Source organism: Bufo bufo, assembly GCF_905171765.1.
Source record: "Bufo bufo chromosome 1 unlocalized genomic scaffold, aBufBuf1.1 SUPER_1_unloc_6, whole genome shotgun sequence".
NCBI classification, from domain to species: Eukaryota; Metazoa; Chordata; class Amphibia; order Anura; family Bufonidae; genus Bufo; species Bufo bufo.
Genome location: NW_024399968.1, coordinates 1 through 110,748, shown reverse-complemented (window position 1 = coordinate 110,748; position 110,748 = coordinate 1). Strand labels below are relative to the sequence as shown.

Below are 110,748 nucleotides of genomic sequence, written 5' to 3'. Positions count from 1 at the left end.
CTTTGTGCCGTTGTAGGTAGTTAGTAGAAAAAAAAAAACCTTTAGTGTTACTTGTCTTTGTTTTGTCTTAGTCCGTGTTTTTGTAGTTAGTTTAAAAATAAAAAAAAGCAAAAAAAAAAGTTTTAGTGTTACTTGTCTTCGTTTTGTATTAGTCCGTGTTTTTGTAGTTAGGTCACAAAAAAGCCAAAAAAAAGTTTTAGTGTTACTTGTCTTCGTTTTTTCTTAGTCTGTGTTTTTGTAGTTAGTTTAAACAAAAAGCAAAAAAAAACTTTTAGTGTTACTTGTCTTCGTTTTGTCTTAGTCTGTGTCTTTGTAGTTAGGTCACAAAAAAAACAAAAAAGCATAAAAAAAGTTTTAGTGTTACTTGTCTTCGTTTTGTCTTAGTCCGTGTTTTTGTAGTTGGTTTAAAAAAAAAAAAAGCAAAAAAAAAACTTTTAGTGTTACTTGTCTTCGTTTTGTCTTAGTCTGTGTCTTTGTAGTTAGGTCACAAAAAAAACTAAAAAGCAAAAAAAAAGTTTTAGTGTTACTTGTCTTCGTTTTGTCTTAGTCCGTGTCTCTGTAGTTAGGTAAAAAAAAAAAAAAAAGTTTTAGTGTTACTTGTCTTCGTTTTGTCTCAGTCTGTGTCTTAGTAGTTAGTTTAATTTTAGTTATTAGTGCAAAATAATAAAAAATAAAAAAATATATATATTAATAATTAATCTTTAATTTCTTTTTGGTTTCTATAACTTTTAATTTTTTTTTTTTGGTATTTTATATCATTTGGTTTTTTTTGTCACCGGCCCAATAAAGTTTATCCCCTATATTTATATATATTTTATTTTTGGTTGGTTCTTCCAAAAATGAGCCACAAAGGCGAGGCACGCAGCCAGAGCAGTAGGGGCAGGAGAAGGAACGCTGGTGGACAGCAGCCAGCAGTCAGTGGAGCACGCCTGATCCCAGATTTTTTTGCGCGTGGCAGCCGCACAATTGGTTCAGACGAGGCGGATGCAATTGTGGCATATGTGGCACAATCCAGTGCCACAGATTCATCTGCCCAGGCTCGCAGCAGGAGCAGCAGCATCAGCAGCGGTGGGGCAACTCCTCCTCCTGCTTCACCACCCCCCAGTCCCCAAGATGATACCCTGCTCCTGTTTAGCGACAGTGAGAGGGACATCTTGGGGGACTTAATGCAGGAGGGTGAACTTGAATTTAGTCCACCCGATTGTCAAGACCTTATGAAAGGGGTAGAGGAGGAGGATGGGGTACCTCCTGTGAGTACCCCAGTGATATCCCTTCCAACGGGTGCGGGTGGGGTAAGCCACACTACTCCTGCACCTAGTCAGACTCAGGTGTCAGTGAGGGGACAGCAGAGCCATGGCAGGGGCTCCCCGTTAGCTGTTCCTCTCGGTCCATCACATGGGGGCCTTGAGTCTGAGGAGGAGGGTGACACAGAGTGTGTTCCACCTCCTTCGTCACGTGACAGCAGCACTGACGAAGGTAGGCAGGCGAGGCAATTGGTGCGCCAGGTCACCAGGGAGCCCAGTGTCAGGGGCTCCACTGGTAAGAGCGGCAGGCAGCAGCAGCCAGCTCCTACTGTGCGCACCGAGCCTGAACAGGCGCGGGTATCCTCTGCCCCATCTGACCAGAGGTTTGGGCGGAAGTCGCCTGTTTGGGCCTATTTCACCCTGGCAGCAGATGATGTCACAATTGGCATCTGTCAGCTATGCCATGCCAGGGTGAGGAGAGGGAAGTGTTTGGCTCGGCTGGGTACCACTGCCCTGACCCAGCACCTTAGAGTCAATCACTGGCGGGAGTGGGAAGAGATGCGTGGTGGTCGTAGCAGCAGCTCCTGCCACTGTTCAGCATCAGCAGCAACCGCAGACTCAAATTGAGTCCCATTCCACCACTCCCTCTCCTAGAGGTACTGGTACCGGCAGCCATACCTCTGCCTCCACTGCACCCTCCTCCAGGTCCTCCTCCTCTGCCGTCCGGCGCCAGCCCTCAATTGCTGAGGCTTTGGAACGCACCGCGCCCTACACCCCCGGGGACAGACGCGTGCGTTCTCTCAATGGGCTCCTGGCAAGGGTTATTGCCCAACATCTGCTGCCCTTCAACCTTGTGGATAGCAATCCATTCAGGCAGATGTTGGAGCAGGCCCAACCTAGATGGCGTGTCCCCAGCCGCCATTTCTTCGCCAGGACCGGCGTCCCTGCCCTCCACCAGCATGTGGTGCAGAATGTATCCCTGTCGCTGGATCACGCTGTCAGCGACAGGGTGCATCTGACCATGGATGCCTGGACCAGCAGGCATGGGCAGGGGCGCTACATTAGTTTTACCGCCCATTGGGTTTCCCTCCGAGGCGCCGGGGAGGGAACAGCGGCATCAGAGTTTGTGGTGCCGCCACGGGGTGTCCAGGGTGGAAACACTATCCTCCCTCAAGCCACTGTCTCCACAGCTGCTGAGCCCCCCAGCAAGCGTCCCCGTAGCTATGCAAGTGTGGGGCACGTCCGCTGCCAGGCCGTGCTCCAGCTTGTTAGCTTAGGGGAGCGGAGACACACTGGACCTGATGTTCTATCAGAACTACAGGATCAGGTCCAGAAGTGGCTGACACCCCGAAGGCTCCAGGCAGGTATGGTTGTATGTGACAACGGCAGCAACCTCCTCGCCGCCCTCCATGCTGGCAGTCTGACACACGTCCCCTGCATGGCACATGTCCTCAACCTGGTTGTCCAGAAATACCTACGTACATTTCCAGGGTTGAGTGACATTGTGCAACGTGTCCGTCGGATTGCCAGCCACTTCCGACGCTCCCCAACTGCCTCCGCGTCCCTGTCCAGACTGCAGCGGGACAACAGCCTGCCCCCTCACAGGCTGATTGTCGACAGCGTGACGCGGTGGAACTCCACCCTCCACATGCTGGAGAGGTTGTGGGAGCAGAGAAGGGCGGTGAGGGAATACCTGCTTGACCTAGGCACTCCAGGGCCAACCAACACACTCCCATACATCACTAATGCGGAGTGGGGGCAGAAACAGCAGGTCTGCCACGTGTTGGCCCCATTTGAGCAGGCGACCAAGATGGTCAGCGGGGAGCATGTCGGCCTCAATGACGTGCTCCCCTTAGTGTTCCTGCTGGACAGGACACTAGATCGCCTGCTCGAGGCTGGGGAGAGTGCCTTGGTGGAGCAAGATGAGGCGGCCTTGCTCCACCAAGACCAGGCCCAGGACGACGTGGAGGAGGAGGAAGACATTCATGACGTCCAGGAGTCTGCGCCTGGTCAGGAGGGAGAGACGGTGTCGGGGGCACCGTTAGTCTGGGGGTGGGGCAGCAGCAACAGGGACCATCATGAACATCAGCAAGAGGACCAGGAAGTCATGGTCCCTGGCAGCCATGAGGAGGCACAGCAGGCTGTCCTCTTCCCTATGGCTGCCCACATGCTGCGCTGCCTTAGGAGGGACCCCCGGATCAGGAAACTGAAGGAGAGTGATGATTTCTGGTTGGCCACCCTTTTAGACCCTAGATGCAAGGGGAAGCTGGAGCAGTTCATCCCAGCCAGCCGGAGACAGGCCCGGATTGAAAAACTGCGGTCCTGTCTCATCAAACGGCTGGAGGAGGCTAACCCGCGGCCTCAGGCTCCAGTTCTCCCCGCCCATCTCACCCAGCCGACGGCTGGTCCCAGCAGCACCAGCCGACTTGGTGACCTTATGGGTGAGATGAGGCAGTTCTACCAGTCTGCGCGACCCAGTAGCAGCAGCAGCAGTCACCACCAGCGGCTGGCCCGCATGGTGGCTGACTACATGGGGTCAGTCGGTGCTTCCGACAGCATGAGCACCGACGACCCCATGGAGTACTGGGTTGCCAGGCTGGACACCTGCCGTGAGCTCGCTCAGTATGCGCTGGAGCTATTGTCTTGCCCCCCCTCCAGCGTACCGTCTGAGCGGACTTTCAGCGCGGCAGGTGGGGTGGTCACGGACAAGAGGACCCGTCTGTCCACTGACTCCGTGGACAGACTCACCTTAATCAAGATGAACGAGTCCTGGATCGGCAGTGACTTCTTGGCCCCCGCTGTCGGTTCAGGACGTTGAGACGTCCCTTGTCCATCACTCTCCTTTTCTCTCCCTCCAAAAATCCGTTGTTTTTTAATCTTTTTAACTTACTTATTGATATTTTTATTTATTTATTAACTTATTTATTTATTTATATTTATGAATTTATTTATTAATTACTAGTTATGAATTTTTTGATGAATTTTGAAATTTATTTTTCTATTTATTATATATATATTTATTTATTATTTTGCATTATATTTTATCTATTTATTACTTTATTAATCATGGATTTTAAAACATATATATATATATATATATATGTATTTCTTAGTTTTTAAAAATGTAATATAATCATGTATGTTTGATTTCAGTAATAGTGTGTATTATTTAATATTTTTATTATTTATATATTGATTATCGATTTTATTTATTTTAATGTATTGATCATGTTTTAATAAATATTTTTATTGATTTTTGTTAATTTTTAATATATTTATAGTTATATTTACATGTATATTATATTTTTAAATTTATTTAATGTATAATATGATCATTTTTAAAATTATGAAATGTACAGTTGGGTTTTATTTATATTTATGTATTGATTAATTTCAGTATTGATCCATTTTTTAATAATCACACATTATTTTATTTTTAAGTAATTAGTGTGCATGACCACACAGCACACAATCAGACCTAAGTAGTCTGCTCCAGGTTTCCAGATCAGGCACATGGAAGATGAAGCAGAACACTGTGTTTTCGCTTACAACGACATCATGTGTTTTCTCGAAGGCAGAGTGCTGTGGAATTGTCGGTGTTTAGCAGCGGCTCTTTTGTTCCTCCTCATGTCTGTGAGGAGGAATGTGTCCCGACGCTCCACCCACCCATACACGATCAGTATCGCACACACGCTAGTCTACATCCAACTGCTACACCCATCCCTCATGTGCCTTTGTGAGCACCAAAGGCAGTGATGAGCCAAGTTTCAGCGGGCGGAGTCTGGAAGCGTTCCGCCGTGATCCAACGGGGGAAATGCAATCTCCCTTAGGTGATGAAGCAGCGTTGTTCCAAAGCTGATGAAAGGGTCCACATTGGGGCTTCCACCAGTGAGCAACCTGCATGATCTCTTGACGGTCATAGGGTCTAACGATCCATTTAAAGTGGCTATTTTGAACAACCGGGGTATTGATGTCAGGCGCAAAGGGTGCATACTTGAGCATGGCACAGCAGATCGCCAACACTGTCATCCAGCACAGTGCATTTTTCAAGCTGTTTAGAGGGAAACATGTGTTCTTCAGTTACATAGAACTGACAGTAAACTGTTTGTGCTTTATTAATCACGGTTATGTTTTTATTATGTTTTTTATATAATTATAAAAAAATTCAAATATACATTGTATATCTATGTGCAGTAATACGGTCCAATAGAATGTTGATTTCAGCCTTATTAGCAAATTTGATTGCTTCCAGGGTGAAATGGGTGAGATTAATATATTAATATTGCATTATAGACAAAATCTATATATTTACCTACCACATCAGATCTATTTAAGTGCTGTTTTTTTTTCCTTCTACATACAACTGCATTTTAGAGGAGCGTATTACTGTAAATTTATATAAATCCTCAAAGAATAAAAATTTAATAAAACTAAAAAAGAATTAAACTTCTTTCTCACGGTCAATTGAAACACGCGGTAGGAATGCGTGATGTCAACGCATAGCACACGCACTGAATACTGAACCATAAATTTTTATGGGTCCGTGTACAGGAGCCAAACTGCTAATCGTTATGCACAAACAGTTTACTGTCAGTTCTATGTAACTGAAGAACACATGTTTCCCTCTAAACAGCTTGAAAAATGCACTGTGCTGGATGACAGTGTTGGCGATCCGCTGTGCCATGCTCAAGTATGCACCCTTTGCGCCTGACATCAATACCCCGGTTGTTCAAAATAGCCACTTTAAATGGATCGTTAGACCCTATGACCGTCAAGAGATCATGCAGGTTGCTCACTGGTGGAAGCCCCAATGTGGACCCTTTCATCAGCTTTGGAACAACGCTGCTTCATCACCTAAGGGAGATTGCGTTTCCCCCGTTGGATCACGGCGGAACGCTTCCAGACTCCGCCCGCTGAAACTTGGCTCATCACTGCCTTTGGTGCTCACAAAGGCACATGAGGGATGGGTGTAGCAGTTGGATGTAGACTAGCGTGTGTGCGATACTGATCGTGTATGGGTGGGTGGAGCGTCGGGACACATTCCTCCTCACAGACATGAGGAGGAACGAAAGAGCCGCTGCTAAACACCGACAATTCCACAGCACTCTGCCTTCGAGAAAACACATGATGTCGTTGTAAGCGAAAACACAGTGTTCTGCTTCATCTTCCATGTGCCTGATCTGGAAATTGAGAGATCTATATGTACATGTTAATTCCTTTATATATTTACATACATTTTATCGATATCTATAATGTATAAAATTAATATCAATATGTCTCAGTTGAGGTATGGTGTTGCCCGGGTCTGGTGGGGGCCCATTCCCGGGAACACACTGCTGCTGCCCACATGTCACATGCTGTTGCTGCTGCTGCTGTCGGAGATGTCTCAGTTGAGGTATGGTGTTGCCCGGGTCTGGTGGGGACCCATTCCCGGGAACACACTTCTGCTGCCCACATGTCACCTGCTGTTGCTGCTGCTGCTGTCGGAGATGTCTCAGTTGATGTATGGTGTTGCCCGGGTCTGGTGGGGGCCCATTCCCGGGAACACACTGCTGCTGCCCATATGTCACCTGCTGTTGCTGCTCCTGCTGTCGGAGATGTCTCAGTTGATGTATGGTTTTGCCCGGGTCTGGTGGGGTTCCATTCCCGTGAACACACCTTTGCTGCACACACATTGGCTGCTGCTGCCTGTCCCGCGGAGTTAGGCCTAGATATTTATAGGCCTTATACTGCAATTTAAATACAAGCTTCTGATGCTGCTGCTCATGTACCTCACGTTAAATTGTCTGTATGACTTTTAAAACAACGTTGGCTAGTGAAGCCTGTCCTGCAGAGTTAGGCCGAGATATATATAGGCCTTATACTGCAATTTAAATACAAGCTGCTGATGCTGCTGATGCTGCTGCTCATGTACCTCACGTTGAATTGTCTGTATGACTTTTAAAACAACGTTGGCTAGTGAAGCCTGTCCTGCCCAGTTAGGCCGAGATATATATAGGCCTAATACTGCAATTTAAATACAAGCTGCTGATGCTGCTGCTCATGTACCTCACGTTGAATTGTCTGTATGACTTTTAAAACAACGTTGGCTAGTGAAGCCTCTCCTGCCCAGTTAGGCCGAGATATATATAGGCCTTATACTGCAATTTAAATACAAGCTGCTGATGCTGCTGCTCATGTACCTCACGTTGAATTGTCTGTATGACTTTTAAAACAACGTTGGCTAGTGAAGCCTGTCCTGCCCAGTTAGGCCGAGATATTTATATAGGCCTTATACTGCAATTTAAATACAAGCTGCTGCTGCTGCTGCTCATGTACCTCACGTTGAATTGTCTGTATGACTTTTAAAACAACGTTGGCTAGTGAAGCCTGTCCTACCCAGTTAGGCCGAGATATATATAGGCCTTATACTGCAATTTAAATACAAGCTGCTGATGCTGCTGCTCATGTACCTCACGTTGAATTGTCTGTCTGACTTTTAAAACAACGTTGGCTAGTGAAGCCTGTCCTGCCCAGTTGGGTCGAGATATATATATAGGCCTTATACTGCAATTTAAATACAAGCTGCTGATGCTGCTGCTCATGTACCTCACGTTGAATTGTCTGTATGACTTTTAAAACAACGTTGGCTAGTGAAGCCTGTCCTGCCCAGTTAGGCCGAGATATATATAGGCCTTATACTGCAATTTAAATACAAGCTGCTGATGCTGCTGCTCATGTACCTCACGTTGAATTGTCTGTATGACTTTTAAAACAACGTTGGCTAATGAAGCCTGTCCTGCCCAGTTAGGCCGAGATATATATATAGGCCTTATACTGCAATTTAAATACAAGCTGCTGATGCTGCTGCTCATGTACCCCACGTTGAATTGTCTAAATGACTTTTAACCTCCTCAGGACCGCCGTACGCAGGATTGCGTCTTTGCGGCGGCCCTGCTCTTCTGGGTGGACGCGCCGGCGCGCCCTCTCGCGAGACGCGAGATTTCCTGTGAACGCGCGCACACAGGCGCGCGCGCTCACAGGAACGGAAGGTAAGAGAGTGGATCTCCAGCCTGCCAGCGGCGATCGTTCGCTGGCAGGCTGGAGATGTGTTTTTTTTAACCCCTAACAGGTATATTATAAGCTGTTTTGATAACAGCGTCTAATATACCTGCTACCTGGTCCTCTGGTGGTCCCCTTTGTTTGGATCGACCACCAGAGGACACAGGTAGCTCAGTAAAGTAGCACCAAGCACCACTACACTACACTACACCCCCCCCCGTCACTTATTAACCCCTTATTAGCCCCTGATCACCCCTGATCACCCCATATAGACTCCCTGATCACCCCCCTGTCATTGATTACCCCCCTGTCATTGATCACCCCCCTGTAAAGCTCCATTCAGATGTCCGCATGATTTTTACGGATGCACTGATAGATGAATCGGATCCGCAAAACGCATCCGGACGTCTGAATGAAGCCTTACAGGGGCATGATCAATGACTGTGGTGATCACCCCATATAGACTCCCTGATCACCCCCCTGTCATTGATCACCCCCCTGTAAAGCTCCATTCAGACGTCCGCATGATTTTTACGGATCCACTGATAGATGGATCGGATCCGCAAAACGCATCCGGACGTCTGAATGAAGCCTTACACGGGCGTGATCAATGACTGTGGTGATCACCCCATATAGACTCCCTGATCACCCCCCTGTCATTGATTACCCCCCTGTAAAGCTCCATTCAGATGTCCGCATGATTTTTACGGATCCACTGTTAGATGGATCGGATCCGCAAAACGCATCCGGACGTCTGAATAAAGCCTTACAGGGGCATGATCAATGACTGTGGTTATCACCCCATATAGACTCCCTGATCACCCCCCTGTCATTGATCACCCCCCCTGTCATTGATCACCCCCCTGTAAAGCTCCATTCAGATGTCCGCATGATTTTTACGGATGCACAAAAAGATGGATCGGATCCGCAAAACGCATCCGGACGTCTGAATGAAGCCTTACAGGGGCATGATCAATGACTGTGGTTATCACCCCATATAGACTCCCTGATCACCCCCCTGTCATTGATTACCCCCCTGTAAAGCTCCATTCAGATGTCCGCATGATTTTTACGGATCCACTGATAGATGGATCGGATCCGCAAAACGCATCCGGACGTCTGAATAAAGCCTTACAGGGGCATGATCAATGACTGTGGTTATCACCCCATATAGACTCCCTGATCACCCCCCTGTCATTGATCACCCCCCCTGTCATTGATTACCCCCCTGTAAAGCTCCATTCAGATGTCCGCATGATTTTTACGGATGCACTAAAAGATGGATCGGATCCGCAAAACGCACACGGACGTCTGAATGGAGACTTACAGGGGCATGATCAATGACTGTGGTGATCACCCCATATAGACTCCCTCATCACCCCCCTGTCATTGATTACCCCCCTGTAAAGCTCCATTCAGATGTCCGCATGATTTTTACGGATGCACTGATAGATGGATCGGATCCGCAAAACGCATACGGACGTCTGAATGAAGCCTTACACGGGCGTGATCAATGACTGTGGTTATCACCCCATATAGACTCCCTGATCACCCCCCTGTCATTGATCACCCCCCCTGTCATTGATTACCCCCCTGTAAAGCTCCATTCAGACGTCCGCATGATTTTTACGGATGCACTGATAGATGGATCGGATCCGCAAAACGCATCCGGACGTCTGAATGAAGCCTTACAGGGGCATGATCAATGACTGTGGTGATCACCCCATATAGACTCCCTGATCACCCCCCTGTCATTGATTACCCCCCTGTAAAGCTCCATTCCGATGTCCGCATGATTTTTACGGATGCACTGATAGATGGATCGGATCCGCAAAACGCATCCGGACGTCTGAATGAAGCCTTACAGGGGCATGATCAATGACTGTGGTTATCACCCCATATAGACTCCCTGATCACCCCCCTGTCATTGATTACCCCCCTGTAAAGCTCCATTCAGATGTCCGCATGATTTTTACGGATCCACTGATAGATGGATCGGATCCGCAAAACGCATCCGGACGTCTGAATAAAGCCTTACAGGGGCATGATCAATGACTGTGGTTATCACCCCATATAGACTCCCTGATCACCCCCCTGTCATTGATCACCCCCCCTGTCATTGATTACCTCCCTGTAAAGCTCCATTCAGATGTCCGCATGATTTTTACGGATGCACTAAAAGATGGATCGGATCCGCAAAACGCATCCGGACGTCTGAATGGAGACTTACAGGGGCATGATCAATGACTGTGGTGATCACCCCATATAGACTCCCTCATCACCCCCCTGTCATTGATTACCCCCCTGTAAAGCTCCATTCAGATGTCCGCATGATTTTTACGGATGCACTGATAGATGGATCGGATCCGCAAAACGCATACGGACGTCTGAATGAAGCCTTACACGGGCGTGATCAATGACTGTGGTTATCACCCCATATAGACTCCCTGATCACCCCCCCTGTCATTGATCACTCCCCCTGTCATTGATCACCCCCCCTGTCATTGATCACCCCCCCTGTCATTGATCACCCCCCTGTCATTGATCACTCCCCCTGTCATTGATCACCCCCCTGTCATTGATCACCCCCCTGTAAGGCTCCATTCAGACATTTTTTTGGCCCAAGTTAGCGGAATTATTATTTTTTTTTTCTTACAAAGTCTCATATTCCACTAACTTGTGTCAAAAAATAAAATCTCACATGAACTCACCATACCCCTCACGGAATCCAAATGCGTAAAATTTTTTAGACATTTATATTCCAGACTTCTTCTCACGCTTTAGGGCCCCTAGAATGCCAGGGCAGTAAAAATACCCCACATGTGACCCCATTTCGGAAAGAAGACACCCCCAGGTATTCCGTGAGGGGCATATTGAGTCCATGAAAGATTGAAATTTTTGTCCCAAGTTAGCGGAACGGGAGACTTTGTGAGAAAAAAATTAAAAATATCAATTTCCGCTAACTTGTGCCAAAAAAAAAAAATTTCTATGAACTCGCCATGCCCCTCATTGAATACCTTGGGGTGTCTTCTTTCCAAAATGGGGTCACATGTGGGGTATTTATACTGCCCTGGCATTCTAGGGGCCCCAAAGTGTGAGAAGAAGTCTGGTATCCAAATGTCTAAAAATGCCCTCCTAAAAGGAATTTAGGCACCTTTGCGCATCTAGGCTGCAAAAAAGTGTCACACATCTGGTATCGCCGTACTCAGGAGAAGTTGGGGAATGTGTTTTGGGGTGTCATTTTACATATACCCATGCTGGGTGAGATAAATATCTTGGTCAAATGCCAACTTTGTATAAAAAAATGGGAAAAGTTGTCTTTTGCCAAGATATTTCTCTCACCCAGCAAGGGTATATGTAAAATGACACCCCAAAACACATTCCCCAACTTCTCCTGAATACGGCGATACCACATGTGTGACACTTTTTTGCAGCCTAGGTGGGCAAAGGGGCCCATATTCCAAAGAGCACCTTTAGGATTTCACAGGTCATTTACCTACTTACCACACATTAGGGCCCCTGGAAAATGCCAGGGCAGTATAACTACCCCACAAGTGACCCCATTTTGGAAAGAAGACACCCCAAGGTATTCCGTGAGGGGCATGGCGAGTTCCTAGAATTTTTTATTTTTTGTCACAAGTTAGTGGAAAATGCTGATTTTTTTTTTTTTTTTTTCATACAAAGTCTCATATTCCACTAACTTGTGACAAAAAAGTAAAAACTTCCATGAACTCACTATGCCCATCAGCGAATACCTTGGGGTCTCTTCTTTCCAAAATGGGGTCACTTGTGGGGTAGTTATACTGCCCTGGCATTCTAGGGGCCCAAATGTGTGGTAAGGAGTTTGAAATCAAATTCTGTAAAAAATGACCTGTGAAATCCGAAAGGTGCTCTTTGGAATATGGGCCCCTTTGCCCACCTAGGTTGCAAAAAAGTGTCACACATCTGGTATCTCCATACTCAGTAGAAGTTGGGGAATGTGTTTTGGGGTGTCATTTTACATATACCCATGCTGGGTGAGAGAAATATCTTGGCAAAAGACAACTTTTCCCATTTTTTTATACAAAGTTGGCATTTGACCAAGATATTTATCTCACCCAGCATGGGTATATGTAAAAAGACACCCCAAAACACATTCCTCAACTTCTCCTGAATACAGAGATACCAGATGTGTGACACTTTTTTGCAGCCTAGGTGGGCAAAGGGGCCCATATTCCAAAGAGCAACTTTCGGATTTCACAGGTCATTTTTTACAGAATTTGATTTCAAACTCCTTACCACACATTTGGGCCCCTAGAATGCCAGGGCAGTATAACTACCCCACAAGTGACCCCATTTTGGAAAGAAGACACCCCAAGGTATTCACTGATGGGCATAGTGAGTTCATGGAAGTTTTTATTTTTTGTCACAAGTTAGTGGAATATGAGACTTTGTATGAAAAAAAAAAAAAAAAAATCATCATTTTCCACTAACTTGTGACAAAAAATAAAAAATTCTAGGAACTTGCCATGCCCCTCACGGAATACCTTGGGGTGTATTATTTCCAAAATGGGGTCACTTGTGGGGTAGTTATACTGCCCTGGCATTCTAGGGGCCCAAATGTGTGGTAAGGAGTTTGAAATCAAATTCTGTAAAAAATGACCTGTGAAATCCGAAAGGTGCTCTTTGGAATATGGGCCCCTTTGCCCACCTAGGCTGCAAAAAAGTGTCACACATCTGGTATCTCCGTACTCAGGAGAAGTTGGGGAATGTGTTTTGGGGTGTCATTTTACATATACCCATGCTGGGTGAGAGAAATATCTTGGCAAAAGACAACTTTTTCCATTTTTTTATACAAAGTTGGCATTTGACCAAGATATTTATCTCACCCAGCATGGGTATATGTAAAAAGACACCCCAAAACACATTCCTCAACTTCTCCTGAATACAGAGATACCAGATGTGTGACACTTTTTTGCAGCCTAGGTGGGCAAAGGGGCCCATATTCCAAAGAGCACCTTTCGGATTTCACTCGTCATTTTTTACAGAATTTGATTTCAAACTCCTTACCACACATTTGGGCCCCTAGAATGCCAGGGCAGTATAACTACCCCACAAGTGACCCCATTTTGGAAAGAAGAGACCCCAAGGTATTCGCTGATGGGCATAGTGAGTTCATAGAACTTTTTATTTTTTGTCACAAGTTAGTGGAATATGAGACTTTGTAAGAAAAAAAAAAAAAAAAAAATCATCATTTTCCGCTAACTTGTGACAAAAAAAAAAAAAGTTCTATGAACTCACTATGCCCATCAGCGAATACCTTAGGGTGTGTACTTTCCGAAATGGGGTCATTTGTGGGGTATTTGTACTGTCTGGGCATTGTAGAACCTCAGGAAACATGACAGGTGCTCAGAAAGTCAGAGCTGCTTCAAAAAGCGGAAATTCACATTTTTGTACCATAGTTTGTAAACGCTATAACTTTTACCCAAACCATTTTTTTTTTACCCAAACATTTTTTTTTTATCAAAGACATGTAGAACAATAAATTTAGAGCAAAATTTCTATATGGATCTCGTTTTTTTTTGCAAAATTTTATAACCGAAAGTGAAAAATGTCATTTTTTTGCAAAAAAATCGTTAAATTTCGATTAATAACAAAAAAAGTAAAAATGTCAGCAGCAATGAAATACCACCAAATGAAAGCTCTATTAGTGAGAAGAAAAGGAGGTAAAATTCATTTGGGTGGTAAGTTGCATGACCGAGCAATAAACGGTGAAAGTAGTGTAGGTCAGAAGTGTAAAAAGTGGCCTGGTCTTTCAGGGTGTTTAAGCACTGGGGGCTGAGGTGGTTAAAACAACGTTGGCTAGTGAAGCCTCTCCTGCCCAGTAAGGCCGAGATATATATAGGCCTTATACTGCAATTTAAATACAAGCTGCTGATGCTGCTGCTCATGTACCTCACGTTGAATTGTCTGTATGACTTTTAAAACAACGTTGGCTAGTGAAGCCTGTCCTGCCCAGTTAGGCCGAGATATATATATAGGCCTTATACTGCAATTTAAATACAAGCTGCTGATGCTGCTGCTCATGTACCTCACGTTGAATTGTCTGTATGACTTTTAAAACAACGTTGGCTAGTGAAGCCTCTCCTGCCCAGTTAGGCCGAGATATATATAGGCCTTATACTGCAATTTAAATACAAGCTGCTGATGCTGCTGCTCATGTACCTCACGTTGAATTGTCTGTATGACTTTTAAAACAACGTTGGCTAGTGAAGCCTGTCCTGCAGAGTTAGGCCGAGATATATATAGGCCTTATACTGCAATTTAAATTCAAGCTGCTGATGCTGCTGATGCTTCTGCTCATGTACCTCACGTTGAATTGTCTGTATGACTTTTAAAACAACGTTGGCTAGTGAAGCCTGTCCTGCCCAGTTAGGCCGAGATATATATAGGCCTTATACTGCAATTTAAATACAAGCTGCTGATGCTGCTGCTCATGTACCTCACGTTGAATTGTCTGTATGACTTTTAAAACAACGTTGGCTCGTGAAGCCTGTCCTGCCCAGTTATGCCGAGATATATATATAGGCCTTATACTGCAATTTAAATACAAGCTGCTGATGCTGCTGCTCATGTACCTCACGTTGAATTGTCTGTTTGACTCTTAAAACAACGTTGGCTAGTGAAGCCTGTCCTGCAGAGTTAGGCCGAGATATATATAGGCCTTATACTGCAATTTAAATACAAGCTGCTGATGCTGCTGCTCATGTACCTCACGTTGAATTGTCTGTATGACTTTTAAAACAACGTTGGCTAGTGAAGCCAGTCCTGCAGAGTTAGGCCGAGATATATATAGGCCTTATACTGCAATTTAAATACAAGCTGCTGATGCTGCTGCTCATGTACCTCACGTTGAATTGTCTAAATGACTTTTAAAACAACGTTGGCTAGTGAAGCCTCTCCTGCCCAGTTAGGCCGAGATATATACTGTATAGGCCTTATACTGCAATTTAAATACAAGCTGCTGATGCTGCTGCTCATGTACCTCACGTTGAATTTGTCTGTATGACTTTTAAAACAACGTTGGCCAGTGAAGCCTCTCCTGCCAAGTTAGGCCGAGATATATATAGGCCTTATACTGCAATTTAAATTCAAGCTGCTGATGCTGCTGCTCATGTACCTCACGTTGAATTGTCTGTATGACTTTTAAAACAACGTTGGCTAGTGAAGCCTCTCCTGCCCAGTAAGGCCGAGATATATATAGGCCTTATACTGCAATTTAAATACAAGCTGCTGATGCTGCTGCTCATGTACCTCACGTTGAATTGTCTGTATGACTTTTAAAACAACGTTGGCTAGTGAAGCCTGTCCTGCCCAGTTAGGCCGAGATATATATATAGGCCTTATACTGCAATTTAAATACAAGCTGCTGATGCTGCTGCTCATGTACCTCACGTTGAATTGTCTGTATGACTTTTAAAACAACGTTGGCTAGTGAAGCCTCTCCTGCCCAGTTAGGCCGAGATATATATAGGCCTTATACTGCAATTTAAATACAAGCTGCTGATGCTGCTGCTCATGTACCTCACGTTGAATTGTCTGTATGACTTTTAAAACAACGTTGGCTAGTGAAGCCTGTCCTGCAGAGTTAGGCCGAGATATATATAGGCCTTATACTGCAATTTAAATTCAAGCTGCTGATGCTGCTGATGCTTCTGCTCATGTACCTCACGTTGAATTGTCTGTATGACTTTTAAAACAACGTTGGCTAGTGAAGCCTGTCCTGCCCAGTTAGGCCGAGATATATATAGGCCTTATACTGCAATTTAAATACAAGCTGCTGATGCTGCTGCTCATGTACCTCACGTTGAATTGTCTGTATGACTTTTAAAACAACGTTGGCTAGTGAAGCCTGTCCTGCCCAGTTATGCCGAGATATATATATAGGCCTTATACTGCAATTTAAATACAAGCTGCTGATGCTGCTGCTCATGTACCTCACGTTGAAGCTGCATGAGGTGTGAGGTGATCTCAGCAGATGGTTATTAGGGTCTGTTGTCTTCTGAGTCTAAAGGTGCGGCCATATGACATCCTGCTTCCTGGCTTAATATTCTTAATATTCTTATTTTACATTACAAGTTAGCCTGATTATAGTCCTTTAAATTTTTATGAGTGAGATCCGGATAGGGATATGACATTGCGTAAGACCTAAATCATAGCATATCGCTGTGTGGTTGTGTCATCATCCGTCATATGACTGAATATTTCAGGAGCTGAAAAGTGGTCAAAAGTTGTGATCAGTGCTTCTTGCAACTGGGGATAGGAGCTGAAACCATTTATTAACTAATAATACAACATGTGTATGGCTATTAGGATTGTATTGGCTATCATAATGTTATTTATTTTGGTATGTATCTGGATAGTACGTCCAAGAAAAATTAGAACACAGCAAGAATTATTTCCTGTTAGCAATGGATCTGTATTCAAAGTTTCATTTAAATAAATTTTTCCTTTTTTGGAGTTTTTGAGTGACATACATACATACATACATATGGTACATTTGATATATATATATATATATATATATATATATATATATGTGTGTGTTTAAGGAATGATTTGCTACGTTTCTAACCATGTACAAAGTAAACAATTTGAGATAAATAAAAAAAATTACTTTCATAGGAGAACATGTACATTACTGAGTGTTGGTGATGTTATGTCAGCATTGTACCGGAACATTGTTTTCTCTCGTATCTACGTGATCCATTTAAATGGTCCAGCATATGGTTGTAGCAATTATTCACGATGACTATTTTATTGTGCCGGTGGTCATGTGTATGCCACAATTAAAAAAGATTACTGTGGATTTTGGCGCTCATGGCAGCACGCGTGACGGGACCAGGTACAATCATAGACCTTGTACAACATGTATACATTTAATGCAAAAAATGAAAATACAAAGGTTAATTAATTTATGTGATCATGTCTCCAAAATAATCCAATTTTTTTTTATATCAATGTAAAATTTAGGATTTGAGGTTACCGTTGTAATATTGCATTCTATGGAAAATGTATGTTTGTGTTGTATGAAGAATGGTGTATTAGCCATCTGAGGAGAGGTGTACCTGTCTAGTGAATTGACGGTACTGTATGGGGTTTACGGCTGGTTCGCCTCCACGTGGTGCACCCTGGGTAACGCAAAATGAACCAGCATATACTGAAATACTGGAGGTCGATCATTACTTCTTCTAAACTGTGTATGTGTGTGTGTGATTGAGGAGGTAGGGGGTGGATTAATTGAAGGAGGTGGGTTTAAGGCGGTGAAGTGTTTAAGGGGGAAGATGGGGTTGGATGTGGGTTTTATAGCGTGGGATATACAGTGTGTATATCGTAAATTGAGGTGCTATTTGCATATGAGAGAAATTTGTCTGCTATTCAAACATACATTATACTGACATTGTAGTGTGATGTAATCGCTTTAATTTGTGCAAAAATCATTTACCACTTCAAACACAATGACGTAGCTATACTTCTTCGTCTGATGTCTGTGACCGTCAGTAATACTTATGGTGGACATTTAACCCATAAGATGCAGTGGTAACTTGTTAACTGTAACAATACAAGCAATATGGAACTTTAAACAATACTGTTGGATTAGCAATGCAACCAAAATTATATCATTGCCAATCCAGGTTTGGCAAATTTTTTATAGGGGGTATTGGTAGACTTAACCTCTTCAGGACACATGACATACCGGGAACGACATGTTGTCCTGTTACTTAAGTTTATGGATTTACCTGCGGTTTTTTCGGCGGAAATCGGCGGTTGCATCGGGTCCCCAATTTTTATTGGTTTTGATGACTATAATTACTAATAATTGTATTTTAGTACTTTTGCATTACATCCTCTAATTTTTATCTGGTAGACTCTATTGAAAAAAGGTTATGACGACATAACTAGACGCGAAGAAAAGCAGGCCATTTTAAGGAGAATGGCCAGCGCATTAAGTTTCAAGAATGGAAAGAGGCATTCTAAACAGGCATATCTGAAGAAATGGTCTGACCTAAAAAGACACAATATGAAACTAGTGAAAGAGGTCAGAAATAAAAACTGTCCAGGTACGATGCTTACATTAATTTTATAACTAACACGTATTTTTATTAATGTGTTGAGTTATGCAAATAAGTATTTCTATCCCTTTACAACATTTTACTTACTTCAGTAGTGTTGAAACGATGGAACGGGTGCTAGAGGCGGCACTCAAGCACTCTCTTTGGGCCGCATACCCTTAAAAATGTCTAATGTGTACTAATCGGCTTTACACATTCCCTACCATACAGCTTCGCAGGCACACTATTAAAAGCACAGTCAGCATATTGAATGTAGGCAGCTGTTACAGCAAAATGATAATTGTGTGGAAGACAGACTATACTGGTATTCTGGTACAATGGTAAAGTCGGAAATTTGCAATAAATAATTTAGTTGGCTTGCTCTTCTGCCTAAAAGTTCTCCAGAACGGATTTAGTAAGTGCTGATTAAACAGTTAAAATATATACATTCACTCACAGTGAGAAATAGATATATGATGTAAACCCCGATCCAATGTCAAAACAGTTGACTTTGTACACCTCTTTCCAATAACCATGCAACAGTACCTTGCGAACCAATACCCCCTTCTACCTCATCCTAGATATAAACGTACTCAACTGTAAAACATATGAAAAACTTCATTCATAGTTCCATCTAACACCAAATCATGTGAAATCAAACATAGGGGTAATGATTATGCCATCCAGATCCCACCATAGATTAATTTTGTGTACCGTTAAGTTTTGTTTTTTCTTTGCTTGTTTATGTTGGTATTTTTGAATAATTTGGTCATTACAGGAGTGCCTCTTCCAAAATTAAGACCGAAACGCCCTAATAAGAAGAAGGTGGTGGAAGAGGAGATGATGGAGGATGAGGAGGATGAGCAGGAAGAGGAGCAGGCAGGACCATCAGGGCATCAGGCCCATAGCCCACCTGAGGGAGAGGAGGGGACGGTACAGGAGGATGAGGAGGATGAAGAAGACGAGCTGGTGACCACGCCCCGCCAGGAGGGTAAATATATTCTGTTGATGTTTTAATTTAAAAAATGTCTCCACACACATAGAGGTGTCAGTTTAGTCTTTAATTACCACAGGCTGATTTTATTCAATCAAAAAATTATAAACAAGTTCAAGTTCAACCTCAAAATTTTATTCAGACTTCAGATATTGTATAACCTAAAGTACCACACTTTGCGTTCATTCCAAGAAGTGTAGCTAAAATATTTGTATTTCACCACTCTTCAGGGTCTGTCAGAGACCATGCTCATTTATCTGCAGGTTATTTTTTCACATCTTTTGTCCACACTTGAAAAAAAAAATATATTTATTCCAAACTTTATTAAAAAGGGTTGATGGAGTACGGGAGTGACCTGTGCCACTATATCTGTCTGTGCACTCAGTCTAAAAACCCAGACACAAATTAAATCCACGTAAAACATTTTTTTTACAGCTAGCTGATGTTACTGGTGTACTGATTTCAGTAAAGTATCTCAATGAGGCATACAATTTAATTAAGATGTAACTAGCATCCAATATATAAGAATTTAGTTAAACTAAAAAAATTTAAGTGCACAAAACAATATAAATAATTATCTACAGAATGGGGTAAAAACTATGAAACTGTGAACAAAGAACGTACAACACACAACAGTAATATAAAACATGAACAGTATAAAGTAATTAATATACAAAAAAACACAATAACTAAAATACTAAGTCCATAACCATAAATTCAAAAGAACTATTATTAATCCTAAATAAAAGAATATATAATGGATTAACATAGTAACATAGTACAGAAGGCCTAAAAAATAGATCTCTCCATCCAGTTTGGCCTGTTATCCTGCAAGTTGATCCAGACCATGGAAAAAAAATAACTGTGACTTATAAGCCAATTTTCCTCACTTTAGGAGAAGAAAAAATTCCTTCCTGACTCCAATCAGGCAATCCGAATAACTCCCTGGATCAACGACCCCTCTCTAGTAGCTATAGCCTGTAATATTATTACGCTCCAGAAATACATCCAGGCCCCTCTAGAATTCCTTTATTGTACTCACCATCACCATCCCCTCAGGCAGAGAGTTCCATAGTCTCACTGCTCTTACCCTAAATAATCCTCTTCTATGTTTGTGTACAAACCTTCATTCCTCCTGACGCACAGGATGTCCCCTCGTCACAGTCACAATCCTGTGGATAAATAGATGATAGGAGAGAACTCTGTACTGACCCCTGATATATGTATACATATTAGTTAGATCTCCCATCAGTCGTCTTTTTTCTGAAGTGAATAACCCTAATGCTGATAATCTTTCAGGGTCCTGTAGTTGCCACATTCCAGTTATTAATTTAGTTGTCCTCCTCTGAACCCTCTCCAGCTCTGCTATGTCAGCCTTGTTCACAGGAGCCCAGAACTGTACCCAGTACTCCATGTGTGGTCTGAAAAAAAGATTTGTAAAGTGGTAGGACTATGTTCTTATCACGGGCATCTATGCCCCTTCTCATGCAACCCATTATCTTATTGGTCTTGGCATCAGCTGCCTGACACTGGTTTTTGCAGCTTAGTTTACTGATTATTAAAATTCATAGGTCCTTTTACATGTCAGTGTTAACGAGTGTTTTAACATTTAGTATGTACGGGTGACTTGCATTATTCCTTCATAAGTGCATAACTTTACATTTCTCAGTGTTAAACCTCATCTGCCACTTATCTGCCCAAGCCTCCAATCTATCCAGATCACTCTGTAGCAGTATATTATACTCTGTAGTATATATATATATATATATATATATACACAGTATACTGTCCTCTTCATTGTTAATTCGTTTACAAAGTTTATTTTCATCTGCAAAAATTGATATTTTACTATGCAAGCCTTCTACAAGATCATTAATAAATATATTGAAGAGAATAGGGCCCAATACTGACCCCTGAGGTAACCCACTTTTGACAGTGACCCAATCTGAGTGTGTACCGTTAATAACCACCCTCTCTTTTCTATCACTGAGCCAGTTACTTACCTACATAAAGACATTTTCTCCCAGTCTGAGCTTTCTCATTTTATATACTAACCTTTTATGTTGTACAGTGTCAAATGCTTTGGAGAAGTCCAGATAAACGACATTCAGTGATTCGCCGCTGTCAAGTCTAGAACTTACCTCCTCATAGAAACTGATTAAATTAGTTTGGCATGACCGATCCCTCACGAAGCCATGCTGATATGGTGTTACTTGCTTATTTTATTTGAGATGCTATAAGATTGCATCTCTCTGAAAAAATTCAAACAGTTTAACCACAAGAGATGTTAAACTTAACGGCCTATAGTTTCCAGGCTCTGTTTTTTAACCGTTTTTGAATATTGGCACCACATTTGCCATGAGCCAATCCTGTGGGACATTCACTGTCAGAATACAGTCCACAAATATCATAAATAAGGGTCTGGCTATGACATTACTTAATTCACTTAGGATACGGGGGTGTATGCCATCTGGTCCTGGTAATTTGTCTATTTTAATATTTTTAAGTCGAAGATGTAACTGGCTCAGACAGCACTTTATCTGCTTTATACACCAAACAATGATTGTCTTTTAAAGTACATTGAAAAATTATATTTCCTTTACTTTTACAGCCATAAAAAATTTTAGTAAAGAAATGAAAATTGTGCAGCGGGAGCAGTGCGAACGCATGAGAAAGTTGAGGGCACTGCACATGAGAAGAATGAGGGAGCAGAAGCTACAACACTCCCATGAGTTGGCACAAGCAGAGGAGGTCAACCAAAAAGCCATGGATGGGCTGCTAAAAAAGCAAAAAAAAATTGAAAAATTGCCTTAATTATTTTTTTTCATTTGTTTTTTTGGGCCTTCCTTCAGTTATTGATGTTAATATTTTTCTTTATTTAAAAATTGATTTATAAAAGTTTATTATTCTATAAAATTTGTTGTGTTTTTTTTTATTGTAACCAATGGGGTTACAGTACGGACAATTTAGTCAGGGCCAATGTAATAATTCATTATCAGTACATAAAGCAGACGCCGTTACATTGAAACTGGGTAATAGTCATGGCGCCGCTTATGCTCGCACCACTTATTCACTATGACTATTTTATTGTGCCGGTGGTCATGTGTGTGCCACAATTCAAACCAGAATACTGCGAACTGTGGCGCTCTTAGCAGCACGCATGACGGTACCAGGTCCAATCATAGACCTTGTACAACAGGCACACATGTAATGCAAAACTTTCAAAATAGAAGTATTAGTACTACAAGTTATTAGTACTTAATGTGATCATGTCATCAAAATTTTAAAAAAATTAGGCCTATAAATGGAAAATATTTGATTTTAGGTTACCGTTATAATATTACATTGTATTTAAATTGCATGTGTGTGGGGTATGAGAAATGGGGTATTGGCCAATGGCCATCTGCGGAGAGGTGTACCTGTCTAGTGAATTGACGGTACAGTATGGGGGGTATACAGCTGGTTCGCCTCTACGTGGTGCACCCTGGGTTATGGTAAATGAACCAGCAAATACTGAAATACTGGAGATCAAACATTATTTCTCATAAACTGTGTGTGAGTGAGGAGGTGGGGGGGGAGTTGATTGAGGGGGGTTTAAGGTGGTGGAGGGTTTAAGGGGGGAGGGGGGTTTGGTGTGGGTTTTATAGCGTGGGATATACAGAGTGTAGCACGTAAATAGATGTGCTATGTGCATATGAGAGATATTTGTCTGGTATCCATACATACATGTTACAGACATTGTAGTGTGATGTAACCTCTTTTATTTTTTGACTAGAGTTGAGCGAACACCTGGATGTTTGGGTTCGAGAATTTCGGGCGAACTTCACGGAAATGTTCGGGTTCGGGATCCGAACACGACCCTAACTTCGTCCCAAACCCAAAACCCATTAAAGTGAATGTGGACCCGAACTTTTGGGCACTAAAAAGGCTGTAAAACAGCCCAGGAAAGAGCTAGAGGGCTGCAAAAGGCAGCAACATGTAGGTAAATCCCCTGCAAACAAATGTGGATAGGGAAATGAATTAAAATAAAAATTAAAAAAATAAAAATGACCCAATATCAATTGGACAGAGGTCCCATAGCAGATAATCTGGCTTCACGTCAGCAGAGAATCAGTCTCTTCATGCCATAGCAAAGAATCTGGCTTCATGTCAGCAGAGAATCCGTCTTCATATCATAGCAGAGAATCTGGCTTCATGTCAGCAGAGAATCAGTCTTCATGTCATAGCAGAGAATCAGGCTTCATGTCAGCAGAGAATCAGTCTCTTCATGCCATAGCAGAGAATCTGGCTTCATGTCAGCGCAGAATCAGTCTTCATGTCATAGCAGAGAATCAGGCTTCACGTCAGCAGAGAATCAGTCTTCATGTCATAGCAGAGAATCAGACTTCACGTCACCCACCACTGGAACAGGCCACTGTCACATATTTAGGCCCCGGCACCAAGACAGAGGAGAGGTTCATTCAACTTTGGGTTGCCCAGCAATATAATGGTAAAATGAAAATAAAAATAGGATTGAATGAGGAAGTGCCCTGGAGTAGAATAATATATTGTTAAGGGGAGGTAGTTAATGTCTAATCTGCACAAGGGATGGACAGGTCCTGTGGGATCCATGCCTGGTTCATTTTTATGAACGTCTGCTTGTCCACATTGGCTGTAGACAGGGGGCTGCGTTTGTCTGTAATGACGCCCCCTGCCATGCTGAATACACTTTCAGACAAAACGCTGGCCGCCGGGCAGGCCAGCACCTCCAAGGCATAAAAGGCTAGCTCTGGCCACTTGGACAATTTGGAGAGCCAGAAGTTGAATGGGGCCGAACCATCAGTCAGTACGTGGAGGGGTGTGCACAGGTACTTTTCCACCAAGTTAGTGAAATGTTGCCTTCTGCTAACACGTTCCGTTTTAGGTGGTGGTGCAGTTAGCTGTGGCGTGGTGACAAAACTTTTCCACATCTCTGCCATGCTAACCCTGCACTCAGAGGTGCTGGCCGTGACACAGCTGCGTTGGCGACCTCTTTCTCCTCCTCTGCCTTCGCCTTGGGATTCCACTGATTCCCCTGTGACATTTGGGAATGCTCTCAGTAGCGCGTCTACCAACGTGCGCTTGTACTCGCGCATCTTCCTATCACGCTTCAGTGCAGGAAGTAAGGTGGGCACATTGTCTTTGTACCGTGGATCCAGCAGGGTGGCAACCCAGTAGTCCGCACACGTTAAAATGTGCGCAGGCACTGCAGCATGTAGTCGCTCATGTGTGCCAGGCTGCCCAGAGGTAAGGACAAGCTGTCCTCTGTGTGAGGCGTATCGTCATCGTCCTGCATTTCCCCCCAGCCACGCACCAGTGATGGGCCCGAGCTGCGTTGGGTGCCACCCCGCTGTGAACATGCTTCATCCTCATCCTCCTCCACCTCCTCCTAATCCTCGTCCTCCTCGTCCTCCAGTAGTGGGCCCTGTCTGGCCACATTTGTACCTGGCCTCTGGTGTTGCAAAAAACGTCCCTCTGAGTCACTTCGAAGAGACTGGCCTGAAAGTGCTAAAAATGCCCCCTCCTCCTCCTCTTGGGCCACCTCCTCTTCCATCATCGCCCTAAGTGTTTTCTCAAGGAGACATAGAAGTGGTATTGTAACGCTGATAACGGCGTCATCGCCACTGGCCATGTTGATGGAGTACTCGAAACAGCGCAACAGGGCACACAGGTCTCGCATGGAGGCCCAGTCATTGGTGGTGAAGTGGGTCTGATCCACAGTGCGACTGACCCGTGCGTGCTGCAGCTGAAACTCCACTATGGCCTGCTGCTGCTCGCACAGTCTGTCCAGCATGTGCAAGGTGGAGTTCCACCTGGTGGGCACGTCGCATATGAGGCGGGGAGAGGGAAGGCCGAAGTTACGCTGCAGCGCTGACAGGCGCGTGCAGCAGCAGGGTGTGAACGCCGGAAGCGCAAACAGATGGCCCGCACTTTATGCAGCAGCTCTGACATGTCGGGGTAGTTGTGAATGAACTTCTGCACCACCAAATTCAGCATATGCGCCAGGAAAGGGATGTGCGTCAAACCGGCTAGTCCCAGAGCTGCAACGAGATTTCGCCCATTATCGCACACCACCAGGCCGGGCTTGAGGCTCACCGGCAGCAACCACTCGTCGGTCTGTTGTTCTATACCCCGCCACAACTCCTGTGCGGTGTGGGGCCTGTCCCCCAAACATATGAGTTTCAGAATGGCCTGCTGACATTTACCCCGGGCTGTGCTGAAGTTGGTGGTGAAGGAGTGTGGCTGACTGGATGAGCAGGTGGAAGAAGAGGAGGAGGAAGCTGAGTAGGAGGAGGAGGAGACAGGAGGCAAAGAATGTTGCCCTGCGATCCTTGGCGGCGGAAGGACGCGCGCCAAACAGCTCTCCGCCTGGGGCCCAGCCGCCACTACATTTACCCAGTGTGCAGTTAGGGAGATATAGCGTCCCTGGCCGTGCTTACTGGTCCACGTATCTGTGGTTAGGTGGACCTTGCCACAGATGGCGTTGCGCAGTGCACACTTGATTTTATCGGACACTTTGTTGTGCAGGGAAGGCACGGCTCTCCTGGAGAAGTAGTGCCAGCTGGGAACAACATACTGTGGTACAGCAAGCGACATGAGCTGTTTGAAGCTGTGTGTGTCCACCAGCCTAAATGACAGCATTTCATAGGCCAGTAGTTTAGAAATGCTGGCATTCAGGGCCAGGGATCGAGGGTGGCTAGGTGGGAATTTACGCTTTCTCTCAAATGTTTGTGAGATGGAGAGCTGAACGCTGCCGTGTGACATGGTTGAGATGCTTGGTGACGCAGGTGGTGGTGTTGGTGGTACATCCCATGTTTGCTGGGCGGCAGGTGCCAACGTTCCTCCAGAGGCGGAGGAAGAGGCCGAGGCAGCGGCAGCAGCAGAAGAGGCCGAGGCGGCAGCAGCAGAAGAGGTAGCAGGTGGAGCCTGAGTGACTTCCTTGTTTTTAAGGTGTTTACTCCACTGCAGTTCATGCTTTGCATGCAGGTGCCTGGTCATGCAGGTTGTGCTAAGGTTCAGAACGTTAATGCCTCGCTTCAGGCTCTGATGGCACAGCGTGCAAACCACTCGGGTCTTGTCGTCAGCACATTGTTTGAAGAAGTGCCATGCCAGGGAACTCCTTGAAGCTGCATTTGGGGTGCTCGGTCCCAGATGGCGGCGGTCAGTAGCAGGCGGAGTCTCTTGGCGGCGGGTGTTCTGATTTTGCCCACTGCTCCCTCTTTTGCTACGCTGTTGTCTCGGTCTCACCACTGCCTCTTCCTCCGAACTGTGAAAGTCAGTGGCACGACCTTCATTCCATGTGGGGTCTATGACCTCATCGTCCCCTGCATCGTCTTCCACCCAGTCTTGATCCCTGACCTCCTGTTCAGTCTGCACACTGCAGAAAGACGCAGCAGTTGGCACCTACGTTTCGTCATCATCATAGACGTGCCGAGGTGGTATTCCCATGTCCTCATCATCAGGAAACATAAGTGGTTGTGCGTTAGTGCATTCTATCTCTTCCACCACTGGGGAAGGGCTAGGTGGATGCCCTTGGGAAACCCTGCCAGCAGAGTCTTCAAACAGCATAAGAGACTGCTGCATAACTTGAGGCTCAGACAGTTTCCCTGATATGCATGGGTGTGATGTGACAGAGTGATGGGCTTGGTTTTCATGCGCCATCTGTGCGCTTTCTGCAGAAGACTGGATGGGAGATAATGTGAACGTGCTGGATGCACTGTCGGCCACCCAATTGACTAATGCCTGTACCTGCTCAGGCCTTACCATCCTTAGAATGGCATTGGGCCCCACCAAATATGGCTGTAAATTATGGCGGCTACTGGGACCTGAGGTAGTTGGTACACTAGAACGTGTGGCTGTGGCAGAATGGCCACGTCCTGTCCCAGCACCAGAGGGTCCACTAACACCACCCCGACCATGTCAGTGTCCACGTCCGCGTCCCTTACTAGATGTTTTCCTCATTGATACCGTTCACCACAATAAGAAAAATATTATTCGGGCCAATGTATTGAATTAAAATTCAGGCCTTTTTTTCCTGACACCTAACACTATCTGGCTATGTATTTAGGTACCGTATTGCACTAATACAGGCACACCAGTAATGACAGATTTGGATGAATATAAATGTGAGGCCTATTATTTAGGCGCTGGGTGACAGGTATACGTTTAATCACAGAATTAGACTTGGACCTGCACTGTAGCGTGTGTGTTAAGTTCTTGAGAATTACCCTATCAGCACCTTGAATCTAATATACCCTTTTAGGGATAGATTTCAAGTAGGCCTGATCCAGCAGATACCACTAAATTTGTTAATTGCAAATTTGGGAATTGTTTTTCAACCCAGAACAACAACTGTGCTTTGACGGTCACTAAAAACAACTTGACCAGCTAAAACAGTACTGATTTGGATGAATATAAATGTGAGGCCTATTTTTTAGGCGCTGGGTGACAGGCTCAACTTGCCCCCGATGTAGTATATGTCCAAAAAATAACCACACTATTGATGGTTAAATGCACTTGATGAAAGCTTGACCCTGATGTAGTATATAGCAAAAAATAACCACACTATTGATGGTTAAATGCACTTGGTGGCAGCTTGTGCTGGCGCACCACAAGACACAAAATGGCCGCCGATCACTCCATAAAAAAGTGACTGAAAAATGCTCTGGGCAGCCTAAAAACACTAAGGCAATTGAATAGCAGCAGTTCAATGATCAACAGCTGTAGATCGATCTCAGAATGAAGTCTTTTGGAGGAGTTAATCTGCCTAATCTCGCCCTAACGTCGCAGCAGCAACCTCTCCCTATGGTTCAATCAGCAGAGTGACGTGCAGCGCTACGTGACCCAAGCTTATATAGAGGCTGGGTCACATGCTACACTGGCCAATCACAGCCATGCCAATAGTAGGCATGACTGTGATGGCCTCTTGGGGCAAGTAGTATGACGCTTGTTGATTGGCTGCTTTGCAGCCTTTCCAAAAGCGCCAAGAAAGCGCTGAACACCGAACCCGAACCCAGACTTTTAGGAAAATGTTCGTGTGATGGTCCGTGTCACGGACACCCCAAAATTCGGTACGAAACCCGAACTATACAGTTCGGGTTCGCTCATCCCTATTTGTGACATAATCATTTACCACTTCACAGCCAATGACGTAGCTATACTTCATCCTGCAGAATAATTAAACATAGATCAATCCTTATGCGGGCGCCGTGGCCACCTGCTTTGTGTGGCTGCATAAACCCTCGGCTAATGTCCGTGACCGTCAGAAAATACAGATAGTGGACATTTAACCCATAAGATGTAGTAGTCACTTGTTAACTATAAGAGTACAAGCAATACGAATATTTTAGCAATAGTGTTGAATTCGAAATGCAAATAATTTTTATTGCATTGCTTGCAATTCCTGCTTAGGATATTTTGCGATAGGTGGTATTGGTAGAATTATCTAATAAAACAAATATAGTACTGTATGTCAGAATATTGCAATTTAAAAGTTGGATTAGCAATGTGGTTATTTTATTATTAATAATAATAGAAAAAATTAGCAGATAGATTCAATATCAGTTAAGTTCGTTAATTCTAGATCCATCCCATTAGAGACCCATCAGCAGCCTCAAGTTGAAATCAAAGTTCGATTAATACAAGTTATAATAATCGAATTGCGATTTGAACTTTCAATATATTAAAAATATTCGAAAAGACGAAGTTAAAGCATTAGGAATATACGTAAAAAGTTGAAATCGCTATTCGATTGGTATAACCTGAATGAATCGAATTCCGATTTCAACTTATACAGTCTACCTTGTTTGATTTGTTATCGCGGAAATACGTCATAATAGTGTTTGTGCGACCGTGCGTGCGTGCGTGCCTGTCTTTCTCTTTGGATCGCAAACGGAGTGGAGAGAGACAGAGAAGAGAAGTTTATTCGAAAATGGCAAGGAGCAATTTCAAGCAAGAAGAGCTGGAAGCTTTGATAACTGTAAGTGATTCTACTGAAAAAAGTGTCACTGTTAAGGACGGCCACAGTTTTAGTCCCAGTTAAAGGGGCAACACCAGTTATAATCACTGTTAAAGGGATGGGCAGAGTTCTTGTCACTCTTAAAGAAACGGTCACTATTGAAGTCACTCTTAAAGGGGCAGCCAACTTTCTTGTCACTCTTAAAGGGGCGGTCACTATTCAAGTCACTCTTAAAGGGGCGGCAACAGTTCTAGTCACTCTTAAAGGGGCACTCACTATTCAAGTCAGTCTTAAAAGGGGCGGCCACAGTTCTTGTCAATCTTAATGGGGCGGTCACTGTGGAGTTTAGTTTTATATTTGCCTTGAATATAAATTTTTTTTTACTTTCATATAGTTTCCATAGGGAAACAGATAAATATCTACTATTTTACCGTTTCGATATTACATTATATTTTAGCTTGTTAACATGACTATAATTACTAATAATTGTATTTTAAAACTAAGGGATTACATCCTTTCACTATTATCTTGCAGACTATGTTGTCAAAGGGATATGATGATATAAAATGCCGTTTTGAGAAGCAAACAATAGTGCGGAGAGAGGCACGCCGGCTGTGGCAGCTGCATGGAAATGTGCATTCAAAAGAGGCAATATTAAAAAAATGGTCGGACATTAAACGACACAAAATGGATCTGGTGAAAAAGGTCCGAGACAAAAATTGCCAGGTACGATGCTTACATTAATTTTATATCACCCACCTATTGTTATTTATGTGTTCAGTTATGCAAATAAGTTTTTCTATCCCTTTACAACTAATTATTTACTTCAGTGTTGTCGAACCGATGGAACGGAACGGGTGCTAGAGGCGGCACTCAAGCACTCTCTTTGGGCCGCATACCCTTAAAAATGTCTAATGTGTACTAATCGGCTTTACACATTCCCTACCATACAGCTTCGCAGGCACACTATTAAAAGCACAGTCAGCATATTGAATGTAGGCAGCTGTTACAGCAAAATGATAATTGTGTGGAAGACAGACTATACTGGTATTCTGGTACAATGGTAAAGTCGGAAATTTGCAATAAATAATTTAGTTGGCTTGCTCTTCTGCCTAAAAGTTCTCCAGAACGGATTTAGTAAGTGCTGATTAAACAGTTAAAATATATACATTCACTCACAGTGAGAAATAGATATATGATGTAAACCCCGATCCAATGTCAAAACAGTTGACTTTGTACACCTCTTTCCAATAACCATGCAACAGTACCTTGCGAACCAATACCCCCTTCTACCTCATCCTAGATATAAACGTACTCAACTGTAAAACATATGAAAAACTTCATTCATAGTTCCATCTAACACCAAATCATGTGAAATCAAACATAGGGGTAATGATTATGCCATCCAGATCCCACCATAGATTAATTTTGTGTACCGTTAAGTTTTGTTTTTTCTTTGCTTGTTTATGTTGGTATTTTTGAATAATTTGGTCATTACAGGAGTGCCTCTTCCAAAATTAAGACCGAAACGCCCTAATAAGAAGAAGGTGGTGGAAGAGGAGATGATGGAGGATGAGGAGGATGAGCAGGAAGAGGAGCAGGCAGGACCATCAGGGCATCAGGCCCATAGCCCACCTGAGGGAGAGGAGGGGACGGTACAGGAGGATGAGGAGGATGAAGAAGACGAGCTGGTGACCACGCCCCGCCAGGAGGGTAAATATATTCTGTTGATGTTTTAATTTAAAAAATGTCTCCACACACATAGAGGTGTCAGTTTAGTCTTTAATTACCACAGGCTGATTTTATTCAATCAAAAAATTATAAACAAGTTCAAGTTCAACCTCAAAATTTTATTCAGACTTCAGATATTGTATAACCTAAAGTACCACACTTTGCGTTCATTCCAAGAAGTGTAGCTAAAATATTTGTATTTCACCACTCTTCAGGGTCTGTCAGAGACCATGCTCATTTATCTGCAGGTTATTTTTTCACATCTTTTGTCCACACTTGAAAAAAAAAATATATTTATTCCAAACTTTATTAAAAAGGGTTGATGGAGTACGGGAGTGACCTGTGCCACTATATCTGTCTGTGCACTCAGTCTAAAAACCCAGACACAAATTAAATCCACGTAAAACATTTTTTTTACAGCTAGCTGATGTTACTGGTGTACTGATTTCAGTAAAGTATCTCAATGAGGCATACAATTTAATTAAGATGTAACTAGCATCCAATATATAAGAATTTAGTTAAACTAAAAAAATTTAAGTGCACAAAACAATATAAATAATTATCTACAGAATGGGGTAAAAACTATGAAACTGTGAACAAAGAACGTACAACACACAACAGTAATATAAAACATGAACAGTATAAAGTAATTAATATACAAAAAAACACAATAACTAAAATACTAAGTCCATAACCATAAATTCAAAAGAACTATTATTAATCCTAAATAAAAGAATATATAATGGATTAACATAGTAACATAGTACAGAAGGCCTAAAAAATAGATCTCTCCATCCAGTTTGGCCTGTTATCCTGCAAGTTGATCCAGACCATGGAAAAAAAATAACTGTGACTTATAAGCCAATTTTCCTCACTTTAGGAGAAGAAAAAATTCCTTCCTGACTCCAATCAGGCAATCCGAATAACTCCCTGGATCAACGACCCCTCTCTAGTAGCTATAGCCTGTAATATTATTACGCTCCAGAAATACATCCAGGCCCCTCTAGAATTCCTTTATTGTACTCACCATCACCATCCCCTCAGGCAGAGAGTTCCATAGTCTCACTGCTCTTACCCTAAATAATCCTCTTCTATGTTTGTGTACAAACCTTCATTCCTCCTGACGCACAGGATGTCCCCTCGTCACAGTCACAATCCTGTGGATAAATAGATGATAGGAGAGAACTCTGTACTGACCCCTGATATATGTATACATATTAGTTAGATCTCCCATCAGTCGTCTTTTTTCTGAAGTGAATAACCCTAATGCTGATAATCTTTCAGGGTCCTGTAGTTGCCACATTCCAGTTATTAATTTAGTTGTCCTCCTCTGAACCCTCTCCAGCTCTGCTATGTCAGCCTTGTTCACAGGAGCCCAGAACTGTACCCAGTACTCCATGTGTGGTCTGAAAAAAAGATTTGTAAAGTGGTAGGACTATGTTCTTATCACGGGCATCTATGCCCCTTCTCATGCAACCCATTATCTTATTGGTCTTGGCATCAGCTGCCTGACACTGGTTTTTGCAGCTTAGTTTACTGATTATTAAAATTCATAGGTCCTTTTACATGTCAGTGTTAACGAGTGTTTTAACATTTAGTATGTACGGGTGACTTGCATTATTCCTTCATAAGTGCATAACTTTACATTTCTCAGTGTTAAACCTCATCTGCCACTTATCTGCCCAAGCCTCCAATCTATCCAGATCACTCTGTAGCAGTATATTATACTCTGTAGTATATATATATATATATATATATATATACACAGTATACTGTCCTCTTCATTGTTAATTCGTTTACACAGTTTATTTTCATCTGCAAAAATTGATATTTTACTATGCAAGCCTTCTACAAGATCATTAATAAATATATTGAAGAGAATAGGGCCCAATACTGACCCCTGAGGTAACCCACTTTTGACAGTGACCCAATCTGAGTGTGTACCGTTAATAACCACCCTCTCTTTTCTATCACTGAGCCAGTTACTTACCTACATAAAGACATTTTCTCCCAGTCTGAGCTTTCTCATTTTATATACTAACCTTTTATGTTGTACAGTGTCAAATGCTTTGGAGAAGTCCAGATAAACGACATTCAGTGATTCGCCGCTGTCAAGTCTAGAACTTACCTCCTCATAGAAACTGATTAAATTAGTTTGGCATGACCGATCCCTCACGAAGCCATGCTGATATGGTGTTACTTGCTTATTTTATTTGAGATGCTATAAGATTGCATCTCTCTGAAAAAATTCAAACAGTTTAACCACAAGAGATGTTAAACTTAACGGCCTATAGTTTCCAGGCTCTGTTTTTTAACCGTTTTTGAATATTGGCACCACATTTGCCATGAGCCAATCCTGTGGGACATTCACTGTCAGAATACAGTCCACAAATATCATAAATAAGGGTCTGGCTATGACATTACTTAATTCACTTAGGATACGGGGGTGTATGCCATCTGGTCCTGGTAATTTGTCTATTTTAATATTTTTAAGTCGAAGATGTAACTGGCTCAGACAGCACTTTATCTGCTTTATACACCAAACAATGATTGTCTTTTAAAGTACATTGAAAAATTATATTTCCTTTACTTTTACAGCCATAAAAAATTTTAGTAAAGAAATGAAAATTGTGCAGCGGGAGCAGTGCGAACGCATGAGAAAGTTGAGGGCACTGCACATGAGAAGAATGAGGGAGCAGAAGCTACAACACTCCCATGAGTTGGCACAAGCAGAGGAGGTCAACCAAAAAGCCATGGATGGGCTGCTAAAAAAGCAAAAAAAAATTGAAAAATTGCCTTAATTATTTTTTTTCATTTGTTTTTTTGGGCCTTCCTTCAGTTATTGATGTTAATATTTTTCTTTATTTAAAAATTGATTTATAAAAGTTTATTATTCTATAAAATTTGTTGTGTTTTTTTTTATTGTAACCAATGGGGTTACAGTACGGACAATTTAGTCAGGGCCAATGTAATAATTCATTATCAGTACATAAAGCAGACGCCGTTACATTGAAACTGGGTAATAGACATGGCGCCGCTTATGCTCGCACCACTTATTCACTATGACTATTTTATTGTGCCGGTGGTCATGTGTGTGCCACAATTCAAACCAGAATACTGCGAACTGTGGCGCTCTTAGCAGCACGCATGACGGTACCAGGTCCAATCATAGACCTTGTACAACAGGCACACATGTAATGCAAAACTTTCAAAATAGAAGTATTAGTACTACAAGTTATTAGTACTTAATGTGATCATGTCATCAAAATTTAAAAAAAATTAGGCCTATAAATGGAAAATATTTGATTTTAGGTTACCGTTATAATATTACATTGTATTTAAATTGCATGTGTGTGGGGTATGAGAAATGGGGTATTGGCCAATGGCCATCTGCGGAGAGGTGTACCTGTCTAGTGAATTGACGGTACAGTATGGGGGGTATACAGCTGGTTCGCCTCTACGTGGTGCACCCTGGGTTATGGTAAATGAACCAGCAAATACTGAAATACTGGAGATCAAACATTATTTCTCATAAACTGTGTGTGAGTGAGGAGGTGGGGGGGAGTTGATTGAGGGGGGTTTAAGGTGGTGGAGGGTTTAAGGGGGGAGGGGGGTTTGGTGTGGGTTTTATAGCGTGGGATATACAGAGTGTAGCACGTAAATAGATGTGCTATGTGCATATGAGAGATATTTGTCTGGTATCCATACATACATGTTACAGACATTGTAGTGTGATGTAACCTCTTTTATTTTTTGACTAGAGTTGAGCGAACACCTGGATGTTTGGGTTCGAGAATTTCGGGCGAACTTCACGGAAATGTTCGGGTTCGGGATCCGAACACGACCCTAACTTCGTCCCAAACCCAAAACCCATTAAAGTGAATGTGGACCCGAACTTTTGGGCACTAAAAAGGCTGTAAAACAGCCCAGGAAAGAGCTAGAGGGCTGCAAAAGGCAGCAACATGTAGGTAAATCCCCTGCAAACAAATGTGGATAGGGAAATGAATTAAAATAAAAATTAAAAAAATAAAAATGACCCAATATCAATTGGACAGAGGTCCCATAGCAGATAATCTGGCTTCACGTCAGCAGAGAATCAGTCTCTTCATGCCATAGCAAAGAATCTGGCTTCATGTCAGCAGAGAATCCGTCTTCATATCATAGCAGAGAATCTGGCTTCATGTCAGCAGAGAATCAGTCTTCATGTCATAGCAGAGAATCAGGCTTCATGTCAGCAGAGAATCAGTCTCTTCATGCCATAGCAGAGAATCTGGCTTCATGTCAGCGCAGAATCAGTCTTCATGTCATAGCAGAGAATCAGGCTTCACGTCAGCAGAGAATCAGTCTTCATGTCATAGCAGAGAATCAGACTTCACGTCACCCACCACTGGAACAGGCCACTGTCACATATTTAGGCCCCGGCACCAAGACAGAGGAGAGGTTCATTCAACTTTGGGTTGCCCAGCAATATAATGGTAAAATGAAAATAAAAATAGGATTGAATGAGGAAGTGCCCTGGAGTAGAATAATATATTGTTAAGGGGAGGTAGTTAATGTCTAATCTGCACAAGGGATGGACAGGTCCTGTGGGATCCATGCCTGGTTCATTTTTATGAACGTCTGCTTGTCCACATTGGCTGTAGACAGGGGGCTGCGTTTGTCTGTAATGACGCCCCCTGCCATGCTGAATACACTTTCAGACAAAACGCTGGCCGCCGGGCAGGCCAGCACCTCCAAGGCATAAAAGGCTAGCTCTGGCCACTTGGACAATTTGGAGAGCCAGAAGTTGAATGGGGCCGAACCATCAGTCAGTACGTGGAGGGGTGTGCACAGGTACTTTTCCACCAAGTTAGTGAAATGTTGCCTTCTGCTAACACGTTCCGTTTTAGGTGGTGGTGCAGTTAGCTGTGGCGTGGTGACAAAACTTTTCCACATCTCTGCCATGCTAACCCTGCACTCAGAGGAGCTGGCCGTGACACAGCTGCGTTGGCGACCTCTTTCTCCTCCTCTGCCTTCGCCTTGGGATTCCACTGATTCCCCTGTGACATTTGGGAATGCTCTCAGTAGCGCGTCTACCAACGTGCGCTTGTACTCGCGCATCTTCCTATCACGCTTCAGTGCAGGAAGTAAGGTGGGCACATTGTCTTTGTACCGTGGATCCAGCAGGGTGGCAACCCAGTAGTCCGCACACGTTAAAATGTGCGCAGGCACTGCAGCATGTAGTCGCTCATGTGTGCCAGGCTGCCCAGAGGTAAGGACAAGCTGTCCTCTGTGTGAGGCGTATCGTCATCGTCCTGCATTTCCCCCCAGCCACGCACCAGTGATGGGCCCGAGCTGCGTTGGGTGCCACCCCGCTGTGAACATGCTTCATCCTCATCCTCCTCCACCTCCTCCTAATCCTCGTCCTCCTCGTCCTCCAGTAGTGGGCCCTGTCTGGCCACATTTGTACCTGGCCTCTGGTGTTGCAAAAAACGTCCCTCTGAGTCACTTCGAAGAGACTGGCCTGAAAGTGCTAAAAATGCCCCCTCCTCCTCCTCTTGGGCCACCTCCTCTTCCATCATCGCCCTAAGTGTTTTCTCAAGGAGACATAGAAGTGGTATTGTAACGCTGATAACGGCGTCATCGCCACTGGCCATGTTGGTGGAGTACTCGAAACAGCGCAACAGGGCACACAGGTCTCGCATGGAGGCCCAGTCATTGGTGGTGAAGTGGGTCTGATCCACAGTGCGACTGACCCGTGCGTGCTGCAGCTGAAACTCCACTATGGCCTGCTGCTGCTCGCACAGTCTGTCCAGCATGTGCAAGGTGGAGTTCCACCTGGTGGGCACGTCGCATATGAGGCGGGGAGAGGGAAGGCCGAAGTTACGCTGCAGCGCTGACAGGCGCGTGCAGCAGCAGGGTGTGAACGCCGGAAGCGCAAACAGATGGCCCGCACTTTATGCAGCAGCTCTGACATGTCGGGGTAGTTGTGAATGAACTTCTGCACCACCAAATTCAGCATATGCGCCAGGAAAGGGATGTGCGTCAAACCGGCTAGTCCCAGAGCTGCAACGAGATTTCGCCCATTATCGCACACCACCAGGCCGGGCTTGAGGCTCACCGGCAGCAACCACTCGTCGGTCTGTTGTTCTATACCCCGCCACAACTCCTGTGCGGTGTGGGGCCTGTCCCCCAAACATATGAGTTTCAGAATGGCCTGCTGACATTTACCCCGGGCTGTGCTGAAGTTGGTGGTGAAGGAGTGTGGCTGACTGGATGAGCAGGTGGAAGAAGAGGAGGAGGAAGCTGAGTAGGAGGAGGAGGAGACAGGAGGCAAAGAATGTTGCCCTGCGATCCTTGGCGGCGGAAGGACGCGCGCCAAACAGCTCTCCGCCTGGGGCCCAGCCGCCACTACATTTACCCAGTGTGCAGTTAGGGAGATATAGCGTCCCTGGCCGTGCTTACTGGTCCACGTATCTGTGGTTAGGTGGACCTTGCCGCTGATGGCGTTGCGCAGTGCACACTTGATTTTATCGGACACTTTGTTGTGCAGGGAAGGCACGGCTCTCCTGGAGAAGTAGTGCCAGCTGGGAACAACATACTGTGGTACAGCAAGCGACATGAGCTGTTTGAAGCTGTGTGTGTCCACCAGCCTAAATGACAGCATTTCATAGGCCAGTAGTTTAGAAATGCTGGCATTCAGGGCCAGGGATCGAGGGTGGCTAGGTGGGAATTTACGCTTTCTCTCAAATGTTTGTGAGATGGAGAGCTGAACGCTGCCGTGTGACATGGTTGAGATGCTTGGTGACGCAGGTGGTGGTGTTGGTGGTACATCCCATGTTTGCTGGGCGGCAGGTGCCAACGTTCCTCCAGAGGCGGAGGAAGAGGCCGAGGCAGCGGCAGCAGCAGAAGAGGCCGAGGCGGCAGCAGCAGAAGAGGTAGCAGGTGGAGCCTGAGTGACTTCCTTGTTTTTAAGGTGTTTACTCCACTGCAGTTCATGCTTTGCATGCAGGTGCCTGGTCATGCAGGTTGTGCTAAGGTTCAGAACGTTAATGCCTCGCTTCAGGCTCTGATGGCACAGCGTGCAAACCACTCGGGTCTTGTCGTCAGCACATTGTTTGAAGAAGTGCCATGCCAGGGAACTCCTTGAAGCTGCATTTGGGGTGCTCGGTCCCAGATGGCGGCGGTCAGTAGCAGGCGGAGTCTCTTGGCGGCGGGTGTTCTGATTTTGCCCACTGCTCCCTCTTTTGCTACGCTGTTGTCTCGGTCTCACCACTGCCTCTTCCTCCGAACTGTGAAAGTCAGTGGCACGACCTTCATTCCATGTGGGGTCTATGACCTCATCGTCCCCTGCATCGTCTTCCACCCAGTCTTGATCCCTGACCTCCTGTTCAGTCTGCACACTGCAGAAAGACGCAGCAGTTGGCACCTACGTTTCGTCATCATCATAGACGTGCCGAGGTGGTATTCCCATGTCCTCATCATCAGGAAACATAAGTGGTTGTGCGTTAGTGCATTCTATCTCTTCCACCACTGGGGAAGGGCTAGGTGGATGCCCTTGGGAAACCCTGCCAGCAGAGTCTTCAAACAGCATAAGAGACTGCTGCATAACTTGAGGCTCAGACAGTTTCCCTGATATGCATGGGTGTGATGTGACAGAGTGATGGGCTTGGTTTTCATGCGCCATCTGTGCGCTTTCTGCAGAAGACTGGATGGGAGATAATGTGAACGTGCTGGATGCACTGTCGGCCACCCAATTGACTAATGCCTGTACCTGCTCAGGCCTTACCATCCTTAGAATGGCATTGGGCCCCACCAAATATGGCTGTAAATTATGGCGGCTACTGGGACCTGAGGTAGTTGGTACACTAGAACGTGTGGCTGTGGCAGAATGGCCACGTCCTGTCCCAGCACCAGAGGGTCCACTAACACCACCCCGACCATGTCAGTGTCCACGTCCGCGTCCCTTACTAGATGTTTTCCTCATTGATACCGTTCACCACAATAAGAAAAATATTATTCGGGCCAATGTATTGAATTAAAATTCAGGCCTTTTTTTCCTGACACCTAACACTATCTGGCTATGTATTTAGGTACCGTATTGCACTAATACAGGCACACCAGTAATGACAGATTTGGATGAATATAAATGTGAGGCCTATTATTTAGGCGCTGGGTGACAGGTATACGTTTAATCACAGAATTAGACTTGGACCTGCACTGTAGCGTGTGTGTTAAGTTCTTGAGAATTACCCTATCAGCACCTTGAATCTAATATACCCTTTTAGGGATAGATTTCAAGTAGGCCTGATCCAGCAGATACCACTAAATTTGTTAATTGCAAATTTGGGAATTGTTTTTCAACCCAGAACAACAACTGTGCTTTGACGGTCACTAAAAACAACTTGACCAGCTAAAACAGTACTGATTTGGATGAATATAAATGTGAGGCCTATTTTTTAGGCGCTGGGTGACAGGCTCAACTTGCCCCCGATGTAGTATATGTCCAAAAAATAACCACACTATTGATGGTTAAATGCACTTGATGAAAGCTTGACCCTGATGTAGTATATAGCAAAAAATAACCACACTATTGATGGTTAAATGCACTTGGTGGCAGCTTGTGCTGGCGCACCACAAGACACAAAATGGCCGCCGATCACTCCATAAAAAAGTGACTGAAAAATGCTCTGGGCAGCCTAAAAACACTAAGGCAATTGAATAGCAGCAGTTCAATGATCAACAGCTGTAGATCGATCTCAGAATGAAGTCTTTTGGAGGAGTTAATCTGCCTAATCTCGCCCTAACGTCGCAGCAGCAACCTCTCCCTATGGTTCAATCAGCAGAGTGACGTGCAGCGCTACGTGACCCAAGCTTATATAGAGGCTGGGTCACATGCTACACTGGCCAATCACAGCCATGCCAATAGTAGGCATGACTGTGATGGCCTCTTGGGGCAAGTAGTATGACGCTTGTTGATTGGCTGCTTTGCAGCCTTTCCAAAAGCGCCAAGAAAGCGCTGAACACCGAACCCGAACCCAGACTTTTAGGAAAATGTTCGTGTGATGGTCCGTGTCACGGACACCCCAAAATTCGGTACGAAACCCGAACTATACAGTTCGGGTTCGCTCATCCCTATTTGTGACATAATCATTTACCACTTCACAGCCAATGACGTAGCTATACTTCATCCTGCAGAATAATTAAACATAGATCAATCCTTATGCGGGCGCCGTGGCCACCTGCTTTGTGTGGCTGCATAAACCCTCGGCTAATGTCCGTGACCGTCAGAAAATACCGATAGTGGACATTTAACCCATAAGATGTAGTAGTCACTTGTTAACTATAAGAGTACAAGCAATACGAATATTTTAGCAATAGTGTTGAATTCGAAATGCAAATAATTTTTATTGCATTGCTTGCAATTCCTGCTTAGGATATTTTGCGATAGGTGGTATTGGTAGAATTATCTAATAAAACAAATATAGTACTGTATGTCAGAATATTGCAATTTAAAAGTTGGATTAGCAATGTGGTTATTTTATTATTAATAATAATAGAAAAAATTAGCAGATAGATTCAATATCAGTTAAGTTCGTTAATTCTAGATCCATCCCATTAGAGACCCATCAGCAGCCTCAAGTTGAAATCAAAGTTCGATTAATACAAGTTATAATAATCGAATTGCGATTTGAACTTTCAATATATTAAGAATATTCGAAAAGACGAAGTTAAAGCATTAGGAATATACGTAAAAAGTTGAAATCGCTATTCGATTGGTATAACCTGAATGAATCGAATTCCGATTTCAACTTATACAGTCTACCTTGTTTGATTTGTTATCGCGGAAATACGTCATAATAGTGTTTGTGCGACCGTGCGTGCGTGCGTGCCTGTCTTTCTCTTTGGATCGCAAACGGAGTGGAGAGAGACAGAGAAGAGAAGTTTATTCGAAAATGGCAAGGAGCAATTTCAAGCAAGAAGAGCTGGAAGCTTTGATAACTGTAAGTGATTCTACTGAAAAAAGTGTCACTGTTAAGGACGGCCACAGTTTTAGTCCCAGTTAAAGGGGCAACACCAGTTCTAATCACTGTTAAAGGGATGGGCAGAGTTCTTGTCACTCTTAAAGAAACGGTCACTATTGAAGTCACTCTTAAAGGGGCAGCCAACTTTCTTGTCACTCTTAAAGGGGCGGTCACTATTCAAGTCACTCTTAAAGGGGCGGCAACAGTTCTAGTCACTCTTAAAGGGGCACTCACTATTCAAGTCAGTCTTAAAAGGGGCGGCCACAGTTCTTGTCAATCTTAATGGGGCGGTCACTGTGGAGTTTAGTTTTATATTTGCCTTGAATATAAAATTTTTTTTACTTTCATATAGTTTCCATAGGGAAACAGATAAATATCTACTATTTTACCGTTTCGATATTACATTATATTTTAGCTTGTTAACATGACTATAATTACTAATAATTGTATTTTAAAACTAAGGGATTACATCCTTTCACTATTATCTTGCAGACTATGTTGTCAAAGGGATATGATGATATAAAATGCCGTTTTGAGAAGCAAACAATAGTGCGGAGAGAGGCACGCCGGCTGTGGCAGCTGCATGGAAATGTGCATTCAAAAGAGGCAATATTAAAAAAATGGTCGGACATTAAACGACACAAAATGGATCTGGTGAAAAAGGTCCGAGACAAAAATTGTCCAGGTACGATGCTTACATTAATTTTATATCACCCACCTATTGTTATTTATGTGTTCAGTTATGCAAATAAGTTTTTCTATCCCTTTACAACTAATTATTTACTTCAGTGTTGTCGAACCGATGGAACGGGTGCTAGAGGCGGCACTCTCTTTGGGCCGCATACCCTTGAAAAGGTCTAAGGCGTACTAATCGGCTTTACACATTCCCTACCATACAGCTTCGCAGGCACACTATTAACAGCACAGTCAGCATATTGAATGTAGGCAGCTGTTACAGCAAAATGATAATTGTGTGTAAGACAGACTATACTGGTATTCTGGTACAATGGTAACGTTGGAAATTTGCAATAAATAATTTAGTTGGCTTTCTCTTCTGCCTAAAAGTTCTCCAGCACGAATTTGCTAAATGTTGGGACACGTAGCTTATTTTCCCTTTAAAATATATACATACACTCACAAAGAGATACAGATATATGATGTAAAACCTTATCCAATGTCAAAACAGGTGACTTGGTTCACCTCATTGGAATAACCCTGCAACAGTACCTTGCGAACCAATACCCCCCGCTACCTCATCCTAGCTATTAACGTGTTCAACTGTAAACCATCTGAAAGACTTCATTCATAGTTTCATCTAACACCAAATCATGTGAAATCAAACATAGGGGTAATCATTATCCCATCCAGATCCCACCATAGATGAATTTGTGTACCGTTAGCTTTTTTTTTTTGCTTTGCTTTTTTTTTCTTGGTATTTTTTAAAAATTTGTTCATTACAGGGGTGCCTCTTCCTAAAGTTAGAGCGAAGCGCTCTAATAAGAAGAAGGTGGTGGAAGAGGAGATGGTGGAGGGTGAGGAGGATGAGCAGGAAGAGGAGCAGCCAGGAACATCAGGGCATCAGGCCCATAGCCCACCTGAGGCAGAGGAGGTGACGGTTCAGGAGGATGAGGAGGAGGAAGAAGAAGAGCTGGTGACCACCCCCCGCCAGGAGGGTAAATATATTCTGTTGATGTTTTAATTAAAAAAATGTCCACACACACAAACAGGTGACAGTTTAGTCTTCACCACAGGCAGATTTGATTCAAGAAAAAAATTATAAACAAGTTCAAGTTCAACCTATAATTGTTATTCAGACTTCAGATATTACATACCCTAAAGTCCCCCACTTTGCATTCACTCCAAGCAGTGTAACAAAAAGATTAGTATATCACCACTCTTTAGGGTCTGTCAGAGACCATGCTCATTTCTCTGCAGGTTCAGTTTTCACATCTCCTGTCCACACTTGAAAAGAACAGCATTTTTAATCCTAACTTTATTTAAAAGGCTTGATGGAGTACGGGAGTGACCTGTGCCACTATATCTGTCTGGGCACTCAGTCCAAAAACCCGGACCCTAATTAATTCAGCGTAAAGTTTTTTTACAGCTAGCTGATGTTACTGGTGTACAGATTTCCGTAAAGTATCAGAATGAGGCATACTGTTTAATATTGGATGTAACGAGCATCCAATATATAAAAATTTTATTAGACTAAAAAATAAAGTGCACAAAACAATATTAATATTTATCTAAAAAATGGTGTAAAAACTATGAAACTGTCAACAAAGAACGTACAACACACAACAGTAATATAAAACATGAACACTATAAAGTTATTAATATACAATAAAAAATTAACTTAACTACTAAGTCCATAAACCAAAAGTCTAAAGAACTATTATTAATCCTAACTAAACCAATATATAATGGATTAACATAGTAACATAGTATAAAAGGCCGGAAAAAGACATTTGTCCATCCAGTTCGGCCTGTCATCCTGCAAGTTGATCCAGAGGAAGGCAAAAAAAAAACTGTGAGGTAGAAGCCAATTTTCCTCACTTTAGGGTAATAAATTATTCCTTCCCGACTCAAATCAGCCAATCAGAATAACTCCCTGGATCAACGACCCCTCTCTAGTAGCTATAGGCTGTAATATTATTACGCTCCAGAAATACATCCAGGCCCCTCTTGAATTCCTTTATTGTACTCACCATCACCACCTCCTCAGGCAGAGAGTCCATAGTCTCACTGCTCTTACCGTAAAGAATCCTCTTCTATGTTTGTGTACAAACCTTCTTTCCTCCAGACGTAGAGGATGTCCCCTCGTCACAGTCACAGTCCTTGAGATAAATAGATGATGGGATAGATCTCTATACTGACCCCTGATATATTTATACATATTACTTAGAACTCCCCTCAGTCGTCTTTTTTCAAAAGTGAATAACCCTAATTTTGATAATCTTTCAGGGTACTGAAGTTGCCCCATTCAAGTTATTACTTTATTTGCCCTCCTCTGGACCCTCTCCAGCTCTGCTATGTTTGCCTTGTTTACAGGAGCCCAGAACTGTACACAGTACTCCATGTGTGGTCTGACTAGTGATTTGTAAAGTGGTAGGACTATGTTCTTATCACGGGCATCTATGCCCCTTTTGATGCAACCCATTATCTTATTGGCCTTGACAACAGCTGCCTGACACTGGTTTCTACAGCTTAACCAAAATTCATTGGTCCTTTTCCATGTCAGTGTTACCGAGTGTTTTACCATTTAGTATGTACGGTTGACTTGCATTATTCCTTCCCATGTGCATAACCTTCCATTTGTCAGTGTTAAACCTCATCTGCCACTTATCTGACCAAGCCTCCAATCTATCCAGATCCCTCTGTAGTAGTACACTGTCCTCTTCAGTGTTAATTACTTTACACAGTTTAGTGTCATCTGCGAAAATTGATATTTTACTTTGCAAGCCTTCTACAAGATCATTAATAAATATATTGAAGAGAATAGGGCCCAATACTGACCCCTGAGGTACCCCACTAGTGACAGTGACCCAATCTGAGTGTGTAACGTTAATAACCACCCTCTGTTTTCTATTACTCAGCCAGTTACTTACCCACACAGACGTTTTCTCCCAGTCCGAGCATTCTCATTTTATATACTAACCTTTTATGTGGTACAGTGTCAAATGCTTTGGAGAAGTCCAGATGTACGACATCCATTGATTCGCCGCTGTCAAGTCTAGAACTTACCTCCTCATAGAAACTGATTAAATTAGTCTGACATGACCGATCCCTCACGAAGCCATGCTGAAATGGCGTTATTTGCTTATTTCCCTTGAGATGCTCTAACATAGCATCTCTCAGAAAACCTTCAAACTGTTTACCCACAACAGATGTTAAACTTACCGGCCTATAGTTTCCAGGCTCTGTTTTTGGACCCTTTTTGAAAATTGGCACTACATTTGCCATGCGCCAATCCTGTGGGACATTCCCTGTCAGTATAGAGTCCGCAAAAATCAGAATTAAGGGTCTGGCTATGACATTACTTAATTCCCTTAGGATACGGGGGTGTATGCCATCCGGTCCTGGAGAGTAGTCTATTTTAATCTTTTTAAGTCGCTGATGTACTTCTTCCTGGGTCAGACAGGGCTTCATCTGCTTTATACACCAAACAATGATTGTCTTTTAAAGTAGATTTAAAATGTATATTTCCTTTACTTTTACAGCAATAAACAACTTATTAAAAGACATTAAAAAAGTGCAGCGGGAACAGTGCCACCAGATGAAAAGGGTGAGGGATGAGCTGACCCTAGCAGAGGAGGCCAACAAAAAGGCACTGGATGGACTACTCCAAAAGCTGGAAGCAATGAAAAAATTGCCTTAATTTTTTTTTCATTTGTTTTTTTGGGGTTATCTTGTTTATAGTCTTAATATTTTTATTTATTTAAAGATTGTTTTATAAAACTTTATTGTTCTATAAAATTTGTTGTGTTTTGTTTTATTGTAACCAATGGGGTTACAGTACGGACAATTTAATCTGGGCCTAATTTATTATACAAATATCAAAAAAAATATATAAAAAAAAAATAATCAAAAAGTAGTTACGCCTTTAACCCCTTCACAGATTATCAGGTAAAGGTATGTCATTGCGTGACAGGGGATGTATTGAGCGGGCCTCTGCAGTGAGCCCGCTCCATACGCACTATCTGCCGGCTATATGATACAGCCAACATCCGGCCGCACTAACAGGAAGCGACGATCGCGCCGCCCCTGCCATTCAACCCCTCAGGTACCGCGATCAAGGCTCATTGCGGCACCTGTGACATGTGCGCCTCCATCTTCCTTCCAATCGGAGCCACTGCAGTGAAATTGCGGGGCTCCGATCGGTTGCCATGGCAGCATGGACGCTGCTGAAGCTATTCAGGCCTGACATGGCTTTCTCCATACTGAGCTATGCACGAGGCATAGCGCAGAATGGAGTGTGTAAAAATCCTATTCACCGTAATAAATCTCTATTATAGTGAATAGAAGATGGGATCAATTAGCCTATGGGGGCTAATTGCTGTAAAAAAAAAGTTAAATAAAGTTTAATAAACAACACTATATTAAAAGTTAGAATCACCACCCTTTCCCAATTTTACATAGAAAACAATTTTTTATAATACAAAACATGGTAAATTAAATGGTGTCATTAAAAAATGCATCTTGTCCCGCAAAAAAAACTGACTTTATATTGAAAGTCAATGGGGGACGGATCCGTTCGAAAATTGAGTCATATTGTGTGAAATTGAAACGGATCCGCCACCATTGACTTCCATTGTAAGTCTGGACGGATCCGTTTGCCTCCAAACGGCCAGACGGACACCAAAACGCTGCAAGCTGCGTTTGGGTGTCCGCCTGCTGAGCGGAGCGGAGGCTGAACGACGCCAGACTGATGCATTCTGAGCGGATCCGCATCGACTCAGAATTGATTGGGGCTGGACAGATGCGTTCGGGGCCGCTTGTGAGAGCCTTCAAACGGAGCTCACAAGCGGAGCCCCGAACGCAAATGTGAAAGTAGCCTTATGGTCGAGTGTTGCTAATGCTAGATATTGTTCTGACATAACAGTGAGAATAATTTCTTCTTCATCCTTTTGAAATAAAATTTTGCCCATTTTCGATCGCCGATCGATTCCACCCTGCTTCTTGCAATAATACACGTTAAAAAGTTGAAATCGCAATTCGATTATTATAACTTGAATTCATCGAATTGTGATTTCTACTTGGACCTTGGTTGAATTAGCGAATATGACGAATGTATTCGTCATACTCCACAAAACGAAGATAACAAAGTATTCTGCATCTTCGTTTTAGCTACCTATTCATCAACTTCGCTAATTCTAGCAAGCCAATCATATAGCAGTCTACTATAGAGACAGCCAAGTTTAATTCGCTATGCGATTATATGACTTTTTTCTTTTTTTTTTAATAAATAGAATAATTATACCTGATAATTATTCTATTTATAAAAAAAGCTAAGTAATATAATCGCATAGCGAATTAAACTTAGCTGTCTCTATAGTAAACTTTCCTATATGATTGCTAGAATTAGCAAGGTTGTTGAATAGATAGCTAAAACGAAGATGCAGAATACTTCGTTATCTTCGTTTTGTGGAATATGACGAATACATTCGTCATATTTGCTAATTCTACCAAGCCAACCATAGTAAACCACTGAAACCAGGTCCAAGTTGCAGCGCTGTTAAAATCGAAAATCGATTATCAAAACTTGAAATAATCGAATTGCGATTTTACACGTAATTCTCAAATCCGACAGTACATTCTAGTATATGGAGACGTTCCCATGGTGATGGGGACGCTCCATGAGCACGGAAGTCGGCAGAAGCGGCAAAGGGCAATGACTGGAGCAGCCAGGAAGACAGGAATACAAAGGACAGGCAAGAGCAACTTTAGGAAGTAGGAAATAAAAAAATATAACAATAAAACAAAAAAAAAAAAATCGAATATTCGAAATATCGAATTTATATCACCATATTCGAAATATTCGCGAATTAACGAAGTGCCGATATTTGCTAAAAAAATTCGATATTCGAATATTCGCGCCCAACACTATTCAGTACATAAAGGCAGCTAGAAATCTGTTGTTATTAAATGGAGTGTAACTTTTTACACAAAGAGGAGTTATTATGGCAGTATGTTTGGTATCTAGCAACTTTGCTATGCAAGTAGGGTTAACATTTCTGCGTTTTTCCACTAGAAAAGTATCTGTATACTTTTGGCCCCTACATGTCTCCCTTCTACTAAATCTGCGGTTCAACCCCCTGTTGTCATGCTTTTTCTGTCCCAAGTAACACAGGAGCAGAGAGACAGACTACAGGAAGTTGGGGGGTGTCTATCTATCAAAGTGTGCTCCTATTTGCTCACCGGTAGCCTGCCTCTCCTAACAGCCAAACATGCAGCAAAGCAGCAGCTCATGTAAGTAAACTGAGCTCTTCCAGCTGCTTAGTTCTGTGTCATGTCTCTCACTGCTATGCAATCCAGACATGACAAAGAACTAAGCATCTAAAATCAGGCTTTTGCTTTCCTATACAGTGCATGTAGGGAAGTGTGGGAATCAAAGTATTTCAGTTCAGTACTATTAGACTGACATCTAAGGGACAGGCCCCCGGCTATGGAGAAAGCAGAAAATAGCGCAGCAGCAGCTGCAGAAATAGGGGGCACAGAATTGTTGGGCAATGAGAAAGCAGCATAGTTTGCAGTTTTTGGTGAAGGTTCAGGCACGCTTTAAGCCATTTGTGCCGGTTTAACATTCGTACTTCTTGTTTGTTAGCAGTTTCTCCTACCTCCAGGCCGATGCCATTGTTCTAAAAGGGCCGCTGAATCAGGGTCGTGTGATCCATCCCGACCACCAGCATTTCCTCGTTAGTATAGTGGTAAGTATCCCCGCCTGTCACGCGGGAGACCGCGGTTCGATTCCCCGAAGGGGAGGCATTGCATTTTCTTTGTATAAACGACTATGTTAAGAAAGAAAGAGAAAACATTAAATAAACCTGTAGAAATGAGACAATGTGCGTGGCAGGGTGTAAGCTCCTGGCTGGTTAGCTCAGTTGGTTAGAGCGTGGTGCCAAGGTCGCGGGTTCTATCCCCGTACAGGCCATTCTGTTTTTCACCTCTATGCAGTAAAGGTGGTTTAACAAGTAAAATTGTGGCAGCAAATAGCATGCGTATAATTTCTGCTCACATATAGCATAGTGCCATCTCAGGGCACGCTGTGTTCATGTAAAGCACTATATCCTTATGTTGGAAAACATAAGAAATGTTTGGATTTCTTACGTTAGTCTGTTTTCCCTTAGTCCTAACAACATCACAAGTATCCCTCCCTATCTTATTTTACTTTATAATTAAAAACTGCATGGGTGGGGTTGTAGTCACCATCATGGTAGTTGGAGAGGGCAATTAATTAGTCATTTGATTATTTAAATTCCATCCGTCCTACCATTTCACACGGGCAGAATTACCCCATTGTTGTGCTGCTGTTAGGACTAAGGGAGAAAAAGATTGCTACGAACAGTACATAAAGGCAGCTAGAAATTCAGTACATAAAGGCAGCTAGAAATCTGTTGTTATTAAATGGAGTGTAACTTTTTACACAAAGAGCAGTTATTATGGCAGTATGTTTGGTATCTAGCAACTTTGCTATGCAAGTAGGGTTAACATTTCTGCGTTTTTCCACTAGAAAAGTATCGGTATACTTTTGGCCCCTACATGTCTCCCTTCTACTAAATCTGCGGTTCAACCCCCTGTTGTCATGCTTTTTCTGTCCCAAGTAACACAGGAGCAGAGAGACAGACTACAGGAAGTTGGGGGGTGTCTATCTATCAAAGTGTGCTCCTATTTGCTCACTGGTAGCCTGCCTCTCCTAACAGCCAAACATGCAGCAAAGCAGCAGCTCATGTAAGTAAACTGAGCTCTTCCAGCTGCTTAGTTCTGTGTCATGTCTCTCACTGCTATGCAATCCAGACATGACAAAGAACTAAGCATCTAAAATCAGGCTTTTGCTTTCCTATACAGTGCATGTAGGGAAGTGTGGGAATCAAAGTATTTTAGTTCAGTACTATTAGACTGACATCTAAGGGACAGGCCCCCGGCTATGGAGAAAGCAGAAAATAGCGGAGCAGCAGCTGCAGAAATAGGGGGCACAGAATTGTTGGGCAATGAGAAAGCAGCATAGTTTGCAGTTTTTGGTGAAGGTTCAGGCACGCTTTAAGCCATTTGTGCCGGTTTAACATTCGTACTTCTTGTTTGTTAGCAGTTTCTCCTACCTCCAGGCCGATGCCATTGTTCTAAAAGGGCCGCTGAATCAGGGTCGTGTGACCCATCCCGACCACCAGCATTTCCTCGTTAGTATAGTTGTAAGTATCCCCGCTTGTCACGCGGGAGACCGGGGTTCGATTCCCCGACGGGGAGGCCTTGCATTTTCTTAGTATAAACGACTATGTTAAGAAAGAAAGAGAAAACATTAAATAAACCTGTAGAAACGAGACAATGTGCGTGGCAGGGTGTAAGCTCCTGGCCGGTTAGCTCAGTTGGTTAGAGCGTGGTGCTAATAACGCCAAGGTCGCGGGTTCGATCCCCGTACGGGCCATTCTGTTTTTCACCTCTATGCAGTAAAGGTGGTTTAACAAGTAAAATTGTGGCAGCAAATAGCATGCATATAATTTCTGCTCACATATAGCATAGTGCTATCTCAGGGCACGCTGTGTTCATGTAAAGCACTATATCCTTATGTTGGAGAACATAAACAATGTTTGGATTTCTTACGTTAGTCTGTTTTCCCTTAGTCCTAACAACATCACAAGTATCCCTCACAATCTTATTTTACTTTATAATTAAAAACTGCATGGGTGGGGTTGTAGTCACCATCATGGTAGTTGGAGAGGGCAATTAATTAGTCATTTGATTATTTATATTCCATCCGTCCTACAATTTCACACGGGCAGAATTACCCCATTGTTGTGCTGCTGTTAGGACTAAGGGAGAAAAAGATTGCTACGAACAGTACATAAAGGCAGCTAGAAATTCAGTACATAAAGGCAGCTAGAAATCTGTTGTTATTAAATGGAGTGTAACTTTTTACACAAAGAGGAGTTATTATGGCAGTATGTTTGGTATCTAGCAACTTTGCTATGCAAGTAGGGTTAACATTTCTGCGTTTTTCCACTAGAAAGTATCTGTATACTTTTGGCCCCTACATGTCTCCCTTCTACTAAATCTGCGGTTCAACCCCCTGTTGTCATGCTTTTTCTGTCCCAAGTAACACAGGAGCAGAGAGACAGACTACAGGAAGTTGGGGGGTGTCTATCTATCAAAGTGTGCTCCTATTTGCTCACCGGTAGCCTGCCTCTCCTAACAGCCAAACATGCAGCAAAGCAGCAGCTCATGTATGTAAACTGAGCTCTTCCAGCTGCTTAGTTCTGTGTCATGTCTCTCACTGCTATGCAATCCAGACATGACAAAGAACTAAGCATCTAAAATCAGGCTTTTGCTTTCCTATACAGTGCATGTAGGGAAGTGTGGGAATCAAAGTATTTTAGTTCAGTACTATTAGACTGACATCTAAGGGACAGGCCCCCGGCTATGGAGAAAGCAGAAAATAGCGGAGCAGCAGCTGCAGAAATAGGGGGCACAGAATTGTTGGGCAATGAGAAAGCAGCATAGTTTGCAGTTTTTGGTGAAGGTTCAGGCACGCTTTAAGCCATTTGTGCCGGTTTAACATTCGTACTTCTTGTTTGTTAGCAGTTTCTCCTACCTCCAGGCCGATGCCATTGTTCTAAAAGGGCCGCTGAATCAGGGTCGTGTGACCCATCCCGACCACCAGCATTTCCTCGTTAGTATAGTTGTAAGTATCCCCGCTTGTCACGCGGGAGACCGGGGTTCGATTCCCCGACGGGGAGGCCTTGCATTTTCTTAGTATAAACGACTATGTTAAGAAAGAAAGAGAAAACATTAAATAAACCTGTAGAAACGAGACAATGTGCGTGGCAGGGTGTAAGCTCCTGGCCGGTTAGCTCAGTTGGTTAGAGCGTGGTGCTAATAACGCCAAGGTCGCGGGTTCGATCCCCGTACGGGCCATTCTGTTTTTCACCTCTATGCAGTAAAGGTGGTTTAACAAGTAAAATTGTGGCAGCAAATAGCATGCGTATAATTTCTGCTCACATATAGCATAGTGCTATCTCAGGGTACGCTGTGTTCATGTAAAGCATTATTTCCCTTACGTCCTAACCAGTGGCACAAATGGGGTATTCTGCCCCTGTGGACTGGTTAGGACAGGTGGAAGTTTAATGAATAAATAAAAAAACACCGGCATGCACACGCCCTCCCTGCCCCTAATAAAGAGGGGTGTGACCCTCCAAAGGATGTGTTTTTTTCTGTCCTGCGGACAGGACGGGACGGGTGGTGCACTCCTCCATCCCTCGGTGGAGAGAGTGTTGTTTTTTCCCCCCTTTCTATTCTATTTTTGTATCCCATAAGGGTTTACATGTTCCCTTGGGAACTGCTCCGCTCCTCCGATGCGGCGGAGGGGGTCCTCCGGTTATGCCGCTGGTTGCCTCCCTTGCAGAGAGCCCTGCTACTGTGGGGCTTACCTCCTTTTCCGTGCTGGAGCGGCGGTGACTGCGTCCCACATGTCCTGCTGGGCGCCGCCATCCTGCGGAAGTGACGTCAGGTGACGTCACTTCCGGGTTTTCGCTCCGGCCGATCGGGCATCGGCCGGAGGTGTATTTTCATATTATAGGGCCGTGGGAGGCCTTTTAATGTTTTCAGGGCCATCTCTAGGTCCACAGTATAAAGTTATTTCTTTTTGTTCGTCTTTTAGTTCAAAGATATAAACTCAGAGGCTTACCCCGCCCCCTTGTGGGCGGGGCTTTCTCTTTTGGCACCAACAACCCTATTTAAACTGGATGAAGCTCCAGGTTCAGTCTCCTGGAGCGCAGCTTGCTGTCAACCTTGAGTGTGGTTTGGTGCTAGAGTGTTGTTACCTCTGTGCTGAAAATTCTTCTTTGTGCTGTTATATTGAGCTTGCTAGGATCTTCTGGGTAAAGATCCTAAAGCTTGCGATTAAGCCTTGTCTTCTTGAATTTTGCTAAATTCATCTCTCATTTTAATTTTCAGCCATGTCGTCTACCGGTGACGGTGAGCGAGAGCCCGGCAGGAAGTCCGCGGGCAAGAGGCGCCACCTGCAGTGCCATGACTGTCAGATTGTCCTGGAGGACTCTTATGATTTCTCCCGGTGCCCATCCTGCAGGGCCAAGACCCTCCCCCCGCTGGAGCCATCTGTCCACGACGTGGTCGACTGGGTGAAGGGGTACATGGAGTCCAACATGTCCCAGGTCAACGCCTCCATACAAGAATTGAAGAGTGCCCTGGTCTCCAAGCGTCATCGTCCCTCCTCCCCCCATCGTGCTATGGAGGTCTCAGGGGCTCAGGAGGCGAGAGAGGGTTCAGCCTCTTCCTCCTCGGATGAGGAGGATGGTTTCGCATATTTTTTCCCGCTGGAGAAGGCCCAGCGACTATTAAAATCCGTCCGGTCGGGGGACCAGGACGTTGATCCGGGGGAAGCCTCATCCTCTGCCTCTAGGGAGCCTAGGGCCTTTAAAGCGGATGATTCTCTCCTATCTCTGATGAAAACAGAGTGGAGAAAGCCAGAGAAAGGTCCAGTGTTGACCGAAAGGTTCAAGGCGGTGTTCCCGGTTAAAGAGGATCAGGTATCGTCCTGGGGGCCTGTCCCTAAAGTGGACATGGCTATAGCAAAGTTATCCAGAAGGACCCTGATCCCTTCAGACGACGGGTCAAGTTTGCTGGACCCAATGGACCGGAAGGCGGACTGCGCCCTTAGGCGCACCTACTCCTCGGCCTCCGCTTCCGCCTCTGTCGCAATTTCCTCGTCCGAAGTGGCGAATTTTCTAAGATCTAGATTTTCGCAAATCCAGTCTGACCTGGACCAAGGGGTCTCTAGGGACGACATTCTGGCCTCATGCAAGACGGCCAGCCTAGCCATTGACTTCTTGTGTGACGCAGCTCCACAACAACTGAAGTTGGCATCCAAGACCATGGCTCTTTCAACCGCGGGCAGGCGTCCGCTTTGGTTGAAACCTTGGAAGGCCGATACGGCCTCAAAACATAACCTCTGTGCCATGGCATATGAACCCGGCAAACTCTTTGGTGCAGAGCTTGACCACATAATGGAGGGGCTGTCGGACAAGAAGGGCAAGTCCCTTCCCCAGCAGTCCTTTCGTGGTCGGGGCAGGGGGTATAGTTCCAGAGCGGAACCGCAACCCAGACCCCAGAGGAATTGGGGTTCCCGTAGAGGAGGAAGATCCTCTCGGGGTTCTAGACCCCCCAAGAAATCCTCGGCGCTCTGATTGCGGGCCTCCTCGAGGCTCTTGGTATTTAGCCGGCCTGACTGGAGATCTCGGGCTCCCTTCTCCCCACATTCCCGTAGGCGGCCGCCTACAGCACTTTCTACCTTGTTGGCAGGATCATATCCAGGACAGTTGGGTCCTGCGTGTAATTTCGCATGGCTACCTTGTAGACTTGAGCAGTTTGCCTCTGGACAAGTTTGTTCAGACAAGGCTTCTTCCCAGCAACAAACAGAAGATTCTAGAAAGCTACGTGCTAGAATACTTCCAGAAGGGGGCCTTAGAGGAGGTTCCTCTCCAAGAGAGGGGAACAGGTATCTACTCCCCAGTTTTCCTGGTACCCAAGAATACCGGAGGTTGGAGGATGATTATAGATCTGAGGTTCTTCAACCGTTTCATAAAACAAAAGAAGTTCCGTATGGAAACTATCCAGTCAGTGACCAATCTTCTTATGCCGCGAGATTTCTTGGCAACCTTAGACCTCAAGGATGCTTATCTCCATATTCCCATCCATCCTGGGTCCAGAAGATTCTTAAGGATCGCGGTAAACATTGGGGGGGTCCTAAAACATTTTCAGTTTGTGGCCCTCCCATTTGGAATTTCTTCAGCCCCACACACTTTCACCAAAGTAGTGGTCTCTGTGGTGGCCGCTCTAAGGCTTCAGGGCCTGAGCATAGTTCCATACCTGGACGACTGGCTCCTCAGAGCTCCTTCCCAAGCGATCCTGTCCCAACACATCCAACAGGCTGTTACATTCCTACATCAGTTAGGATGGATAATCAATTGGGACAAATCCCAACTTCAACCAGCCACCTCGGTAAGGTTCCTGGGGTTCATGGTGGATTCAATCAGGATGACAATTCATCTCACTCCCGAAAGAAGGCAATCCGTGCAACAAACAGCCCGTTCTCTCTCTGTACCAAAACAGGTAACGATTCGAACGTAGATGAGGATGTTGGGACTAATGTCTTCAACCGCAGAGGCGGTACCTTGGGCATTATGGCACCTACGTCCGCTTCAGTCGGAGGTATTAGCCAAGTGGAATCACAGTCCGGTGGGACTCAATTCCGTGCTCTCCCTGCCTTACAAAGTCCGATCCTCTCTGAGGTGGTGGTCCCACCTCATGGACGGCAAGTCCCTGATCCAACCCTCTTGGATCATACTTACTTCAGACGCATCCCTAGTAGGCTGGGGTGCGCATCTTCAGGACAAGACAGTCCAGGGAACTTGGACACCTCAGGAGAGGTTATTGTCATCGAATCTCCTGGATATCAGAGCAATCAGACTAGCTCTTCTTCATTTTGCTCCCATCATTCGAGGGAAAGCAGTAAAGGTACAGTCAGACAGCATGACCGCTGTACTGTATATCAACAAGCAGGGAGGCACGAGGTCACAAAGTCTCCTGAGAGAGATAGGTGTGATTTTGGATTGGGCAGAACTGAACCTCACCCACTTTTCAGCCGTTCACATTCGCGGAGTTCACAATGTGATTGAGGATCGTCTGAGCCGAAGTCTTCCAACCGGAGAATGGTCACTCCATCCAGAGGTCTTCAAGGAGATAACGCTCAGGTGGGGCATGCCAGAGATCGATCTCATGGCAACGAGGTTCAACACCAAGGTGGAGAAGTATTGCTCCCTTTACAGGGAGGACAACCCGGTGGCAATAGATGCACTGTCAATCCCATGGAGGTTCAGGCTGGCCTACATCTTCCCTCCAATTTCCTTGATACCAAGGGTCTTGATGAAGATCAGGCAGGACCAAGCGTCAGTTATCGCCATTATCCCATACTGGCCGAAAAGAGCTTGGTTTACCCAACTCTTACAGATGAGTCGGGGTCAATTTCTGAGGCTTCCCCCAGAGAGAGTACTGGTGTCGGGGGGCACCCAGGTCTCCTCAAATCTTCAAATGTTCAACCTGACGGCCTGGAGGTTGATCAGTCCCTTCCAGGGATAGAAGGGCTATCGGGGTCTGTCTTGAGAACCCTGGAGCACTCCAGATCAGAAGCTACTAATAAAGCCTACTCCAGAATCTGGAAGATCTTTTCATCCTGGTGTACAAGACATCAGCAAAGATCCGCTGAAGCTTCCATCCCGATGATCCTCCAATTTCTTCAGGACGGTCTGGACAGGGGGCTATCACCAGCTACCCTTAAAGTGCAGATTTCAGCTATCTCTGCTTGTCTCAACAGAGCTATTTCTCAAGACCCCCTTATCAAGAGATTCCTGAAGGGAGCCTCAAGATTAAAGCCTACAGTAATCAGATCTATCCCGGCCTGGGATTTGTCGGTCGTGCTCAGGGGGTTATCATCTCCCCCCTTTGAGCCCCTAAAGGAGGCGGGATTCAGGTTCCTGACCTGGAAGATCACCTTCTTGTTAGCTGTTACCTCTGCAAAGCGAGTTGGGGAACTTCAGGCTTTTTCTGCCTTTGAGCCATATACAAAGTTCCTACAGGATCGGGTACTTCTAAAATTTTTACCTACCTTCATCCCAAAGGTTCCTTCCTTTGACAATATTAATCAGGTGATCTCCCTACCAACTTTGGCTCCACCCCCCTCCTCTGAGGAAAGAGGGCTCCATACCCTCGATATTGCGAGATGTCTTAGGATTTACCTGGAACGCTCCAAGGTATTTAGGAAGGATGAAAACCTCCTTATCCTTTTTTCCGGTACCCATAAGGGGAGGAAAGCCTCTAAGCCCTCCATCAGTCGTTGGATTAAAGAGGCAATTCGGGAGTCTTATATGTCTCAGGGTTCGGAGCCCCCTGAATTTGTAAGGGCCCACTCTACTCGAGCAGTGGCCAATTCTTTTGCAGAGAGAAGCTCGATCCCATTGGATGTGATCTGTAAGTCAGCTTCTTGGAGTTCTCACTCCACTTTTATCTCACACTATAGAGTGGATACCAGAATACATAGTTATTCCTCATTTGGCCGGACAGTGTTATCTTCCGCCAGGCATGAGGACCCTCCCATGGGGGTTTCTACTTGCTAAATCCCCATTTGTGCCACTGGTTAGGACGTAAGGGAATCGTTAATTTCTAACGATAATTTGTTTTCCCTTAGTCCTAACAGTGGCACACAAATTTCCCCCCCTATGTTATTATGATTATGTTTGTCTACTTGTAATTACACATCCTTTGGAGGGTCACACCCCTCTTTATTGGGGGCAGGGAGGGCGTGTGCATGCCGGTGTTTTTTTATTTATTCATTAAACTTCCACCTGTCCTAACCAGTCCACAGGGACAGAATACCCCATTTGTGCCACTGTTAGGACTAAGGGAAAACAAATTATCGTTAGAAATTAACGAATCCTTATGTTGGAGAACATAAGAAATGTTTGGATTTCTTACGTTAGTCTGTTTTCCCTTAGTCCTAACAACATCACAAGTATCCCTCCCTATCTTATTTTACTTTATAATTAAAAACTGCATGGGTGGGGTTGTAGTCACCATCATGGTAGTTGGAGAAGGCAATTAATTAGTCATTTGATTATTTAAATTCCATCCGTCCTACCATTTCACACGGGCAGAATTACCCCATTGTTGTGCTGCTGTTAGGACTAAGGGAGAAAAAGATTGCTACGAACAGTACATAAAGGCAGCTAGAAATTCAGTACATAAAGGCAGCTAGAAATCTGTTGTTATTAAATGGAGTGTAACTTTTTACACAAAGAGGAGTTATTATGGCAGTATGTTTGGTATCTAGCAACTTTGCTATGCAAGTAGGGTTAACATTTCTGCGTTTTTCCACTAGAAAAGTATCTGTATACTTTTGGCCCCTACATGTCTCCCTTCTACTAAATCTGCGGTTCAACCCCCTGTTGTCATGCTTTTTCTGTCCCAAGTAACACAGGAGCAGAGAGACAGACTACAGGAAGTTGGGGGGTGTCTATCTATCAAAGTGTGCTCCTATTTGCTCACCGGTAGCCTGCCTCTCCTAACAGCCAAACATGCAGCAAAGCAGCAGCTCATGTAAGTAAACTGAGCTCTTCCAGCTGCTTAGTTCTGTGTCATGTCTCTCACTGCTATGCAATCCAGACATGACAAAGAACTAAGCATCTAAAATCAGGCTTTTGCTTTCCTATACAGTGCATGTAGGGAAGTGTGGGAATCAAAGTATTTCAGTTCAGTACTATTAGACTGACATCTAAGGGACAGGCCCCCGGCTATGGAGAAAGCAGAAAATAGCGGAGCAGCAGCTGCAGAAATAGGGGGCACAGAATTGTTGGGCAATAAGAAAGCAGCATAGTTTGCAGTTTTTGGTGAAGGTTCAGGCACACTTTAAGCCGTTTGTGCCGGTTTAACATTCGTACTTCTTGTTTGTTAGCAGTTTCTCCTACCTCCAGGCCGATGCCATTGTTCTAAAAGGACCGCTGAATCAGGGTTGTGTGACCCATCCCGACCACCGGCATTTCCTCGTTAGTATAGTGGTAAGTATCCCCGCCTGTCACGCGGGAGACCGGGGGTTGGTTCCCCGACGGGGAGGCCTTGCATTTTCTTAGTATAAACGACTATGTTAAGAAAGAAAGAGAAAACATTAAATAAACCTGTAGAAACAAGACAATGTGCGTGGCAGGGTGTAAGCTCCTGGCCGGTTAGCTCAGTTGGTTAGAGCGTGGTGCTAATAACGCCAAGGTCGTGGGTTCGATCCCCGTACGGGCCATTCTGTTTTTCACCTCTATGCAGTAAAGGTAGTTTAACAAGTAAAATTGTGGCAGCAAATAGCATGCGTATAATTTCTGCTCACATATAGCATAGTGCTATCTCAGGGCACGCTGTGTTCATGTAAAGCACTATATCCTTATGTTGGAGAACATAAGAAATGTTTGGATTTCTTACGTTAGTCTGTTTTCCCTTAGTCCTAACAACATCACAAGTATCCCTCCCTATCTTATTTTACTTTATAATTAAAAACTGCATGGGTGGGGTTGTAGTCACCATCATGGTAGTTGGAGAGGGCAATTAATTAGTCATTTGATTATTTAAATTCCATCCGTCCTACCATTTCACACGGGCAGAATTACCCCATTGTTGTGCTGCTGTTAGGACTAAGGGAGAAAAAGATTGCTACGAACAGTACATAAAGGCAGCTAGAAATTCAGTACATAAAGGCAGCTAGAAATCTGTTGTTATTAAATGGAGTGTAACTTTTTACACAAAGAGGAGTTATTATGGCAGTATGTTTGGTATCTAGCAACTTTGCTATGCAAGTAGGGTTAACATTTCTGCGTTTTTCCACTAGAAAAGTATCTGTATACTTTTGGCCCCTACATGTCTCCCTTCTACTAAATCTGCGGTTCAACCCCCTGTTGTCATGCTTTTTCTGTCCCAAGTAACACAGGAGCAGAGAGACAGACTACAGGAAGTTGGGGGGTGTCTATCTATCAAAGTGTGCTCCTATTTGCTCACCGGTAGCCTGCCTCTCCTAACAGCCAAACATGCAGCAAAGCAGCAGCTCATGTAAGTAAACTGAGCTCTTCCAGCTGCTTAGTTCTGTGTCATGTCTCTCACTGCTATGCAATCCAGACATGACAAAGAACTAAGCATCTAAAATCAGGCTTTTGCTTTCCTATACAGTGCATGTAGGGAAGTGTGGGAATCAAAGTATTTCAGTTCAGTACTATTAGACTGACATCTAAGGGACAGGCCCCCGGCTATGGAGAAAGCAGAAAATAGCGGAGCAGCAGCTGCAGAAATAGGGGGCACAGAATTGTTGGGCAATGAGAAAGCAGCATAGTTTGCAGTTTTTGGTGAAGGTTCAGGCACGCTTTAAGCCATTTGTGCCGGTTTAACATTCGTACTTCTTGTTTGTTAGCAGTTTCTCCTACCTCCAGGCCGATGCCATTGTTCTAAAAGGGCCGCTGAATCAGGGTCGTGTGACCCATCCCGACCACCAGCATTTCCTCGTTAGTATAGTGGTAAGTATCCCCGCCTGTCACGCGGGAGACCGGGGTTCGATTCCCCGACGGGGAGGCCTTGCATTTTCTTAGTATAAACGACTATGTTAAGAAAGAAAGAGAAAACATTAAATAAACCTGTAGAAACGAGACAATGTGCGTGGCAGGGTGTAAGCTCCTGGCCGGTTAGCTCAGTTGGTTAGAGCGTGGTGCTAATAACGCCAAGGTCGCGGGTTCGATCCCCGTACGGGCCATTCTGTTTTTCACCTCTATGCAGTAAAGGTGGTTTAACAAGTAAAATTGTGGCAGCAAATAGCATGCGTATAATTTCTGCTCACATATAGCATAGTGCTATCTCAGGGCACGCTGTGTTCATGTAAAGCACTATATCCTTATGTTGGAGAACATAAGAAATGTTTGGATTTCTTACGTTAGTCTGTTTTCCCTTAGTCCTAACAACATCACAAGTATCCCTCCCTATCTTATTTTACTTTATAATTAAAAACTGCATGGGTGGGGTTGTAGTCACCATCATGGTAGTTGGAGAGGGCAATTAATTAGTCATTTGATTATTTAAATTCCATCCGTCCTACCATTTCACACGGGCAGAATTACCCCATTGTTGTGCTGCTGTTAGGACTAAGGGAGAAAAAGATTGCTACGAACAGTACATAAAGGCAGCTAGAAATTCAGTACATAAAGGCAGCTAGAAATCTGTTGTTATTAAATGGAGTGTAACTTTTTACACAAAGAGGAGTTATTATGGCAGTATGTTTGGTATCTAGCAACTTTGCTATGCAAGTAGGGTTAACATTTCTGCGTTTTTCCACTAGAAAAGTATCTGTATACTTTTGGCCCCTACATGTCTCCCTTCTACTAAATCTGCGGTTCAACCCCCTGTTGTCATGCTTTTTCTGTCCCAAGTAACACAGGAGCAGAGAGACAGACTACAGGAAGTTGGGGGGTGTCTATCTATCAAAGTGTGCTCCTATTTGCTCACCGGTAGCCTGCCTCTCCTAACAGCCAAACATGCAGCAAAGCAGCAGCTCATGTAAGTAAACTGAGCTCTTCCAGCTGCTTAGTTCTGTGTCATGTCTCTCACTGCTATGCAATCCAGACATGACAAAGAACTAAGCATCTAAAATCAGGCTTTTGCTTTCCTATACAGTGCATGTAGGGAAGTGTGGGAATCAAAGTATTTCAGTTCAGTACTATTAGACTGACATCTAAGGGACAGGCCCCCGGCTATGGAGAAAGCAGAAAATAGCGGAGCAGCAGCTGCAGAAATAGGGGGCACAGAATTGTTGGGCAATGAGAAAGCAGCATAGTTTGCAGTTTTGGTGCACTTTATAATTAAAAACTGCATGGGTGGGTTTAACATTCGTACTTCTTGTTTGTTGAGAGTTTCTCCTACCTCCAGGCCGATGCCATTGTTCTAAAAGGGCCGCTGAATCAGGGTCGTGTGACCCATCCCGACCACCAGCATTTCCTCGTTAGTATAGTGGTAAGTATCCCCGCCTGTCACGCGGGAGACCGGGGTTCGATTCCCCGACGGGGAGGCCTTGCATTTTCTTAGTATAAACGACTATGTTAAGAAAGAAAGAGAAAACATTAAATAAACCTGTAGAAACGAGACAATGTGCGTGGCAGGGTGTAAGCTCCTGGCCGGTTAGCTCAGTTGGTTAGAGCGTGGTGCTAATAACGCCAAGGTCGCGGGTTCGATCCCCGTACGGGCCATTCTGTTTTTCACCTCTATGCAGTAAAGGTGGTTTAACAAGTAAAATTGTGGCAGCAAATAGCATGCGTATAATTTCTGCTCACATATAGCATAGTGCTATCTCAGGGCACGCTGTGTTCATGTAAAGCACTATATCCTTATGTTGGAGAACATAAGAAATGTTTGGATTTCTTACGTTAGTCTGTTTTCCCTTAGTCCTAACAACATCACAAGTATCCCTCCCTATCTTATTTTACTTTATAATTAAAAACTGCATGGGTGGGGTTGTAGTCACCATCATGGTAGTTGGAGAGGGCAATTAATTAGTCATTTGATTATTTAAATTCCATCCGTCCTACCATTTCACACGGGCAGAATTACCCCATTGTTGTGCTGCTGTTAGGACTAAGGGAGAAAAAGATTGCTACGAACAGTACATAAAGGCAGCTAGAAATTCAGTACATAAAGGCAGCTAGAAATCTGTTGTTATTAAATGGAGTGTAACTTTTTACACAAAGAGGAGTTATTATGGCAGTATGTTTGGTATCTAGCAACTTTGCTATGCAAGTAGGGTTAACATTTCTGCGTTTTTCCACTAGAAAAGTATCTGTATACTTTTGGCCCCTACATGTCTCCCTTCTACTAAATCTGCGGTTCAACCCCCTGTTGTCATGCTTTTTCTGTCCCAAGTAACACAGGAGCAGAGAGACAGACTACAGGAAGTTGGGGGGTGTCTATCTATCAAAGTGTGCTCCTATTTGCTCACCGGTAGCCTGCCTCTCCTAACAGCCAAACATGCAGCAAAGCAGCAGCTCATGTAAGTAAACTGAGCTCTTCCAGCTGCTTAGTTCTGTGTCATGTCTCTCACTGCTATGCAATCCAGACATGACAAAGAACTAAGCATCTAAAATCAGGCTTTTGCTTTCCTATACAGTGCATGTAGGGAAGTGTGGGAATCAAAGTATTTCAGTTCAGTACTATTAGACTGACATCTAAGGGACAGGCCCCCGGCTATGGAGAAAGCAGAAAATAGCGGAGCAGCAGCTGCAGAAATAGGGGGCACAGAATTGTTGGGCAATGAGAAAGCAGCATAGTTTGCAGTTTTTGGTGAAGGTTCAGGCACGCTTTAAGCCATTTGTGCCGGTTTAACATTCGTACTTCTTGTTTGTTAGCAGTTTCTCCTACCTCCAGGCCGATGCCATTGTTCTAAAAGGGCCGCTGAATCAGGGTCGTGTGACCCATCCCGACCACCAGCATTTCCTCGTTAGTATAGTGGTAAGTATCCCCGCTTGTCACGCGGGAGACCGGGGTTCGATTCCCCGACGGGGAGGCCTTGCATTTTCTTAGTATAAACGACTATGTTAAGAAAGAAAGAGAAAACATTAAATAAACCTGTAGAAACGAGACAATGTGCGTGGCAGGGTGTAAGCTCCTGGCCGGTTAGCTCAGTTGGTTAGAGCGTGGTGCTAATAACGCCAAGGTCGTGGGTTCGATCCCCGTACGGGCCATTCTGTTTTTCACCTCTATGCAGTAAAGGTGGTTTAACAAGTAAAATTGTGGCAGCAAATAGCATGCGTATAATTTCTGCTCACATATAGCATAGTGCTATCTCAGGGCACGCTGTGTTCATGTAAAGCACTATATCCTTATGTTGGAGAACATAAGAAATGTTTGGATTTCTTACGTTAGTCTGTTTTCCCTTAGTCCTAACAACATCACAAGTATCCCTCCCTATCTTATTTTACTTTATAATTAAAAACTGCATGGGTGGGGTTGTAGTCACCATCATGGTAGTTGGAGAGGGCAATTAATTAGTCATTTGATTATTTAAATTCCATCCGTCCTACCATTTCACACGGGCAGAATTACCCCATTGTTGTGCTGCTGTTAGGACTAAGGGAGAAAAAGATTGCTACGAACAGTACATAAAGGCAGCTAGAAATTCAGTACATAAAGGCAGCTAGAAATCTGTTGTTATTAAATGGAGTGTAACTTTTTACACAAAGAGGAGTTATTATGGCAGTATGTTTGGTATCTAGCAACTTTGCTATGCAAGTAGGGTTAACATTTCTGCGTTTTTCCACTAGAAAAGTATCTGTATACTTTTGGCCCCTACATGTCTCCCTTCTACTAAATCTGCGGTTCAACCCCCTGTTGTCATGCTTTTTCTGTCCCAAGTAACACAGGAGCAGAGAGACAGACTACAGGAAGTTGGGGGGTGTCTATCTATCAAAGTGTGCTCCTATTTGCTCACCGGTAGCCTGCCTCTCCTAACAGCCAAACATGCAGCAAAGCAGCAGCTCATGTAAGTAAACTGAGCTCTTCCAGCTGCTTAGTTCTGTGTCATGTCTCTCACTGCTATGCAATCCAGACATGACAAAGAACTAAGCATCTAAAATCAGGCTTTTGCTTTCCTATACAGTGCATGTAGGGAAGTGTGGGAATCAAAGTATTTCAGTTCAGTACTATTAGACTGACATCTAAGGGACAGGCCCCCGGCTATGGAGAAAGCAGAAAATAGCGGAGCAGCAGCTGCAGAAATAGGGGGCACAGAATTGTTGGGCAATGAGAAAGCAGCATAGTTTGCAGTTTTTGGTGAAGGTTCAGGCACGCTTTAAGCCATTTGTGCCGGTTTAACATTCGTACTTCTTGTTTGTTAGCAGTTTCTCCTACCTCCAGGCCGATGCCATTGTTCTAAAAGGGCTGCTGAATCAGGGTCGTGTGACCCATCCCGACCACCAGCATTTCCTCGTTAGTATAGTGGTAAGTATCCCCGCCTGTCACGCGGGAGACCGGGGTTCGATTCCCCGACGGGGAGGCCTTGCATTTTCTTAGTATAAACGACTATGTTAAGAAAGAAAGAGAAAACATTAAATAAACCTGTAGAAACGAGACAATGTGCGTGGCAGGGTGTAAGCTCCTGGCCGGTTAGCTCAGTTGGTTAGAGCGTGGTGCTAATAACGCCAAGGTCGTGGGTTCGATCCCCGTACGGGCCATTCTGTTTTTCACCTCTATGCAGTAAAGGTGGTTTAACAAGTAAAATTGTGGCAGCAAATAGCATGCGTATAATTTCTGCTCACATATAGCATAGTGCTATCTCAGGGCACGCTGTGTTCATGTAAAGCACTATATCCTTATGTTGGAGAACATAAGAAATGTTTGGATTTCTTACGTTAGTCTGTTTTCCCTTAGTCCTAACAACATCACAAGTATCCCTCCCTATCTTATTTTACTTTATAATTAAAAACTGCATGGGTGGGGTTGTAGTCACCATCATGGTAGTTGGAGAGGGCAATTAATTAGTCATTTGATTATTTAAATTCCATCCGTCCTACCATTTCACACGGGCAGAATTACCCCATTGTTGTGCTGCTGTTAGGACTAAGGGAGAAAAAGATTGCTACGAACAGTACATAAAGGCAGCTAGAAATTCAGTACATAAAGGCAGCTAGAAATCTGTTGTTATTAAATGGAGTGTAACTTTTTACACAAAGAGGAGTTATTATGGCAGTATGTTTGGTATCTAGCAACTTTGCTATGCAAGTAGGGTTAACATTTCTGCGTTTTTCCACTAGAAAAGTATCTGTATACTTTTGGCCCCTACATGTCTCCCTTCTACTAAATCTGCGGTTCAACCCCCTGTTGTCATGCTTTTTCTGTCCCAAGTAACACAGGAGCAGAGAGACAGACTACAGGAAGTTGGGGGGTGTCTATCTATCAAAGTGTGCTCCTATTTGCTCACCGGTAGCCTGCCTCTCCTAACAGCCAAACATGCAGCAAAGCAGCAGCTCATGTAAGTAAACTGAGCTCTTCCAGCTGCTTAGTTCTGTGTCATGTCTCTCACTGCTATGCAATCCAGACATGACAAAGAACTAAGCATCTAAAATCAGGCTTTTGCTTTCCTATACAGTGCATGTAGGGAAGTGTGGGAATCAAAGTATTTCAGTTCAGTACTATTAGACTGACATCTAAGGGACAGGCCCCCGGCTATGGAGAAAGCAGAAAATAGCGGAGCAGCAGCTGCAGAAATAGGGGGCACAGAATTGTTGGGCAATGAGAAAGCAGCATAGTTTGCAGTTTTTGGTGAAGGTTCAGGCACGCTTTAAGCCATTTGTGCCGGTTTAACATTCGTACTTCTTGTTTGTTAGCAGTTTCTCCTACCTCCAGGCCGATGCCATTGTTCTAAAAGGGCCGCTGAATCAGGGTCGTGTGACCCATCCCGACCACCAGCATTTCCTCGTTAGTATAGTGGTAAGTATCCCCGCCTGTCACGCGGGAGACCGGGGTTCGATTCCCCGACGGGGAGGCCTTGCATTTTCTTAGTATAAACGACTATGTTAAGAAAGAAAGAGAAAACATTAAATAAACCTGTAGAAACGAGACAATGTGCGTGGCAGGGTGTAAGCTCCTGGCCGGTTAGCTCAGTTGGTTAGAGCGTGGTGCTAATAACGCCAAGGTCGTGGGTTCGATCCCCGTACGGGCCATTCTGTTTTTCACCTCTATGCAGTAAAGGTGGTTTAACAAGTAAAATTGTGGCAGCAAATAGCATGCGTATAATTTCTGCTCACATATAGCATAGTGCTATCTCAGGGCACGCTGTGTTCATGTAAAGCACTATATCCTTATGTTGGAGAACATAAGAAATGTTTGGATTTCTTACGTTAGTCTGTTTTCCCTTAGTCCTAACAACATCACAAGTATCCCTCCCTATCTTATTTTACTTTATAATTAAAAACTGCATGGGTGGGGTTGTAGTCACCATCATGGTAGTTGGAGAGGGCAATTAATTAGTCATTTGATTATTTAAATTCCATCCGTCCTACCATTTCACACGGGCAGAATTACCCCATTGTTGTGCTGCTGTTAGGACTAAGGGAGAAAAAGATTGCTACGAACAGTACATAAAGGCAGCTAGAAATTCAGTACATAAAGGCAGCTAGAAATCTGTTGTTATTAAATGGAGTGTAACTTTTTACACAAAGAGGAGTTATTATGGCAGTATGTTTGGTATCTAGCAACTTTGCTATGCAAGTAGGGTTAACATTTCTGCGTTTTTCCACTAGAAAAGTATCTGTATACTTTTGGCCCCTACATGTCTCCCTTCTACTAAATCTGCGGTTCAACCCCCTGTTGTCATGCTTTTTCTGTCCCAAGTAACACAGGAGCAGAGAGACAGACTACAGGAAGTTGGGGGGTGTCTATCTATCAAAGTGTGCTCCTATTTGCTCACCGGTAGCCTGCCTCTCCTAACAGCCAAACATGCAGCAAAGCAGCAGCTCATGTAAGTAAACTGAGCTCTTCCAGCTGCTTAGTTCTGTGTCATGTCTCTCACTGCTATGCAATCCAGACATGACAAAGAACTAAGCATCTAAAATCAGGCTTTTGCTTTCCTATACAGTGCATGTAGGGAAGTGTGGGAATCAAAGTATTTCAGTTCAGTACTATTAGACTGACATCTAAGGGACAGGCCCCCGGCTATGGAGAAAGCAGAAAATAGCGGAGCAGCAGCTGCAGAAATAGGGGGCACAGAATTGTTGGGCAATGAGAAAGCAGCATAGTTTGCAGTTTTTGGTGAAGGTTCAGGCACGCTTTAAGCCATTTGTGCCGGTTTAACATTCGTACTTCTTGTTTGTTAGCAGTTTCTCCTACCTCCAGGCCGATGCCATTGTTCTAAAAGGGCCGCTGAATCAGGGTCGTGTGACCCATCCCGACCACCAGCATTTCCTCGTTAGTATAGTGGTAAGTATCCCCGCCTGTCACGCGGGAGACCGGGGTTCGATTCCCCGACGGGGAGGCCTTGCATTTTCTTAGTATAAACGACTATGTTAAGAAAGAAAGAGAAAACATTAAATAAACCTGTAGAAACGAGACAATGTGCGTGGCAGGGTGTAAGCTCCTGGCCGGTTAGCTCAGTTGGTTAGAGCGTGGTGCTAATAACGCCAAGGTCGCGGGTTCGATCCCCGTACGGGCCATTCTGTTTTTCACCTCTATGCAGTAAAGGTGGTTTAACAAGTAAAATTGTGGCAGCAAATAGCATGCGTATAATTTCTGCTCACATATAGCATAGTGCTATCTCAGGGCACGCTGTGTTCATGTAAAGCACTATATCCTTATGTTGGAGAACATAAGAAATGTTTGGATTTCTTACGTTAGTCTGTTTTCCCTTAGTCCTAACAACATCACAAGTATCCCTCCCTATCTTATTTTACTTTATAATTAAAAACTGCATGGGTGGGGTTGTAGTCACCATCATGGTAGTTGGAGAGGGCAATTAATTAGTCATTTGATTATTTAAATTCCATCCGTCCTACCATTTCACACGGGCAGAATTACCCCATTGTTGTGCTGCTGTTAGGACTAAGGGAGAAAAAGATTGCTACGAACAGTACATAAAGGCAGCTAGAAATTCAGTACATAAAGGCAGCTAGAAATCTGTTGTTATTAAATGGAGTGTAACTTTTTACACAAAGAGGAGTTATTATGGCAGTATGTTTGGTATCTAGCAACTTTGCTATGCAAGTAGGGTTAACATTTCTGCGTTTTTCCACTAGAAAAGTATCTGTATACTTTTGGCCCCTACATGTCTCCCTTCTACTAAATCTGCGGTTCAACCCCCTGTTGTCATGCTTTTTCTGTCCCAAGTAACACAGGAGCAGAGAGACAGACTACAGGAAGTTGGGGGGTGTCTATCTATCAAAGTGTGCTCCTATTTGCTCACCGGTAGCCTGCCTCTCCTAACAGCCAAACATGCAGCAAAGCAGCAGCTCATGTAAGTAAACTGAGCTCTTCCAGCTGCTTAGTTCTGTGTCATGTCTCTCACTGCTATGCAATCCAGACATGACAAAGAACTAAGCATCTAAAATCAGGCTTTTGCTTTCCTATACAGTGCATGTAGGGAAGTGTGGGAATCAAAGTATTTCAGTTCAGTACTATTAGACTGACATCTAAGGGACAGGCCCCCGGCTATGGAGAAAGCAGAAAATAGCGGAGCAGCAGCTGCAGAAATAGGGGGCACAGAATTGTTGGGCAATGAGAAAGCAGCATAGTTTGCAGTTTTTGGTGAAGGTTCAGGCACGCTTTAAGCCATTTGTGCCGGTTTAACATTCGTACTTCTTGTTTGTTAGCAGTTTCTCCTACCTCCAGGCCGATGCCATTGTTCTAAAAGGGCCGCTGAATCAGGGTCGTGTGACCCATCCCGACCACCAGCATTTCCTCGTTAGTATAGTGGTAAGTATCCCCGCCTGTCACGCGGGAGACCGGGGTTCGATTCCCCGACGGGGAGGCCTTGCATTTTCTTAGTATAAACGACTATGTTAAGAAAGAAAGAGAAAACATTAAATAAACCTATAGAAACGAGACAATGTGCGTGGCAGGGTGTAAGCTCCTGGCCGGTTAGCTCAGTTGGTTAGAGCGTGGTGCTAATAACGCCAAGGTCGCGGGTTCGATCCCCGTACGGGCCATTCTGTTTTTCACCTCTATGCAGTAAAGGTGGTTTAACAAGTAAAATTGTGGCAGCAAATAGCATGCGTATAATTTCTGCTCACATATAGCATAGTGCTATCTCAGGGCACGCTGTGTTCATGTAAAGCACTAAATCCTTATGTTGGAGAACATAAGAAATGTTTGGATTTCTTACGTTAGTCTGTTTTCCCTTAGTCCTAACAACATCACAAGTATCCCTCCCTATCTTATTTTACTTTATAATTAAAAACTGCATGGGTGGGGTTGTAGTCACCATCATGGTAGTTGGAGAGGGCAATTAATTAGTCATTTGATTATTTAAATTCCATCCGTCCTACCATTTCACACGGGCAGAATTACCCCATTGTTGTGCTGCTGTTAGGACTAAGGGAGAAAAAGATTGCTACGAACAGTACATAAAGGCAGCTAGAAATTCAGTACATAAAGGCAGCTAGAAATCTGTTGTTATTAAATGGAGTGTAACTTTTTACACAAAGAGGAGTTATTATGGCAGTATGTTTGGTATCTAGCAACTTTGCTATGCAAGTAGGGTTAACATTTCTGCGTTTTTCCACTAGAAAAGTATCTGTATACTTTTGGCCCCTACATGTCTCCCTTCTACTAAATCTGCGGTTCAACCCCCTGTTGTCATGCTTTTTCTGTCCCAAGTAACACAGGAGCAGAGAGACAGACTACAGGAAGTTGGGGGGTGTCTATCTATCAAAGTGTGCTCCTATTTGCTCACCGGTAGCCTGCCTCTCCTAACAGCCAAACATGCAGCAAAGCAGCAGCTCATGTAAGTAAACTGAGCTCTTCCAGCTGCTTAGTTCTGTGTCATGTCTCTCACTGCTATGCAATCCAGACATGACAAAGAACTAAGCATCTAAAATCAGGCTTTTGCTTTCCTATACAGTGCATGTAGGGAAGTGTGGGAATCAAAGTATTTCAGTTCAGTACTATTAGACTGACATCTAAGGGACAGGCCCCCGGCTATGGAGAAAGCAGAAAATAGCGGAGCAGCAGCTGCAGAAATAGGGGGCACAGAATTGTTGGGCAATGAGAAAGCAGCATAGTTTGCAGTTTTTGGTGAAGGTTCAGGCACGCTTTAAGCCATTTGTGCCGGTTTAACATTCGTACTTCTTGTTTGTTAGCAGTTTCTCCTACCTCCAGGCCGATGCCATTGTTCTAAAAGGGCCGCTGAATCAGGGTCGTGTGACCCATCCCGACCACCAGCATTTCCTCGTTAGTATAGTGGTAAGTATCCCCGCCTGTCACGCGGGAGACCGGGGTTCGATTCCCCGACGGGGAGGCCTTGCATTTTCTTAGTATAAACGACTATGTTAAGAAAGAAAGAGAAAACATTAAATAAACCTGTAGAAACGAGACAATGTGCGTGGCAGGGTGTAAGCTCCTGGCCGGTTAGCTCAGTTGGTTAGAGCGTGGTGCTAATAACGCCAAGGTCGCGGGTTCGATCCCCGTACGGGCCATTCTGTTTTTCACCTCTATGCAGTAAAGGTGGTTTAACAAGTAAAATTGTGGCAGCAAATAGCATGCGTATAATTTCTGCTCACATATAGCATAGTGCTATCTCAGGGCACGCTGTGTTCATGTAAAGCACTATATCCTTATGTTGGAGAACATAAGAAATGTTTGGATTTCTTACGTTAGTCTGTTTTCCCTTAGTCCTAACAACATCACAAGTATCCCTCCCTATCTTATTTTACTTTATAATTAAAAACTGCATGGGTGGGGTTGTAGTCACCATCATGGTAGTTGGAGAGGGCAATTAATTAGTCATTTGATTATTTAAATTCCATCCGTCCTACCATTTCACACGGGCAGAATTACCCCATTGTTGTGCTGCTGTTAGGACTAAGGGAGAAAAAGATTGCTACGAACAGTACATAAAGGCAGCTAGAAATTCAGTACATAAAGGCAGCTAGAAATCTGTTGTTATTAAATGGAGTGTAACTTTTTACACAAAGAGGAGTTATTATGGCAGTATGTTTGGTATCTAGCAACTTTGCTATGCAAGTAGGGTTAACATTTCTGCGTTTTTCCACTAGAAAAGTATCTGTATACTTTTGGCCCCTACATGTCTCCCTTCTACTAAATCTGCGGTTCAACCCCCTGTTGTCATGCTTTTTCTGTCCCAAGTAACACAGGAGCAGAGAGACAGACTACAGGAAGTTGGGGGGTGTCTATCTATCAAAGTGTGCTCCTATTTGCTCACCGGTAGCCTGCCTCTCCTAACAGCCAAACATGCAGCAAAGCAGCAGCTCATGTAAGTAAACTGAGCTCTTCCAGCTGCTTAGTTCTGTGTCATGTCTCTCACTGCTATGCAATCCAGACATGACAAAGAACTAAGCATCTAAAATCAGGCTTTTGCTTTCCTATACAGTGCATGTAGGGAAGTGTGGGAATCAAAGTATTTCAGTTCAGTACTATTAGACTGACATCTAAGGGACAGGCCCCCGGCTATGGAGAAAGCAGAAAATAGCGGAGCAGCAGCTGCAGAAATAGGGGGCACAGAATTGTTGGGCAATGAGAAAGCAGCATAGTTTGCAGTTTTTGGTGAAGGTTCAGGCACGCTTTAAGCCATTTGTGCCGGTTTAACATTCGTACTTCTTGTTTGTTAGCAGTTTCTCCTACCTCCAGGCCGATGCCATTGTTCTAAAAGGGCCGCTGAATCAGGGTCGTGTGACCCATCCCGACCACCAGCATTTCCTCGTTAGTATAGTGGTAAGTATCCCCGCTTGTCACGCGGGAGACCGGGGTTCGATTCCCCGACGGGGAGGCCTTGCATTTTCTTAGTATAAACGACTATGTTAAGAAAGAAAGAGAAAACATTAAATAAACCTGTAGAAACGAGACAATGTGCGTGGCAGGGTGTAAGCTCCTGGCCGGTTAGCTCAGTTGGTTAGAGCGTGGTGCTAATAACGCCAAGGTCGCGGGTTCGATCCCCGTACGGGCCATTCTGTTTTTCACCTCTATGCAGTAAAGGTGGTTTAACAAGTAAAATTGTGGCAGCAAATAGCATGCGTATAATTTCTGCTCACATATAGCATAGTGCTATCTCAGGGCACGCTGTGTTCATGTAAAGCACTATATCCTTATGTTGGAGAACATAAGAAATGTTTGGATTTCTTACGTTAGTCTGTTTTCCCTTAGTCCTAACAACATCACAAGTATCCCTCCCTATCTTATTTTACTTTATAATTAAAAACTGCATGGGTGGGGTTGTAGTCACCATCATGGTAGTTGGAGAGGGCAATTAATTAGTCATTTGATTATTTAAATTCCATCCGTCCTACCATTTCACACGGGCAGAATTACCCCATTGTTGTGCTGCTGTTAGGACTAAGGGAGAAAAAGATTGCTACGAACAGTACATAAAGGCAGCTAGAAATTCAGTACATAAAGGCAGCTAGAAATCTGTTGTTATTAAATGGAGTGTAACTTTTTACACAAAGAGGAGTTATTATGGCAGTATGTTTGGTATCTAGCAACTTTGCTATGCAAGTAGGGTTAACATTTCTGCGTTTTTCCACTAGAAAAGTATCTGTATACTTTTGGCCCCTACATGTCTCCCTTCTACTAAATCTGCGGTTCAACCCCCTGTTGTCATGCTTTTTCTGTCCCAAGTAACACAGGAGCAGAGAGACAGACTACAGGAAGTTGGGGGGTGTCTATCTATCAAAGTGTGCTCCTATTTGCTCACCGGTAGCCTGCCTCTCCTAACAGCCAAACATGCAGCAAAGCAGCAGCTCATGTAAGTAAACTGAGCTCTTCCAGCTGCTTAGTTCTGTGTCATGTCTCTCACTGCTATGCAATCCAGACATGACAAAGAACTAAGCATCTAAAATCAGGCTTTTGCTTTCCTATACAGTGCATGTAGGGAAGTGTGGGAATCAAAGTATTTCAGTTCAGTACTATTAGACTGACATCTAAGGGACAGGCCCCCGGCTATGGAGAAAGCAGAAAATAGCGGAGCAGCAGCTGCAGAAATAGGGGGCACAGAATTGTTGGGCAATGAGAAAGCAGCATAGTTTGCAGTTTTTGGTGAAGGTTCAGGCACGCTTTAAGCCATTTGTGCCGGTTTAACATTCGTACTTCTTGTTTGTTAGCAGTTTCTCCTACCTCCAGGCCGATTTTTTTAACATTCGTACTTCTTGTTTGTTAGCAGTTTCTCCTACCTCCAGGCCGATGCCATTGTTCTAAAAGGGCCGCTGAATCAGGGTCGTGTGACCCATCCCGACCACCAGCATTTCCTCGTTAGTATAGTGGTAAGTATCCCCGCCTGTCACGCGGGAGACCGGGGTTCGATTCCCCGACGGGGAGGCCTTGCATTTTCTTAGTATAAACGACTATGTTAAGAAAGAAAGAGAAAACATTAAATAAACCTGTAGAAACGAGACAATGTGCGTGGCAGGGTGTAAGCTCCTGGCCGGTTAGCTCAGTTGGTTAGAGCGTGGTGCTAATAACGCCAAGGTCGCGGGTTCGATCCCCGTACGGGCCATTCTGTTTTTCACCTCTATGCAGTAAAGGTGGTTTAACAAGTAAAATTGTGGCAGCAAATAGCATGCGTATAATTTCTGCTCACATATAGCATAGTGCTATCTCAGGGCACGCTGTGTTCATGTAAAGCACTAAATCCTTATGTTGGAGAACATAAGAAATGTTTGGATTTCTTACGTTAGTCTGTTTTCCCTTAGTCCTAACAACATCACAAGTATCCCTCCCTATCTTATTTTACTTTATAATTAAAAACTGCATGGGTGGGGTTGTAGTCACCATCATGGTAGTTGGAGAGGGCAATTAATTAGTCATTTGATTATTTAAATTCCATCCGTCCTACCATTTCACACGGGCAGAATTACCCCATTGTTGTGCTGCTGTTAGGACTAAGGGAGAAAAAGATTGCTACGAACAGTACATAAAGGCAGCTAGAAATTCAGTACATAAAGGCAGCTAGAAATCTGTTGTTATTAAATGGAGTGTAACTTTTTACACAAAGAGGAGTTATTATGGCAGTATGTTTGGTATCTAGCAACTTTGCTATGCAAGTAGGGTTAACATTTCTGCGTTTTTCCACTAGAAAAGTATCTGTATACTTTTGGCCCCTACATGTCTCCCTTCTACTAAATCTGCGGTTCAACCCCCTGTTGTCATGCTTTTTCTGTCCCAAGTAACACAGGAGCAGAGAGACAGACTACAGGAAGTTGGGGGGTGTCTATCTATCAAAGTGTGCTCCTATTTGCTCACCGGTAGCCTGCCTCTCCTAACAGCCAAACATGCAGCAAAGCAGCAGCTCATGTAAGTAAACTGAGCTCTTCCAGCTGCTTAGTTCTGTGTCATGTCTCTCACTGCTATGCAATCCAGACATGACAAAGAACTAAGCATCTAAAATCAGGCTTTTGCTTTCCTATACAGTGCATGTAGGGAAGTGTGGGAATCAAAGTATTTCAGTTCAGTACTATTAGACTGACATCTAAGGGACAGGCCCCCGGCTATGGAGAAAGCAGAAAATAGCGGAGCAGCAGCTGCAGAAATATGGGGCACAGAATTGTTGGGCAATGAGAAAGCAGCATAGTTTGCAGTTTTTGGTGAAGGTTCAGGCACGCTTTAAGCCATTTGTGCCGGTTTAACATTCGTACTTCTTGTTTGTTAGCAGTTTCTCCTACCTCCAGGCCGATGCCATTGTTCTAAAAGGGCCGCTGAATCAGGGTCGTGTGACCCATCCCGACCACCAGCATTTCCTCGTTAGTATAGTGGTAAGTATCCCCGCCTGTCACGCGGGAGACCGGGGTTCGATTCCCCGACGGGGAGGCCTTGCATTTTCTTAGTATAAACGACTATGTTAAGAAAGAAAGAGAAAACATTAAATAAACCTGTAGAAACGAGACAATGTGCGTGGCAGGGTGTAAGCTCCTGGCCGGTTAGCTCAGTTGGTTAGAGCGTGGTGCTAATAACGCCAAGGTCGCGGGTTCGATCCCCGTACGGGCCATTCTGTTTTTCACCTCTATGCAGTAAAGGTGGTTTAACAAGTAAAATTGTGGCAGCAAATAGCATGCGTATAATTTCTGCTCACATATAGCATAGTGCTATCTCAGGGCACGCTGTGTTCATGTAAAGCACTATATCCTTATGTTGGAGAACATAAGAAATGTTTGGATTTCTTACGTTAGTCTGTTTTCCCTTAGTCCTAACAACATCACAAGTATCCCTCCCTATCTTATTTTACTTTATAATTAAAAACTGCATGGGTGGGGTTGTAGTCACCATCATGGTAGTTGGAGAGGGCAATTAATTAGTCATTTGATTATTTAAATTCCATCCGTCCTACCATTTCACACGGGCAGAATTACCCCATTGTTGTGCTGCTGTTAGGACTAAGGGAGAAAAAGATTGCTACGAACAGTACATAAAGGCAGCTAGAAATTCAGTACATAAAGGCAGCTAGAAATCTGTTGTTATTAAATGGAGTGTAACTTTTTACACAAAGAGGAGTTATTATGGCAGTATGTTTGGTATCTAGCAACTTTGCTATGCAAGTAGGGTTAACATTTCTGCGTTTTTCCACTAGAAAAGTATCTGTATACTTTTGGCCCCTACATGTCTCCCTTCTACTAAATCTGCGGTTCAACCCCCTGTTGTCATGCTTTTTCTGTCCCAAGTAACACAGGAGCAGAGAGACAGACTACAGGAAGTTGGGGGGTGTCTATCTATCAAAGTGTGCTCCTATTTGCTCACCGGTAGCCTGCCTCTCCTAACAGCCAAACATGCAGCAAAGCAGCAGCTCATGTAAGTAAACTGAGCTCTTCCAGCTGCTTAGTTCTGTGTCATGTCTCTCACTGCTATGCAATCCAGACATGACAAAGAACTAAGCATCTAAAATCAGGCTTTTGCTTTCCTATACAGTGCATGTAGGGAAGTGTGGGAATCAAAGTATTTCAGTTCAGTACTATTAGACTGACATCTAAGGGACAGGCCCCCGGCTATGGAGAAAGCAGAAAATAGCGGAGCAGCAGCTGCAGAAATAGGGGGCACAGAATTGTTGGGCAATGAGAAAGCAGCATAGTTTGCAGTTTTTGGTGAAGGTTCAGGCACGCTTTAAGCCATTTGTGCCGGTTTAACATTCGTACTTCTTGTTTGTTAGCAGTTTCTCCTACCTCCAGGCCGATGCCATTGTTCTAAAAGGGCCGCTGAATCAGGGTCGTGTGACCCATCCCGACCACCAGCATTTCCTCGTTAGTATAGTGGTAAGTATCCCCGCTTGTCACGCGGGAGACCGGGGTTCGATTCCCCGACGGGGAGGCCTTGCATTTTCTTAGTATAAACGACTATGTTAAGAAAGAAAGAGAAAACATTAAATAAACCTGTAGAAACGAGACAATGTGCGTGGCAGGGTGTAAGCTCCTGGCCGGTTAGCTCAGTTGGTTAGAGCGTGGTGCTAATAACGCCAAGGTCGTGGGTTCGATCCCCGTACGGGCCATTCTGTTTTTCACCTCTATGCAGTAAAGGTGGTTTAACAAGTAAAATTGTGGCAGCAAATAGCATGCGTATAATTTCTGCTCACATATAGCATAGTGCTATCTCAGGGCACGCTGTGTTCATGTAAAGCACTATATCCTTATGTTGGAGAACATAAGAAATGTTTGGATTTCTTACGTTAGTCTGTTTTCCCTTAGTCCTAACAACATCACAAGTATCCCTCCCTATCTTATTTTACTTTATAATTAAAAACTGCATGGGTGGGGTTGTAGTCACCATCATGGTAGTTGGAGAGGGCAATTAATTAGTCATTTGATTATTTAAATTCCATCCGTCCTACCATTTCACACGGGCAGAATTACCCCATTGTTGTGCTGCTGTTAGGACTAAGGGAGAAAAAGATTGCTACGAACAGTACATAAAGGCAGCTAGAAATTCAGTACATAAAGGCAGCTAGAAATCTGTTGTTATTAAATGGAGTGTAACTTTTTACACAAAGAGGAGTTATTATGGCAGTATGTTTGGTATCTAGCAACTTTGCTATGCAAGTAGGGTTAACATTTCTGCGTTTTTCCACTAGAAAAGTATCTGTATACTTTTGGCCCCTACATGTCTCCCTTCTACTAAATCTGCGGTTCAACCCCCTGTTGTCATGCTTTTTCTGTCCCAAGTAACACAGGAGCAGAGAGACAGACTACAGGAAGTTGGGGGGTGTCTATCTATCAAAGTGTGCTCCTATTTGCTCACCGGTAGCCTGCCTCTCCTAACAGCCAAACATGCAGCAAAGCAGCAGCTCATGTAAGTAAACTGAGCTCTTCCAGCTGCTTAGTTCTGTGTCATGTCTCTCACTGCTATGCAATCCAGACATGACAAAGAACTAAGCATCTAAAATCAGGCTTTTGCTTTCCTATACAGTGCATGTAGGGAAGTGTGGGAATCAAAGTATTTCAGTTCAGTACTATTAGACTGACATCTAAGGGACAGGCCCCCGGCTATGGAGAAAGCAGAAAATAGCGGAGCAGCAGCTGCAGAAATAGGGGGCACAGAATTGTTGGGCAATGAGAAAGCAGCATAGTTTGCAGTTTTTGGTGAAGGTTCAGGCACGCTTTAAGCCATTTGTGCCGGTTTAACATTCGTACTTCTTGTTTGTTAGCAGTTTCTCCTACCTCCAGGCCGATGCCATTGTTCTAAAAGGGCCGCTGAATCAGGGTCGTGTGACCCATCCCGACCACCAGCATTTCCTCGTTAGTATAGTGGTAAGTATCCCCGCTTGTCACGCGGGAGACCGGGGTTCGATTCCCCGACGGGGAGGCCTTGCATTTTCTTAGTATAAACGACTATGTTAAGAAAGAAAGAGAAAACATTAAATAAACCTGTAGAAACGAGACAATGTGCGTGGCAGGGTGTAAGCTCCTGGCCGGTTAGCTCAGTTGGTTAGAGCGTGGTGCTAATAACGCCAAGGTCGCGTGTTCGATCCCCGTACGGGCCATTCTGTTTTTCACCTCTATGCAGTAAAGGTGGTTTAACAAGTAAAATTGTGGCAGCAAATAGCATGCGTATAATTTCTGCTCACATATAGCATAGTGCTATCTCAGGGCACGCTGTGTTCATGTAAAGCACTATATCCTTATGTTGGAGAACATAAGAAATGTTTGGATTTCTTACGTTAGTCTGTTTTCCCTTAGTCCTAACAACATCACAAGTATCCCTCCCTATCTTATTTTACTTTATAATTAAAAACTGCATGGGTGGGGTTGTAGTCACCATCATGGTAGTTGGAGAGGGCAATTAATTAGTCATTTGATTATTTAAATTCCATCCGTCCTACCATTTCACACGGGCAGAATTACCCCATTGTTGTGCTGCTGTTAGGACTAAGGGAGAAAAAGATTGCTACGAACAGTACATAAAGGCAGCTAGAAATTCAGTACATAAAGGCAGCTAGAAATCTGTTGTTATTAAATGGAGTGTAACTTTTTACACAAAGAGGAGTTATTATGGCAGTATGTTTGGTATCTAGCAACTTTGCTATGCAAGTAGGGTTAACATTTCTGCGTTTTTCCACTAGAAAAGTATCTGTATACTTTTGGCCCCTACATGTCTCCCTTCTACTAAATCTGCGGTTCAACCCCCTGTTGTCATGCTTTTTCTGTCCCAAGTAACACAGGAGCAGAGAGACAGACTACAGGAAGTTGGGGGGTGTCTATCTATCAAAGTGTGCTCCTATTTGCTCACCGGTAGCCTGCCTCTCCTAACAGCCAAACATGCAGCAAAGCAGCAGCTCATGTAAGTAAACTGAGCTCTTCCAGCTGCTTAGTTCTGTGTCATGTCTCTCACTGCTATGCAATCCAGACATGACAAAGAACTAAGCATCTAAAATCAGGCTTTTGCTTTCCTATACAGTGCATGTAGGGAAGTGTGGGAATCAAAGTATTTCAGTTCAGTACTATTAGACTGACATCTAAGGGACAGGCCCCCGGCTATGGAGAAAGCAGAAAATAGCGGAGCAGCAGCTGCAGAAATAGGGGGCACAGAATTGTTGGGCAATGAGAAAGCAGCATAGTTTGCAGTTTTTGGTGAAGGTTCAGGCACGCTTTAAGCCATTTGTGCCGGTTTAACATTCGTACTTCTTGTTTGTTAGCAGTTTCTCCTACCTCCAGGCCGATGCCATTGTTCTAAAAGGGCCGCTGAATCAGGGTCGTGTGACCCATCCCGACCACCAGCATTTCCTCGTTAGTATAGTGGTAAGTATCCCCGCCTGTCACGCGGGAGACCGGGGTTCGATTCCCCGACGGGGAGGCCTTGCATTTTCTTAGTATAAACGACTATGTTAAGAAAGAAAGAGAAAACATTAAATAAACCTGTAGAAACGAGACAATGTGCGTGGCAGGGTGTAAGCTCCTGGCCGGTTAGCTCAGTTGGTTAGAGCGTGGTGCTAATAACGCCAAGGTCGCGGGTTCGATCCCCGTACGGGCCATTCTGTTTTTCACCTCTATGCAGTAAAGGTGGTTTAACAAGTAAAATTGTGGCAGCAAATAGCATGCGTATAATTTCTGCTCACATATAGCATAGTGCTATCTCAGGGCACGCTGTGTTCATGTAAAGCACTAAATCCTTATGTTGGAGAACATAAGAAATGTTTGGATTTCTTACGTTAGTCTGTTTTCCCTTAGTCCTAACAACATCACAAGTATCCCTCCCTATCTTATTTTACTTTATAATTAAAAACTGCATGGGTGGGGTTGTAGTCACCATCATGGTAGTTGGAGAGGGCAATTAATTAGTCATTTGATTATTTAAATTCCATCCGTCCTACCATTTCACACGGGCAGAATTACCCCATTGTTGTGCTGCTGTTAGGACTAAGGGAGAAAAAGATTGCTACGAACAGTACATAAAGGCAGCTAGAAATTCAGTACATAAAGGCAGCTAGAAATCTGTTGTTATTAAATGGAGTGTAACTTTTTACACAAAGAGGAGTTATTATGGCAGTATGTTTGGTATCTAGCAACTTTGCTATGCAAGTAGGGTTAACATTTCTGCGTTTTTCCACTAGAAAAGTATCTGTATACTTTTGGCCCCTACATGTCTCCCTTCTACTAAATCTGCGGTTCAACCCCCTGTTGTCATGCTTTTTCTGTCCCAAGTAACACAGGAGCAGAGAGACAGACTACAGGAAGTTGGGGGGTGTCTATCTATCAAAGTGTGCTCCTATTTGCTCACCGGTAGCCTGCCTCTCCTAACAGCCAAACATGCAGCAAAGCAGCAGCTCATGTAAGTAAACTGAGCTCTTCCAGCTGCTTAGTTCTGTGTCATGTCTCTCACTGCTATGCAATCCAGACATGACAAAGAACTAAGCATCTAAAATCAGGCTTTTGCTTTCCTATACAGTGCATGTAGGGAAGTGTGGGAATCAAAGTATTTCAGTTCAGTACTATTAGACTGACATCTAAGGGACAGGCCCCCGGCTATGGAGAAAGCAGAAAATAGCGGAGCAGCAGCTGCAGAAATAGGGGGCACAGAATTGTTGGGCAATGAGAAAGCAGCATAGTTTGCAGTTTTTGGTGAAGGTTCAGGCACGCTTTAAGCCATTTGTGCCGGTTTAACATTCGTACTTCTTGTTTGTTAGCAGTTTCTCCTACCTCCAGGCCGATGCCATTGTTCTAAAAGGGCCGCTGAATCAGGGTCGTGTGACCCATCCCGACCACCAGCATTTCCTCGTTAGTATAGTGGTAAGTATCCCCGCCTGTCACGCGGGAGACCGGGGTTCGATTCCCCGACGGGGAGGCCTTGCATTTTCTTAGTATAAACGACTATGTTAAGAAAGAAAGAGAAAACATTAAATAAACCTGTAGAAACGAGACAATGTGCGTGGCAGGGTGTAAGCTCCTGGCCGGTTAGCTCAGTTGGTTAGAGCGTGGTGCTAATAACGCCAAGGTCGCGGGTTCGATCCCCGTACGGGCCATTCTGTTTTTCACCTCTATGCAGTAAAGGTGGTTTAACAAGTAAAATTGTGGCAGCAAATAGCATGCGTATAATTTCTGCTCACATATAGCATAGTGCTATCTCAGGGCACGCTGTGTTCATGTAAAGCACTATATCCTTATGTTGGAGAACATAAGAAATGTTTGGATTTCTTACGTTAGTCTGTTTTCCCTTAGTCCTAACAACATCACAAGTATCCCTCCCTATCTTATTTTACTTTATAATTAAAAACTGCATGGGTGGGGTTGTAGTCACCATCATGGTAGTTGGAGAGGGCAATTAATTAGTCATTTGATTATTTAAATTCCATCCGTCCTACCATTTCACACGGGCAGAATTACCCCATTGTTGTGCTGCTGTTAGGACTAAGGGAGAAAAAGATTGCTACGAACAGTACATAAAGGCAGCTAGAAATTCAGTACATAAAGGCAGCTAGAAATCTGTTGTTATTAAATGGAGTGTAACTTTTTACACAAAGAGGAGTTATTATGGCAGTATGTTTGGTATCTAGCAACTTTGCTATGCAAGTAGGGTTAACATTTCTGCGTTTTTCCACTAGAAAAGTATCTGTATACTTTTGGCCCCTACATGTCTCCCTTCTACTAAATCTGCGGTTCAACCCCCTGTTGTCATGCTTTTTCTGTCCCAAGTAACACAGGAGCAGAGAGACAGACTACAGGAAGTTGGGGGGTGTCTATCTATCAAAGTGTGCTCCTATTTGCTCACCGGTAGCCTGCCTCTCCTAACAGCCAAACATGCAGCAAAGCAGCAGCTCATGTAAGTAAACTGAGCTCTTCCAGCTGCTTAGTTCTGTGTCATGTCTCTCACTGCTATGCAATCCAGACATGACAAAGAACTAAGCATCTAAAATCAGGCTTTTGCTTTCCTATACAGTGCATGTAGGGAAGTGTGGGAATCAAAGTATTTCAGTTCAGTACTATTAGACTGACATCTAAGGGACAGGCCCCCGGCTATGGAGAAAGCAGAAAATAGCGGAGCAGCAGCTGCAGAAATAGGGGGCACAGAATTGTTGGGCAATGAGAAAGCAGCATAGTTTGCAGTTTTTGGTGCCGGTTTAACATTTCTTTGAAATGTTTGGATTTCTTACGTTAGTCTGTTTTCCCTTAGTCCTAACAACATCACAAGTATCCCTCCCTATCTTATTTTACTTTATAATTAAAAACTGCATGGGTGGGGTTGTAGTCACCATTATGGTAGTTGGAGAGGGCAATTAATTAGTCATTTGATTATTTAAATTCCATCCGTCCTACCATTTCACACGGGCAGAATTACCCCATTGTTGTGCTGCTGTTAGGACTAAGGGAGAAAAAGATTGCTACGAACAGTACATAAAGGCAGCTAGAAATTCAGTACATAAAGGCAGCTAGAAATCTGTTGTTATTAAATGGAGTGTAACTTTTTACACAAAGAGGAGTTATTATGGCAGTATGTTTGGTATCTAGCAACTTTGCTATGCAAGTAGGGTTAACATTTCTGCGTTTTTCCACTAGAAAAGTATCTGTATACTTTTGGCCCCTACATGTCTCCCTTCTACTAAATCTGCGGTTCAACCCCCTGTTGTCATGCTTTTTCTGTCCCAAGTAACACAGGAGCAGAGAGACAGACTACAGGAAGTTGGGGGGTGTCTATCTATCAAAGTGTGCTCCTATTTGCTCACCGGTAGCCTGCCTCTCCTAACAGCCAAACATGCAGCAAAGCAGCAGCTCATGTAAGTAAACTGAGCTCTTCCAGCTGCTTAGTTCTGTGTCATGTCTCTCACTGCTATGCAATCCAGACATGACAAAGAACTAAGCATCTAAAATCAGGCTTTTGCTTTCCTATACAGTGCATGTAGGGAAGTGTGGGAATCAAAGTATTTCAGTTCAGTACTATTAGACTGACATCTAAGGGACAGGCCCCCGGCTATGGAGAAAGCAGAAAATAGCGGAGCAGCAGCTGCAGAAATAGGGGGCACAGAATTGTTGGGCAATGAGAAAGCAGCATAGTTTGCAGTTTTTGGTGAAGGTTCAGGCACGCTTTAAGCCATTTGTGCCGGTTTAACATTCGTACTTCTTGTTTGTTAGCAGTTTCTCCTACCTCCAGGCCGATGCCATTGTTCTAAAAGGGCTGCTGAATCAGGGTCGTGTGACCCATCCCGACCACCAGCATTTCCTCGTTAGTATAGTGGTAAGTATCCCCGCCTGTCACGCGGGAGACCGGGGTTCGATTCCCCGACGGGGAGGCCTTGCATTTTCTTAGTATAAACGACTATGTTAAGAAAGAAAGAGAAAACATTAAATAAACCTGTAGAAACGAGACAATGTGCGTGGCAGGGTGTAAGCTCCTGGCCGGTTAGCTCAGTTGGTTAGAGCGTGGTGCTAATAACGCCAAGGTCGTGGGTTCGATCCCCGTACGGGCCATTCTGTTTTTCACCTCTATGCAGTAAAGGTGGTTTAACAAGTAAAATTGTGGCAGCAAATAGCATGCGTATAATTTCTGCTCACATATAGCATAGTGCTATCTCAGGGCACGCTGTGTTCATGTAAAGCACTATATCCTTATGTTGGAGAACATAAGAAATGTTTGGATTTCTTACGTTAGTCTGTTTTCCCTTAGTCCTAACAACATCACAAGTATCCCTCCCTATCTTATTTTACTTTATAATTAAAAACTGCATGGGTGGGGTTGTAGTCACCATCATGGTAGTTGGAGAGGGCAATTAATTAGTCATTTGATTATTTAAATTCCATCCGTCCTACCATTTCACACGGGCAGAATTACCCCATTGTTGTGCTGCTGTTAGGACTAAGGGAGAAAAAGATTGCTACGAACAGTACATAAAGGCAGCTAGAAATTCAGTACATAAAGGCAGCTAGAAATCTGTTGTTATTAAATGGAGTGTAACTTTTTACACAAAGAGGAGTTATTATGGCAGTATGTTTGGTATCTAGCAACTTTGCTATGCAAGTAGGGTTAACATTTCTGCGTTTTTCCACTAGAAAAGTATCTGTATACTTTTGGCCCCTACATGTCTCCCTTCTACTAAATCTGCGGTTCAACCCCCTGTTGTCATGCTTTTTCTGTCCCAAGTAACACAGGAGCAGAGAGACAGACTACAGGAAGTTGGGGGGTGTCTATCTATCAAAGTGTGCTCCTATTTGCTCACCGGTAGCCTGCCTCTCCTAACAGCCAAACATGCAGCAAAGCAGCAGCTCATGTAAGTAAACTGAGCTCTTCCAGCTGCTTAGTTCTGTGTCATGTCTCTCACTGCTATGCAATCCAGACATGACAAAGAACTAAGCATCTAAAATCAGGCTTTTGCTTTCCTATACAGTGCATGTAGGGAAGTGTGGGAATCAAAGTATTTCAGTTCAGTACTATTAGACTGACATCTAAGGGACAGGCCCCCGGCTATGGAGAAAGCAGAAAATAGCGGAGCAGCAGCTGCAGAAATAGGGGGCACAGAATTGTTGGGCAATGAGAAAGCAGCATAGTTTGCAGTTTTTGGTGAAGGTTCAGGCACGCTTTAAGCCATTTGTGCCGGTTTAACATTCGTACTTCTTGTTTGTTAGCAGTTTCTCCTACCTCCAGGCCGATGCCATTGTTCTAAAAGGGCCGCTGAATCAGGGTCGTGTGACCCATCCCGACCACCAGCATTTCCTCGTTAGTATAGTGGTAAGTATCCCCGCTTGTCACGCGGGAGACCGGGGTTCGATTCCCCGACGGGGAGGCCTTGCATTTTCTTAGTATAAACGACTATGTTAAGAAAGAAAGAGAAAACATTAAATAAACCTGTAGAAACGAGACAATGTGCGTGGCAGGGTGTAAGCTCCTGGCCGGTTAGCTCAGTTGGTTAGAGCGTGGTGCTAATAACGCCAAGGTCGCGGGTTCGATCCCCGTACGGGCCATTCTGTTTTTCACCTCTATGCAGTAAAGGTGGTTTAACAAGTAAAATTGTGGCAGCAAATAGCATGCGTATAATTTCTGCTCACATATAGCATAGTGCTATCTCAGGGCACGCTGTGTTCATGTAAAGCACTATATCCTTATGTTGGAGAACATAAGAAATGTTTGGATTTCTTACGTTAGTCTGTTTTCCCTTAGTCCTAACAACATCACAAGTATCCCTCCCTATCTTATTTTACTTTATAATTAAAAACTGCATGGGTGGGGTTGTAGTCACCATCATGGTAGTTGGAGAGGGCAATTAATTAGTCATTTGATTATTTAAATTCCATCCGTCCTACCATTTCACACGGGCAGAATTACCCCATTGTTGTGCTGCTGTTAGGACTAAGGGAGAAAAAGATTGCTACGAACAGTACATAAAGGCAGCTAGAAATTCAGTACATAAAGGCAGCTAGAAATCTGTTGTTATTAAATGGAGTGTAACTTTTTACACAAAGAGGAGTTATTATGGCAGTATGTTTGGTATCTAGCAACTTTGCTATGCAAGTAGGGTTAACATTTCTGCGTTTTTCCACTAGAAAAGTATCTGTATACTTTTGGCCCCTACATGTCTCCCTTCTACTAAATCTGCGGTTCAACCCCCTGTTGTCATGCTTTTTCTGTCCCAAGTAACACAGGAGCAGAGAGACAGACTACAGGAAGTTGGGGGGTGTCTATCTATCAAAGTGTGCTCCTATTTGCTCACCGGTAGCCTGCCTCTCCTAACAGCCAAACATGCAGCAAAGCAGCAGCTCATGTAAGTAAACTGAGCTCTTCCAGCTGCTTAGTTCTGTGTCATGTCTCTCACTGCTATGCAATCCAGACATGACAAAGAACTAAGCATCTAAAATCAGGCTTTTGCTTTCCTATACAGTGCATGTAGGGAAGTGTGGGAATCAAAGTATTTCAGTTCAGTACTATTAGACTGACATCTAAGGGACAGGCCCCCGGCTATGGAGAAAGCAGAAAATAGCGGAGCAGCAGCTGCAGAAATAGGGGGCACAGAATTGTTGGGCAATGAGAAAGCAGCATAGTTTGCAGTTTTTGGTGAAGGTTCAGGCACGCTTTAAGCCATTTGTGCCGGTTTAACATTCGTACTTCTTGTTTGTTAGCAGTTTCTCCTACCTCCAGGCCGATGCCATTGTTCTAAAAGGGCCGCTGAATCAGGGTCGTGTGACCCATCCCGACCACCAGCATTTCCTCGTTAGTATAGTGGTAAGTATCCCCGCCTGTCACGCGGGAGACCGGGGTTCGATTCCCCGACGGGGAGGCCTTGCATTTTCTTAGTATAAACGACTATGTTAAGAAAGAAAGAGAAAACATTAAATAAACCTGTAGAAACGAGACAATGTGCGTGGCAGGGTGTAAGCTCCTGGCCGGTTAGCTCAGTTGGTTAGAGCGTGGTGCTAATAACGCCAAGGTCGCGGGTTCGATCCCCGTACGGGCCATTCTGTTTTTCACCTCTATGCAGTAAAGGTGGTTTAACAAGTAAAATTGTGGCAGCAAATAGCATGCGTATAATTTCTGCTCACATATAGCATAGTGCTATCTCAGGGCACGCTGTGTTCATGTAAAGCACTATATCCTTATGTTGGAGAACATAAGAAATGTTTGGATTTCTTACGTTAGTCTGTTTTCCCTTAGTCCTAACAACATCACAAGTATCCCTCCCTATCTTATTTTACTTTATAATTAAAAACTGCATGGGTGGGGTTGTAGTCACCATCATGGTAGTTGGAGAGGGCAATTAATTAGTCATTTGATTATTTAAATTCCATCCGTCCTACCATTTCACACGGGCAGAATTACCCCATTGTTGTGCTGCTGTTAGGACTAAGGGAGAAAAAGATTGCTACGAACAGTACATAAAGGCAGCTAGAAATTCAGTACATAAAGGCAGCTAGAAATCTGTTGTTATTAAATGGAGTGTAACTTTTTACACAAAGAGGAGTTATTATGGCAGTATGTTTGGTATCTAGCAACTTTGCTATGCAAGTAGGGTTAACATTTCTGCGTTTTTCCACTAGAAAAGTATCTGTATACTTTTGGCCCCTACATGTCTCCCTTCTACTAAATCTGCGGTTCAACCCCCTGTTGTCATGCTTTTTCTGTCCCAAGTAACACAGGAGCAGAGAGACAGACTACAGGAAGTTGGGGGGTGTCTATCTATCAAAGTGTGCTCCTATTTGCTCACCGGTAGCCTGCCTCTCCTAACAGCCAAACATGCAGCAAAGCAGCAGCTCATGTAAGTAAACTGAGCTCTTCCAGCTGCTTAGTTCTGTGTCATGTCTCTCACTGCTATGCAATCCAGACATGACAAAGAACTAAGCATCTAAAATCAGGCTTTTGCTTTCCTATACAGTGCATGTAGGGAAGTGTGGGAATCAAAGTATTTCAGTTCAGTACTATTAGACTGACATCTAAGGGACAGGCCCCCGGCTATGGAGAAAGCAGAAAATAGCGGAGCAGCAGCTGCAGAAATAGGGGGCACAGAATTGTTGGGCAATGAGAAAGCAGCATAGTTTGCAGTTTTTGGTGAAGGTTCAGGCACGCTTTAAGCCATTTGTGCCGGTTTAACATTCGTACTTCTTGTTTGTTAGCAGTTTCTCCTACCTCCAGGCCGATGCCATTGTTCTAAAAGGGCCGCTGAATCAGGGTCGTGTGACCCATCCCGACCACCAGCATTTCCTCGTTAGTATAGTGGTAAGTATCCCCGCTTGTCACGCGGGAGACCGGGGTTCGATTCCCCGACGGGGAGGCCTTGCATTTTCTTAGTATAAACGACTATGTTAAGAAAGAAAGAGAAAACATTAAATAAACCTGTAGAAACGAGACAATGTGCGTGGCAGGGTGTAAGCTCCTGGCCGGTTAGCTCAGTTGGTTAGAGCGTGGTGCTAATAACGCCAAGGTCGCGGGTTCGATCCCCGTACGGGCCATTCTGTTTTTCACCTCTATGCAGTAAAGGTGGTTTAACAAGTAAAATTGTGGCAGCAAATAGCATGCGTATAATTTCTGCTCACATATAGCATAGTGCTATCTCAGGGCACGCTGTGTTCATGTAAAGCACTATATCCTTATGTTGGAGAACATAAGAAATGTTTGGATTTCTTACGTTAGTCTGTTTTCCCTTAGTCCTAACAACATCACAAGTATCCCTCCCTATCTTATTTTACTTTATAATTAAAAACTGCATGGGTGGGGTTGTAGTCACCATCATGGTAGTTGGAGAGGGCAATTAATTAGTCATTTGATTATTTAAATTCCATCCGTCCTACCATTTCACACGGGCAGAATTACCCCATTGTTGTGCTGCTGTTAGGACTAAGGGAGAAAAAGATTGCTACGAACAGTACATAAAGGCAGCTAGAAATTCAGTACATAAAGGCAGCTAGAAATCTGTTGTTATTAAATGGAGTGTAACTTTTTACACAAAGAGGAGTTATTATGGCAGTATGTTTGGTATCTAGCAACTTTGCTATGCAAGTAGGGTTAACATTTCTGCGTTTTTCCACTAGAAAAGTATCTGTATACTTTTGGCCCCTACATGTCTCCCTTCTACTAAATCTGCGGTTCAACCCCCTGTTGTCATGCTTTTTCTGTCCCAAGTAACACAGGAGCAGAGAGACAGACTACAGGAAGTTGGGGGGTGTCTATCTATCAAAGTGTGCTCCTATTTGCTCACCGGTAGCCTGCCTCTCCTAACAGCCAAACATGCAGCAAAGCAGCAGCTCATGTAAGTAAACTGAGCTCTTCCAGCTGCTTAGTTCTGTGTCATGTCTCTCACTGCTATGCAATCCAGACATGACAAAGAACTAAGCATCTAAAATCAGGCTTTTGCTTTCCTATACAGTGCATGTAGGGAAGTGTGGGAATCAAAGTATTTCAGTTCAGTACTATTAGACTGACATCTAAGGGACAGGCCCCCGGCTATGGAGAAAGCAGAAAATAGCGGAGCAGCAGCTGCAGAAATAGGGGGCACAGAATTGTTGGGCAATGAGAAAGCAGCATAGTTTGCAGTTTTTGGTGAAGGTTCAGGCACGCTTTAAGCCATTTGTGCCGGTTTAACATTCGTACTTCTTGTTTGTTAGCAGTTTCTCCTACCTCCAGGCCGATGCCATTGTTCTAAAAGGGCCGCTGAATCAGGGTCGTGTGACCCATCCCGACCACCAGCATTTCCTCGTTAGTATAGTGGTAAGTATCCCCGCTTGTCACGCGGGAGACCGGGGTTCGATTCCCCGACGGGGAGGCCTTGCATTTTCTTAGTATAAACGACTATGTTAAGAAAGAAAGAGAAAACATTAAATAAACCTGTAGAAACGAGACAATGTGCGTGGCAGGGTGTAAGCTCCTGGCCGGTTAGCTCAGTTGGTTAGAGCGTGGTGCTAATAACGCCAAGGTCGCGGGTTCGATCCCCGTACGGGCCATTCTGTTTTTCACCTCTATGCAGTAAAGGTGGTTTAACAAGTAAAATTGTGGCAGCAAATAGCATGCGTATAATTTCTGCTCACATATAGCATAGTGCTATCTCAGGGCACGCTGTGTTCATGTAAAGCACTATATCCTTATGTTGGAGAACATAAGAAATGTTTGGATTTCTTACGTTAGTCTGTTTTCCCTTAGTCCTAACAACATCACAAGTATCCCTCCCTATCTTATTTTACTTTATAATTAAAAACTGCATGGGTGGGGTTGTAGTCACCATCATGGTAGTTGGAGAGGGCAATTAATTAGTCATTTGATTATTTAAATTCCATCCGTCCTACCATTTCACACAGGCAGAATTACCCCATTGTTGTGCTGCTGTTAGGACTAAGGGAGAAAAAGATTGCTACGAACAGTACATAAAGGCAGCTAGAAATTCAGTACATAAAGGCAGCTAGAAATCTGTTGTTATTAAATGGAGTGTAACTTTTTACACAAAGAGGAGTTATTATGGCAGTATGTTTGGTATCTAGCAACTTTGCTATGCAAGTAGGGTTAACATTTCTGCGTTTTTCCACTAGAAAAGTATCTGTATACTTTTGGCCCCTACATGTCTCCCTTCTACTAAATCTGCGGTTCAACCCCCTGTTGTCATGCTTTTTCTGTCCCAAGTAACACAGGAGCAGAGAGACAGACTACAGGAAGTTGGGGGGTGTCTATCTATCAAAGTGTGCTCCTATTTGCTCACCGGTAGCCTGCCTCTCCTAACAGCCAAACATGCAGCAAAGCAGCAGCTCATGTAAGTAAACTGAGCTCTTCCAGCTGCTTAGTTCTGTGTCATGTCTCTCACTGCTATGCAATCCAGACATGACAAAGAACTAAGCATCTAAAATCAGGCTTTTGCTTTCCTATACAGTGCATGTAGGGAAGTGTGGGAATCAAAGTATTTCAGTTCAGTACTATTAGACTGACATCTAAGGGACAGGCCCCCGGCTATGGAGAAAGCAGAAAATAGCGGAGCAGCAGCTGCAGAAATAGGGGGCACAGAATTGTTGGGCAATGAGAAAGCAGCATAGTTTGCAGTTTTTGGTGAAGGTTCAGGCACGCTTTAAGCCATTTGTGCCGGTTTAACATTCGTACTTCTTGTTTGTTAGCAGTTTCTCCTACCTCCAGGCCGATGCCATTGTTCTAAAAGGGCCGCTGAATCAGGGTCGTGTGACCCATCCCGACCACCAGCATTTCCTCGTTAGTATAGTGGTAAGTATCCCTGCTTGTCACGCGGGAGACCAGGGTTCGATTCCCCGACGGGGAGGCCTTGCATTTTCTTAGTATAAACGACTATGTTAAGAAAGAAAGAGAAAACATTAAATAAACCTGTAGAAACGAGACAATGTGCGTGGCAGGGTGTAAGCTCCTGGCCGGTTAGCTCAGTTGGTTAGAGCGTGGTGCTAATAACGCCAAGGTCGCGGGTTCGATCCCCGTACGGGCCATTCTGTTTTTCACCTCTATGCAGTAAAGGTGGTTTAACAAGTAAAATTGTGGCAGCAAATAGCATGCGTATAATTTCTGCTCACATATAGCATAGTGCTATCTCAGGGCACGCTGTGTTCATGTAAAGCACTATATCCTTATGTTGGAGAACATAAGAAATGTTTGGATTTCTTACGTTAGTCTGTTTTCCCTTAGTCCTAACAACATCACAAGTATCCCTCCCTATCTTATTTTACTTTATAATTAAAAACTGCATGGGTGGGGTTGTAGTCACCATCATGGTAGTTGGAGAGGGCAATTAATTAGTCATTTGATTATTTAAATTCCATCCGTCCTACCATTTCACACGGGCAGAATTACCCCATTGTTGTGCTGCTGTTAGGACTAAGGGAGAAAAAGATTGCTACGAACAGTACATAAAGGCAGCTAGAAATTCAGTACATAAAGGCAGCTAGAAATCTGTTGTTATTAAATGGAGTGTAACTTTTTACACAAAGAGGAGTTATTATGGCAGTATGTTTGGTATCTAGCAACTTTGCTATGCAAGTAGGGTTAACATTTCTGCGTTTTTCCACTAGAAAAGTATCGGTATACTTTTGGCCCCTACATGTCTCCCTTCTACTAAATCTGCGGTTCAACCCCCTGTTGTCATGCTTTTTCTGTCCCAAGTAACACAGGAGCAGAGAGACAGACTACAGGAAGTTGGGGGGTGTCTATCTATCAAAGTGTGCTCCTATTTGCTCACCGGTAGCCTGCCTCTCCTAACAGCCAAACATGCAGCAAAGCAGCAGCTCATGTAAGTAAACTGAGCTCTTCCAGCTGCTTAGTTCTGTGTCATGTCTCTCACTGCTATGCAATCCAGACATGACAAAGAACTAAGCATCTAAAATCAGGCTTTTGCTTTCCTATACAGTGCATGTAGGGAAGTGTGGGAATCAAAGTATTTCAGTTCAGTACTATTAGACTGACATCTAAGGGACAGGCCCCCGGCTATGGAGAAAGCAGAAAATAGCGGAGCAGCAGCTGCAGAAATAGGGGGCACAGAATTGTTGGGCAATGAGAAAGCAGCATAGTTTGCAGTTTTTGGTGAAGGTTCAGGCACGCTTTAAGCCATTTGTGCCGGTTTAACATTCGTACTTCTTGTTTGTTAGCAGTTTCTCCTACCTCCAGGCCGATGCCATTGTTCTAAAAGGGCCGCTGAATCAGGGTCGTGTGACCCATCCCGACCGCCAGCATTTCCTCGTTAGTATAGTGGTAAGTATCCCCGCCTGTCACGCGGGAGACCGGGGTTCGATTCCCCGACGGGGAGGCCTTGCATTTTCTTAGTATAAACGACTATGTTAAGAAAGAAAGAGAAAACATTAAATAAACCTGTAGAAACGAGACAATGTGCGTGGCAGGGTGTAAGCTCCTGGCCGGTTAGCTCAGTTGGTTAGAGCGTGGTGCTAATAACGCCAAGGTCGCGGGTTCGATCCCCGTACGGGCCATTCTGTTTTTCACCTCTATGCAGTAAAGGTGGTTTAACAAGTAAAATTGTGGCAGCAAATAGCATGCGTATAATTTCTGCTCACATATAGCATAGTGCTATCTCAGGGCACGCTGTGTTCATGTAAAGCACTATATCCTTATGTTGGAGAACATAAGAAATGTTTGGATTTCTTACGTTAGTCTGTTTTCCCTTAGTCCTAACAACATCACAAGTATCCCTCCCTATCTTATTTTACTTTATAATTAAAAACTGCATGGGTGGGGTTGTAGTCACCATCATGGTAGTTGGAGAGGGCAATTAATTAGTCATTTGATTATTTAAATTCCATCCGTCCTACCATTTCACACGGGCAGAATTACCCCATTGTTGTGCTGCTGTTAGGACTAAGGGAGAAAAAGATTGCTACGAACAGTACATAAAGGCAGCTAGAAATTCAGTACATAAAGGCAGCTAGAAATCTGTTGTTATTAAATGGAGTGTAACTTTTTACACAAAGAGGAGTTATTATGGCAGTATGTTTGGTATCTAGCAACTTTGCTATGCAAGTAGGGTTAACATTTCTGCGTTTTTCCACTAGAAAAGTATCTGTATACTTTTGGCCCCTACATGTCTCCCTTCTACTAAATCTGCGGTTCAACCCCCTGTTGTCATGCTTTTTCTGTCCCAAGTAACACAGGAGCAGAGAGACAGACTACAGGAAGTTGGGGGGTGTCTATCTATCAAAGTGTGCTCCTATTTGCTCACCGGTAGCCTGCCTCTCCTAACAGCCAAACATGCAGCAAAGCAGCAGCTCATGTAAGTAAACTGAGCTCTTCCAGCTGCTTAGTTCTGTGTCATGTCTCTCACTGCTATGCAATCCAGACATGACAAAGAACTAAGCATCTAAAATCAGGCTTTTGCTTTCCTATACAGTGCATGTAGGGAAGTGTGGGAATCAAAGTATTTCAGTTCAGTACTATTAGACTGACATCTAAGGGACAGGCCCCCGGCTATGGAGAAAGCAGAAAATAGCGGAGCAGCAGCTGCAGAAATAGGGGGCACAGAATTGTTGGGCAATGAGAAAGCAGCATAGTTTGCAGTTTTTGGTGAAGGTTCAGGCACGCTTTAAGCCATTTGTGCCGGTTTAACATTCGTACTTCTTGTTTGTTAGCAGTTTCTCCTACCTCCAGGCCGATGCCATTGTTCTAAAAGGGCCGCTGAATCAGGGTCGTGTGACCCATCCTGACCACCAGCATTTCCTCGTTAGTATAGTGGTAAGTATCCCCGCTTGTCACGCGGGAGACCGGGGTTCGATTCCCCGACGGGGAGGCCTTGCATTTTCTTAGTATAAACGACTATGTTAAGAAAGAAAGAGAAAACATTAAATAAACCTGTAGAAACGAGACAATGTGCGTGGCAGGGTGTAAGCTCCTGGCCGGTTAGCTCAGTTGGTTAGAGCGTGGTGCTAATAACGCCAAGGTCGCGGGTTCGATCCCCGTACGGGCCATTCTGTTTTTCACCTCTATGCAGTAAAGGTGGGTTAACAAGTAAAATTGTGGCAGCAAATAGCATGCGTATAATTTCTGCTCACATATAGCATAGTGCTATCTCAGGGCACGCTGTGTTCATGTAAAGCACTATATCCTTATGTTGGAGAACATAAGAAATGTTTGGATTTCTTACGTTAGTCTGTTTTCCCTTAGTCCTAACAACATCACAAGTATCCCTCCCTATCTTATTTTACTTTATAATTAAAAACTGCATGGGTGGGGTTGTAGTCACCATCATGGTAGTTGGAGAGGGCAATTAATTAGTCATTTGATTATTTAAATTCCATCCGTCCTACCATTTCACACAGGCAGAATTACCCCATTGTTGTGCTGCTGTTAGGACTAAGGGAGAAAAAGATTGCTACGAACAGTACATAAAGGCAGCTAGAAATTCAGTACATAAAGGCAGCTAGAAATCTGTTGTTATTAAATGGAGTGTAACTTTTTACACAAAGAGGAGTTATTATGGCAGTATGTTTGGTATCTAGCAACTTTGCTATGCAAGTAGGGTTAACATTTCTGCGTTTTTCCACTAGAAAAGTATCTGTATACTTTTGGCCCCTACATGTCTCCCTTCTACTAAATCTGCGGTTCAACCCCCTGTTGTCATGCTTTTTCTGTCCCAAGTAACACAGGAGCAGAGAGACAGACTACAGGAAGTTGGGGGGTGTCTATCTATCAAAGTGTGCTCCTATTTGCTCACCGGTAGCCTGCCTCTCCTAACAGCCAAACATGCAGCAAAGCAGCAGCTCATGTAAGTAAACTGAGCTCTTCCAGCTGCTTAGTTCTGTGTCATGTCTCTCACTGCTATGCAATCCAGACATGACAAAGAACTAAGCATCTAAAATCAGGCTTTTGCTTTCCTATACAGTGCATGTAGGGAAGTGTGGGAATCAAAGTATTTCAGTTCAGTACTATTAGACTGACATCTAAGGGACAGGCCCCCGGCTATGGAGAAAGCAGAAAATAGCGGAGCAGCAGCTGCAGAAATAGGGGGCACAGAATTGTTGGGCAATGAGAAAGCAGCATAGTTTGCAGTTTTTGGTGAAGGTTCAGGCACGCTTTAAGCCATTTGTGCCGGTTTAACATTCGTACTTCTTGTTTGTTAGCAGTTTCTCCTACCTCCAGGCCGATGCCATTGTTCTAAAAGGGCCGCTGAATCAGGGTCGTGTGACCCATCCCGACCACCAGCATTTCCTCGTTAGTATAGTGGTAAGTATCCCCGCTTGTCACGCGGGAGACCGGGGTTCGATTCCCCGACGGGGAGGCCTTGCATTTTCTTAGTATAAACGACTATGTTAAGAAAGAAAGAGAAAACATTAAATAAACCTGTAGAAACGAGACAATGTGCGTGGCAGGGTGTAAGCTCCTGGCCGGTTAGCTCAGTTGGTTAGAGCGTGGTGCTAATAACGCCAAGGTCGCGGGTTCGATCCCCGTACGGGCCATTCTGTTTTTCACCTCTATGCAGTAAAGGTGGTTTAACAAGTAAAATTGTGGCAGCAAATAGCATGCGTATAATTTCTGCTCACATATAGCATAGTGCTATCTCAGGGCACGCTGTGTTCATGTAAAGCACTATATCCTTATGTTGGAGAACATAAGAAATGTTTGGATTTCTTACGTTAGTCTGTTTTCCCTTAGTCCTAACAACATCACAAGTATCCCTCCCTATCTTATTTTACTTTATAATTAAAAACTGCATGGGTGGGGTTGTAGTCACCATCATGGTAGTTGGAGAGGGCAATTAATTAGTCATTTGATTATTTAAATTCCATCCGTCCTACCATTTCACACGGGCAGAATTACCCCATTGTTGTGCTGCTGTTAGGACTAAGGGAGAAAAAGATTGCTACGAACAGTACATAAAGGCAGCTAGAAATTCAGTACATAAAGGCAGCTAGAAATCTGTTGTTATTAAATGGAGTGTAACTTTTTACACAAAGAGGAGTTATTATGGCAGTATGTTTGGTATCTAGCAACTTTGCTATGCAAGTAGGGTTAACATTTCTGCGTTTTTCCACTAGAAAAGTATCTGTATACTTTTGGCCCCTACATGTCTCCCTTCTACTAAATCTGCGGTTCAACCCCCTGTTGTCATGCTTTTTCTGTCCCAAGTAACACAGGAGCAGAGAGACAGACTACAGGAAGTTGGGGGGTGTCTATCTATCAAAGTGTGCTCCTATTTGCTCACCGGTAGCCTGCCTCTCCTAACAGCCAAACATGCAGCAAAGCAGCAGCTCATGTAAGTAAACTGAGCTCTTCCAGCTGCTTAGTTCTGTGTCATGTCTCTCACTGCTATGCAATCCAGACATGACAAAGAACTAAGCATCTAAAATCAGGCTTTTGCTTTCCTATACAGTGCATGTAGGGAAGTGTGGGAATCAAAGTATTTCAGTTCAGTACTATTAGACTGACATCTAAGGGACAGGCCCCCGGCTATGGAGAAAGCAGAAAATAGCGGAGCAGCAGCTGCAGAAATAGGGGGCACAGAATTGTTGGGCAATGAGAAAGCAGCATAGTTTGCAGTTTTTGGTGAAGGTTCAGGCACGCTTTAAGCCATTTGTGCCGGTTTAACATTCGTACTTCTTGTTTGTTAGCAGTTTCTCCTACCTCCAGGCCGATGCCATTGTTCTAAAAGGGCCGCTGAATCAGGGTCGTGTGACCCATCCCGACCACCAGCATTTCCTCGTTAGTATAGTGGTAAGTATCCCCGCTTGTCACGCGGGAGACCGGGGTTCGATTCCCCGACGGGGAGGCCTTGCATTTTCTTAGTATAAACGACTATGTTAAGAAAGAAAGAGAAAACATTAAATAAACCTGTAGAAACGAGACAATGTGCGTGGCAGGGTGTAAGCTCCTGGCCGGTTAGCTCAGTTGGTTAGAGCGTGGTGCTAATAACGCCAAGGTCGTGGGTTCGATCCCCGTACGGGCCATTCTGTTTTTCACCTCTATGCAGTAAAGGTGGTTTAACAAGTAAAATTGTGGCAGCAAATAGCATGCGTATAATTTCTGCTCACATATAGCATAGTGCTATCTCAGGGCACGCTGTGTTCATGTAAAGCACTATATCCTTATGTTGGAGAACATAAGAAATGTTTGGATTTCTTACGTTAGTCTGTTTTCCCTTAGTCCTAACAACATCACAAGTATCCCTCCCTATCTTATTTTACTTTATAATTAAAAACTGCATGGGTGGGGTTGTAGTCACCATCATGGTAGTTGGAGAGGGCAATTAATTAGTCATTTGATTATTTAAATTCCATCCGTCCTACCATTTCACACGGGCAGAATTACCCCATTGTTGTGCTGCTGTTAGGACTAAGGGAGAAAAAGATTGCTACGAACAGTACATAAAGGCAGCTAGAAATTCAGTACATAAAGGCAGCTAGAAATCTGTTGTTATTAAATGGAGTGTAACTTTTTACACAAAGAGGAGTTATTATGGCAGTATGTTTGGTATCTAGCAACTTTGCTATGCAAGTAGGGTTAACATTTCTGCGTTTTTCCACTAGAAAAGTATCTGTATACTTTTGGCCCCTACATGTCTCCCTTCTACTAAATCTGCGGTTCAACCCCCTGTTGTCATGCTTTTTCTGTCCCAAGTAACACAGGAGCAGAGAGACAGACTACAGGAAGTTGGGGGGTGTCTATCTATCAAAGTGTGCTCCTATTTGCTCACCGGTAGCCTGCCTCTCCTAACAGCCAAACATGCAGCAAAGCAGCAGCTCATGTAAGTAAACTGAGCTCTTCCAGCTGCTTAGTTCTGTGTCATGTCTCTCACTGCTATGCAATCCAGACATGACAAAGAACTAAGCATCTAAAATCAGGCTTTTGCTTTCCTATACAGTGCATGTAGGGAAGTGTGGGAATCAAAGTATTTCAGTTCAGTACTATTAGACTGACATCTAAGGGACAGGCCCCCGGCTATGGAGAAAGCAGAAAATAGCGGAGCAGCAGCTGCAGAAATAGGGGGCACAGAATTGTTGGGCAATGAGAAAGCAGCATAGTTTGAAGTTTTTGGTGAAGGTTCAGGCACGCTTTAAGCCATTTGTGCCGGTTTAACATTCGTACTTCTTGTTTGTTAGCAGTTTCTCCTACCTCCAGGCCGATGCCATTGTTCTAAAAGGGCCGCTGAATCAGGGTCGTGTGACCCATCCCGACCACCAGCATTTCCTCGTTAGTATAGTGGTAAGTATCCCCGCTTGTCACGCGGGAGACCGGGGTTCGATTCCCCGACGGGGAGGCCTTGCATTTTCTTAGTATAAACGACTATGTTAAGAAAGAAAGAGAAAACATTAAATAAACCTGTAGAAACGAGACAATGTGCGTGGCAGGGTGTAAGCTCCTGGCCGGTTAGCTCAGTTGGTTAGAGCGTAGTGCTAATAACGCCAAGGTCGCGGGTTCGATCCCCGTACGGGCTATTCAGTTTTTCACCTCTATGCAGTAAAGGTGGTTTAACAAGTAAAATTGTGGCAGCAAATAGCATGCGTATAATTTCTGCTCACATATAGCATAGTGCTATCTCAGGGCACGCTGTGTTCATGTAAAGCACTATATCCTTATGTTGGAGAACATAAGAAATGTTTGGATTTCTTACGTTAGTCTGTTTTCCCTTAGTCCTAACAACATCACAAGTATCCCTCCCTATCTTATTTTACTTTATAATTAAAAACTGCATGGGTGGGGTTGTAGTCACCATCATGGTAGTTTGTAGAGGGCAATTAATTAGTCATTTGATTATTTAAATTCCATCCGTCCTACCATTTCACACGGGCAGAATTACCCCATTGTTGTGCTGCTGTTAGGACTAAGGGAGAAAAAGATTGCTACGAACAGTACATAAAGGCAGCTAGAAATTCAGTACATAAAGGCAGCTAGAAATCTGTTGTTATTAAATGGAGTGTAACTTTTTACACAAAGAGGAGTTATTATGGCAGTATGTTTGGTATCTAGCAACTTTGCTATGCAAGTAGGGTTAACATTTCTGCGTTTTTCCACTAGAAAAGTATCTGTATACTTTTGGCCCCTACATGTCTCCCTTCTACTAAATCTGCGGTTCAACCCCCTGTTGTCATGCTTTTTCTGTCCCAAGTAACACAGGAGCAGAGAGACAGACTACAGGAAGTTGGGGGGTGTCTATCTATCAAAGTGTGCTCCTATTTGCTCACCGGTAGCCTGCCTCTCCTAACAGCCAAACATGCAGCAAAGCAGCAGCTCATGTAAGTAAACTGAGCTCTTCCAGCTGCTTAGTTCTGTGTCATGTCTCTCACTGCTATGCAATCCAGACATGACAAAGAACTAAGCATCTAAAATCAGGCTTTTGCTTTCCTATACAGTGCATGTAGGGAAGTGTGGGAATCAAAGTATTTCAGTTCAGTACTATTAGACTGACATCTAAGGGACAGGCCCCCGGCTATGGAGAAAGCAGAAAATAGCGGAGCAGCAGCTGCAGAAATAGGGGGCACAGAATTGTTGGGCAATGAGAAAGCAGCATAGTTTGCAGTTTTTGGTGAAGGTTCAGGCACGCTTTAAGCCATTTGTGCCGGTTTAACATTCGTACTTCTTGTTTGTTAGCAGTTTCTCCTACCTCCAGGCCGATGCCATTGTTCTAAAAGGGCCGCTGAATCAGGGTCGTGTGACCCATCCCGACCACCAGCATTTCCTCGTTAGTATAGTGGTAAGTATCCCCGCCTGTCACGCGGGAGACCGGGGTTCGATTCCCCGACGGGGAGGCCTTGCATTTTCTTAGTATAAACGACTATGTTAAGAAAGAAAGAGAAAACATTAAATAAACCTGTAGAAACGAGACAATGTGCGTGGCAGGGTGTAAGCTCCTGGCCGGTTAGCTCAGTTGGTTAGAGCGTGGTGCTAATAACGCCAAGGTCGCGGGTTCGATCCCCGTACGGGCCATTCTGTTTTTCACCTCTATGCAGTAAAGGTGGTTTAACAAGTAAAATTGTGGCAGCAAATAGCATGCGTATAATTTCTGCTCACATATAGCATAGTGCTATCTCAGGGCACGCTGTGTTCATGTAAAGCACTATATCCTTATGTTGGAGAACATAAGAAATGTTTGGATTTCTTACGTTAGTCTGTTTTCCCTTAGTCCTAACAACATCACAAGTATCCCTCCCTATCTTATTTTACTTTATAATTAAAAACTGCATGGGTGGGGTTGTAGTCACCATCATGGTAGTTGGAGAGGGCAATTAATTAGTCATTTGATTATTTAAATTCCATCCGTCCTACCATTTCACACGGGCAGAATTACCCCATTGTTGTGCTGCTGTTAGGACTAAGGGAGAAAAAGATTGCTACGAACAGTACATAAAGGCAGCTAGAAATTCAGTACATAAAGGCAGCTAGAAATCTGTTGTTATTAAATGGAGTGTAACTTTTTACACAAAGAGGAGTTATTATGGCAGTATGTTTGGTATCTAGCAACTTTGCTATGCAAGTAGGGTTAACATTTCTGCGTTTTTCCACTAGAAAAGTATCTGTATACTTTTGGCCCCTACATGTCTCCCTTCTACTAAATCTGCGGTTCAACCCCCTGTTGTCATGCTTTTTCTGTCCCAAGTAACACAGGAGCAGAGAGACAGACTACAGGAAGTTGGGGGGTGTCTATCTATCAAAGTGTGCTCCTATTTGCTCACCGGTAGCCTGCCTCTCCTAACAGCCAAACATGCAGCAAAGCAGCAGCTCATGTAAGTAAACTGAGCTCTTCCAGCTGCTTAGTTCTGTGTCATGTCTCTCACTGCTATGCAATCCAGACATGACAAAGAACTAAGCATCTAAAATCAGGCTTTTGCTTTCCTATACAGTGCATGTAGGGAAGTGTGGGAATCAAAGTATTTCAGTTCAGTACTATTAGACTGACATCTAAGGGACAGGCCCCCGGCTATGGAGAAAGCAGAAAATAGCGGAGCAGCAGCTGCAGAAATAGGGGGCACAGAATTGTTGGGCAATGAGAAAGCAGCATAGTTTGCAGTTTTTGGTGAAGGTTCAGGCACGCTTTAAGCCATTTGTGCCGGTTTAACATTCGTACTTCTTGTTTGTTAGCAGTTTCTCCTACCTCCAGGCCGATGCCATTGTTCTAAAAGGGCCGCTGAATCAGGGTCGTGTGACCCATCCCGACCACCAGCATTTCCTCGTTAGTATAGTGGTAAGTATCCCCGCTTGTCACGCGGGAGACCGGGGTTCGATTCCCCGACGGGGAGGCCTTGCATTTTCTTAGTATAAACGACTATGTTAAGAAAGAAAGAGAAAACATTAAATAAACCTGTAGAAACGAGACAATGTGCGTGGCAGGGTGTAAGCTCCTGGCCGGTTAGCTCAGTTGGTTAGAGCGTGGTGCTAATAACGCCAAGGTCGCGGGTTCGATCCCCGTACGGGCCATTCTGTTTTTCACCTCTATGCAGTAAAGGTGGTTTAACAAGTAAAATTGTGGCAGCAAATAGCATGCGTATAATTTCTGCTCACATATAGCATAGTGCTATCTCAGGGCACGCTGTGTTCATGTAAAGCACTATATCCTTATGTTGGAGAACATAAGAAATGTTTGGATTTCTTACGTTAGTCTGTTTTCCCTTAGTCCTAACAACATCACAAGTATCCCTCCCTATCTTATTTTACTTTATAATTAAAAACTGCATGGGTGGGGTTGTAGTCACCATCATGGTAGTTGGAGAGGGCAATTAATTAGTCATTTGATTATTTAAATTCCATCCGTCCTACCATTTCACACGGGCAGAATTACCCCATTGTTGTGCTGCTGTTAGGACTAAGGGAGAAAAAGATTGCTACGAACAGTACATAAAGGCAGCTAGAAATTCAGTACATAAAGGCAGCTAGAAATCTGTTGTTATTAAATGGAGTGTAACTTTTTACACAAAGAGGAGTTATTATGGCAGTATGTTTGGTATCTAGCAACTTTGCTATGCAAGTAGGGTTAACATTTCTGCGTTTTTCCACTAGAAAAGTATCTGTATACTTTTGGCCCCTACATGTCTCCCTTCTACTAAATCTGCGGTTCAACCCCCTGTTGTCATGCTTTTTCTGTCCCAAGTAACACAGGAGCAGAGAGACAGACTACAGGAAGTTGGGGGGTGTCTATCTATCAAAGTGTGCTCCTATTTGCTCACCGGTAGCCTGCCTCTCCTAACAGCCAAACATGCAGCAAAGCAGCAGCTCATGTAAGTAAACTGAGCTCTTCCAGCTGCTTAGTTCTGTGTCATGTCTCTCACTGCTATGCAATCCAGACATGACAAAGAACTAAGCATCTAAAATCAGGCTTTTGCTTTCCTATACAGTGCATGTAGGGAAGTGTGGGAATCAAAGTATTTCAGTTCAGTACTATTAGACTGACATCTAAGGGACAGGCCCCCGGCTATGGAGAAAGCAGAAAATAGCGGAGCAGCAGCTGCAGAAATAGGGGGCACAGAATTGTTGGGCAATGAGAAAGCAGCATAGTTTGCAGTTTTTGGTGAAGGTTCAGGCACGCTTTAAGCCATTTGTGCCGGTTTAACATTCGTACTTCTTGTTTGTTAGCAGTTTCTCCTACCTCCAGGCCGATGCCATTGTTCTAAAAGGGCCGCTGAATCAGGGTCGTGTGACCCATCCCGACCACCAGCATTTCCTCGTTAGTATAGTGGTAAGTATCCCCGCCTGTCACGCGGGAGACCGGGGTTCGATTCCCTGACGGGGAGGCCTTGCATTTTCTTAGTATAAACGACTATGTTAAGAAAGAAAGAGAAAACATTAAATAAACCTGTAGAAACGAGACAATGTGCGTGGCAGGGTGTAAGCTCCTGGCCGGTTAGCTCAGTTGGTTAGAGCGTGGTGCTAATAACGCCAAGGTCGCGGGTTCGATCCCCGTACGGGCCATTCTGTTTTTCACCTCTATGCAGTAAAGGTGGTTTAACAAGTAAAATTGTGGCAGCAAATAGCATGCGTATAATTTCTGCTCACATATAGCATAGTGCTATCTCAGGGCACGCTGTGTTCATGTAAAGCACTATATCCTTATGTTGGAGAACATAAGAAATGTTTGGATTTCTTACGTTAGTCTGTTTTCCCTTAGTCCTAACAACATCACAAGTATCCCTCCCTATCTTATTTTACTTTATAATTAAAAACTGCATGGGTGGGGTTGTAGTCACCATCATGGTAGTTGGAGAGGGCAATTAATTAGTCATTTGATTATTTAAATTCCATCCGTCCTACCATTTCACACGGGCAGAATTACCCCATTGTTGTGCTGCTGTTAGGACTAAGGGAGAAAAAGATTGCTACGAACAGTACATAAAGGCAGCTAGAAATTCAGTACATAAAGGCAGCTAGAAATCTGTTGTTATTAAATGGAGTGTAACTTTTTACACAAAGAGGAGTTATTATGGCAGTATGTTTGGTATCTAGCAACTTTGCTATGCAAGTAGGGTTAACATTTCTGCGTTTTTCCACTAGAAAAGTATCTGTATACTTTTGGCCCCTACATGTCTCCCTTCTACTAAATCTGCGGTTCAACCCCCTGTTGTCATGCTTTTTCTGTCCCAAGTAACACAGGAGCAGAGAGACAGACTACAGGAAGTTGGGGGGTGTCTATCTATCAAAGTGTGCTCCTATTTGCTCACCGGTAGCCTGCCTCTCCTAACAGCCAAACATGCAGCAAAGCAGCAGCTCATGTAAGTAAACTGAGCTCTTCCAGCTGCTTAGTTCTGTGTCATGTCTCTCACTGCTATGCAATCCAGACATGACAAAGAACTAAGCATCTAAAATCAGGCTTTTGCTTTCCTATACAGTGCATGTAGGGAAGTGTGGGAATCAAAGTATTTCAGTTCAGTACTATTAGACTGACATCTAAGGGACAGGCCCCCGGCTATGGAGAAAGCAGAAAATAGCGGAGCAGCAGCTGCAGAAATAGGGGGCACAGAATTGTTGGGCAATGAGAAAGCAGCATAGTTTGCAGTTTTTGGTGAAGGTTCAGGCACGCTTTAAGCCATTTGTGCCGGTTTAACATTCGTACTTCTTGTTTGTTAGCAGTTTCTCCTACCTCCAGGCCGATGCCATTGTTCTAAAAGGGCCGCTGAATCAGGGTCGTGTGACCCATCCCGACCACCAGCATTTCCTCGTTAGTATAGTGGTAAGTATCCCCGCTTGTCACGCGGGAGACCGGGGTTCGATTCCCCGACGGGGAGGCCTTGCATTTTCTTAGTATAAACGACTATGTTAAGAAAGAAAGAGAAAACATTAAATAAACCTGTAGAAACGAGACAATGTGCGTGGCAGGGTGTAAGCTCCTGGCCGGTTAGCTCAGTTGGTTAGAGCGTGGTGCTAATAACGCCAAGGTCGCGGGTTCGATCCCCGTACGGGCCATTCTGTTTTTCACCTCTATGCAGTAAAGGTGGTTTAACAAGTAAAATTGTGGCAGCAAATAGCATGCGTATAATTTCTGCTCACATATAGCATAGTGCTATCTCAGGGCACGCTGTGTTCATGTAAAGCACTATATCCTTATGTTGGAGAACATAAGAAATGTTTGGATTTCTTACGTTAGTCTGTTTTCCCTTAGTCCTAACAACATCACAAGTATCCCTCCCTATCTTATTTTACTTTATAATTAAAAACTGCATGGGTGGGGTTGTAGTCACCATCATGGTAGTTGGAGAGGGCAATTAATTAGTCATTTGATTATTTAAATTCCATCCGTCCTACCATTTCACACGGGCAGAATTACCCCATTGTTGTGCTGCTGTTAGGACTAAGGGAGAAAAAGATTGCTACGAACAGTACATAAAGGCAGCTAGAAATTCAGTACATAAAGGCAGCTAGAAATCTGTTGTTATTAAATGGAGTGTAACTTTTTACACAAAGAGGAGTTATTATGGCAGTATGTTTGGTATCTAGCAACTTTGCTATGCAAGTAGGGTTAACATTTCTGCGTTTTTCCACTAGAAAAGTATCTGTATACTTTTGGCCCCTACATGTCTCCCTTCTACTAAATCTGCGGTTCAACCCCCTGTTGTCATGCTTTTTCTGTCCCAAGTAACACAGGAGCAGAGAGACAGACTACAGGAAGTTGGGGGGTGTCTATCTATCAAAGTGTGCTCCTATTTGCTCACCGGTAGCCTGCCTCTCCTAACAGCCAAACATGCAGCAAAGCAGCAGCTCATGTAAGTAAACTGAGCTCTTCCAGCTGCTTAGTTCTGTGTCATGTCTCTCACTGCTATGCAATCCAGACATGACAAAGAACTAAGCATCTAAAATCAGGCTTTTGCTTTCCTATACAGTGCATGTAGGGAAGTGTGGGAATCAAAGTATTTCAGTTCAGTACTATTAGACTGACATCTAAGGGACAGGCCCCCGGCTATGGAGAAAGCAGAAAATAGCGGAGCAGCAGCTGCAGAAATAGGGGGCACAGAATTGTTGGGCAATGAGAAAGCAGCATAGTTTGCAGTTTTTGGTGAAGGTTCAGGCACGCTTTAAGCCATTTGTGCCGGTTTAACATTCGTACTTCTTGTTTGTTAGCAGTTTCTCCTACCTCCAGGCCGATGCCATTGTTCTAAAAGGGCCGCTGAATCAGGGTCGTGTGACCCATCCCGACCACCAGCATTTCCTCGTTAGTATAGTGGTAAGTATCCCCGCCTGTCACGCGGGAGACCGGGGTTCGATTCCCCGACGGGGAGGCCTTGCATTTTCTTAGTATAAACGACTATGTTAAGAAAGAAAGAGAAAACATTAAATAAACCTGTAGAAACGAGACAATGTGCGTGGCAGGGTGTAAGCTCCTGGCCGGTTAGCTCAGTTGGTTAGAGCGTGGTGCTAATAACGCCAAGGTCGTGGGTTCGATCCCCGTACGGGCCATTCTGTTTTTCACCTCTATGCAGTAAAGGTGGTTTAACAAGTAAAATTGTGGCAGCAAATAGCATGCGTATAATTTCTGCTCACATATAGCATAGTGCTATCTCAGGGCACGCTGTGTTCATGTAAAGCACTATATCCTTATGTTGGAGAACATAAGAAATGTTTGGATTTCTTACGTTAGTCTGTTTTCCCTTAGTCCTAACAACATCACAAGTATCCCTCCCTATCTTATTTTACTTTATAATTAAAAACTGCATGGGTGGGGTTGTAGTCACCATCATGGTAGTTGGAGAGGGCAATTAATTAGTCATTTGATTATTTAAATTCCATCCGTCCTACCATTTCACACGGGCAGAATTACCCCATTGTTGTGCTGCTGTTAGGACTAAGGGAGAAAAAGATTGCTACGAACAGTACATAAAGGCAGCTAGAAATTCAGTACATAAAGGCAGCTAGAAATCTGTTGTTATTAAATGGAGTGTAAATTTTTACACAAAGTGGAGCTATTATGGCAGTATGTTTGGTATCTAGCAACTTTGCTATGCAAGTAGGGTTAACATTTCTGCGTTTTTCCACTAGAAAAGTATCTGTATACTTTTGGCCCCTACATGTCTCCCTTCTACTAAATCTGCGGTTCAACCCCCTGTTGTCATGCTTTTTCTGTCCCAAGTAACACAGGAGCAGAGAGACAGACTACAGGAAGTTGGGGGGTGTCTATCTATCAAAGTGTGCTCCTATTTGCTCACCGGTAGCCTGCCTCTCCTAACAGCCAAACATGCAGCAAAGCAGCAGCTCATGTAAGTAAACTGAGCTCTTCCAGCTGCTTAGTTCTGTGTCATGTCTCTCACTGCTATGCAATCCAGACATGACAAAGAACTAAGCAGCTAAAATCAGGCTTTTGCTTTCCTATACAGTGCATGTAGGGAAGTGTGGGAATCAAAGTATTTCAGTTCAGTACTATTAGACTGACATCTAAGGGACAGGCCCCCGGCTATAGAGAAAGCAGAAAATAGCGGAGCAGCAGCTGCAGAAATAGGGGGCACAGAATTGTTGGGCAATGAGAAAGCAGCATAGTTTGCAGTTTTTGGTGAAGGTTCAGGCACGCTTTAAGCCATTTGTGCCGGTTTAACATTCGTACTTCTTGTTTGTTAGCAGTTTCTCCTACCTCCAGGCCGATGCCATTGTTCTAAAAGGGCCGCTGAATCAGGGTCGTGTGACCCATCCCGACCACCAGCATTTCCTCGTTAGTATACTGGTAAGTATCCCCGCTTGTCACGCGGGAGACCGGGGTTCGATTCCCCGACGGGGAGGCCTTGCATTTTCTTAGTATAAACGACTATGTTAAGAAAGAAAGAGAAAACATTAAATAAACCTGTAGAAACGAGACAATGTGCGTGGCAGGGTGTAAGCTCCTGGCTGGTTAGCTCAGTTGGTTAGAGCGTGGTGCTAATAACGCCAAGGTCGCGGGTTCGATCCCCGTACGGGCCATTCTGTTTTTCACCTCTATGCAGTAAAGGTGGTTTAACAAGTAAAATTGTGGCAGCAAATAGCATGCGTATAATTTCTGCTCACATATAGCATAGTGCTATCTCAGGGCACGCTGTGTTCATGTAAAGCACTATATCCTTATGTTGGAGAACATAAGAAATGTTTGGATTTCTTACGTTAGTCTGTTTTCCCTTAGTCCTAACAACATCACAAGTATCCCTCCCTATCTTATTTTACTTTATAATTAAAAACTGCATGGGTGGGGTTGTAGTCACCATCATGGTAGTTGGAGAGGGCAATAAATTAGTCATTTGATTATTTAAATTCCATCCGTCCTACCATTTCACACGGGCAGAATTACCCCATTGTTGTGCTGCTGTTAGGACTAAGGGAGAAAAAGATTGCTACGAACAGTACATAAAGGCAGCTAGAAATTCAGTACATAAAGGCAGCTAGAAATCTGTTGTTATTAAATGGAGTGTAACTTTTTACACAAAGAGGAGTTATTATGGCAGTATGTTTGGTATCTAGCAACTTTGCTATGCAAGTAGGGTTAACATTTCTGCGTTTTTCCACTAGAAAAGTATCTGTATACTTTTGGCCCCTACATGTCTCCCTTCTACTAAATCTGCGGTTCAACCCCCTGTTGTCATGCTTTTTCTGTCCCAAGTAACACAGGAGCAGAGAGACAGACTACAGGAAGTTGGGGGGTGTCTATCTATCAAAGTGTGCTCCTATTTGCTCACCGGTAGCCTGCCTCTCCTAACAGCCAAACATGCAGCAAAGCAGCAGCTCATGTAAGTAAACTGAGCTCTTCCAGCTGCTTAGTTCTGTGTCATGTCTCTCACTGCTATGCAATCCAGACATGACAAAGAACTAAGCATCTAAAATCAGGCTTTTGCTTTCCTATACAGTGCATGTAGGGAAGTGTGGGAATCAAAGTATTTCAGTTCAGTACTATTAGACTGACATCTAAGGGACAGGCCCCCGGCTATGGAGAAAGCAGAAAATAGCGGAGCAGCAGCTGCAGAAATAGGGGGCACAGAATTGTTGGGCAATGAGAAAGCAGCATAGTTTGCAGTTTTTGGTGAAGGTTCAGGCACGCTTTAAGCCATTTGTGCCGGTTTAACATTCGTACTTCTTGTTTGTTAGCAGTTTCTCCTACCTCCAGGCCGATGCCATTGTTCTAAAAGGGCCGCTGAATCAGGGTCGTGTGACCCATCCCGACCACCAGCATTTCCTCGTTAGTATAGTGGTAAGTATCCCCGCTTGTCACGCGGGAGACCGGGGTTCGATTCCCCGACGGGGAGGCCTTGCATTTTCTTAGTATAAACGACTATGTTAAGAAAGAAAGAGAAAACATTAAATAAACCTGTAGAAACGAGACAATGTGCGTGGCAGGGTGTAAGCTCCTGGCCGGTTAGCTCAGTTGGTTAGAGCGTGGTGCTAATAACGCCAAGGTCGCGGGTTCGATCCCCGTACGGGCCATTCTGTTTTTCACCTCTATGCAGTAAAGGTGGTTTAACAAGTAAAATTGTGGCAGCAAATAGCATGCGTATAATTTCTGCTCACATATAGCATAGTGCCATCTCAGGGCACGCTGTGTTCATGTAAAGCACTATATCCTTATGTTGGAAAACATAAGAAATGTTTGGATTTCTTACGTTAGTCTGTTTTCCCTTAGTCCTAACAACATCACAAGTATCCCTCCCTATCTTATTTTACTTTATAATTAAAAACTGCATGGGTGGGGTTGTAGTCACCATCATGGTAGTTGGAGAGGGCAATTAATTAGTCATTTGATTATTTAAATTCCATCCGTCCTACCATTTCACACGGGCAGAATTACCCCATTGTTGTGCTGCTGTTAGGACTAAGGGAGAAAAAGATTGCTACGAACAGTACATAAAGGCAGCTAGAAATTCAGTACATAAAGGCAGCTAGAAATCTGTTGTTATTAAATGGAGTGTAACTTTTTACACAAAGAGGAGTTATTATGGCAGTATGTTTGGTATCTAGCAACTTTGCTATGCAAGTAGGGTTAACATTTCTGCGTTTTTCCACTAGAAAAGTATCGGTATACTTTTGGCCCCTACATGTCTCCCTTCTACTAAATCTGCGGTTCAACCCCCTGTTGTCATGCTTTTTCTGTCCCAAGTAACACAGGAGCAGAGAGACAGACTACAGGAAGTTGGGGGGTGTCTATCTATCAAAGTGTGCTCCTATTTGCTCACCGGTAGCCTGCCTCTCCTAACAGCCAAACATGCAGCAAAGCAGCAGCTCATGTAAGTAAACTGAGCTCTTCCAGCTGCTTAGTTCTGTGTCATGTCTCTCACTGCTATGCAATCCAGACATGACAAAGAACTAAGCATCTAAAATCAGGCTTTTGCTTTCCTATACAGTGCATGTAGGGAAGTGTGGGAATCAAAGTATTTCAGTTCAGTACTATTAGACTGACATCTAAGGGACAGGCCCCCGGCTATGGAGAAAGCAGAAAATAGCGGAGCAGCAGCTGCAGAAATAGGGGGCACAGAATTGTTGGGCAATGAGAAAGCAGCATAGTTTGCAGTTTTTGGTGAAGGTTCAGGCACGCTTTAAGCCATTTGTGCCGGTTTAACATTCGTACTTCTTGTTTGTTAGCAGTTTCTCCTACCTCCAGGCCGATGCCATTGTTCTAAAAGGGCCGCTGAATCAGGGTCGTGTGACCCATCCCGACCACCAGCATTTCCTCGTTAGTATAGTGGTAAGTATCCCCGCCTGTCACGCGGGAGACCGGGGTTCGATTCCCCGACGGGGAGGCCTTGCATTTTCTTAGTATAAACGACTATGTTAAGAAAGAAAGAGAAAACATTAAATAAACCTGTAGAAACGAGACAATGTGCGTGGCAGGGTGTAAGCTCCTGGCCGGTTAGCTCAGTTGGTTAGAGCGTGGTGCTAATAACGCCAAGGTCGCGGGTTCGATCCCCGTACGGGCCATTCTGTTTTTCACCTCTATGCAGTAAAGGTGGTTTAACAAGTAAAATTGTGGCAGCAAATAGCATGCGTATAATTTCTGCTCACATATAGCATAGTGCTATCTCAGGGCACGCTGTGTTCATGTAAAGCACTATATCCTTATGTTGGAGAACATAAGAAATGTTTGGATTTCTTACGTTAGTCTGTTTTCCCTTAGTCCTAACAACATCACAAGTATCCCTCCCTATCTTATTTTACTTTATAATTAAAAACTGCATGGGTGGGGTTGTAGTCACCATCATGGTAGTTGGAGAGGGCAATTAATTAGTCATTTGATTATTTAAATTCCATCCGTCCTACCATTTCACACGGGCAGAATTACCCCATTGTTGTGCTGCTGTTAGGACTAAGGGAGAAAAAGATTGCTACGAACAGTACATAAAGGCAGCTAGAAATTCAGTACATAAAGGCAGCTAGAAATCTGTTGTTATTAAATGGAGTGTAACTTTTTACACAAAGAGAG

General features: G+C 43.9%; 67 non-coding genes across 67 annotated transcripts; all 67 read left to right on the top strand.

The window, feature by feature from the left end:
• The first annotated feature begins 50,146 nt into the window (after positions 1-50,146).
• TRNAI-AAU lies at positions 50,147-50,220 on the top strand. Its single transcript has one exon. It is a non-coding gene; the product is annotated as a tRNA-Ile (tRNA).
• A 1,413-nt stretch (positions 50,221-51,633) lies between these two features.
• On the top strand, positions 51,634-51,707 carry TRNAI-AAU. The gene has a single exon. It is a non-coding gene; the product is annotated as a tRNA-Ile (tRNA).
• Positions 51,708-58,576: 6,869 nt separating this feature from the next.
• On the top strand, positions 58,577-58,650 carry TRNAI-AAU. Its single transcript has one exon. It is a non-coding gene; the product is annotated as a tRNA-Ile (tRNA).
• A 1,238-nt stretch (positions 58,651-59,888) lies between these two features.
• Positions 59,889-59,960, top strand: TRNAD-GUC. Its single transcript has one exon. It is a non-coding gene; the product is annotated as a tRNA-Asp (tRNA).
• Positions 59,961-60,064: 104 nt separating this feature from the next.
• Positions 60,065-60,138, top strand: TRNAI-AAU. The gene has a single exon. It is a non-coding gene; the product is annotated as a tRNA-Ile (tRNA).
• A 1,233-nt stretch (positions 60,139-61,371) lies between these two features.
• On the top strand, positions 61,372-61,443 carry TRNAD-GUC. The gene has a single exon. It is a non-coding gene; the product is annotated as a tRNA-Asp (tRNA).
• Positions 61,444-61,547: 104 nt separating this feature from the next.
• On the top strand, positions 61,548-61,621 carry TRNAI-AAU. The gene has a single exon. It is a non-coding gene; the product is annotated as a tRNA-Ile (tRNA).
• Positions 61,622-62,859: 1,238 nt separating this feature from the next.
• Positions 62,860-62,931, top strand: TRNAD-GUC. Its single transcript has one exon. It is a non-coding gene; the product is annotated as a tRNA-Asp (tRNA).
• A 104-nt stretch (positions 62,932-63,035) lies between these two features.
• On the top strand, positions 63,036-63,109 carry TRNAI-AAU. The gene has a single exon. It is a non-coding gene; the product is annotated as a tRNA-Ile (tRNA).
• Positions 63,110-64,347: 1,238 nt separating this feature from the next.
• TRNAD-GUC lies at positions 64,348-64,419 on the top strand. The gene has a single exon. It is a non-coding gene; the product is annotated as a tRNA-Asp (tRNA).
• A 104-nt stretch (positions 64,420-64,523) lies between these two features.
• TRNAI-AAU lies at positions 64,524-64,597 on the top strand. The gene has a single exon. It is a non-coding gene; the product is annotated as a tRNA-Ile (tRNA).
• Positions 64,598-65,835: 1,238 nt separating this feature from the next.
• Positions 65,836-65,907, top strand: TRNAD-GUC. Its single transcript has one exon. It is a non-coding gene; the product is annotated as a tRNA-Asp (tRNA).
• Positions 65,908-66,011: 104 nt separating this feature from the next.
• On the top strand, positions 66,012-66,085 carry TRNAI-AAU. Its single transcript has one exon. It is a non-coding gene; the product is annotated as a tRNA-Ile (tRNA).
• Positions 66,086-67,323: 1,238 nt separating this feature from the next.
• On the top strand, positions 67,324-67,395 carry TRNAD-GUC. The gene has a single exon. It is a non-coding gene; the product is annotated as a tRNA-Asp (tRNA).
• A 104-nt stretch (positions 67,396-67,499) lies between these two features.
• Positions 67,500-67,573, top strand: TRNAI-AAU. The gene has a single exon. It is a non-coding gene; the product is annotated as a tRNA-Ile (tRNA).
• A 1,238-nt stretch (positions 67,574-68,811) lies between these two features.
• On the top strand, positions 68,812-68,883 carry TRNAD-GUC. The gene has a single exon. It is a non-coding gene; the product is annotated as a tRNA-Asp (tRNA).
• A 104-nt stretch (positions 68,884-68,987) lies between these two features.
• On the top strand, positions 68,988-69,061 carry TRNAI-AAU. The gene has a single exon. It is a non-coding gene; the product is annotated as a tRNA-Ile (tRNA).
• A 1,238-nt stretch (positions 69,062-70,299) lies between these two features.
• On the top strand, positions 70,300-70,371 carry TRNAD-GUC. The gene has a single exon. It is a non-coding gene; the product is annotated as a tRNA-Asp (tRNA).
• Positions 70,372-70,475: 104 nt separating this feature from the next.
• Positions 70,476-70,549, top strand: TRNAI-AAU. Its single transcript has one exon. It is a non-coding gene; the product is annotated as a tRNA-Ile (tRNA).
• A 1,238-nt stretch (positions 70,550-71,787) lies between these two features.
• TRNAD-GUC lies at positions 71,788-71,859 on the top strand. Its single transcript has one exon. It is a non-coding gene; the product is annotated as a tRNA-Asp (tRNA).
• A 104-nt stretch (positions 71,860-71,963) lies between these two features.
• On the top strand, positions 71,964-72,037 carry TRNAI-AAU. Its single transcript has one exon. It is a non-coding gene; the product is annotated as a tRNA-Ile (tRNA).
• Positions 72,038-73,331: 1,294 nt separating this feature from the next.
• TRNAD-GUC lies at positions 73,332-73,403 on the top strand. The gene has a single exon. It is a non-coding gene; the product is annotated as a tRNA-Asp (tRNA).
• A 104-nt stretch (positions 73,404-73,507) lies between these two features.
• TRNAI-AAU lies at positions 73,508-73,581 on the top strand. Its single transcript has one exon. It is a non-coding gene; the product is annotated as a tRNA-Ile (tRNA).
• A 1,238-nt stretch (positions 73,582-74,819) lies between these two features.
• On the top strand, positions 74,820-74,891 carry TRNAD-GUC. The gene has a single exon. It is a non-coding gene; the product is annotated as a tRNA-Asp (tRNA).
• A 104-nt stretch (positions 74,892-74,995) lies between these two features.
• Positions 74,996-75,069, top strand: TRNAI-AAU. Its single transcript has one exon. It is a non-coding gene; the product is annotated as a tRNA-Ile (tRNA).
• Positions 75,070-76,307: 1,238 nt separating this feature from the next.
• TRNAD-GUC lies at positions 76,308-76,379 on the top strand. Its single transcript has one exon. It is a non-coding gene; the product is annotated as a tRNA-Asp (tRNA).
• A 104-nt stretch (positions 76,380-76,483) lies between these two features.
• Positions 76,484-76,557, top strand: TRNAI-AAU. The gene has a single exon. It is a non-coding gene; the product is annotated as a tRNA-Ile (tRNA).
• Positions 76,558-77,795: 1,238 nt separating this feature from the next.
• Positions 77,796-77,867, top strand: TRNAD-GUC. The gene has a single exon. It is a non-coding gene; the product is annotated as a tRNA-Asp (tRNA).
• Positions 77,868-79,283: 1,416 nt separating this feature from the next.
• Positions 79,284-79,355, top strand: TRNAD-GUC. Its single transcript has one exon. It is a non-coding gene; the product is annotated as a tRNA-Asp (tRNA).
• Positions 79,356-79,459: 104 nt separating this feature from the next.
• TRNAI-AAU lies at positions 79,460-79,533 on the top strand. Its single transcript has one exon. It is a non-coding gene; the product is annotated as a tRNA-Ile (tRNA).
• A 1,238-nt stretch (positions 79,534-80,771) lies between these two features.
• Positions 80,772-80,843, top strand: TRNAD-GUC. Its single transcript has one exon. It is a non-coding gene; the product is annotated as a tRNA-Asp (tRNA).
• A 104-nt stretch (positions 80,844-80,947) lies between these two features.
• Positions 80,948-81,021, top strand: TRNAI-AAU. The gene has a single exon. It is a non-coding gene; the product is annotated as a tRNA-Ile (tRNA).
• Positions 81,022-83,211: 2,190 nt separating this feature from the next.
• On the top strand, positions 83,212-83,283 carry TRNAD-GUC. The gene has a single exon. It is a non-coding gene; the product is annotated as a tRNA-Asp (tRNA).
• A 104-nt stretch (positions 83,284-83,387) lies between these two features.
• On the top strand, positions 83,388-83,461 carry TRNAI-AAU. Its single transcript has one exon. It is a non-coding gene; the product is annotated as a tRNA-Ile (tRNA).
• A 1,238-nt stretch (positions 83,462-84,699) lies between these two features.
• On the top strand, positions 84,700-84,771 carry TRNAD-GUC. Its single transcript has one exon. It is a non-coding gene; the product is annotated as a tRNA-Asp (tRNA).
• A 104-nt stretch (positions 84,772-84,875) lies between these two features.
• Positions 84,876-84,949, top strand: TRNAI-AAU. Its single transcript has one exon. It is a non-coding gene; the product is annotated as a tRNA-Ile (tRNA).
• A 1,238-nt stretch (positions 84,950-86,187) lies between these two features.
• TRNAD-GUC lies at positions 86,188-86,259 on the top strand. Its single transcript has one exon. It is a non-coding gene; the product is annotated as a tRNA-Asp (tRNA).
• A 104-nt stretch (positions 86,260-86,363) lies between these two features.
• TRNAI-AAU lies at positions 86,364-86,437 on the top strand. Its single transcript has one exon. It is a non-coding gene; the product is annotated as a tRNA-Ile (tRNA).
• A 1,238-nt stretch (positions 86,438-87,675) lies between these two features.
• Positions 87,676-87,747, top strand: TRNAD-GUC. The gene has a single exon. It is a non-coding gene; the product is annotated as a tRNA-Asp (tRNA).
• Positions 87,748-87,851: 104 nt separating this feature from the next.
• Positions 87,852-87,925, top strand: TRNAI-AAU. The gene has a single exon. It is a non-coding gene; the product is annotated as a tRNA-Ile (tRNA).
• Positions 87,926-89,163: 1,238 nt separating this feature from the next.
• TRNAD-GUC lies at positions 89,164-89,235 on the top strand. The gene has a single exon. It is a non-coding gene; the product is annotated as a tRNA-Asp (tRNA).
• Positions 89,236-89,339: 104 nt separating this feature from the next.
• Positions 89,340-89,413, top strand: TRNAI-AAU. Its single transcript has one exon. It is a non-coding gene; the product is annotated as a tRNA-Ile (tRNA).
• A 1,414-nt stretch (positions 89,414-90,827) lies between these two features.
• Positions 90,828-90,901, top strand: TRNAI-AAU. The gene has a single exon. It is a non-coding gene; the product is annotated as a tRNA-Ile (tRNA).
• A 1,238-nt stretch (positions 90,902-92,139) lies between these two features.
• Positions 92,140-92,211, top strand: TRNAD-GUC. The gene has a single exon. It is a non-coding gene; the product is annotated as a tRNA-Asp (tRNA).
• Positions 92,212-92,315: 104 nt separating this feature from the next.
• On the top strand, positions 92,316-92,389 carry TRNAI-AAU. Its single transcript has one exon. It is a non-coding gene; the product is annotated as a tRNA-Ile (tRNA).
• Positions 92,390-93,627: 1,238 nt separating this feature from the next.
• On the top strand, positions 93,628-93,699 carry TRNAD-GUC. Its single transcript has one exon. It is a non-coding gene; the product is annotated as a tRNA-Asp (tRNA).
• A 104-nt stretch (positions 93,700-93,803) lies between these two features.
• TRNAI-AAU lies at positions 93,804-93,877 on the top strand. The gene has a single exon. It is a non-coding gene; the product is annotated as a tRNA-Ile (tRNA).
• A 1,238-nt stretch (positions 93,878-95,115) lies between these two features.
• Positions 95,116-95,187, top strand: TRNAD-GUC. The gene has a single exon. It is a non-coding gene; the product is annotated as a tRNA-Asp (tRNA).
• Positions 95,188-95,291: 104 nt separating this feature from the next.
• TRNAI-AAU lies at positions 95,292-95,365 on the top strand. The gene has a single exon. It is a non-coding gene; the product is annotated as a tRNA-Ile (tRNA).
• Positions 95,366-96,603: 1,238 nt separating this feature from the next.
• TRNAD-GUC lies at positions 96,604-96,675 on the top strand. The gene has a single exon. It is a non-coding gene; the product is annotated as a tRNA-Asp (tRNA).
• Positions 96,676-96,779: 104 nt separating this feature from the next.
• Positions 96,780-96,853, top strand: TRNAI-AAU. The gene has a single exon. It is a non-coding gene; the product is annotated as a tRNA-Ile (tRNA).
• Positions 96,854-98,091: 1,238 nt separating this feature from the next.
• Positions 98,092-98,163, top strand: TRNAD-GUC. The gene has a single exon. It is a non-coding gene; the product is annotated as a tRNA-Asp (tRNA).
• Positions 98,164-99,580: 1,417 nt separating this feature from the next.
• On the top strand, positions 99,581-99,652 carry TRNAD-GUC. The gene has a single exon. It is a non-coding gene; the product is annotated as a tRNA-Asp (tRNA).
• Positions 99,653-99,756: 104 nt separating this feature from the next.
• TRNAI-AAU lies at positions 99,757-99,830 on the top strand. Its single transcript has one exon. It is a non-coding gene; the product is annotated as a tRNA-Ile (tRNA).
• Positions 99,831-101,068: 1,238 nt separating this feature from the next.
• TRNAD-GUC lies at positions 101,069-101,140 on the top strand. Its single transcript has one exon. It is a non-coding gene; the product is annotated as a tRNA-Asp (tRNA).
• Positions 101,141-101,244: 104 nt separating this feature from the next.
• On the top strand, positions 101,245-101,318 carry TRNAI-AAU. Its single transcript has one exon. It is a non-coding gene; the product is annotated as a tRNA-Ile (tRNA).
• A 1,238-nt stretch (positions 101,319-102,556) lies between these two features.
• On the top strand, positions 102,557-102,628 carry TRNAD-GUC. The gene has a single exon. It is a non-coding gene; the product is annotated as a tRNA-Asp (tRNA).
• A 104-nt stretch (positions 102,629-102,732) lies between these two features.
• Positions 102,733-102,806, top strand: TRNAI-AAU. The gene has a single exon. It is a non-coding gene; the product is annotated as a tRNA-Ile (tRNA).
• A 1,238-nt stretch (positions 102,807-104,044) lies between these two features.
• On the top strand, positions 104,045-104,116 carry TRNAD-GUC. The gene has a single exon. It is a non-coding gene; the product is annotated as a tRNA-Asp (tRNA).
• A 104-nt stretch (positions 104,117-104,220) lies between these two features.
• On the top strand, positions 104,221-104,294 carry TRNAI-AAU. The gene has a single exon. It is a non-coding gene; the product is annotated as a tRNA-Ile (tRNA).
• A 1,238-nt stretch (positions 104,295-105,532) lies between these two features.
• On the top strand, positions 105,533-105,604 carry TRNAD-GUC. The gene has a single exon. It is a non-coding gene; the product is annotated as a tRNA-Asp (tRNA).
• Positions 105,605-105,708: 104 nt separating this feature from the next.
• On the top strand, positions 105,709-105,782 carry TRNAI-AAU. The gene has a single exon. It is a non-coding gene; the product is annotated as a tRNA-Ile (tRNA).
• Positions 105,783-107,196: 1,414 nt separating this feature from the next.
• Positions 107,197-107,270, top strand: TRNAI-AAU. Its single transcript has one exon. It is a non-coding gene; the product is annotated as a tRNA-Ile (tRNA).
• Positions 107,271-108,508: 1,238 nt separating this feature from the next.
• Positions 108,509-108,580, top strand: TRNAD-GUC. The gene has a single exon. It is a non-coding gene; the product is annotated as a tRNA-Asp (tRNA).
• A 104-nt stretch (positions 108,581-108,684) lies between these two features.
• TRNAI-AAU lies at positions 108,685-108,758 on the top strand. Its single transcript has one exon. It is a non-coding gene; the product is annotated as a tRNA-Ile (tRNA).
• A 1,238-nt stretch (positions 108,759-109,996) lies between these two features.
• Positions 109,997-110,068, top strand: TRNAD-GUC. The gene has a single exon. It is a non-coding gene; the product is annotated as a tRNA-Asp (tRNA).
• A 104-nt stretch (positions 110,069-110,172) lies between these two features.
• Positions 110,173-110,246, top strand: TRNAI-AAU. The gene has a single exon. It is a non-coding gene; the product is annotated as a tRNA-Ile (tRNA).
• Positions 110,247-110,748: the final 502 nt, after the last annotated feature.